This window comes from Schistocerca nitens, chromosome 1 (genome assembly GCF_023898315.1).
Source record: "Schistocerca nitens isolate TAMUIC-IGC-003100 chromosome 1, iqSchNite1.1, whole genome shotgun sequence".
Taxonomy (NCBI): Eukaryota; Metazoa; Arthropoda; class Insecta; order Orthoptera; family Acrididae; genus Schistocerca; species Schistocerca nitens.
Genome location: NC_064614.1, coordinates 1,143,845,501 through 1,143,989,679, shown reverse-complemented (window position 1 = coordinate 1,143,989,679; position 144,179 = coordinate 1,143,845,501). Strand labels below are relative to the sequence as shown.

At 41.6% G+C, this 144,179-nt stretch overlaps 1 protein-coding gene across 1 annotated transcript; it reads right to left on the bottom strand.

Moving 5' to 3' along the window:
• Positions 1–29,246: 29,246 nt before the first annotated feature.
• On the bottom strand, positions 29,247–126,934 carry LOC126199658 (pyruvate dehydrogenase E1 component subunit alpha, mitochondrial-like). The gene is made up of 7 exons (XM_049936590.1): positions 126,731–126,934; positions 96,350–96,415; positions 96,082–96,255; positions 95,768–95,986; positions 84,131–84,379; positions 61,289–61,537; positions 29,247–30,536 (listed from the first exon to the last, which is right to left on the bottom strand). Exons 1-7 carry the CDS (start codon positions 126,779–126,781, stop codon positions 30,351–30,353), a joined length of 1,194 nt encoding a protein of 397 aa, XP_049792547.1. The 5' UTR covers positions 126,782–126,934; the 3' UTR covers positions 29,247–30,350.
• Positions 126,935–144,179: the final 17,245 nt, after the last annotated feature.

The following is a 144,179-nucleotide window of genomic DNA, read 5'->3' as shown; positions in this document are numbered from 1 at the left end:
ATGGGACCATTGCTTTTCACAATATATATAAATGACCTAGTAGATAGTGTCGGAAGTTCCATGCGGCTTTTCGCAGATGATGCTGTAGTATACAGAGAAGTTGCAGCATTAGAAAATTGTAGCGAAATGCAGGAAGATCTGCAGCGGATAGGCACTTGGTGCAGGGAGTGGCAACTGCCCCTTAACATAGACAAATGTAATGTATTGCGAATACATAGAAAGAAGGATCCATTATTGTATGATTATATGATAGCAGAACAAAACACTGGTAGCAGTTACTTCTGTAAAATATCTGGGAGTATGCGTGCGGAACGATTTGAAGTGGAATGATCATATAAAATTAATTGTGGGTAAGGCGGGTACCAGGTTGAGATTCATTGGGAGAGTGCTTAGAAAATGTAGTCCATCAACAAAGGAGGTGGCTTACAAAACACTCATTCGAACTATACTTGAGTATTGCTCATCAGTGTGGGATCCGTACCAGATCGGGTTGACGGAGGAGATAGAGAAGATCCAAAGAAGAGCAGCGCGTTTTGTCACAGGGTTATTTGGTAACCGTGATAGCGTTACGGAGATGTTTAATAAACTCAAGTGGCAGACTCTGCAAGAGAGGCACTCTGCATCGCGGTGTAGCTTGCTCGCCAGGTTTCGAGAGGGTGCGTTTCTGGATGAGGTATCGAATATATTGCTTCCCCCTACTTATACCTCCCGAGGAGATCATGAATGTAAAATTAGAGAGATTAGAGCACGCACGGAGGCTTTCAGACAGTCGTTCTTCCCGCGAACCATACGCGACTGGAACAGGAAAGGGAGGTAATGACAGTGGCACGTAAAGTGCCCTCCGCCACACACCGTTGGGTGGCTTGCGGAGTATAAATGTAGATGTAGATGTAGATGTAGAAATGGCCCTGACTACTATCAAACAATTGGCAACTGCTGTGAATTGGTGTGTTGGAAGAGCTCCCGAGAGTCGAGTGCTTGTGATAACTGTACCAGAGGTACCTCCTCAAGTACTATCCTCTCCTCTCCTGTGAATCCTGTCTCCTAAGCAGAAAGTATAGGATCTCTCACTACCTGTCCATCTGACTGCAAGTGGTGTATCAATGGTAGATCTAGGTGTCCTATACAGGGTGGATGGGTACCAGAGAAGACTCAGGGTGTTGTACCGATCCCCCTAACCAAAAGGTTTAAGGTGCAGTCTTTAACTGAAACTGAAACTTACCAAGCGGGACTCACTTCACCTGTTTTGGGGAAACATGTTTTGTCCGGTGTCAGGAGGAGGCAAATGCAAAAGGACAGAGGTCTATTAATCATCAACAGTTCAGACATGCAGCAGATGATGGTATGTCTTAGGAAAATGGCAGCAAGGGACAGGAAAGAACACCAGGTGCACTCAGTCTGTATGCCAGAGGGTATTTAGTATGTCGAAGTGGCCATTCCGCCAGCCATTGAGGGAATCGGCTGCAATCAACTGCAGACTGTGGTGCACATTGGAACAAATGATGCCTGTTGTTTGGACTCTGAGGTCATTCTTGGGTCATTCCAGTGACTGGTAGAGAAGGTTGAGAAGATCAGCCTTGCGTGTGGAGCTTCAACGAAGCTCACAGTTTGCAGCATTGTCCCCAGAACTGATCATAGCCCTTTGGCTCTGAGTTCAGTGGAAGGACTGAACCAAGGACTTTGAAGGTTCTGTGACAAGCTAGACTGCGGCTTCCTGGACTTGTGCCATTGCGCTGATAACTGTAGGGTCCCGCTAAATAGGTTAGGTGTGCACTACACATCAGAGGCTATTACTCAGGTAGCCGACTGCGTGTGGGGTGCACACAAGTGTTTTTTAGATTAGGCAACTCTCTATCCAATACCGATAACAATGGCTGTACGAAACACAGAAGTATCAGTGCAAGTTTGAAAGAAATGCCTCCCACAGGTGAGAGTATTAAAATCATAATGGTAAACTGCCGAACCATTCGCAACAAAGTGCCAGACTTTGAAGTGCTCATGAAAACAGTGTAGCTCACATAATACTAGGTACAGAAAGCTGTTGAAACCTGAAATTGATAACACTGGGATTTTTGGGGAAAATTTAAGTATACATTGAAAGGATAGGCAAATGGGAAATGGAGATGGTTTATTTGTCACAGTAGACAAAACTCAAAACCACCAAGATAGAAATGGAAGCTGCATGTGAGATTGTTTGGCCATGATTCAAAATCCAGTGTGGGCATAAAATGTTAATTGAATCCTCCTATTGCCCACCAGATTCATCTCCTGATGTAACCGAAAACTTTAGAGAAAACCTCAGTTCACTTGTACGTTAGTTCCCCAGTCATACTGTAATCATCAGTGAAGACTTTAATCATCCAACAATTAATTGGAAAAATTATAGTTTTGTTAGTGGTGATGATGAAAGACACCCTGTGAAACTTTACTAAACGCCTTCTCTGGAAAATATCTAGAACAGATAGTTAGGAACCCTACTCACGATGGAAATATATTGGATCCAATGGAAACAACTGAAATCATTAAAATTGAAAAAAACTCCAGAGTCTGATGGAAAATCTGTCAGATTCTATGCTGAATTTGTTAACCTCTTTTCTAACTATAATCTATCATAGACCCCTCAAACAAAACACTGTGCGCAGTTCTTGGGAAAAGGCGCAGGTCACACCTGTCTATAAGAAGGGCAGTAGAAGTGAACCACAAAACTGCTGTCCTATATCCTTGATACTGATTTAGCATATTCTGAGCTCAAACATAATGAGATATCTTGAACAGAATTACCTCCTCATAGCCAGCCAGCATGAATTTTAAAAATATCAAGCATGTGGAATCCAACTCTCATTTTTCTCATATGACATACTGAAAGCTTTGGATCGAGGAAACCAGATAGATGCAGTATTCCTTGATTTCCAAAAAGCATTTGACTGATTACCACACCCACATCTGTTGTTGTTGTGGTCTTCAGTCCTGAGACTGGTTTGATGCAGCTCTCCATGCTACTCTATCCTGTGCAAGCCTCTTCATCTCCCAGTACCTACTGCAGCCTACATCCTTCTGAATCTGCTTAGTGTATTCATTTCTTGGTCTCCCTCTACGATTTTTACCCTCCACGCTGCCCTCCAGTACTAAATTGGTGATCCCTTGATGCCTCAGAACATGTCCTACCAACTGATCCCTTCTTCTAGTCAAGTTGTGCCACAAACTCCTCTTCTCCCCAATTCTATTCAATACCTCCTCATTAGTTGTGTGATCTACCCATCTAATCTTCAGCATTCTTCTGTAGCACCACATTTCGAAAGCTTCTATTCTCTTCTTGTCTAAACTATTTATCGTCCATGTTTCACTTCCATACATGGCTACACTCCATATAAATACTTTTTCAGAAACGACTTCCTGACACTTAAATCAATACTTAATGTTAACAAATTTCTCTTCTTCAGAAACGCTTTCCTTGCCATTGCCAGTCTACATTTTATATCCTCTCTACGTCGACCATCGTCAGTTATTTTGCTCCGCAAATAGCAAAACTCCATTACTACTTTAAGTGTCTCATTTCCTAATCTAATTCCCACAGCATCACCCGACTTAATTAGACTACATTCTATTATCTTCGTTTTGCTTTTGTTGATGTTCATCTTATACCCTCCTTTCAAGACACTGTCCATTCCGTTCAACTGCTCTTCCTAGTCCTTTGCTGTCTCTGACAGAATTACAATGTCATCGGCGAACCTCAAAGTTTTTATTTCTTCTCCATGAATTTTAATACCGACTCAGAACTTTTCTTTCGCTTCCTTCAATATACAGATTGAATAGCATCGGGGAGAGGCTACAACCCCGTCTCACTCCCTTCCCAACCACTGCTTCCCTTTCATGTCTCTCGACTCTTATAACTGCCATCTGGTTTCTGTACAAATTGTAAATAGCCATTCGCTCCCTGTATTTTACCCTTGCCACCTTCAGAATTTGAAAGAGAGTATTCCAGTCAACATTGTCAAAAGCTTTCTCTAAGTCTAGAAATGTAGGTTTGCCTTTCCTTAATCTTTCTTCTAAGATAAGTCGTAGGGTCAGTATTGCCTCACGTGTTCCAGCATTTCTACGGAATCCAAACTGATCTTCCCCAGGTCAGCTTCTACAGGTTTTCCATTCGTCTGTAAAGAATTCGCATTAGTATTTTGCAGCTGTGACTTATTAAACTGATAGTTTGGTAATTTTCACATCTGTCAACACCTGCTTTCTTTGGGACTGGAATTATTATGTTCTTCTTGAAGTCTGAGGGAATTTCGCCTGTCTCATACATCTTGCTCACCAGATGGTAGAGTTTTGTCAGGACTGGCTCTCCCAAGGCTGTCAGTAGTTCTAAAGGAATGTTGTCTACTCCCGGGGCCTTGTTTCAACTTAGGTCTTTCAGTGCTCTGTCAAACTCTTCACGCAGAATCATATCTCCCATTTCATCTTCATCTAACACCCACACTTATTAACAAAATTATGATCATATAGGGTATAAAGTGAAATTTGTGACTGGATTGAGGGCTTTTTGGTAAGGAGGACACAGCATGTTATCTTGGATGGAGAGTGTCAGATGTAGAGGCAACTTCAAGTGTGCTCCAGGGAAGTGCATTAGGACCCTTGCTGTTCATGTTGTGCATTAATGACCTTGCAGATGATATTAATAGTAAAATCAGGCTTTTTGGAAATTATGCAGTTATCTATAATGAAGTACTATCTGAGAGAAGTTTCATAAATATTCAGTTAGATCTTGATAAGATTTCAATGTGGTGCAGAGATTGGCAACTTGCTCTAAATGTTCAGAAATGCAAAATTGTGCACTTCACGAAATGAAAAAAAACATAGTACCCTATGACTATCACATTAATGAGTCACCATTGGAATCAGCCAACTCATATACGAGGGCCGTTCAGAAAGTAACCTCCGGTTGATTTAAAAAAATACACCAAGTTAAATAAAAATATTTTAATATATACAACTTACAACTACATCTTTGCACTATTTTTCTACATAGTCTCCATAGCGATTGAGGCACTTATCGTATCTCTTCACAAGCTTTGAAATTCCTTCTGCATAAAAATCACCCGCTAGTGCCTGGAGCCAGCCTGTGACCGCATCTTTGAGCTCTTCGTCGTCACTATCTCGTACAAGAGAGTCTTAGAAATCTGTGGAAAACCAGTAGACAACTCCGACATTGAGAAACGTCGATTTTCACGAACTTTTGCATCAACTGTCTGAACGAGTTCGTCAGTCACCAATGATGGTCTACCACTCCTCTCTTCATCATGAACGTTTTCTCATCCACTTTTAAATAAACGTACCCATTCACGGACAACTCCTTCACTCATAACTCTTGGTCCGTACACGGCACAAAGCTCACGATGAATAGCTGCTGCAGAATATCCTTTGGTTGTAAAAAACCTTATGACAGCACGCACTTCACATTTGGCGGGGTTTTCTATTGCAGCACACATTTCAAACTGCCACAAAAACTAAACTAGCGCAGGTATGACGTTCACTCGACCACGGCTTGATGCCGACTGACCTGTTGAGTGCGTGAACGCACAGATGGCGTCGCTACTCCCCCCACAACCCGCACTGTGACCAATCGGAGGTTACTTTCTGAACCGCCCTCGTAAATAACTAGGTGTAACACTTTGTAGGGATATGAAATGGAATGATCACATAGGTTCAGTTGTGCATAAAGTAGGTGGTAGACTTCGCTTTATTGGTAGAATACTGGGGAAGTGCAATTAGTCTGCAAAGGAGATTACTTACAACTCGCTCGTGTGACCAGTTCTAGCATATTGCTGAAGTGTGTGGAACCCATACCAGATTAGGACTAACAGGGATATTGAACATATACAAAGAAGGGCAGCACGAATGGTCAAATGTTTGTTTGAACTGTGGCAGTGTGTCACAGAAATAATGAAGGAACTGAACTGGCAGACTCTTGAAGACAGACGTAAACTATCCCAAGAAAGTCTATTAATAGTTTCAAGAACTGGCTTTAAATGATTAATCCAGGAATGTACTACAACCTCCAACATATCACTCGCATAGGGACCATGAGGATAAGATTAGAATAATTACTGCATGCACAGAGGTATTCAAACAGTCATTTTTCCCACACTCCATACACAAATAGAACAGGAAGGAACCCTAATAACTGGTACAATGGGACATAGCCTCTGCCATGTCCTCCTGGTGGTTTGCAGAGTATAGACATAGATGTAGATGTTGAATTTATTACAAGTTTGCCACCAGCCATGTCATCATCTTGCATTTATCAACTGCAGAACTGTCTCTGCTATTACCTGTGGCATGTTTGTTTCCCCTGACGATGTGTGAAAACTTAGGAGCAGTATAGGTTCTACGATTCTTTGAGTATTTGAGTAACTCACTGGGACAAAATGGGGTGGGAGGATATTCAATTCAAATAGACACGAGACATGGACAAATGGTTATAAATGTTGTTGTAGCAGGAGATAGGGAGCAATGCTGGAGATACCTTCATGGATTTTGAGAGTGATACGGTTGCTTCTCATCTTGTCGTTTAGACTTGCTCAGTAGGCATATTGTTGTTTGTCTGACTGACAGAAACTTAACCTTCTTTCCCTTAACAGTCTCGGATTGTATCTTTTTCACGTCTTGCTCTGCATCTTAAAGAATGTAGGATGCGACTCCAGGGAATTTTGCACCCTTTTCACTTCCTAACAAGTGCTGGATCACCTCCTATTGCATGGTCTGCACAAGTTCGACAGCTTTGGTGTCAATATCAATACTGCTTCCTTTTGGTGACTGTAGCTTTCATTCCCCAATTTGATTTGTGTAGATTGTACAGTTGTTTGCACTAGATGTTAGCATTTAAATCATTATCTGTGTATGTAATTGTGAAGTAAATGAGATTATAGTCATTTGTTGTAAGTCCATCACATTAATTCTAATCTGCAGTGTGGTCACTAACTTTCATTTTTGCAACGGTGATATCTATATTTATTCCCCATCTGTGGTGTTTTGTAAAGTAGGTGGGCTGAGAGGCCTATTAATGATAAGATGGCCAAGTTCTTGTACAGTGTCCTGAAGGGAGAGTCCTCTTTCAATAGTTACTCTGCCATGTCACAATGTTCATTTCACATTTGTATCCATTATGAAAATGTATCTGTCATGTCAACCCGGTATTGCTACTGTTTTTAAATTTTCTATATGTGGTGGTATATCATGACTGTATTGAAAATATTGATTGGTTATTTAAAATTTTCCTGCAGTACTGATCATTTCTACTGATGTTGCTTGTTTGTCACACAGTTGATGTATCTGTCACTCGTAAGTCTTTATCTGGCAACGAAATAGCGGTCATTGGATGGCCATGTGGTGTTATGATGTGCTGTAATTGGCTTGTGGGATAATGCCACATTTGTGGAATATGGCTCCTGTGCACATAATATGTGCACACCCAACTACTATTAACATTTTCTGGAGTTCTTGGATCACCATGGCCTGCACATTGCATTTATCTGGCTCATTTAAATAATTTATCTCTGTTCTGTTGCCACTGGGGTGCAAATTGATTATATGCAAATGATATGGGAACTTATTGAACACATGACTATGAGACCATTCTAATCTGTGCTAATACGGTATACAATTTGGCCACATCTCATCACTAATTGTTTATAAATATGCTCAGCATAAGGTGTCTTCCACCAGTTCTTATAGGTGATGTCAAATAGGGTCCACAGTTCCTCTGTACTTATAAGCAAGTTGTTGACACTGAGCTGAATACTATCAACTTCTTCTGTGACAGGAAAATTATGGTACAGCCTTTGAATAAATTGCTATTGTTAACACAGGTATATCCTCCCATTTACCTAGTGTCATTGCTTTTTCACACATTTTGTAAAGAGGCTGCATGTCCAGCCATAAACTTCTTCCATTTGCCATATCATGTATATTATCATTTGTGTCCTTTCTATAATTCCTGTTGTCATCTGTAGGTTCTCCTATGATCTGAGTACTTTTATAATCTTACTCTGTTAGCTGTTGCGTGCTGTCGCAAATCACATTCACTGCACTTTCCATTTTTTCTGAATCTGGGAGTATGTTCCTCTATAAGTCTCCTCGTCTAGAGACAGGCATGTTGTCCATTCCTCATTTTCTTTCTTCTTAGCCACTTCTGGAAACTCAACTCCTCCCCTCTATTACTCTTCTTATTGGCCTACTTGTCGTCCATCTCATTATCACCTTTGTGTAAAAGGTCAGTCACATTTTCAGTCTGTATTGTTATGTGTCTTCTGGTTCTAACTTTCACATTGGACCACAGTATTTTGGCTCTTTCTACATCTTGCTTTCTTCTTGATGGAGGTTTCCACGCCTTACAAAGACTGCAGGTAATTTTATAATCCATTTGATTAATGGGATTGGTTTAATAGTTTTCTTCCTTTACAATGTTTCACCTTCAGCTGTTGACTTGATATTTGTTGTGTTTATATTTACTCTGTGGTTACCTGTGATGCTCGTTAACAGATTACATACTGGTTCAGAATCAGTATTCTGTGCTCTGAATTTCTTGTTCCAAGAACATTTGGTACGTCACACAGTCTCTGCCTCTCTGGCTGCCTATATACCTTTTGGCACATGGAATGCACACTGGAGCTTGCTTGCCATTTTTACAGTCCTTTTTTAGATGTTCACGTTCTGCACTGTGGGAGCATACCAGTTTGTTTTCTCTACAGTACTTTGTAATGTGCCCATTGCTGTGGCAGTTATAGCATTTGGTGACTGCAGTGTAGTCTGTCACAGGGGTGTCTGAAATCCAGTGTATATTCTTTTCTGTGCAACCAATTGTGCTCTGACTTTTGGAGTTACCTCCAGCACATAATTATTGTCAGATTCTCCTGTAGACTTGTTCCAAACCTGACTTTTGTCCCTTCTCAGAATTGCTTCATATCTGTTTGTATACTGACTCAATTAATTCACTTTATGGCATTGTTACTGGAATATCATACACTATGCTTCAGGCTCTGTTTCCTCTGTGACTTGCATATCATTTTTTTATTTAGTAAAATGTTTGTTTCAACTTCTTGATTTCCTTTTCTGTTTCAGTTATGACTACATTGTGTTCTGTCTTCATTTTCTTGATTCTTACGTTTTCTTTCTAGGGCCCAATTAGCTCTGCAAGGCTTGCCTGTATGTCCTTTGCATCTCTCCTGTATTTGGATTTGATCGCAATGTGCTAGCTTGCTTGGCTTGTGTGGTCTCAATCTTTGCTTTTGTGGTGGTCATCTCAGCTATTGGCTGCCACACTACCGAACAAATGGGCCTTCTTATTTTTGTTTTCCTCCCCAAGCCTGAAATTTTCTTTTTCTAGTTGTTTTAGACAACCAGCCAGTTTTGCATGTGATAGTGCTCAATGAGAGAGACTGTAGTGTTTTTGACTGTAGACTGAGAGACTGTAGTGTTTTTGTAACAGTAACCTTTGTGGTTATGCAGAAATCTTCATTGATGTATTATGTTCATAAGTTTGTCTGACTCTACATTACTTGTTTCCAAGTGCCCCGATATTTTTGTGGGGGCCTTTATTGCATACTCTGCATCACTTTTTGCCTCGCCCACATTTCATGCTACATAGATGAGATGCCCATGCCTTGCTGTTTTGGTACTCATATACAGATGCCATTGTTGCTGACATCTGTTCTGTCTCTGCAGTAGCCAATATCACACATGTCCTCTGCTGCTGAAGCTGATGCCAATGCCCCAGGGGCCAGTGGTGTGACAACTGGTGCTGGTCTGCTGCTGCTGCTGATGAAGTAAGCTGCACTCCACTTAGTCTGAACGTTGACACTTTGCAGTGTAACATGGCCCAAGCCACGGAGAATGACTGTTACACATAGATGAATATGTGAAAAGTATTTATACACAAAATATTATCACAGTTATGTCCACACAGTTAACTCTTACTCACAGCTGTACTGATGCCATAACACAAACTCACTAACTGAATGCGAATGCTAGTGGATTCCATTTTCCACCACATATATGTAATATGAGTTGATTGGACATTAACCACTACTGACATGGCAGTCATCTTCAAATTCATTACAAACCACCACAATAAACAACAGAATTTTCCTTCTCTTAGAATAACTGTGTACAGTCATCCACACCACCAGTTTTTACCAAGAGCCATGGGATACAACTTGTAACCTTCCCTTCCTAAAATTCCACGAACGCCCCAGAGAAACATCTTCCAAATAACCCACAGGTCCAACCACAGTCTCTCCAGCAAGGTTCTTGAATAAACCCTTGCCAAAATGTGAGAGTGGTTTGAAAAGTTCTTGGAATCACCATGAGAAGTTGGCGCTAACACAATGAGTTGCTAACATTGATATTCATTGGACTGTTGCCTGTAAGCATGTGCCACGTCAGTGCTCTTGGAAGAGAGCTGTGGTGGTGACGTGGATCTGTTGTTGTTCCCCCATAGTGATTTGTGAAGATGGAAACAAATCGAGATTCGAGCAGTGATTAAGTACTTCGTAAAGAAAGGTACGAAAGCAAAAGATATTCATGCTGACTCCCATAACACACTGGGGGACTCGGCTACTTCATATTCGACTTTTGCCAAGTGGACAAATGAATTTAAATTTAGCCGGGAGAGCTTAGATGATTATCTGTATAGAGGTCAGCCAAGATGTGTCACTACTCCAGAAATCATTGCAAAATTGCACAAAATACTCATGAAGGATTGCCGACTGAAAGTGGGTGAAATTGCTCATGCTTGCCAGATGTCATCTGAAAGGGTATATCACATTTTAACTGCAGAATTAGAAATGAAAAATAAACTGCAAGATGGATGCTGCGATTCTTGACGAGCGCTCACACACATGCCGTCACCATGGCAAAATTACACAAACTAAGGTATGAATTGTTGCCACACCCACCTTATGCACCTGTTATGGCTCCATCAGACTTCCATCTCTTCCCAAAACTGACAATTTTTCTTGGTGGATGAAGATTCACTTCAAACGAAGAATTGATAGCCGGAATTGACTACTATTTTGCAGGCCTGGAGGAAACTCATTTTCGAGATGGGGTAAAGGCACTGGAACATTGTTGGACCAAATGCATTAATCTGAAAGGAGACTACATTGAAAAATAAAAAAAGTTTCAGTGGTGTAAGTACTTTTTTTCTATTCCATTCCGAGAACTTCAAATCACCCTCATACATCCACAAACACATCACACAATAGCTCTCCATCCTTGTTATAGATGATTTGAATTTTGTCCCTACCTAGTCCATCTACTATATTAACATAAGATGCATTGACCCTCCCTGTACCAACACCCAAAAATATATTTAAAAAAAGCTGTAGCATGTGTGGCATTGCAGCATCCTGTTCTCATTCCACTACTGTTATTGAAGGAAGATTGGTTTGATGCACCTCTTCTTTTGGTCTACCCTGTACAAGTCTCTTCATTTTGGTATAGTTAGTGCACTTTACATCCAGTTGGACCTGCTTACTGCATTCAGGCCTTGGTCTGCTTTCCCCTTGTTTCAATTCTGATCTTTCTGTACAGTGTAAATTTTACTCACAACTGTCTATCATCCACCTCATATTGATGCACTTCCACTTCGCTTTCCATAATACTGTCTTCAAGTTTCTTTCCTTTATATTTGCCTTCTGCACATTCCTTCCGACTTTCAACCTTAGTATGAGAATTATTCAGAAAGTAAGGTCCAATTTCTTATAAAACAAACCATCATAGATTTTTTTCCCCAAAAGCACTGTTTTTATTTATTTCCTTAAATGTTTATTTTTCTACATAGTTTCCATATTTGTTTAAGCATTTATCATAATGTTCTACATGATTTTGTATCTCTAAGTCCTAGACATCTGCCACTGTGAGAATAACGAGCCTAATGTTTCAGGGACAATTTTGTGCAGAGTTATTCTACCCATATTCAGAAATTTCAATGCAAAAACTGAAATTGTGAATCGCCAGCTTCATGACTCTTTTCGTTCACAGCTTTGACCAAATCTTCTAAGATCACTAATCAGGGTTGCCACGAGTTTCCTCAAGTGAAATTCCCTGATTTCCAGACAAGTTTTAGCATTTTTCCCTGACAAATTTTGAGAGTGATTGATTGATTAATTGAGAGGGTTTATGGGACCAAACAGGAGATCATCAGTCCCGCGATTCCCAAGTTACACACAGAAGAAAAAGGGTCAGCTAGAAGTGGATGGGTCCAATCAGAGGAGTCAAACTATAAAACAAGGAAGTTAAAACACAACGCAAAAAGGCATAAAAGGTTAGTCCAAATCTGAAAACTGAGTGGTCTTTTCACAGGGGAGTGGTCTTGGGGTCCCAGAGTGAGAAAACATGAAGAGAGTCCCCAACCACAGCCACCCTGCCGCTGCTCCAGGAGTAAAGCAAAACCTTATATCTGGAAGTAACCACTTTCACGGAGGAAACTACCGACCATTTCAACCATCTGTGAATTGTCTGCTAATATTAAAATTAAGGAAGACTATACTTAGCATGAGGGGGACTTTCCACCAATATGTGGGATACTGTCAGTCTGGCTCCACAACCATATTGTGGCAGTGGATCATTACACAGGACACAATGGGTGAGCTTGATATGACCAATGCATAGATGGCAGAAAGCAGAGGACCCCTTCTTTTAGGAGTGGAAGGAAGAGCACCAAAGCACAGTGGTCTCCTTGACTGTGCAGAGTTTACTTCTGAGAGCAGCAGTGCAACAGATGGCATTCCACTTTCGGGCAGAGAGATTTGACATAGATCTGCATATCCGCAGCTACAGTCATGAAAGGGAATGGGGGATGACTATCAGCTTATCAAGCCAAACGGCCAGCCACTTCATTCCCTGGGATACTGACATGACGTGGGACTCAGAGGAAGACAACTGAGCAGGCAGGGGCCATGGGCAGAGAGAAGGTCATGGATAGCAGAGACCAAAGGATGGCAAGAGGAGCAGGCTGCTCAGTAAGTCAGTACAGATTAACACACTTTGGAGGGAGACCTGAGTAATAGAATGGAGGGCCCTGGTAACACCTAGCAGCTCTGCTGTGAACACACTATATGATTCTGGCGATAAATGGTATTCTAAGCCCGTAGGAGACGTGAAAGCATATCGTGCTTTACCTATCATCTTAGAACCATCAGTGTAGAAGATGGTAGCACCCTGGAACTCTCAAGAATGAAATGTACAGGATGCCGGAAGACCTTAATCTGTGGTCTAGGCACCATCCAAGGAGGTGGGGGGTGAGACAGGAAATACATGGGGCACATTTCAGTGAATGGAGATGAAGATCCCCACAGAGGGAAGTGAGACGCATTCCAACTGGCAGCCCACCCATGAGCAGTGATCAGAAGGGAGATGTCCCTTGCTTGCAAATAGGACAGAGTACACAGGTGGTCAGAGAAATTGCGAATGGTGATTCCATAATAAACCAGGAATCGGCTTTGTCGTATTTTTAGAGGGGGAATCCCCGCTTCAGTGAGGAGATTGTCAACAGGACTAGTGTGAAAGGCACCAATAGCTAGACCCACACCATTATGGTGAACAGGATCAAGTATTTTCAGAATGGAAGGAGCTGCTGAGCCATAAACCTGACTTCCATAATCTAGTCTGGACAAGACCAGAAAAAAAAAGCCTAAGAAACAGGACTGTGCTGCAACATTTTATTTAGGTAACCAGCAACATCTAGGAGCTGGTTACCTAAATAATGTTTTGGATCAGGGTGTACTATGAATTGACAAAAAAATGCATAACCCACATTTTGGAGGGAGAAAATTGGAAGCCATGGGAGGCAGCCTACGCAGAGGTCCATAGGATGGCGCCTTGGAGCTGGCACTCGGCAGATGCTACTGAGTGATTGCTGCACCAAATGCAAAAATTGTCGACATACAATGCTGGGGTAACCTAAGGGCTAACAGATGTTACAAACCCATTAATGGCTATGGATATGAGGAAGAGTGTGACACTTAATACAGAACCCTGTGGGATACCGTCCTCCTGAACCCTGAGGGGGTGCTGAGTGAAATGCCAACTGGAACCCCGAAGACCTGGTTGGATAAAAAATCATGAATAAAAATCAGAAGGGGGCTGCAAAAGCCCCAGTCACGGAGGGTAACTAAAATGCGATGGTGCCAAGCCATGTCGTATGCCTTATGTAGGTCAAAGAAGACCATGACAAGGTGCCGACTGTTAGTTATAGCCTGTTAGATTGCAGTTTCCAATCCCAGTAAATGGTCAGTTGGAGATTGTCCTTTCCAGAAGCTACACTTATATGGGGACAAAAGGGCCTTAGATTCGAGTGTGCAACATAATTGGAAGCTAACCATCCTGTCAAGCAGTTTACAAAGTACCTTCATCAGGGTAATTGGGCAGTAGCTTTTGAGAGATGTTGGGTTCTTCCCAGACTTAAGGACAGGGATAATTATACTTGAGCCGTGGCTGGCTCATGCTACGCACTGCAATTCTGTGTTTAGTCTCCCGCAGTTATGCTGTTATCCTCTCCTTCCACGGGTGGCAGCAGCAGTGTGTATCGATATTCACACCTTGCACTAGCTTTGACCTGGCCCATATAGTTTCTGGCTGGGCAGTCTGCGACCAGTCGGTCGGTTGGCATGGAGCGGCAAGGAATTCTCGGCGGGGCGTGGTTTGGCTGGGCCTGCTGGTGGTCTCTACACCGTGTCAGAGTGTGTAGCGCTGTTCCCATTGCTACGAGGTCCATGGCTCACCGACCCTGGACACGAAAGTTGAGTTTTGATTTAACCTACCAGCAAGTCAAGACTGTTCACATTGTGTCGTTTGGAGTTTGTTGGCAGCTGTTGGGATATTTCCGCGAGCAACAACGTGGTTTTCAAGTTGGAAAATTCTAGTCAGCCTCCAGTGGAGATCCACTGTATTTGGTTATTTGAATTGAAGTGCACCAGCGGAATCTTCTGCCTTGTGGCCGTTAACGTTCCAGTTACCTGCCCTGGTCCTCGACGTAAATTTCAGGCTGTGTAGTTTCCTCATCATGTTGTTGCTGTCCAGCACAGTGTGTAGTTTGACAGCTCCATGTATGATTGGTTGTGGGTGCCAATATCTTCTATGTGTTTCCATTGATCTCCCTGTTGTGCCCTGTTCAGGTGAAGTGGAAGTATCTTGTCGGTGGGTCCGTTGACTGTCGGTCAGTTGGGTTGTCGTCGTATCGTGAATGGTTGGCCCGACTGCCTGTCTCACCTAAGCGAGCGTTAGTGTTTCAATTCTAGGCTGACCCTTGAACATCTGAGCGCCCTTGGGTGTGCTGTCCTATTTTTTTTTTTTTTTTTAATTTGTACTTTTTGTTTGTACTTGTATGGCTTCTAGCTGATTTTTGTTTTAAATTGGAGTTGTTTTGCTATAAAGGCCTTCAGCCTAGTTTAGAGTACTGTTTCACATAAGCCCTTTGGCATTATAAATATTTTAATGTTGTTGTATTTTAAGTCTTGGGCCTTCAGCCAATTTTAAGTTTGAGTTGTTTGCTCTTAAGGCCTTCAGCCTAAAATAAAGAACTGTTTCATGTAAGGCCTTTGGTATTTAAAAAAGAATTAATGTTATGAAGTTTTAAGTGCTAGGCCTTCAGCTGATTTGAATTTAACTTGTTTACTTCAGCCTAACTAAAGAACTGTTTTAAGATAAGGCTTGCCTTTTAAATTTCTGATTATGCTTGTGTTTTAAGTTATTGGCATTCAGCCATTTTTAAATTAAAGTGGCTTTCAGCCGGTAATTAAGTCCCAAAGATTAAAGCTGTATGTTTCTTAAATTAAAAAAAAAAAAAAAAAAAAAAAATTTTAGGGCTCTTGTAATGTTTGATCAAATAATAAAGTTGTATGTTCGAGTGTAACTGACAGCCCCTTATTTTGGCCCCTTCCCACAATTTAAACTACCTGTTCTGTTCTGCGGGTTTAGCAGGGGGTGTCAATACTGTCTCACCATTCTGAGCAGAAGGCACCTGTGAGCCAAATGTGGTTGAAGACCCTGAGTAGATATTGCCTCTACGTAATGTTCAAGTGTTGGATCATCTGGGTCTGGGGCTGTGTCATGTGAAGAGGTGAGAGCCTGCAAGAATTCCCATTCAGTGAAAGGTAAATTATAGGGTTCAGCTTGGTGAGGATGTGTTCAACTGTGTGTTTCTGCGACAGAAAGGTGGCAGGATAGGAAGAGGTTGCTGATGCTGTCGCAAAGTGTCTCACGACGTGTTCTGCAAGGACCGATGGATCAGCACCTTTAAGGGTAAGCCCCTGGACAGTTGACCGTTACTGGTGGCCCAGAAGGCTGCAGAGTTCGGACCAAGCCTGCAATGAAGAGCCATACGTCCGCAGGGAGGAAACATAGTGGTCCGAGCATTCATTTTTACTTAATAAGGTAATTAGCCTTAGCATGGAGACGCCTAAAAGCAAGGAGGTTGGTCTGTGAAGGGTGCCGTTTAAATCGCTGCAGCACCCATCAGCGTTCCTGAACAGTGACTGTTACATCCGTGGTCCACCATGGTACTGGTCGAAGATGAGGGGGACAGCTGTGTCAGCAGCATGAAGAACAGTGGCAGAGATGCCCTACATGATTGCATCAATGCAATTCAAGAGAGAGGTGTCAAAAGGCACAGCAGACATATATAAAGGCCAATTGGCCTTGTGAAATGCCCTACGTGGGTGTCTGTCTGCCTGGGAATCACAGAATCACCAGAAAGTGGTTACTGTTACAAAGGTCATTACGAGATGATCAATGAAGGCAAGCCAAGAGAGCAGGGCAGGAGATTGTGAGGTCAATAGCAGTAAAGGTGCCATGAGCAGCACCAAAGTGTGTAGGAGAACCATCATAGAGGAGACACAAATCAAAGTCTATAGTAAGATGGTCAAGTAGAAGACCCCCACCCAATGAAGTGGCACTCCCCCACAGGGGGTGGTGTGCATTGAAGTCCCCAAGGAGGAGATACAGGGGCAGGAATTGCTGTATTAAGGTAGATAGTTCAACATAAGGAAGTGGCCTATGTGGAGGGAGGTAGCCATTGCCAACAGTGATTGCCGGAGTCGTCTCACTCTAACTGCTATTGCTTCCTGGTTGGTATGAAGGGAGATCCAGTCACTAATGACATTGGTGCAAACCAAAGTGCAGACCCCTCCAGACACTGTCACGGGGCCAGCACAGTTCTGACAGAATGCCCAATAACACGAAATGTTAGAGAGTGGTCATCACGAAAGTGAGTTTCTTAAAAGGCAAGACAGAACGAAGAGTAGGAGGAAACAAGGCGTTGTATTTACAGGAGGTGGTGATAATATCCGTTGCAGTTCGACTGCATTATCGTGTGGTGAGAGTCCAGGTGAGACATAAAGAAGCCGAGGGGATGTCAAGTCACTAGGTCGGTGGTCGTCACCAACAAGGGTGGGGTGACATACCTAAAAACTGGGTCTGATTCGGGATGAGGTGGAGGGGCAAAGCACTCCAGGAAGCCAGGGAAGCCTTGTCCTTTGACTAGTGCTGCTTCTTCTTCTTCTCCTCCCTTGGATGGATGGATGGAGGGAGGAGGCATTATCAGTAAGGGAACAGGTGGCAGTGATGTCAGGATCGGACAGAGAGCAAGTGGCTTTGGGGCCCTTGGAGCATGGGTCTCTCCTCCGGCATGAGGGTGCAAGCTTCCTGTCCTGAGAAAGGCGGGGAGGGGTGTTCTGAGTCAGAGCCCCACACCTAGCAGGAGCCAAAGAAGAGGGTGTTTCCCCTGGACAAAGAGGAGGAGGAGGAGGAGGAGGAGGAGGAGGAGGAGGAGGAGCAGTTCCTGGAGGTGAAGGGACATGACCTGCAAGGGTGAGGGAAGGGGGGCAGGATGTGGGTAAGGGGGTGGGATGAGGAAGGGAAGGCGTAACTGAGGCATAGGTAGAGGAGAGATTTACAGGGTGAAGTCAGTCAAATTTCTTCCAGGCGCTTCAAAGTAGCTAAGGCAGTCAAGGGTCTTTATTTCCTGAATTCTTTTTTCTTTCATGTACACTAGACATTCCAGTGAGTGGGGAGAATGGAGACCAGAGAAGTTCACACAGTTAGGTGGTGGGGTACAAGGGCTCCCCACATGAAGAGGGTGGCCACGGTTACCACAGATGGGAGTGACATCGCTTCGCGAGGACATGTGGCCAAACTTGAGGCAATGGAAGCAATGCACGGAAAGTGGAATGTACAGTTTCACATTGTATCTGTATATCATTACCTTGACCTTTTCGGGCAGGATATCCCCCTCAAATGCCATGATGAAAGTGCCAGTGTCTGCACGATGGTCATTAGGGTCTTTCTGGACATGCCGGATCAGATGAACACCACTCTGTTCCAGTTTAGCCGTAAGTTTATCATCGAACTCGACGAGAAGGTCCCTATGGAAAATTACATGCTGCGTCATACTGAGTGACTTGTGAGGAGCGATAGCCATGTAGCCACAGGTTTGTCTCCTAAATGGTTGCAGGCACAGAGGGAGGCTGGCTGACTGGCTGAAATTGTCTTTATAAGGAGAGAGCCAGATCTCATCTTGCTTAGTGACTCAACTTCACCAAACTTGTCCTCAGTATGTTCCACAAAGAATAGGGGTTTGGTGGTGGCAAAAGTTTCCCTATCGGTCCTGGTACAGACTAGGAACCATGGAAAGGATTTCGCCTCAAGCCAGTGGGCCTGGCACTGCACCCAGGGGATGGCCAAGGAGGGTAAGGCTGGAAGGACAGAAACAGGAACTGAAACAGGACTGCATTAAGGAAGAGATGCGGCCACAGTAGAGGGGCCATAGAGTTTAATACATTTCATGTGCCAAATGTCCGCCCTGGTACCACCCACTCCAAACAGTGGCTCACCTTGTGGATGCCACCCAGCCACAGCAATGGCTGCCTGGCAGGACGGTCATTGCTGGAAGTTCCGACACCCTGAAAAGATGGCCAACCTCTCCTAGGCTTGCACAAGACATTCACAGCAGAGGTAACAGCAGTGTGATCCCTGTGGTATAAGGGGGCTCAGCCAGATGGGTACATAAGAGCCCCACCACCACATGGACTGACTACTAAGCTGGTGACCTAGCAAGGAGGCGAAAGGGCTTTGGCTGGGAGGGAGGGAAAGGGGGGAAAAGGGAGAGGGAGAAGGGGGAAGGAGGAGGAGGAGGAGGAGGAGGAGGAGAGGAACCTACATCAAAGGCACTAGGGAGGGAGTTTTCCCCATCTAGCTCACACTACAGATTTCAAATTTGGGGATGGAGGTCAAACCGCTGAGGGGGACCAGAAAAGAAAATCCAAAGAGGAGGAGGAAAAGTGACCAATCAAAACTGCAAGATGAAGCAAAGTCATGAGGATAGACAGGCTGGAAAAGGAGAAGACAAAGAGAAAGAAAGGAAGGTGCAAAGGGAAAGGAAGAAGAACAGGGAAGGAGAAGAAAGGCGCAAAGGGAAAGGAAGAAGGAGAAGGAAGCGGCAAAGGGAAAGGAAGAAGGAGAAGGAAGCGGCAAAGGGAAAGGAAGAAGGAGATGGAAGGGGCAAAGGGAAAGGAAGAAGAACAAGGAAGGAGAAGGGAAAGCAGCCCAGAAAAGAATAAAAGCTGCAATAGCTAAGGGACCCATGCACGCCACACACATACCCTGGGCAGACAAATTTTGAGATCTCAAGAGTAAGTAAAGACATAAATTGACAAAAAAATGCAAGGACTTCTGTACTTCTCAACACATGAGCAAAAATCTACTAACATCATCTTTTTCAATGAACTGTTTTTAGACGGAGAAAGCAAGCCAAATGTTATATACGTTTCATTAAGACCACTGATGTTATTTTACTTCAATAAAACAAAACACATTTGGTGGCAAAAATATTTATTTCTTGGAGTTGCAAGACAGATTTACACTATCTTGACTGATTTCAGAAGTAATCTCAGAAAAAAAGTAGGCCTTTTGAAAGAACTGTAGAAGGCAGGGAAAAGTTGTGTAAACCAACACAATAGGTGACTGCTAATACAATGTTGGTTCTACTATGTTTGTTATTGTTGGTTATTGCCCACTGTGTTACGTCTGTTATTTTACAGGTATTGTGAGGTTTTTCTTTCACAAAATCCATGAGTACATAACATACAAACTGCCAGTGACTGCCACAATTAACCATACTTTCTAATATATAAACAACTGTCAAGGTGCTAAAATGCACTAGAACAAATAAAATGTCTATAAAATGCCCCACTGCACAATATTCTTGCAGTGAGTCAGTCACAGTTCCCGAAATCCATTGCCTGTGGCTTCTGACCTGCCAAGGAGCACCACAGTCCTGAGTCCATGAATAAACCACGAAAATCTGCCGCATACACCACATGCACAGACAGACCTGGCCTGCAAGCAGATCGGTGATACTAGATCTGATGGACAGGGCCTGTACATTAGTGGAAAGTGTTGGGCTTGAGACTGGCAGGGCAATCCGTTAGAGATACTCACAGAAATGGCTTGTGGTTTTGGCCCGTCATGCAAGCCCACTGGTGTGGTCAGCTATTTACATGTCACAGACACCACGTTGACAAAACGAGACTGCGGTGGTCAATCCATGCAACAGATAACTTGCGTAAATACTCTGAAAATCAATACGAATGAAGATAGGTAGCAACTCACTGTAAAGATAATCACTGATCTGCAGACATGCACATAAAAAGGCAATCACACTCTCACAACTAAATTTTTAGCCATAGCCTCTGTCAGAAAATGAGTGTGTACACACAGTCACCCAGTCATTCAGACACAACTCATGCACACCCAGTCATTCAGACACAACTCATGCACACATGACTGCTGTCTCCAACCACTGCATCAATAGTCTCTGAGAATCAGATCCAAACAAACCACTCCTCATGCCTCCCTGCCTCTCATCGGTAGCTGCTAGGTTAGCAGCAGAAAGTGGTGGCAGCACTGACTGCAAACTGGGAGGGAGGGGGGGGGGGGGGTAGTAAAGGAAGAAGCAGTAAGAATGAGCTCTGCTGTGCCCAGCCAGCAGGATGCATGACATCTTAGTAAACAAACCATTTCATCTACTGAGACAAAAACAAGATTTTTCCCAGTATTTTTTTCAAATTTTCCTGATTTCCCTGACATGTTTGAAATTCTCTGATTTCCAGAACTTGTGGCAACTCTGATAATGGTCAGCCTGATTACAGTCCATCATGGACTTTTCCCAACCTCCTTGAAAGATCTCATCCACTTATGCACTTTGGTGACACTCATTGCATTAGGGCCATATCCCTCACTTAGATGTCAATGCTGCTGCAATGTTTCTTGGTGTCAAAATTTGATCACTGACCGTATTTCACAATCGGTGGCCTAATCAGTTGTTTTAAATATTCTGAACTGTGCACAGCACACTACGACAGTACCAATGCAAATGGCATTGCGTGACAGCACCGCATGCCACGAGTCTGTGCTCACATGCGTTTCAATGTTCGCAGGATGTTCGATTAGTTACGGTGATTCGATCCTTACTTTCCGAAGAACCCTAGTCCCTGTTCACCATTGTAGTTCTATAGGTTCACACAGCTGCTACTCTTTCTCCAACAGTTTCTTTACTCAACCGTAAGTGGCATCTATCTTTCCTATATTCATGTAGACTTCTACAGGTTTGCATTTCCTCCTTGAACCATATTCCCCTCTGGGGAATTTTCTCTATTCATCAGTTCAATTTATCATTTATTATGCATGAATTTCTGCTTGGTCTTGTCTTCTTGCTTAGTTTTGCATCCACTGTTTCCAATATTTGATCTCTCAAAGCTACTCATTCATTGATCTTATTCCTTTTCCCTATTTTAAGTTAGTTGGTATCTAATACCCAACTCAAACTCTCCACAACCAGTTATTCTTTAATATTATTCAGGTACCAGCTCCTTAATTTCCTACCTTTTTCAGGTCTAGTTTACTTTTCACAACTAAAATTCTGAGGCATCAAGGGATCACCAATTTAGTATTGGAGGGCAGCGCGGAGGGTAAAAATCGTAGAGGGAAACCAAGAGATGAATACACTAAACAGATTCAGAAGGATGAAGGTTGCGGTAGGTACTGGGTGATGAAGAAGCTTGCACAGGATAGAGTAGCATGGAGGGCTGCATAAAACCAGTCTCTGGACATAAGACCAAAACAAAAACAACAACTAAAATTATTGTTGGAATTCACATCAGCATCTAGAAACATTTTACAGTTTAAAACCTACATTCTAAATCTCTATTTTACCATTATGTAATTACTGGAAACCTTACGGTGTCACCAGACGTCTTCCATGTATACCTCATTATTTGACTAGTGTTAACTTTTAATCAATCAAATGTGTCTGCCTAATTGTATCCTTTCTAAGTAACCATCCATTCTAACAAAAACCAACATCCACTTCAATATTTTCCACTCTGTCTACAGGCCTGTCCCAAGGATTCATCCTATCACTGCTCCTGTATCTCCTATACAGACTTGACATCTCAAATCCATTCCCTCCTCTGTGTCCCATACACTATGATTATGACACGGGCTTCCTCATCAATCAATCCATTTCATTCAACTCAACTGTTCCTGCGACTTCATCTGAGTAACTTCACCCCACTTGGTCTAGCCTTTGATACCTACACCTGCACTAAAAAATCCCACACAATAAAACACTAAAATCACCAAGCTTTACGGTCTTGTGCATTTGGACTTGTCTGATTTTTTGGGTGCACTACACTGTAACAGGGCAGATGTTTCAGCAGAATACATGACACAAGGAGTTGTGGTACATTTAATTTGTGAACCGCCCTGGTAGGTGATTCATTTAAACTTGTTACATAAGCAGTGTAACTGTTTTCCACTACGTCCCTTGACTTCAGCAAAATATCTTTTGAGGAACAGTATTTAGTGAATAGGAATACTGCACTAAAAGTGCAACATACGTTCTACACAGAAGTACTTTTAAAAATGATGTCCAAAATTGTTTCTATATTGTTGCAGCCACTGTTAATACTCCACTCATTTGAAATAATTTCTCTTGCCGTAGGGACACCATTTTGTAATCAGGAAAGGTTCTTATAGCGAGTAGATTAACTACAGAAACAGACAAACAATACACAGACTATACGCTTACAAAGAACATCACCACCGAACACTTTTGTGGATTTTCCATGTAATTTTCGTGAGGACTACATTAACTTTACCAATGCATCCATACTTTTTTTTAACAACCTTCAATTACATAGCATGGTACTGTCCCTTTGTGAATAACAAATGGTTTGTGCGCACTTATTCCAAGAACTTTCCCTGCCCGAAATAGCAGGGAGGAACATTAAAAGATTCAACTGCTGTGGGACGACAAAGTGGACTCTGCTATACAGATGATGATATGTTCTATGAATTTAGTGTATATGTATTGCTGAACCAGTTCAGAGTAGGATTCCTGGAAAGATAATCAGCAGACTGCTCTAAAAATTTTGGGAAGAAGCAGTTTGTTATTTTATTGAGACATTCTTTTGCTCAGTCAGTAATTCTATCAGAGATCACATTGTAAATATTGTCTCATACTGTCAGAAAAAGGAAGTCAAGTGAGTTTATTTTGCATGTACTGTTTTGATATACAGCACCATGAAACAGAGCAATGCTTCAAAAATCCAGCAGCAAGCAGATTACTTCAGTTTTTTGTGTTCCAATTATTACAAGGAACTTATTTTGTCACTATTAGAATTAGGTGGTAACAGAAAGACCACCCAGCAGTGCTTTGTGCTGCCTGTCAGCATGACGAATGGGTGTTGGGTCGCACTCCCAACATGTGGTATTATTAGTACCCCAAAGCACTGCAGGAAATCGTGGCTAGCTGCTGCGTCAGAGGGTTGCATCTTTCACACATTGCTCAGGCTGGATAGCCCATGATAATGGTAGTGCCGGCGTAGAAACTAATGGTATCATTCACGCACCCATTTCATGAATTCAGGCACCAGTGGCCCACATCTTAAAAATCACCACAAAAGAAACATTGTTTCCTTTCTTATGGTCAAGCAGATTGCACACTTTAGTATTTGTTACATATAGTACATTGCCCAGGCACCATAAAGTGTCCACAAAGGGACATCGTTTCCTCCATACACATGAGGATATTCTACACTTTCGCCCCATAAGAGTTTGAAGCTGGCAGTGCATATTAGTTACCCATTTCGTTGCTTCAGTATTTGTTAAAAAACTCAGAAAGTACAGGCACCAGCAACGTGGCTTCTTTTACAACACTTCACATAGAGCTATTGTCTGTTATAGTCACCTACACCTGAGGCAGGCCACACATGCAGGTTTAAATAATGAAGGCCCGCAGAAGACCAGCTGTCTTGTTTTCTCAACAATCTTGTTAAATTGCAACATACATGGGAGTGTTTATCATTCCAATGTGCACAACATCTGTGTGTTAGTTTAACAACAAAATAAAAACATGTCATTGAAATAATTCATAACTTAAGCTTTTTTGAAAGGATAGAAGTAGTAAATGTAGAGTAACTAATACCTTGTAATCAGTGTTTAAATGCAGTAATTAAATAACTTTTGTTTAACTACATTTACTAATGTAGTTACTCTAAGTTGTACAAATTTGTAACTTACAGCATGACACTAAGACAAAATGGCATGGAGGGGGAGCTACAGATGCAACAACCATTTGCAGACAAACTCCAAGGATGTAGTGGGGGATATGGCATAATTTAGCTGGGACTTGGTGTTGAGAAGTGAAGGGGACATTGGTTGCGCACTCCAGAGAATCAAGATGTCTTGTTTAACATGAGCTGTCACACTTTGACTGGGAGATTTGTGTCCCAGAATCAAAAGGGTCAAGACACTGGGTTTAGGAACAAAAGAGAAAGGAGATCAGTTATCACTGACACTAGCAGTACAGTCACTAACTGGTTTTAAGTGGCAGCCAACTGTGCTGCAGCAGTTTCCAGACTTTGGTTTTTTGGAGTGTACATCACGATTTAGAAGATTTCCGTGTTGTAAAACTGTAGGAATGTTCATTATTCAGTGGGATCATCTTGTCTTTCAATTTTTCCACCAGTGATAATATATGTGAGGAGTAAAGTTGTGTTGGGAAGTGCATTCACACAAACAGTTTCTTACAAGTTGTGAGTGAGACCTTTAGTTTGCTTTGTGAATTGACTGCTGCTACAGTTGCTGAAATAATTAGTGTCAATAATAAACTGATGTTAGTAAATTAACAACATTAATTTAAATGTATTTGTTCTGTTGTCGAGCTTACTGTTAAAAGACAACTCCAGCTACACAATTTTAATATTAAAACAGCTAACAAGTCTGCAAGGATATTATAAACTTGTGAGCATCCTTAAATCAAACTGTTTTGCACCAGTGTGTGACTGGTCCGTAGATAAAATATAATGAGTCAAAATTCAGGTAAACTTCTATTGTACCTTTAAGTGTCCCCCCCCCCCCCCCCCCCCCCTCCCGGAAAAGTTTTAATCCACAACAGGGAGTAGTAGCCCATAAATCACAACCGTATTGTAAGAATAATTCTGTAAATAACCTATAACAACATTTAAGTTCACACTGGCAACAATCTCGATAAGAGAACACTCAGAAAGCATCATGTGTCATGTCCGACACACACAACAAACCAAAACCTGTCTGTGATTATTCATTAATCTGATAACTTGAAGTACAGGGCGTTTCAAAAAGAAAGAGCAGATTTCAAACATTTATTTCTCAAAAACTACAAATGATAGAAACACAATTCCAACGGTCCTTCACTCAATATGAGTACCAAATGTTACACAACAAATATCAAAACTGTACCTCAATATGAGCACCATTTGTTACACGACAAATATCAAACCGGTATCTCATTTCTTGCCACACACGACGCAACTGGTCTTTAGTTACCGAATTCACGGCCGCAACAATTCGATGTCGTACCTCTTGAAGAGTAGCGGGCATAGGTGGGACATAAACACAGTCCTTTATGTACCCCCACAAATAAAAATCGCAGGGAGTAAGGTCTGGTGACCTGGGAGGCCACAGACGATGACATTGATCTTGTGCTCCTGCTCTTCCAATCCACCGTCCTGGAATGGTGTTATTTAGGTACCGTCGTACAGGTTCAGAGAAGTGTGGTGGGGCGCCATCTTGCATGAAGATGAAGTGATTTGAATCTTCCTGAAGTTGAGGAAATAGCCAGTTTTCTAACATGTCCAGGTAAATGGTTCCTGTGATAGTTTTCTCCATGAAAAAGAAAGGTCCATAAACTTTGTTTACCGAAATTGCACAAAAGACGTTAACCTTTGGTGAGTCTCTTTCATGTTGAATAACGTCCCTCGGAGTTTCACTCGCCCAAATTCGTACGTTATGCCGATTAACTTTACCAGAAATGTGAAACGTTGATTCATCTGAAAAAATTAATCGTTCGGCAAAATTGTCCTCTTCCATGTCCTGTAGAATTGCAGTTGAAAATTCGAACCTTTTGTTGTGGTCGTCAGGACGCAATGCTTGCAATAACTGCAGTTTGTACGGCTTCATGTGCAGACGGTTACTCAGAACGCGCCATACCGTTGTTTTAGACATGTTTAGTTCGTGACTTGCCCGTGCCGTGGATTTTCTAGGGCTCCTTTCGTAAGCTGCACGGACACGCTCGACATTTTCATCCGATGTGCGTGGACGACCCGTGCTTTTTCGCTTGCAGATGCAACCATCTTCTACGAATCTGTGATGCCACTCATAAATTTGCTTATGACGAGGCGGCTGTTTGTTGAATTGACGGCGGAATGCACGTTGCACACCAACAATGGACTCTAACTTTGCAAATTGCAGCACACAAAATGATCGTTCCTGTGGTGTCGTCGCCATTTTCCTACAAACAAACGCCAGCGCCACTGCGGATTTGCATGGAACTTCTGCGCGGACCATTGAAAAACTTTGAACCTTTCTCTGACAAGAAACGTTTGAATTGTGTTTCTATCATTTGTAGTTTTTGAGAAATAAATGTTTGAAATCTGCTCTTTCTTTTTGAAACGCCCTGTATGTAGTGTATTCAATAACAACCTGGGGTGGGAGAGGAGGAGCACATGATGAGAGAGAAACCAGCAGGTAGGGGAAGAGGGATGCAACTTGATCACAATTTTCAAGACTTTTCCACTTTCACCTGCTCATTTCATACTTTTAATTTACATCAACACTAATGAGCATGTTGTCATGCCTCTTAAACAAGTATGTTTTTTTCTTAATTGTATCATCTTCAAATCTTGTGGAGTACGTGCATACACAATGATTATTACAACACTTGTTGGAGTTAAGGCACAACAGCCAGCATCTAAGCTGGGTAAGTTAAATCACAGATTCAGTTTATATCTAGGAACTGTTTTTATTAACTGCGGTGTGTTTTAACAACATTTCACAAAAATGGCAGATCTGCTGGCATTATTTTGAAAACTGCTACTGAACAACATAGAGTACATTCATTGACATTTTATAAACCAATGAAGAGAACTTGCTACAGACAGAAAAATGGCACATTTTGTAAAGAGACTCAATAAATAAAGCAGTTTAGAACTGCATAATAAAATGGAATGCTACAGTTTTCTTAAAAAAAAAAAATAATAATAACAGAAGAAAATAATGTAACAATATACAATAAGCTATTGCAACAAAAGTGACAAAAAGTGAAAAATGTACTTTAACATGAATTACGAAGCTACTACTCACACAATGTTATTTAATGCATGTTTCTGTATGTAGGTACAATCCAATTCTCTTAATAAGAATATTTCATTACTGACTCAGTAGTAAATATTTACTTTCTAATGAGATGACAGACCTCTTACCACACTATCATGTTACAATAAATAGGTTTACACTATCAAAATGAAGATTGCTAAAATGCCACTGTGAATAAATTAGTTTAGAATAACTTTAAAGCACCATAAAATTGTATTTGTTGCTAACAAATACATGACTTAGCTTACAATACATAAAAAAGCATAGATTACATAAAAATGATTTTTTTTTAGTTTTCCATCATACATTTATTGTTCTGTATTGGATATGGACAAAAGATACTTGATATTGCTGCTGGATGCTTAAGGAAGTGTCACCTACACAAAATACAGGTAACTTGCAGACGGAAATTACTCTTCGATTATTTCTTTTGTAAACAGCTAGTCATTAATTAATGTCAAGGATTTCTGTTTATGGGAATGACCTTTATAAGTAGTTTGTGGCCAGGACATGCAGCTGCACATGTGTGCCTGAACAGGAAGTCCCTTATAAGACTTCCTGGTTCATGTTGGCAACATACAGTGAATGAGTTCTGTGTCGTGCAGCTCTATTGGGAGTTCCTGTACAAAGTAAGTACAAAACATTCACTTGAGGTCAATCGTCAAGTAAAGCTACATGCAAAGCCTGGAGGCTATTTGTGGAACTGAATCTTCGATCTTTGCATGAGAAACAAGTGATGCTATGATCTGAACAAATGTGAAACTGTGTAGACTGAATTACCTGCCTCTAGTACACAAGATCCGCAGTGCTGCACATTTATTCTTTGTCATGGTTTCGAAAAGAACTGTGGCACATTGCTCTACATTTTGTTTTGAACATGAGAAAAAGATGGCTGAAATGTATGAAATGATGCAAAAATTATTAAAAATAGTTCACTCTAAGCAAGTTCTCTGAAATGTTTTCGTATTTTAAAAATCGTTGAGACCTTAGGAGACAATCCATATACTGGTAGACTGGTAAGTATTCAATGTGCCAAAAGAAAGTAATTAAATTTTGCATGCACAGGAGGTTGAGTTTGTATGACTGAAGGCAAGCTTCAACAGTGTCATGCAAGGCTAGTTTGATATGTAAAAGGTGTGTACAAAGTTGTACCATAATCACGAGAGATTAAACTTGGTGTTCAGAATACCATCCGTCAAAAAGACAATTATTTAAGTGGTAGTAAATAGAATAGGGCCACATGACGAAAATGTGCGCATCACAATCAGAGGTGAAGACCATGCTCAGTGCATTTTTCAATTCTTGAGGAATTATTTATTTTGCAAACTCGCACCTCCAAACTTACAGCCAGACTGTGAATGGTGTATTCCATGAGGCAGCTGTCAAACACCTGCTTGCACGAATTCGTGTATCATACTAACAGTCCTATAAATTGTGTATTTTGCATTGCACTGCATTGGGCCTGTCCACGGTAGCATTCTTGTGTGTCAGAGCTTTTGGCTGAGAGAGAGAGAGAGAGAGAGAGAGAGAGAGAAAAAAAATTGTGAGGGGCGTGGGCTTAGTCCCTGATGTACTGAAACTACTGTGTGTGTGTGTGTGTGTGTGTGTGTGTGTATTATAGTCTGTCTTCTCATAAGAACAACACTTTTACAGTGGAATCTATGACCAATAACCTCACTTTTGACTTACTAATTCAAAAGTAACATAAGTACCCAACATTTTGTATCAAACATGAAATAATATTATGATACATTTAGTTACTAAAAATCTCTGCGACCTGAAAATTTGGCAATAATAAACTTAGTAATAATCTGTTTTTGTTCAATGAATTAAAAGCCACACATTAGCAGGTCAAATAAGCAGGATTGTTACATTTCCACATACACAGATGGCAAATGTTGTTAAATGCAGTAGTTAAATGTATAAAAAGCTTCATAACATTAAATGAGTGATCAGTATCAACTAAATAAACTTGGAAGAAAAAAAGTTCAACTATGGCTATCTAAATATAAATGCTAGAATCTTTGCTAAGCAATACAATTTTTTCACAAATCATCATGAGAATTGAGTTTAAATGCACAGTTTATGGTAACATAACAGTCACAACATGGAATTTGTATGTCCATCATCTACCACCTGCCACAGTCACAATTACAAAATATATATCCTCCCTACAGGAAATTTTTGGAGAACAAATATCATTAACGTTTAAACAATGGCAGCTTTTGGAGTTTTTATCCAAGAAAGTGAATTAAATTGTCACAATGACCATTTCTCAGGTTTGGTGCAACTGGCAGTGAATGAATGGACAATTTATGAATATCTACTCCCTACTCCTATTCTATACACTATTTATGAAACTAATACTTCCTCATAAAAGAAACTTACAAAATTTTTTATCTGAGCGCAACAACTGTCCTTACGTAAACAGTGGCAACAATGATTATAATGCAACAATAAAACTGTGAATTATTTGTGATAAATATAACAATTATAATACCACACAACAGAATTTTAAAACTGCTTGGATCACTTTACAGCACATTAAATATATGTACAGATCACATTAGAGTTCACTACACCAACAAGTGACAAATACTTCAACCTCACAAATTTTTTGGTTTCCCTATATTCTTATATTTCAAACTGTTCCATGGCAGAGTACCTCTGACTGAAATCTCCTGTGAACTAGCATAAATGTCTGCTGTCAGTTCTTCCAAGTTACATTCCTTTTCAGACTTTGCTAACTTAACTGCATCATCAATTTCTGTTCTTATTTCACTCTCCAGTTTCTGTTAACAAAGGAAAAAGTATTTTATTATTGTTAACACACATTAAGTTAATAAAATATTTTTTCACTAATTCCAATAACATATTTATCTGAGGGTGGGGGAGAAATAAAGATTGCTTTCATAAATTGCTTTAAGTACATGATGATATCAAATGTCTAAGACACACAAATTGTATCAGAAAGGATATAAACAATGTGCCTTGAGATTCCAAGCTCAAAAGTTAATTTCTTGACAATTCTGGAAATAAATAATTTAAAAAATGATATGGATTATAACGGAGGATGATTACTGCATAGAAATTCCACAAAATCCAAGCAACTGCAACAACAGGCATCAGGTAAAATTCAAAACATGATGCTGACTTTTTCTTTTTCAACATTTTTTTATTGGTCCCTTCAAAATCTCTGTGTGCAGAATGAAGATTTCCATTTGCTTTTGTTTTATCATAATTATAAATTTCCTACCACTTACAATTAACCTGACAATATTAACGAAGCGAGAAAAATGTGTAATCGAGAAATAATGATACGGGTAAGATTTTGGGTTTTGAGTACTGTTTACAATCACTGTGCAATTGACTTTCTTCTGCTCCAGCCTCCCTAGATCCGAATCTGTGGAAGTGGCTTGAAGTTGAAACAATTAGTGCCACTAGTGCTTTGTCTGCTAACAATGCCAACCTAATAAATATACTGGGTGTGGTGTTGTTAGTAGTACAATATTGAATAATTTGTCGAGTTCAGCCAAAACTTCAGTATTATTTCAAATGGAAGGAAAGATCAAATGTTCAAATGTGTGTGAATTCCTAAGGAACCTCAAACTACGTGGCCACTCCGCATCATGAAGGAAAGATAAAAATGATAAGTAAGATAATTGTGTCTCTTCTGGATAACATACTAACTACCTTCAAACAGCTGCAGATGTGGTGCTTCTTAATAGGAAAGTACCAACAATGGAACTGTGGCATATTATTTCATACAAAGAAACATTAACTTTGATTTGCAGAGAGCTATTATCAAATGGGTTAATGTGCACTTTTTTTTTTTTTGCAATATGTAGCAATTTCCAAAATGGTGGTTAGGTTGGGAACTAACATCAAATCCCAAGCAACATAAATACAGTCTTAACTGTCATACAATTTTGGTGCTCCTTTTGGAACACTTAGTTCTGATTTTGGAGGTGTTGGTTAGGATGGGACCTAATAGCTCTGTTCGATTTGAAACTATAATTCTGTGTATATCATGCCCTACAGCATCATATTTCATAATGCTGAAACACACCTAGCAACACGTGTACAAGCAATTTCATATTGATGTTTATAGAATGTAATGATGTTGGTGTGTCCGCCATCTTATCTAAATCAGTCGACATTGACTGTTGTCAACTGCTATCCAGTATTGCTCATATTTATTAACAAAATCATTTTTAAATACAATGTAGCAATTTTTACGCCCATATACACTTCTTGTTCAGAAAACTTATGGGAATGCAGCCAGGTGACATTGTTGACAACCACCAATATTTTGACAGGTGACCAACCTGTCATTTTCATGGCAACACTGCAGGAAGTAAGCACTGTGCAAGTGAATTTAAAACCTTGGTTTGCAGAGCAATTGTGGAAGGATAAAACTCACAATCACAGTAAACAATAGCGACACCACACAACCAAAGATGACCAATGCCAGAAGTGATTGATACTGAGGGAGAATTAACTCTGTTCTGTTTTTTGACAAGGAAGAGAGCAGTGCTCAACACAGAATTTAAGCCAAATTTGCCATCTCCATTTACAAGGTTACTTTGTAATTTAATCTCAACTGCTTCCTTAATAACACTATCGCAATAGCTGGAAGTGCATGCCAGAATCTCTGTGACGTATTCCAGAGGATGACCACTGCTAAGGCAATGTTCTGCAATAAATGATCTGCTTGGATGGCATAAGTGTGTGTGGTGCTTATGCTCAGTAGACCAAACCTTCATGGTCCTTGCCAAAATATTACGCCTTTTGGACGACGTTACCCTTTCTGGAATTGCTTCCCAGATTGAGGTTTTAAATTAACTTGCACAGATACATACTTGCCACAATTTTGCCTTAAAAATGACAGGTTGATCACTTGTCAAAATATCAGTGGTTGTCAGCAATGTCACTCAGTTGCATTCCTGTAAGTTATCTAAGCACTGCATATGCCACAAGAAACTCAGGTCTACGATATACTTCTTGTTCACTGGGGACATCATACACATGTAATGTATGTCCAGGTCTTGTAATCACTCTCAGACTACTGCACAATGTTTGATGTAGACATCAAAACTTCTGAATGCTTTTATGAGCTAGAAAACCCAATAGATAAATATTCAACTGAAGAAATTTAAATAACTATAATTCTGGACTTTTTTGGCAAAAAATTTGCGCTACCAATGTGTTCACCGACTGACTGATTGAGGGGGTTATGGGACTAAACAGTGAGATCATCAGTCTCACAACTCTAAAATTACACACAGAAGAGAGAGTGTCCGCTAAAGGTGGATGGATGCAACCAGAGGAGTCAATGAGGAAGTCAATGAGGAAGTCAAAACGCACACAGCAGAAGGTGTAACAGGGTACCCCAAATCTAAAAACTGGGAAAACAGAGGGATAAAAGAGCGTTCCTTGCGAGGAGTATTGATCATGGGTCCCAGGCAGAGAAAATATAAAGAGAGGTTGCAACCACATTCACCCTGCCCCAGCTCCAGGAGTAAAGCAAAACCTTATATTTGAAAATGAAAACTGCATTCATGGAGGGAACTGAGAACCAGTTCAACCATCCATGAATGTTCTGCTAATATTAAAATTAAGGAATCTGGTGGACTATACTCATTACAAAGGGCCAAAAGAAAGGGGACATTCCACCAATATATGTGATACCATCAGTCTGGCTCGACAATCACACTGTGGGGGTGGTTCATTACAGAAAAGGAAACAATGAGCGAGCCTGGTATGACCAATGCGTAGACGGTGTAAGACAGTGGAGTCCTTTTGAGAGAGGAGGAAGAAAGAGTGCCAAGCTGCAGTAGTCTCCTTGATTATGTGGGGTTTATTATTGAGAGCAGTAGTGCACCAGATGTCATTCCACTATTGGTCAAAGACAGATTTGATGTAGATCCGGCATATCCGCAGCTGGAATCATTAACGGGAATGGGGTTAAGTATCTGCTCTCTAGCCAGTCAGTTAGTTAGTTCACTCCCTGGTATCCCCACATGACTTGGGACCCAGAGAAAGACAAATGAGCAGTTGGTATCGCCAAGGACAGAGGGAAGGTTATGGATAGCAGAGAACAAAGGGTGACAAGAGTAGCATCAGTTGATAGCCTGCAGGCTGCTCATTAGTGAGTACATATTAAAACAGTGTGGAGGGAGGCCTGAGTAACAAAAAGGAGGGTTCTGTGAATGGTTAGCAGCTCTACTGTGAACACACTACACGATCCTGGTGGTGTTCTAAGCCAGTAGGAGACATTACAGCATATCTCACCTTATCTGTTATCTTAGAACCATCAGTGTAAAGATGGTGACACCCTGGAACTCTGCAAGGATGAATATACAAGACACCAGAAAACCATAGGGCCGACAGAGACCTTAGGACCCTGGAACAGGTTGGTCCTAATCCATGGCCGAGGCACCACCCAACCCAAAGGGTGGAGGGTGGAGGGAGGGAGGGAGGGTGTGTGTGTGTGTGTGTGTGTGTGTGTGTGTGTAGATACAAGGATCACACTCCAGATGGAGATCCTGACAGAGGGAAATGAGACTCATTCTAACTGGCAATTCCACCCGTTGCCAGTTATCAGGAGGGAGACATCTCTCATTTGCAAAGAGAACAGGGAACATTGGATGGTCAGAGAATTGGCGAATGGCAATTGTATAAGAAATCAGGAGTTGGCTCTGTTGTATTTGTAGAGTAGGAATCACTGCTTTTGCAAGGAAACTGCCAACATGACTAGTGCAAAACACACTAACAGGCAGAAGCACCCACAGTGGTGAACAGGGTCAAGTATTTTCAGACTGGAAGGAGCCGCTGACCCATAAACCTGACTACCGTAATCTCGTCTGGACAAGACCAGAGCATGGTACAGATGGAAAAGAATAGCACAGTCTGCACCCCAAGATGTGTGGGCCAGAAGGGAGAGAGCATTAAGCTTCTGCATGCATGTAATCTTCAAGGTGGTGGATATGGGGCAGCCACATCAGCTTTTCATCAAAAATAATTCCCAAGAAACTGGACTTTGCTACAACATCTAGAAGCTGTTTGCTTAACCCATTACGGGCCATTGTACCTTTTTTGAGACGCGTAAATTTTACTTATTTCTACGTAAGCAATGGAGCTTTTAGCCTTCATTGTTGTACCTATAGGTTCAACTAACTGCTATAATGCCTGTAAATGTAAAATAAATAGTTTTTTTCTAAATACTTCACGCCAGGAAAATTATAAACTTGCCGATTTTTTGTTCTCTCACGTGGCAGCACTGTATGTCTGCTGGTAGTTCCTGGACGATAATGAGCTGTGATTTAGCTGTCTGGGGGTGTTTGTGTTGAACATATGGATGTCCGGGTAAGATTAAGTATACTTCAGATTTTTTCAAGTAGGTGCAATATTGATATATTTTATGCGTCCCAATAATGGGACAATGGCATGTTACACTATCATTTATTGTTGATAAGCCCTATTCTTGTATACACTTATTATACAGAGAAGAATTGCATTTTACGTTCTTTATATCTGCTTTTTTTCCATATTCTATTTGAATTTTACGATTCCAACAGGATAAAAACATGCCCCGTGGACTTACACTTGAAGAAATTCTAGCAGAACTAGAGAACCATCAAGAGAGTGACGATGAAGATGATGACGTAGAATTGGCGATTATTCCACCCGAAGCAGATGTAATAACAGATGAAGAAGACATTGACGAAAATGTACTGAACAATGAGTCTGTTGTACAAGATGTAGCCGATGCTTTAGAGCTCATAACCAGCCGAGATGAAGCTAATGCTACAGCTATACCTCCAGAAGCCAAAGGAAGGAAAGCGTTAGGAGATGGAGCAGAAAGTGGTACATTATCTAAAAAAAATATATAAATGTAAGTGGTATAAATGTCAACCAACGTACAAAAACACTAGTGAACCAGGGAAGAGCAACAAACATTATGTTGCGGAATGTCTAGCAAATAAGACAGTGCCCCAGGTGTTTGAGGATTTTTTTTCTGAGAACTAATGGATACTATTATTGAACAAAGCGAAATCTATGCTTGCCAACATAACAAAATAAATTTTCTGCTAACCAAAGAAGAACTAAAATCATTTATTGGCATACTACTTCTAAGTGGTTATCATAAGCTTTCCCATGAGAATATGTACTGGGAACAAGCTCCTGATGTCGGTGTTCCTTTAGTCTTCAATTCCATGTCAAGAAATATGTTTCGGGAAATAAAGAGATTCATTCACCTCAATGACAACTCCAAAATAGACAAACGACAAGATATACAAACTGAGGTTGTACTTTGAAATGCTGAAAAAGGAATTGGGTAAAATTGGCATATTTCATTCAGAACTCTCAATTGATGAAATGATGATACATTATTATGGCAAACATTCAGCTACAATGTTTCTGAGGGGAAAGCCTATCAAATTTGGATATAAAATTTGGTGTCTTACAAGTTCCAATGGCTTTCTTTATAATTTTTCACCATACTGTGGCAAGACTGACAACAAACAGGAGCCTTTAGGTGCAAGGGTGATAAATGAACTAACCAGCATGATTCCAGAATCAGAGTATCCGAATTATAAGCTTTTCTTTGACAACTTTTTCACCAGTGTTGACACACTGATCACACTCTGAAAGAGTAAAATGAAAGCTACAGGAACAATAAGAGAGATCCAAACTAATGCCCATCCTTTGATTGATTCGAAAAGAATGGCAAAAGAAAAGGAATGAGTATTCTATGATTACATGTTTGACAAAGAGTGAAATGGAGTGACAACAAACCAGTATGTGTAGCGACAAATTACAGTACTAATACTCACGGGCAAAGAAAAAGGAAATATCTGTTACAATGCCACATCTCATTGAAGAATACAATGCCCATATGGGTGGCGTAAATCTACTGGACAAGCAGATATCACTTTATAGGACGAGGATAAGGTCAAAGAAATGGTGGTGACCATTATTCACACAGATGATAGATATCTGTGTAGTAAACACATGGTGTGCATACCAAATTGCTAACTCTAATGAGAAGCTCTCACTTTTGGATGACCAACAGAGAATAGTTTTTTTTTTCCTATCAAAGAAAACAGGACCAGTACCAAAATGCAGAGGCCCACAAGGAAGCAAATTGGTGGGAGGACGAGTGAGCACAGATGTACGACTAGATCCAGGAAATCATTTCATTGTGCCAAGTAAAACACAGAAGAGATGTGCTTACTGCAAGAAAAAAAAAAAATTTTTTTTTTTGATACGTGCAATGTTGGTGTACACGACAAGTGTTTTGTTTCATTTCATACTGAATAGATGTTCAACAATATTTAAACATTCTTTATTTATTGTTTGTGTTGTTTCTTACAATATTATGCATGGAGAATAAGGTTGTGAATTTGGATAGCGCATTTGGCCAATGTCCCAAAAATGGGACGGTCTGTAGTTTTTGTTCTAATATACTGAAAATTTTCAAAACAACTTTTTATTCAATTAATCACTCAATGTAACGCATTTATGAATAAAAGTTTGCAAAAAAATGATTCGATAGTGTTTTGGCCAGTAATAAAGTTCTGGATTGGGGTGAACTGTGGATCAACGACAAAAATGTATAGCCCGTATTTACGAGGGAGAAAACTGGAACATGGGTGAGAGCCCACACAAAGGCCTGTCGGATGGCGCATTGGAGCCTGCACTCAGCAGATGCTACTGAAGGAGAGCTGCACCAGGTGCAAATGAAATGAAATGAGCATATGACATCGTTGGCCGGGAGGCCCCTATTCGGAGAAGTTCGGCTGCCAATTGCAAGTCTTATTTTATTCGATGCCACATTGGGTGACTTGTGCACTGGTGATGAGGACAACACAGCACCCAGTCCCCGAGTGGAGAAAATCTCCAACCCAGCCGGGAATCGAACCCGAGCCCGCTTGCATGGGAGGCAAGCACATTACCACCCAACTACGCAGGCGGACACCAGATGCAAAAATTGTTAACATACAACGCCGTGGTAACCAGAGGCCCAACAGAGGTACCATTGATAGCTATGAGGAAGAGTGTGATACTTAACACAGGGCACTGTGGAATACCATTCACCTGAATCCGGGGGTTGCTGAGAAGTGCCAACTCTTAACACAGAAGAGATTGTGGGATAAAAACTCACGGATAAAAATTGGTAGTGGGCCGCGAAAGCACCAGTCATACAGAGTAGCTAAAATGTGATGGCACCAAGCCGTGTCGTATGCCTTATTTAGGTCAAAAAAAGACTGACAAGGTGCTGGCAGTTAGTAAAAACCTGTTGGATTGCTGTTTCCAATCTGAGTAAGTGGTCAGTTGGAGATCATCCTTCCTGGAAGCCACACTGATGCAGAGACAAAAGATACCAACAATCAATTCCCCAACATAATCAGAAGCTAACCATCCTCTCAAGCAGTTTGCAAAGTACATTTGTCAGGCTGATTGGGTGGTAGCTGTTGAGAGACTCTGGGTTCTTTCTGGGATTAAGGACGAGGATAAATATACTGTCTTGCCAGTGTGACAGGAAAGCATCCGTGAGCCAAATGTGGTTGAAGATCCTGAGTAGATGTTGCCTTTGGGTATCCAAGCGCTGGATCATCTGGTTGTGGATGGAATCAAGGCCTGGGGACTTGTCACATGAAGAGGTAAGATCCTGCAAGAATTCCCATTCAGAGAAAGGTTCATTATAGGGTTCAGTGTGGTGGGGGTTGAAGTGGAGGACGGGGAGGGAGGGGGGTTGTTCAAATCGGTGTTTCTGCTGGAGAAAGGTAGCGGGATAGGAAGACGCCATCGCAAAGTGTGTCACGAGGTGTTATGCAAGGACCAATGGATCAGTAGACAGAGCACCTTGGAGGATATGACCCTGGACAGTTGATTTGTTGCTGGTGCCCCACAAGGCTACGGAGCTGTGATGAAGAGCCATACATCCCCATGGAGGAAACATAGCACTTCCAGCATTCCTTTTTACTCTGCTTAATAAGGTGACAAGTCTTAGCATGGAGACACTTAAAAGCGAGGAGGTTTGTCCATGAAGGATGTCGTTTAAATCACTGCAGCATGTGTTGGCAGTCCTGGACAGCGACTGCTACATCCTCGGTTCACCACGGTTCTGGTTTACTACAAGAGGGACTTGAGTAGGGGGACAGCAGTGCCAGCAGCAAAAAGAATAGTGGCAAAGATGCCCTGCACGACTACATCAATGCAATTCAAGAGAGAGTTGTTGAAGGGCAATAGAAATGAGACAGGGCGACCTTGGAGTACACAGATGGCACTTCTCATGGCCGAGTTGTGGCAGTAGGCTTCCAGACATAGACGTCGAGGAGAGCGGTTCTTGTGGGGAGCCCCGTCATTGGCAGGTGCTGAAAAAGTGGAATACTTCTTTGGCCAGGGAAGGAGAGCAGCTCCTGGAGGGGAGGGTGTTGGAACTGCAGGGGAGAGGGAGGCGAGAGATGACAGGGTTGGGGCAAGGACGAGTTCCGAGGGGGAAAGGATGTAACAAAGGCAAAAGTTGAAGAAAGTGACACCAGATAGCGTGTCTCATATTTTGGCAAGCCACAGCATACAAAGGCAATCCAGGTATTTGTACACTTGGATCTTCTGCTGGACAATCTGGTGAACAAGGAGAGTGGCAGTCATGACACAAAGGGGGTGGAACACAGGGGCTTCCCTTACCACACAGAGTGTCCGCTGTACAACGGAAGTAATATGCCCAAAATGCAAGCACTGACAGCACCTAATGGGTGGTGGGATGTATGGTTTCATGTCATATCTGTAGCACATAACCTTGACCACCTCAGAGTATACCCTCAAAAGCCAGAATGAAGGTGCCAGTATCGGTGCACTTGTCTTTACAAACCTTCTGCACATATTGAAAAAAAAATGTATGCCACATTGCTCCAGATTAGACTTACCAGTTTTCAGGATGAAGTCCCTATGAAAAACATCCCCTGGACCATATTCAGAAATTGGTGAGGGGTAACAGATGCTGGGACACTGCCAAGACGATCACAAGCACAAGCACAAAGAGCTGCAGACTGGCCAGCAGAAGAAATGCTGATCAACAGGGAGCTTGACTGCACCTTACTGAGTGACTCCAATTCACCAAACTTGTCCTCGATATTCTCCACAAAAAACAATGGCTTTGTGGCGGTGAATGTGTTCCCGTCATTTCTAGTACAGACAAGGTAGTGGGGAATGTGTTTCATCCCAAGATGGCAAGGCTTGCCCTCCTCCCATACAAAGCACCATTCAATGATCCGTTACCATTCTAAGAGACGGTTGTTTGAGAATGGCCGGATTTTTGGAGCTTGATACGCTTCATGTGCCAAGTATCCGAACTGATACCTCCCATTCCAATTAGGGGACCTACAGCAAGGCCGCTTGGCATGGCAGCCATTGCCGGGAGTTCCGATGCTCCAGGAAGACAAGCAACCAGTCCTTGGCAAACATGAAGAGGGAATAGCTCAGGTATCAGCAGTGTGATCCCTGTGTTGTCAGGGAGTTCAGTCAGATGGGTATGTAACAGTCCCACCACACAGACTGGCAATACTTGCTGGTGATCTAGGGGGGTGGAGGGCTACAATGCCAAAAAGGATGAAAGAAAACAGGCAGGAGGAACCAAATTTCAAGCAATATAGGGAACCAGGTGGATAGCCAGGTCAATATAAATCAGAACACCAAGAGAGGGAAAGGAGGAGGCAGCGCGGAAGGAGTGAGGATAGGGAGGGAGGGGCAGGGTGAAGGAAATGCAGCCAGGGAAGGAAGAATTGGCTGCAATAGCTCAGGGCACCATGTGCGCCATGCACAAACTCACAAAGTAATTGAGCCTCCCCTCTGGGGGCTACCAATGTGTTCTTGAAATGAATTATCTATGTACATGCTTAAAAAATAATTTCCCATTACTTACACTGTCACCACAATTTACACCATTTGTGAAGGTTTTCCTGTATAACCAGAAATTTACGCCATTGGTAAAGGTTTTACTGTACAACCAAAGCACATACATATCTTTTAAAATGGATTCCAAACAGTCTCTACCACAAAAAAATTTATAATGATGGTAACTGGTTTCAGTCAGTGTTTGAACATCCTCAGACCTTCGTAGCATGATGGTAGGTGGTGGCAGTGAATGAAGCAATGATTTAAGTCCACGAATATCAACTGCAAAAATGGCTCTGAGCACTATGGGACTCAACATCTTAGGTCATAAGTCCCCTAGAACTTAGAACTACTTAAACCTAACTAACCTAAGGACATCACACACACCCATGCCCGAGGCAGGATTCGAACCTGCGACCGTAGCAGCCTCGCGGTTCCGGACTGCAGCGCCAGAACCGCACGGCCACCGCAGCCGGCCGAATATCAACTGCCAAGGGCAGCAATGCAGTAGCTGCTTAAATATGGTATGCTCCACCCCCTGAATGCTAAATTATGTCAGCTATTGCCAATCATGCATACAGGACTTAAAACAGTTGTTACAATAAGGTATGTACAGAATAATTACATGAAAGCTAATAACAATTGAAGAAATGGGTACATATAATGTAACTGCCATGAACAGTATTTTGTCTATATGTGACAAAAATATATATAAATGAGATAACTGATCATAATAAGTTGTGACAACACTGACAGCTATCTGTGGGGATTTATAGCAAAATCATAAATTGTATGCCAGCAAAGATAGTGGTTAAGTGATGTCAACAGTTCCCATGGAGACAGTGTTGTTGTATCAATATGAGCCATCCAGCAGAAGATGATTTCAGAGCTGTGACAGCGACTGGATGTTAAATACATATTGGCATGCGGGCTGACATTGAGAGATGCATGCCAGGTATTGCAGATTGGTCCCACACATTGTAGTGCCACTGGAAATACTGATTGAGTAGCAATGTTACTTACCACGGAAGCAGTGTGGATGTGTCAATGTGCACGTTTCAACAGAAGGTGAATCCAAAGTTATGATAGCGACTAGCTGTGACAAAATACTGGCTTGCAACTAAGACAATTGTCACAATTATGTGTCAGATCACTGCAAATTACATTGACCAAGTAATCAACAAGATAACAAATAAAGTAGGGTTATAATATCCAATGCATGGAAAAATAAGTTATATCAAAATACATAATTTGGTATGCAATGGGTGCAGCATCACTCATTTAAGCAATAACCCCATTGCTCTCCATAACAGTTGAAATTTGTGGTGTTACAATGCCTACACAATTTGCCATCACTGCCTACTATCATCGTATGAGGGTCCGAGAATGGTAATTGACTGAAACCAGTTACCATCAAAATAAATGTTTTTGCAATTGAGATTGTTTGAAATCTATTTTAAAGTATTTTTAGCCAGACCACTGTTTTTCCATGAGAAATGTTCTAAAAAATTACGTGTATCTTCTGTCCCCTGTGCATGTGAAAGAACTAAAATTGATAGAGATTTTCTTCACAGTTAAATCAGTACAGACTGACAACAGCAGTACATGTGGTAATGACTTGACACACAGTAAGCTTAAGCAATATTTAATTTTAGCCAGAGATTAGTTATAGGGTCATTCCATGTCAGTTCAACCAGGGGCTCCAGCTCATAGTCTCAGATTTCACTGAAATTCAGTACACTAATTCTACCAAGTGTGGAACACTTGTGTACAAAGTACTAGTTTCCCATGCCAATTAGTACCAGAATTATGACTTGTGAAAGAAGGTGGCGTGACCTGGAAATTGCAACCCGCATCTGGCAATCTATCTTCAGACCCAACTTCAGGTCTTAATAACTTTGGAACTGTTTCGCACAGTCCAGTGAAATTTTTACAACCCAGTAACATCCATTTATAGAACACACTCCATGAATCAAAACACCAACAACATATTTCTGACGGAAAATGAAAAATTCCAAAATGTGATTAAAAAAATGTAATACATTAAAAGGTACGTGTTGTAAGTGCCCTCTATGCCAAATAAAATTCACTCAAAAAGGGTATAATTTTTTTTTTGTGGTAAGCTTAATGTGGCCTAAATACACACAGAACTCATCATGCCCATATCAGTCACAAAAACTGAGTTACATGCACATGAAAATACAAAAATTTGAAAAATTACCTGAAAAACATGGATTTTCTAAATGTGGTAGCACAAAAGGGACAAGTGATATCCAAGCCAAATTTCACACACTGCATAAGTAGACCATAATGATATATATCTCAAAATTTCAGCATGTTATTGCAAGACATTTGTGTACAATGGAAGTTGACAGATGTATTTGGTGATGTGGCCATTGTTCCACAACACAATTTTGTAAAAACATATCGTAAACTGCTCTGCCTCTTCTTATCCCCTCCCACAACTGTTTAATCACTAAGCAATAACATACAGACAGATTAACACAACCTATCATTAATGTTTACTGCACCTTAACTGCTAAAAACCAGTTGATTGTGCTTCGAACAGAAGTTGTCCCACAGTTTAGCTATTGCACTCTGTACATTGACTGGCAAATTGTACTGTCTTCCTGACACTGTGGTAGGAACTGGCATAAGAATATGTTCAAAAGGAATCCAACACCTGTCTGCCAAACGTGGCCAATGAAATGATCTTGCTGGTCCTGCTGGTGCCATGAAGTTCACAAATACATCACCTTCTGCTTCACAGCACTCTGCAACACATCCTAAGTACCATTTGTCATCAAACAGCAATAACATAGCAACCTGGTTGTATGTTGCTGCTTTTGCTTCTGAAGACACATGTTGTGCTTCTGAAGACACATGTTGTGCATGAACCTATAGTTATAATTGGACAGTCTGCTCATCTGTACATTGTCAGAGTCTGCTGGAGAGAAGTGATGATGGCTCCTTGTGCTTGCAACAGTTTTAACATGTTCTAGTCTGCTTTTTAGAAACTCTTCGACTGATTTCACCTCATCTTTCGAAACATAGAATGATTGTATGCCAGAGATATTTTTCTGTACCCAGGTAAATAATTGAAGAGGTGTTAGAAGGTGACCTGTAGGGTGCTGCAGACTAGCTTGTGATGCCATGCGCTTAATGGTAGCACCAACATACATTTTTGCCATGACTTGTTGCGAAAAAATTCCATTGTGCGTGAATCTGAAAATCATGGTTCAAATGGCTCTGAGCACTATGGGACTTAACTTCTGAGGTCATCAGTCCCCTAGAACTTAGAACTACTTAAACCTAACTAACCTAAGGACATGACACACATCCATGCCCGAGGCAGGATTCGAACCTGCGACTGTAGCGGTCGCGCGGTTCCAGACTGAAGCACCTAGAACCGCTCGGCCACTCCGGCCAGCGAAAATCATGGTAATGCAAACATAAATTTTTGAGATTTTTACAATTTTTGTACTGACTAGCTGCCCCATCACTGAAGTATTTCGCAAAATGTACACTGAAGTATTTCGCAAAATGTATGTGAGGAAGCTTGTTTTTCACATATGCCATGACAGTGCGAATGTGGGCATGAACTGCAATGGCATCATGAATTAAACAGTCACTAAAAACACACAAGTTCATGACAGACACATTACCTGATTCACCTCTATAGTAAATCGCAAATGGCTGGAGAGTTGCTTGACTGTTGTCCCAATGATATCCTTGGATGGTATCTTTAACTATAAATGCGTAATTTTCAGAAAAGTCTAGTATTACTATAATTTCATCTTGTTTCAAATTATCCTTACAAAACTGGAGATAAGCCGATTGTGCTGTTACTGTGAAGCTGTGTGTGGTCAGTTTGTCCATTTTTTTGACAACACATTTCAACAAAATCTTCCACTGTACTTTGCTTTGTTTCAAGACTTGGGTGATTCATGTGTGTCCATTGCTTATAAGAAACAAGTTCATCATCATCATCATCCATAAGGAGTTCACCATACAGTTTGTTATTCATGTGTTCTGCAAGATTTGCCTTACCAGGACACTTTTCACGCCTGTGTATCATGCACTGGCAGGAACTGATGTCACACACTAGCAGCTTCATTGCACCTTTGTAATCCAGACCAGAATCCTTTATAGCAGCAAACATCAGCTTAGCATTTTGATGGGTCCCACATACACAAACATTGTGTGTGCCCCTTGCACTTACAGGCACAACCCATTTTGGCCGAAGATTGAAAAAAGATGGTAAACCTACTTTGGTATTGGGATACTTTTCCTTGATTTCTACATATAGTTCTGATATGTTGCATAGCAACAGTCTTTTTTGCATCTATACACGTACATTTCCCATTTTCACCGTTACACAGTCCTTTTTTTTTCTTCAGGCATTATTCGGCTATAGTCATTATTTTCATAAAACTCCGACACTAGCATCTTTATTTCTGAACTCAATTGCTTACAATGAGCCTGCTGAAGTTGTGGAAGCACTCCTTGGGTTGCTTTTATTTTCCTAACTTGTGTTACCATATATGTAGAAACATTAAATTCCTTTGCAGTGTAGTCAATAGACCAGCTGGAAGGTGCAAGGGTAAGAATAGCTACTTTTTTCTGGTGTGTGGATATGGCACATTTTTCTTTCAACTCGTGCACAATTTTGTCCAAATCAGAGCGTTTCTGGCATGATTTCTGTTCCTTTGGAGCAGATAGTTCTTCCTCTTCCACCATTAGCGTGTCAGCTATTTTGTGTTTTAATTCCATTTGAGCTTCTTGTAGTTTTTGTCTACCATAGCTGGGCCTGTCTCTTTTCCCAACTTTGTGTGTCTTCATGAGAGACAAACCAAGAGCAGTCACTGACGTATTTAATTGCTCATCCGCTGTGGCTGTAGGTGACTGATACTCTTTGTCACTGTCATGTAAATTATCAGAATATTCTACATTTTTTAGCAGTGTAACACACATGGAACATAACTTTTGTCCTGGTTTCATGTTAAGTCCCATGCACTGATTCACTTTCAATACTGATTTTATATCAATTTCTCTGAGGCTACACTTCACTGTCTTCTTATGAATCTGAAATGGATCAAAACAACTTCTTTGTAGGAAAGAATACTTATCCAGAAACACTTTCATATGATGATAGCACACATTAAAGTTTCCTGGAACTGTACTTCTTGTGCCCACAGAATGTATCCCAGATCTCCATAGCAACAAATCGTGGTCCGATTCATCCAGATCATACAGTACAAAGCGAATGCCACATTTTGTTCCATATGTTGTTTCATGACATTCAGACACTTGTGCTCTACCAATACTGCAACTTGTTTGAATAAAAGCACCACTAATACACTCTTCTGCCTCCATACTGACTTACCACAACAATACTGACCAGTCTGAACTAGAATCTTAAAAACATGAGTAACCTGTAATTGTTGCCTGTTTCCTTTGTTGTTCCTGCCTAACAATGACTCATTCTGTCCCTGAAAACTACCACTGTTTAACTTTCTGTTGCCTAATGGTTCCCAACAATTGCTGCAGCTTTATCTGAAACAAGCTGCCTGCATCATCACTATTACTTGCTAAATCGTGTTAAAAGAAACATAAACAAATGCATCTCTGTCAAGTTTTATTGTGCACAAATGCCTTGCAATAACACGTTGAAATTTTGCCACATATTATATTATGGTCTACTTATGCAGTGTTTGAAATTTGGCTTGGACATCACTTGTCCCTTTTGTGCTACCACACTTAGAAAATCCATGTTTTTCAGGTAATTTTTCAAATTTTTGTGCACGTTTAACTCTGTTTGTGTGACCGATATGGGCATGATGAGTTCTGTGTATGTTTAGGCCACATTAAGCTTACCACAAAAAAATTTATACATTATTTGAGTGAATTATATTTGGCATAGAGGGCACTTACAACACGTACCTTTTAATGTATTACATTTTTTTAATCACATTTTGGAATTTTTTATTTTCCCTCAGAAATATGTTGTTGGTGTTTTGATTCATAGAGTGTGTCCTCTAAGTGGATGTTACTGGGTTGTAAAAATTTCACTGGACTGTGCGAAATAGTTCCAAAGTTATTAAGACCTGAAGCTGGGTCTGAAGATAGATTGCCAGATGTGGGTTGCAATTTCCGGGTCACGCCATCTTCTTTCACAAGTCATAATTCTGGAACTAATTGGCAGGGGAACTTAAAATTATGTACATGAGTGTTCCACACTTGGTAGCATTGGTGTGCTAAATTTCAGCCAAATCTGAGACTATCAGCTGGAACATTTTCTCAAATTGGTTGAATTGACATTGATTGACCCTATATAGACTTAATTTTATTTGCCCATATAGTTTAGTAATGTCACAATCTTAGAAAAAGAAAATAGCCTTCGCTTTTATTGTTCAAAAAGTGGTCCCTGACATTTGGTGCATGCTGCCCAGGTTTATTGCTTGGGCTTTCGGAAGTGGTGACTTATGCACGTTCCAACCACACTCCATCTATCAAAGTACAACAGATTGGAGCTAATTCAGAGGGGATGTGTACTTTACACACTTTCAATTGTGTTATCTTTGGTTTTCTGTGTTGTAGTCCCAACTAGAATGTTATATGTGTATTAATTTCTGCAACAACATTTACACTCAATAAGAGACTATAGTTTTCAATGCTAATGCAGAGTCCATCTGGGTCCTTTAAATGAACAAAAAGCCTCGCCTGTTGGGATTTTATCAGCTGGCCTTGGGAAAATACGAGTTTCTGCATTGCAGTAACTTTCTAGTAATGATGGCTAGAATGCTATTGTATTCTATCTACAGGGTGTATACATGGACAATTAAAAGGGGGGAGGGGGGGGGAATTCTGGATTTTCATGGATTTCCCAGTTAAAAACGCAGTTTTTCTCATGTGAAAATACATTTCTTCCGAGGTGAAAAATATAATTTTGCCATGATAAGTGACAGTATACTTTCCCCTGGAGCTGTAAAAATATCAGTCCTTTGATTGGTAAAGGTTTTATACACCAGCATGGAATTTCAAAAAACTCGGCAAAAAAGTTTTGGAAAGATATGCAGCAACATTTACGCTGTGTATTTTCATATTATGATACACCGCATATTTTTGTATTACGAAACTATAGATTTGAAACAGAATGTTGGTTTCAAAGCATTGAAAATGAGATTGAAATGCGCTTTTGTAAGCCAATCATGTCATGTGATCTTGCCAGCCAAGGATACATGACAGTCAGCCAACAACATAACTGTTATGTAGTGTGAACACTCAAATAGGAAAAGTTAAACTTTCCCAAATAATACTGGTCTTTAAGATTAATAAGCTACAAGAAAAGCTAAGCTTTCACATATAATATTGGTCTTCTTTGCGTGTGTGACACTTTAAAATACATCACACAAACATGCCAATAAATTTTTCAATAATGACATTAATGTCTTGTCTTATGAGCTTGAAATTCTTCTAACTGGATAGTCCTCAATGTGTTAAATTTTAAACAAGAGTCAAACACTCTGTGATTTAAGAACTTCATTAAACATTCACACGTGTAACATACATAATTAATATTGCGTAAAAAGAATTTTACTTTGAAACTAATACTTTTCAAAGCACCATTCACAATATTTTCTGCAACCTGTTGGAAATAGCTTCATTTCAGGAGTCACCATAAAGTGCCAGGAAACAGGCATTGCTGCGCATGGGCAGCTACGATGACATAGTAAGTCCACATGTTTGTACATGTATAGTATTACGAGATCTTACCTGACGCCATACAAGAAATAGGATACTTCAAGAGCATCGGAATTTCGCACACTATACTAAAATGCATAATTCAGCTTAAAGTGCACATTCATTTGTACAGATTGACAATGAAGTAGGCCCCAAACTGGTATTAAGCTTTGCAGTGCGAGTTTCGGGATGCAAATTTTCTTTGAGTACCAGTACTGTATTATCTCATATTTGTTTCTTTATTATGGCATAATGCCACACATGCGCTTGACATTCATTGAACAGTTTAAACTAGCCAATAGTGTGGAATGAAACACTTCGTTTCTAATAAATTGACTGCCTCTGGGGAAAAGATTAATAAAAGCCACATTTATTTAGCAAACCAAAGACAACTGACTGCCGAAAACTAAACTAAAAGTATCAGAAAACTGAACTAACAACATATGTTAGCCTTCCGTAATTACACGAATGTATTTTAATTCACTTGACAGCTCCCAATCACCGAAACCCGTTTTATTTTCATTTGACGTGAGAAGTGTAAATGAAGAGGAAACAGCAAAATCATTAAACATAAGCATGGCTTATGTGGAGACTAACCCCCTCCCCACTACCACCCACACTGCTATGAGCATGTGCCAATCTGGCAGCTTCGGGGTGCCACAAAAATTTTTACAGGTAACATCTGGCTTCTTGTTGCTACTGCTGACACAGTGAACCAGCCACAGTTTGGTATCCGAAAGCAGGACAAGGTACTACCCATACACAACACAACTGCGCATGTGCAAGAGCCCGCGGGCAACTGCTCAAACGAACTTAATGTAAACAGTTGTGACGTCATGCTTGTCAGCAGCAGTTTATTGTTATGACGTATTCCATAGTCTTCGTCCTAAAGCCTTTGACAAATTTTGCTGTTCGTCAATTCTTACCAGTCAAAATTAAAACAATTTAACTGAAGATTAAAACAATGAAAAATTCCCAGAATTCTAAAAAATTCCCAGGTTTTTCCCAGTTGTCCCGGAGCTTATAAACCCTGATCTAGCACAAAATCCTTGCAAGAGGGAATCTGATTTCTCTACTACTGCTGCAATATCATTGAAAAGATTGTTATGTAACAACATTTTAACTCTAACTAAAGTCAGAAGAGTCATACTGGGCATTGTCATGACAGTGCAGAATCATGACATTTAGCCTAACAGACACTTTAAAATCACAAATGCAATTCATTTTGTGGACCACTTTAAGTTTTGTTGGCTACTGTTTGTAGATCTTTTTTCAGACGTTGCTCTATGCTAACCATTTTAAAGTCATCAGTTATGTATTTGGCAAGCATTGTGACACTAACAGGCTCACAAGCCTGGAAAGGACCTTTTGTTCGTTCTACATGTGTTTCCACCATTTTGACTTTTCAATATTTTAATAAAAGACTATGAAGCTGACCAGTTACACAAAATCACTTCTTTTAAGCGAACTATAATGTGTTCGATTGTCAATGATATAATTAAATCTGCAAACGAAAGATGTAGGGAAGATTGGGGTTTAACATTCTGTCAACAACAAGATTGGAGCACAATCACACATTTGGAAAGCAGGGGAATGAAATCAGCAGTGTTCTTTGGAAGAAACTATACTGGTATCCACCTTGAGTGAGGAAGATCAAGGAAAATGAAATCAGGATGGTGGATGAGGATTTGAAACATTATTCTCTCGAGTGTGAGTCTAACACTTTACCCTTACACCACAAACGACTCCAGAATAATAAAACTAACATGACTTCTTGCACTATGGAGTATACTGTATTTACATGATTACATGATGAGGTTTTTCCCTAATTCGTTATTAAAAAATACAGGGTCTTTTAACATTTGCAGATTAAACTATTGCTGCTGAGATCAACATTTTTATGTTGTTTAATAGATTAATGTACGGGTAGCCTTGCATCTACAGATGAATCTGTGACAATTGAGATCCTGTAGAAATTTGTTTTGAAGAATTCTGAAGGATTCGAGGGACAACAGTGGCACTACCTTGGCTTAAAACTACAACGTATGTGGGGAAGGGACTGGTGAGTGAGCAGAAATTTCACTGTCCTGCCATGTACCTTGGATTTTTGTGAAAACCTGTTATGTTTAAACTGCACGTTGCCTGAATCCATTTGAAGCTGGAATTTAACCAACTTCAGAATTGGGCAAATACCTAACCTAACAGTAGTACATATTTCTGCAGGTCAGTGGCATACTCAGTTGTTTCTTGCAGCAATGTTGTCAATGCCCACCATGAGGTATGATGGGAAGGAAAGGGTGTGTGTCAGCCACTGCTTCTATGCCATCAATGAGACACCAGTAGGCAGACATGTTTGGAAGCAAGATATCAAATATTCTTATATTCTCATGTCACTATAGACCACGTTTAAGAAATACTTGTACAGACTTTGGGGAGAGGCTCATGACACCAAAACAAGACAAAGAAAGGTTCAGTAAACACCGACACTAAACTGCATACCTTATAAGCTATGAGCTCTTGTTCACTAGACAAGATGTGTTTTACAACACCTAAGATGAATAAGTGCTCATGCCTCTAAAGGTATGCATTTTAGAGTCTATTTTTACTAGACATTTTGTTCTTGTTTAGGTGTAAGGAACCTGTCCCAAAAGTTTGCAAAAGTATTTTAGAAACACCCTGTAATTGCAAAATCTGCTATGTATTTGGAAAAAAAGCAGTTGTTTTCTCAGGTCCCACCACAACCACAACCTCCGAAATCACAACATATTCAGAAGGAACAGCCAAATATCTGAGGCAATGAAGACATAAATTTCATTGCTACTTGTATATTTTATTTTATTTACACGTCAAGTTCCGTAGGACCAAATTGAGGAGCAAATCTCCAAGTTCATGGAATGTGTCAGTACATGAAATTATAACATAAAAGTAATGACAGATAACAACAAATGTTTATGAACCAGTAAAAAGTCAGTCCATAAGTTTAGGTAAACGCAATCAACAACATAATAAGAATTGGCTTAATTTTTCAAGGAACTCCTCAACAGAATAGAAGGAGTGACCCATGAGGAAACACTTCAGTTTCGATTTGAAAGCAGATGGATTACTGCAAAGATTTTTGAATTTAAGTAGTAGCTTATTGAAAATGGATGCAGTGGTATACTGCACACCTTTATGCACAAGAGTTAATGAAGTCTGATCCAAATACAGGTTTGATTTCTGCTGAGTATTAACCGTGTGAAAGCTGCATATTCTGGGGAAAAAGCTAATATTGTTGACAAGAAATTACAGACTTGTTAACAGGTTTGTGAACTTGCACCACTTACTGCCCGAACTGCTGGTTTCTGAGCCAAAAATGTCGTTTTAGAATGGGAAGAGTTACCCCAAAATATAATACCATACGACATAAGCAAATGAAAATAAGCAAAGTAGACTAATTTTCATGTCGAACAATCACTCACTCCTGATACTGTTCAAATAGTAAAAATGGCAGTATTGAGTCTTTGAACAAGATCCTAAACGTGGACTTTCCACGACAGCTTACTATCTATCTGAACACTTAGAAATTTGAACTGTTCAGTTTCACTAATCTGTTCTGTGAAATTGAAATGTCAGGTTTCGTTGAATTGTGTGTTAGAAACAATAAAAACTGAGTCTTACTGTCGTTTAGCAGTAGTTTATTTTCTACAAGCCATGAACTTAGGTCATGTACTGCACTATTTGAAACCGAGCCAGTGTTGCACACAACATCCTTTACTACCAAGCTAGTGTCATCATCAAACAGAAATATTTTAGAGTTACCTGTAATATTAGAGGGCATATCATTTATACAAATAAGGAACAGGAGTGGCCCCAACACTGATCCCTGGGGCACCCCCCACCTGACAGTACACCACTCAGACCCCACATCACAGCTGTTATCAACATTGTGAATACTGACCTTTTTCCTCCTGTTGCTAAAGCAAGAGATGAACCAATTGTGAGTTACTCCCCGTATTCTGTAATGGTCCAACTTCTGGAGCAATATTTTGTTAACAACACAATCAAATGCCTTAGTTAAATCAAAAAATATGCCAAGCATTCAAAACCTTTTGTTTAGTACTTCACAGAGAAAAGAAAATATGGCATTTTCAGTTGTTAAAAGACTTCTAAAGCCGAACTGGACATTTGATAGCAAATCGTGTGATATAAAATGATCAATTATCCTTACATACACAGCCTTTTCAATAACTTTTGCAAACACTGATGGCATAGAGACTGGTCTAAAATTATCTACATTATCCCTTTCTCCCTTATTATAAAGTGGCTTTAATACTGAGCACTTTAATCACTCAGGAAACTGACCATTCTTAAAGGGAAAATTACAAATATGGCTAAAAAAATGTGCAGCACAGTACTTTAATATTCTGCTAGACACTACATCATAACCATGAGAGTCCTTAGTCTTCAGTGACTTAATTTCCCTCTTATCTGTATCACAGAGGAGTATTTCAGACATCAAACTCGGAAAGGCATTTGCAAACCAAGTTATATGATTTCCTGTTGAAACTAAATTTTCATTTAATTCACCAGCAATGCTCAGAAAAGATTGTGAAATACTGTACTGTACATACATCTGATTTACCAGTAACAGAAATATTTTTACTGTGAACTGACTTTATATTGTCGACCTTATGCTGCTGACCAGACACTTCCTTCACAACTGACCGTATGGTTTTAATTTTATCCTGTGAATTAGCTATTCTATTTGCATACCACATACTCTTTGCCTGAGACCTAATAACATTTTTAAGCACCTTACAACACTGTTTGTAATGGGCTACTGTACCTTATTGTGTCTACTTCTAACATTTTGATATAATTCCCACTTTGTTCTACATGATATCCTTATCACCCGGGCTGCCTATTACTGCTAGTACCCCATTTAGAACATTCTAATGGAAAGCAACTCTCAAAGAGCATGAGAAACGTGTTAAGGAAAACGTTGACAAGGTTTAAAAAACTCTCTATTGCTGTTGGATGAACTTTCCTACATAGTTTGTAATGACAACTTTAAACTGACTGATTAGTTCCCTAATTTTGATTCAATAGATGTCAGAAGGCTTTAGCCAATACTCATATTTTTTGGCTGCAGCTAATGTCATCTAACTGATAGTGCTGTGTGAGGTAGTCATTGCTGACTGCTGTGTTACTGTGGTGTATGTCACTCTGCTGATAAGTGTATGCAACCGTTCCAGTTATGACCTCTATTAAATATTTTGTAATTGTGCAGATGAAAAAGATACTCACCAAGTAGCAGCAAGGGAACACACAACTGGCAAAAGGACTGAAGGGGAGGGGGGGGGGGGGGAGGAAGAGGGATGAAGAACAAAGACTGATGAGTTTATGAGTTTTAGGAAATGGAGAGAGTTTGAAAAAGTTGCCACAACCCTGGGTCAGGGGAGACTTACTGGACAGGATGAGAAGGAAAGACTTAACTTTCAATGTTAGGCCTGTGGGGGTACCTCCAAGAGACAGCAGGTTTAAAGAAACAGAATGTGAGACTTTAGTTTTCAGAGAGAAGGGTTTCAAGTATCTGAGACGGTGGTAGTAGTAAAACGTAAGCTTAAGTGGGAAAAAAGATCAGAAAAATGTAAAAAATTAGTTAAAAAATCATGAGAGGTGATGAGTGGGCAAAAATTTCTTGCCAGAAATTTAGCTATATGATATGAAGAAAACTACGACAGGACAAAATACAACAATAAATTGCGAGTAGAATGTTTTTGGATAAGACATGAAAACAAATAAAAATTTAAACACAGAGCACACATAAAGAGGAAGTCTTCAGAGAAAATGGAATCTACCATGTTTGGGACATAAAATAACGCAGCAGACTGAGGCAACAGCCAACCTGTGCACTATGACAAGAAATAAATGCACAAAAATGTGCAAGAATCATGTAAAAGCTGTTGGTTCTCAGGACGAGGAATCATTGTAAAAGCACGGGTGAGAAAAGAAAGTGCTGTCAAATTTGCAAATAAATTGGCAGAAGACAATTGGAAGGAGGCCCTGCATTGTAGTGAACTGTAAATGAGGCGTTACATGCAAATTTGTAAATAACAATCAACCGTCTAAGTGCACGGAAATCAGTATCGGAAAAGATGTAGGGGCAAGATGTTGGTTAATAAAGGTGGTACAAATAAATGAATGAGTGAACTAGAACATAAGGCTGGAAACAGATGACAGCTTGAACAAGACATGACAGTAACGGTTGACAAGAGTATTACACAAGAAGGATTGATGTCCAAGACAGCTAATATATCAACAAACATAATCAATTTTTGAAAATATAGTGTAACTGCATAGATTAAAAAATCTACTCACTAACACACAAACATATAAAGGTTAAAAAATCTGCAAGCATTCAGAGCAAGTGTAAAGACAGTAGGGTTGAAGGGGTAGGAAGAGGAATGAAGAGAAAGGACTGGTGAGATTTAGGAAATGGGGAGAGCTTGGAAAAGTCACCCAGAACCCTGGGTCGGAGACTTATTGGATGGGATGAGAAAGACAGACTTTTCCTCTTGTGCTGTCTGGTACATCTCCCTGACCACAGATTTTCTGGATTCTCCCCATTTCCTAAAGCTCACTGCTCTTTTTCCTTCATTCCTCTTCCATCCCCTTCAATCTTTCTGCCAGAAGAAGGAGCCACTGGGACTGCAAGTTTGCAAAATTTCCTTAACCTTTATATGTGTGTGTCTTCTCTTGATGCTAATGGGTGAGTCTATCCAGTCACATTATACTAAAAAAGATAAGAAAAAAATTGTTGATTTATTAAATATGTCAATATATAAGATGATATCCATATTGATTGGGACCGATGACCGTCGCAGTCTGGTCCCTTTAATCTCCCAAACCAACCAACCAACCATACTGATTAAGACCAACATTTGCATGATATTTGCCTCCATGCATGACTTTTGCTTTTGCAGAAGCATGAACCACAGGTTAAGGAGCTTACACTGTGAGAGTTTGTGCCCCGCACATGGCTCCTCATCTCGTGACTGTCTACACAGAAGATTACTTTCTCCACTTCTGCAACACCCTCTGGCATTGGCTAACTTACGGTTAACATACTGTAGAAATACATTGCCTCTTTTCTCCGCTCTCATTAGTTAGGTAAAACTAACATCAGAGATGACAATGTTGCAGATGAAGCTGAGTAGCACTGTGGTGTAGTGGTTATGATACTAAACTGTTAAATGGAGGGTAGTGAGTTCAAAATTCACGTGGACTGTACAATTTTGATTTCTATATTTGGTTCAAGTGCATTCTAGAAGTATCCACAAATGTCAATCATTGTACTGGAATGTTCTGTAGCTGTATATATACTGTACGTGTTCTGGCCGGAGGCAGTTCACTCTGCACTCTTGTATGTGCAAGTGCTAAATAAACCTTTGTTAAGTGAAGTTGGTGTTCATCATTCATCTTATTACACCCTCTTCTACGTGACATTATTCTGGTGGAGACACTGGGTATTGGAACTTGTGACAGCGCACATTATCGACGACACAGTAGCTCCCATCAGGCCATGACAGAGCCGCCGTTTATGTGGCGAGAAACCCGAGTTCGAGCCATATTCAACAGATCGCATTCTACCGGAGACAGAAGAAGAAGAGGATGTTACCACGACAGCAACTGTGTGCCACCACATGAGACATCCTTCCGGGTTCTCTGGTGATGATGGCCAAAATCCAGACAAGTAGCTGAAGGTATATGAGTGTATAGCCAAATTTAACAAATGGGATGAGACCATGTGTTTGGCTAATGTATTTTTCTACTTGGAGGGCGCTGCCAAACAATGGTGTGAGAACAATGAGGAGAAGTTTACAAGCTGGAAAGTATTCCAGGTGGAACTGCACAAGTATTTCGGTGACACACAACGACAGAAATGCAAAGCTGAAGATAAATTAAAGTGCAGGGCACAGGGTCCAGGAGAAACCACAGCATCCTACATTCAAGATGTCTTGGAGCTATGTAAAATAGTGGATCCTAGAACGAAGCAGGAAAATAAGGTTGCATATCTCATGAAGGGTGTTGCTGAGAACATCTATCAAGCCCTACTCCTGAAGGAGGTTTCAACAGTAGACTACTTCAAAACAAGGTGCCAGTATATCGAGACAACGCATCAAAAAAGAATTACACGCAAGAAGTTTGAACGGCTTCCAAACGTCGTATTGATGTCTGTGATGGAGGAAGCAACTGATTTCACAAGTGTTCTTCGTCAGATAGTGAGAGAGGAAGTTCAGAAGGCACTTGGATTGCACAGCGAGCAAAAAACTGAGACACTTCAAAAGCTCATAAAGGAGGAAGTAGAACAGACATTGAACCCAAACTCTTGTCCTTCATTTCCCTTTAAAATGGTGAAAAAGTTGAGACCCAGTCAGAGTTACGTTCCTACAATGCCGCATTAGGAACCTGTTTGGGTACCAAGGAAGCCTGATGTATGGAGGACCCAGGATAACCAACCAGTATGTTTCCACTGCAGACAACCGGGACATGTGGTGTGCTACTGTCGAGAAAGGCGGCGGATATTTGATGACTCCTATGCCAGAAGACAGCAGACCAATCTTAGCTGACGCCAACTCCAGGACGACAAAAATGAAGAAAAAGCTTATGTCTGTGCAGGACGACATAGGTCACCATCACCACAAGGTAGCTGCTGGAGGGGACGCTGCCGAACATGCCAATCAAGGTCTCCATCACCATTTAGAAGCTCCAGCCGATCACCTAGCCGGAAGAAGGACGCCAAGCTATATCAAATTATGCTTACCTTAAACTGGGCAGGGGATGTGAAAGGACAATTTAAGGTAGTTAATGTATTACTTTGCAAGAAAAACTTTGATGTGTTTGGAAAGAGGTGGCTACCAGTGATTCCTAAACACATGCACTTAGATGTCCTACAGAAATGCCATGACACACCTGAGGCCGGACATTTAGAATTTATTAAGAATAGCAATAGAATCCGCAAGAGATTTTTCTGGCCAAGTTTATTTAGGAGTGTCTGTCAATATGTGTCGCACTGTAGAGAGTGTCAGAGGAGAAAGGCACCTCCTCAGAAACCACCTGGCCAACTCATACCAATTCCACCAGCCAAAACACCTTTCCAGCATGATGGGATTGACCTCCTCGGACCATTTCCAACGTCTGATAGTGGCAATAGACGGATTATTGTTTGCACTGATTATCTGACATACTCTGCCATTACAAAAGCCGTGAAAACAGCTGAAGCATCTAAGGTAGCCAAATTCACCGAGGTAGCCAAATTCACCGAGGTAGCCAAATTCACCGAGGTAGCCAAATTCATCGTGGAAGACATTGTATTAAAACACGGTGCTCCAAGGTCGTTAATTACAGATCGAGGGAAAGTTTTACAGTCGAATCTTGGGACAGAGATAAACCGTCGGTGCAAAGTTACTCATCACGCGATGACTGCCTACCATCTGCAAACTAATGGGCTTACTGAACGCCTTAATAAGACCTCGGCCAACATGCTATCAATGTTCGTCAATGTTGAGCAGAGCAACTGGGATGAGGTGCTACCTTTCGTGATGTTTGCCTACAACACCACCAAACAAGACACCACAGGATTTACGCCATTTTTCCTGGCACATGGGTGTGAGGCGACTACGACGACGGACACTGGGTTTCCGTTACATCCTGATGATGTGGACGATGACTACATCGGCCAGGTGTCAACCAGAGCTGAGGAAGCTCAGCAGTTAGCTCGACTCTGCATGCTGCAGGCTCAAGATAATGATCGCTGAAGGTATGATGCGGGTCACCACTCTGCTGTCTACCAGGCTGGTGACCTCGTCTGGATCTTCACTCCTGTTCTGTAGGTTGGCCTCTCTGAGAAGCTCCTCAGGTGCTACTTTGGACCTTACAAGGTTGTAAAACATTTGTCTCATTTACTTATGAAGTTGAAGATTTCGACCTCGACGCAAGACGATGAAAGATCAGAGAATGAAGCCCTACAAGCATCCTGCCACCCAGGGTAAATTCGAAGCTCCTGCAACAAGTAGAAAGCTGACGAAGAGCGTAGAGGCAAAAGAAGTTCTAAGATCACTGCCAGAGCGAGCATCAGTCATCAGGAGTCTGAGTATGCAGGACCGATGACTTGTTCCCGGACTAGGAGAACGTAACACTGAGACACTGTTCTCTTCAGGAGGAAGCAATGTCGCAGAAGAAGCTGAGTAGCACCAGGGTGTAGTGGTTGCGATACTAAACTGTTGCATGGAGAGTTGTGAGTTCAAAACTCACCTGGACTGTACAATTTTAATTTCTATATTAGGTTTGAGTACATTCTAGAAGTATCCACAAAATGTCAAGAATCATTGTACTGGAATGTTCTGTAGCTGTATATATACTGTATGTGTTCTGGCCGGAGGCAGTTTGCTCTGCGTTCTTGTATGTGCAAGTGCTGAATAAATCTTCTTTAGTGAAGTTAGTGTTCATCACTCATCTAATTACACCTTCTTCTACGTGACAATTGTTGTAACCGCAGGAATAAGCCCAGTCTAATTACAGTTGTTTTCAGGCAGTATGCTAAGAATAGTACGTAGGAAGGAGTTAAGATTGTAGTGCTGGATGCCGCGCGTGGCTGAGGGGTTAGCCGGGGCGGAAGTTCAAACTGTCGGCCAACGGCACTTGATAAGAAAGCAAACAGCCAACAGATACAAACGAAGTTCTGTGCTGGGACTCATGATAAGCAGTCAATTAACAGTATCAACAGAAAGCATTTTTGGCTAGAGAGAGAGGTCTAGAGTAGAGAGAGAGGTCTAGAGTAGAGAGAGAAAGAAAGAGGGCCCTTGGTGGGGACAGCACTATGTCATGAGGAGCCAATGAAGGGCTCAGGACACAGTGTGTGGCCATATAGGGAGAGGTGCCTCTAACCCTCCACCCAGCCTCTGAAGAACAATAACAACAATAATACTTAAACGTTACCAAATAAGGACAAGTTGCCTTCGACGCTACGTCATGCCAAGCAACTTGGGGCTCGAAGGGGGAATGCTAACAAAACTCGGGAACACGCCGCTCTGCGCGTTCTTCTTCTTCTTCACCTCTCGATGTTAAGCTGTAGGTAGCGACAGTAGTCACATGATAGCAGCAGCCGACTTGGGCTGAGGAGCGGGCTGTAGGCAGGCAGCCGGAGATAGTCGCTGAAGAGCATTAGGGCGTAGCCACGGGGGACTCTGACGTAAGGTGCTAGGAAGTATTGCAGAGCTTCTATAGTTCAATTCTTTTATCTTGGCGGCTCGCACATGCCTGCCCAGATGCGGGAGATTGCTGCGTTGCCAGTTGCACACGACGCACGCGCCAAGAGAAGCAGCACCATAGTAAAGCATAGTCCGCAAGCTTACATTTAGGGGGGAGCGTGCAGTTCTTGAAGTAAAGCCACCACGGCCGCATTAACCCTTTCACTGCTGCAAAGACGTGCTCCCTGCATTCCGCGCTGTGCGCGATTTTGTCACTGCACTGCTCGCCTGTGGAGACACATGGTGTTCCGACTGCTTGGACACTCTTATCATTTGATTCCACAAAAACTATTGGGCCCAAAAATTTGATTTTTACACATCTTCTTGACTGATACCTTCCCCCCATAAATGACTTAATTTTGTTTCGATGTTCAACGAAGTTATTATGCAGCATTAAATATAGTAAACCATTGCACGAAATTTTGAAGAGTTTGCAGAGGTAAAAGTCCATAGAGTATACTTTCCGTTACGGCCTGTCACCGCTCGCGGCATGGCTTGCTCTTGTGCGCGGTTACTTACACTGCTGCTTTCTTTGATAATGATCAACAAGAACCAAATAATAGACTGCATATGATGGAAGATGTTCTGAACGAGAGTTTAGTGAACATTTTTCTCCGTTTGAAAATCTTTGCAGACGCCTCTTTAGTACATTATATTCTGCACAGAAATTAGAGTCATCTTAGATTTAAAAATCTAGTCAATTGCCGTGCTTCATTTCTGACTGTATCACTATTAGGCATAAGAATAATACGAATATAAACATGACATGATATGTGTATTCTTCCGCGTTTGCTGTTGTCTCGCTCTAGTTTCGTAGTTTATTAGGCAGACAGGATTTAAATGAGACAGCAGAAAACACGAAAGAATACATGGCAAAATGTTTATATTCGTATTATTCTTATGGTGAAGAGAATACTGCATGTGATTCACAATTCATAAAAGTTCCTAGTAGCAACCATCTCTTCTCACAGGTAGGAAAAAATTCAGGACGTAGAGTTTCCCATATTGACAAACACCCCAAACAGTCTTGCCAGTCGGATTTTCGTAGTACATTGAACTGCTGCTAGAAGATGAACAATACGAAATTTCTATTTACTTCATTGGATAATGTATGAAAGTGCAGTGGTCGAAATTCGGGGCGGAGAAAAAAGCTCGTTTTCCACCATTTTTTTAAATTTATTTACTGACGAAGAGGTTTTGGCGCCAGTATTTATCTTTGTGCCTGCAAAACATGCCTGTTGTAGCGCTACATATATTCGATGGCAGAAGTTGGTTGTGGCGGCACCTACCAACATTTTTCAGAACTTCCGCTTACTTTGCACTCGATTCTAAGCCGCAGGCGGTTTTTAGGATTACAAAAAGCAGAAAAAAAGTGCGGCTTAGATTCGAGTAAATACGGTACATAAGTTATTGTTTGCAGAGGTATGAAATTAGTTTTTGCTGAAAAAGTCACACTTAACTGGAAAAAAAAGGGCCATCGTCTATTATGGAGCTCTATCACTACAATTTTAAACAAACAATTAACAAACCAATATGTGTAAATGTAGTAAAAATATATATTTTTAAATACAAGGTTGTGATGTGAACAGGTGCGATTCACATCTTACCTTCAATTCTTCTGAAGTAGCCAGCTCTGCATTAATTATTTTTTCTTTGAAGGATGTTATAGGATCTCTTGTTTGTCTTACTTCTTGTATTTCTTCTCTTGTTCGATAACTAGTTCCAGGATCAGACATTGAATGACCACTGTATCTATATGTGGCAGCTTCTAAGACAATTGGTCCCTTACCACTGAGACAGTGTGCAATTGCAAAACGAGTAGCTTCTCTTGTTGCCAAAACATCCATTCCATCTACCTTTAAGGCACAAAAAATATTGCACATAGAAAATGCAGATAATTTGCTTATTGCATCAAGTACAGCTGAAAGTGAGATACAAGTACAAGTATCAATATATTTACAACAAAATCAATATCTGTGATCAATTTCCTTTTAAGTTAGGAGGAAGGGAAACACTGGTCATAAATTTTAATGTGTAATGCAGATTGATTTCAGCTAATGTGTAGATATCTTCAGTGCAACATGAATAAAAGAACATAATGAAAATCAGACATTAAAATACAAACTAAAACCAGATCCCAAATACTACAGTTTGTAAAACATAAATTTACATACCAATTATATCCACATCATGATGATTCATAGTAAATAAATAAAGTCACATATGGTACCACATTGCCATTACAGATAAACAGTTAAACCGAGCTTGCTGCTTACATTTCCATGCAGCTAACCTCGGCATGTGAAATCAGTAGTCTTTATTATAGTTACCTGCATATTACACCTTAAAAAAAAATTAAGAAATAAAATGTAGTAGTTTGCATAAAATTAAAATGGCATCCTTAAATAAGAAATTGCATTCATAATTACGAGGGCAGTTCAATAAGTAATGCAACACATTTTTTTTCTGAAACAGGGGTTGTTTTATTCAGCATTGAAATATACCAGGTTATTCCCCAATCTTTTAGCTACACAACACTATTTTTCAACGTAATCTCCATTCAATGCTACGGCCTTACGCCACCTTGAAATGAGGGCCTGTATGCCTGCACGGTACCATTCCACTGGTCGATGTCGGAGCCAACGTCGTACTGCATCAATAACTTCTTCAACATCCGCGTAGTGCGTCCCACGGATTGCGTCCTTCATTGGGCCAAACATATGGAAATCCGGTGGTGCGAGATCGGGGCTGTAGGGTGCATGAGGAAGAACAGTGCACTGAAGTTTTGTGAGCTCCTCTCGGGTGCGAAGACTTGTGTGAGGTCTTGCGTTGTCATGAAGAAGGAGAAGTTCGTTCTGATTTTTGTGCCTACGAACACGCTGAAGTCGTTTCTTCAATTTCTGAAGAGTAGCACAATACACTTCAGAGTTGATGGTTTGACCATGGGGAAGGACATCGAACAGAATAACCCCTTCAGCGTCCCAGAAGACTGTAACCATGACTTTACCGGCTGAGGGTATGGCTTTAAACTTTTTCTTGGTAGGGGAGTGGGTGTGGCGCCACTCCATTGATTGCTGTTTTGTTTCAGGTTCGAAGTGATGAACCCATGTTTCATCGCCTGTAACAATCTTTGACAAGAAATTGTCACCCTCAGCCACATGACGAGCAAGCAATTCCGCACAGATGGTTCTCCTTTGCTCTTTATGGTGTTCGGTTAGACAACGAGGGACCCAGCGGGAACAAACCTTTGAATATCCCAACTGGTGAACAATTGTGACAGCACTACGAACAGAGATGTCAAGTTGAGCACTGAGTTGTTTGATGGTGATCCGTCGATCATCTCGAACGAGTGTGTTCGCACGCTCCGCCATTGCAGGAGTCACAGCTGTGCACGGCCGGCCCGCACACGGGAGATCAGACAGTCTTGCTTCACCTTGCGGCGATGATGACACACGCTTTGCCCAACGACTCACCGTGCTTTTGTCCACTGCCAGATCACCGTAGACATTCTGCAAGCGCCTATGAATATCTGAGATGCCCTGGTTTTCCGCCAAAAGAAACTCGATCACTGCCCGTTGTCTGCAACGCACATCCGTTACAGACGCCATTTTAACAGCTCCGTACAGCGCTGCCACCAGTCGGAAGTCAATGAAACTATACGAGATGAAGCGGGAATGTTTGAAAATATTCCACAAGAAATTTCCGGTTTTTTCAACCAAAATTGGCCGAGAAAAAAAATGTGTTGCATTACTTATTGAACTGCCCTCGTATGTTACAACCAGAAAGAAGAATCCACAATTTGGAATATTAATAACATGTGTTTTTGTATGTAGTTTACATCAACACTAGTAAAAAATAAGTTATACAATAGGAATACATATAGCATACCATGTGCTTAATTATTTCTTCCGACGTAGCTTTGATTACGAAAAGTAACTAATATGATTGTCAAATATGAACCAGTGATAGGATTTCAAGGAACTACAACATATAAATTGACTTATAAATACTTATCACAGTTCAGTATAGAAACATATGTAACTTGGTCTGGTGTTATTTATAATGCAGATGTGTGCACAGTCTGAGGCAAATGGAAAAAATGGTTTGGTTCATGAGCTATAAATTTTGTTCTCTCTTAATGAGCCATCACAAAGCACTATACAGAGCCATATTTAAGAGATGTTGCGTGTCCTTTGGACCTATGAAAGTCCCTTATTCTTCCCAACCAGATGCCTTCTGAAAAGCCCCTAAAACTAAGTGCTTCTCACTGCTACCTGCTCACTGGGCAAGGTTGCATGGGGAGATCACTGATATCAAAACATCCTCATTTTCTACATGAGATCCAAAACTCTGCCCTTATCCCGTCTATATAGCAGCTTTAGTTGTGAGGTCAGATCAGGAGGACCATGCCCAGTGTCACCAAGGTGGGTAGCAAAATCTGAATTTTCTACTATACCCCTCCACTGTAACGCCACATGCTCACAGCATCTAATTTCGAGCCTTCTTCCAGTTTGCCCTACTTAGCAGGCACTGCTATCATGAGATTGTAATTTGTTTATTAGCTAACATACGACCAAATTTACTTTCAATTGAAAAAAGACAACACTTTTTTTTTAAATAAATCAATTTGTACACTGTACTTCCTTGAAATTTGAACACTGGTTCATATTTGACAACCATGTAAGTTACTTTTCAGATTGTAAGTTCCATTGGAAGAGATAATTAAGCACTTGGTACGTTTCATGTATTCTTATTGAATAACTTGTTTTTATTACTAGTAGTACTGATTTTGGTTTTAAACATAAACAAATGTTAATATTTCAGATATATGTGGATTCTTCCTTCTGGTTGTTACGTAATTACTTAATATATATTACTGTTTAAGAATGTCACTGTAATTTTATGTAAACTCTAACATTTTATTTTTTAAATACAAGAAAGTACTAAAGAGGATGCTAGTTACTACTGATGTCACATGATGAGGTTAGGTGTATGGAAATTTAAGTAGTAAACTCAATTTAACTGTCTATTATTTATAATGGCAATGTGGTATCAAGTGTGATTTTTTTTAACGGTGAGTCTTTATGACTTGGTTAATATTAGTATGCAAGTTTAAGCTGGTTGGCTTGGGGAGTAAAGGAACCATGCTACAAGGTCATCAGTCCCTTTTTCCTTATCTAAAACAGGTCTCGCATTAAAACTATTCCCTAAAGGAGTTAGGGAAAGTAAAATGGGGTAAAACTAACTGGGAAACACACTGAAAGAGAAAATGAAAGAAGCTAACCAAAAGGGGAAAACTTGCACTAAAAGGAAAATTTGGGGCAGGCATTAAAATAAATAGTAGATGGTCTAGGCTGACTGATCACTAAAAAAAGGGGGATGAGCCCGCAACTCTGCAACCCACTAAAAATCTCCAGCCTAAAAGACAAGATTATAGGAACACAGATAGGGAAAGAATGAACATCAAAGCAAACAAACAGCAAGGAAAGAGTGAGAAGGCGTTAAAATAGAGGGAGGGTGGAGGCCTGGGAGAGAAGACCAGATGCCCACCCTTAGATAGTGTAATAAAAACCGTCCTCAAGAATAAAACGTAAAACTATATCAACTGTTGAGGAAATGTCTCCCAATACCACTGGCAGTGTGGCAGCACGGTTAAAAGTTCACTGGAGAGTGGCTAAAATTGGGCAGTGCAACAAGATGTGGACGACAGTGATATGGGAACCACAGCAACACGTATGTGGGCCCTTGCGACAGAAGTGGTGACCCAGAGTCAGACAAGTATGGCTGATGTGGGGCCGGCAAAGGACAATGGAGTACCTCAGAGTGGTTTTCATGGATGACCACCACACATTCATTGTCTCCCTGGTAACACATAGTTTACTTGGTGTACTGAGGGTGTACCACTCAGTATCCCAGATCTCGAAAACTCTCTGGCAGACCGATCTCCAGAGTTGGTTTATTGGTATCCTGTTTGGCCAGCCTGTCAGAAAGTTCATTGCCCGGGACTCCAACATCTGTCCTGATTTCCAAACAAAAAGACACTGGACATCCACTGTTTCCGAGGGCATAGAGAGACTCCTGGACAGTCATTACCAAAGAAGGACTCACCAGCACAGAAGCAGGCAGCCATCCAGCAAGGAACACTGTTCAGTATGTCCAGCATGAGCGTACACGAAGTCAACATGACCACTGACCATCTAGTCATCAGTGTAGACTATTTCTGAGCTTAAGAACTCGCCAAGAAGAGAGAAAAATTGCTGGTGGAGGGCCTCATGTGGAACTGAGCATTTTGGGCCTTGCGATAAGTCCACACGCAGCTGTGGCCAAGGTAAAGACCATGGAGGTGTACATGAGTGGATGCGCAGGAAATGTGGTAGAGGGAAAGTGTCGAGTGCAATAAACAGTGACCGGACAGGGACTGCAATTAGAATCCCCGATCACACCCACTGCTACAGGAGACTGAGCGCCATGTTAGGGAAAAGAAGACGGTAATTGGGATGGTGAAGTGAACTATGAATGTGGGCAGTATAATTGGCAAGCAATTGTTGTCACCTGATCTGCAATGGAGGAATGCCAGCTTCCATGAGGAGTCTTATTTGGAAAGCCCCCATCACAAGCCGAACTACACAAAGGTTTACAGGATCCAGCAGCTGCAACACTGAGGGTGACGTGGAATCATACACTAGGCTCCCATACTCAAGACAGGACTGCACAATGGCTTTGTACAGCTGTAGCAGGGTAGGGTGATCAGCACCCTAGGCAGTGTGGCTCAGGCATTGAATAACATCAAGATGCTGCCAGCATTTTTCCTTATGCTGACGAACATGGGGAAGCCAAGTTAAGCAGGTGTCTAACATCAGTCCCAAAAAGTGGTAAGCCTCCCCTATAATAAGTAGTTGGTCATCAAGGTAAAAGTTCTGGATGTGGGTGGACAATATGACAACGAGGAAAGCGCATGATGCACGTCTTGGCAGCTGAAAACAAAGTTGTGAGTGAGGGCCAACGAATGTACCTTTTTTATGGCTCCCTGCAGTCGACATTCAGCCACACCAACAGAAGAGGAGCAGATGGAAATACAAAAATCGGCAGCATATAAGAAGGGGATACTGAGGACCCCACTTCTGCTGTGAGACCATTAATGGCAATTAAAAAAGAATGTGATGCTCAGTACAGAGCCCTGCAGAACCCTATTCTCTTGATGTGGGGCAAACTGTGTGAATCACTGACTAACTCCGAAGGTGTGGAGTGACAAAAAGTTCTGTATAAAAAATTGGTAGTGGGATGCAGAGACCCCGCTCATGCAGAGTAGCAAGGATGTGGTGTCACCAAGTGGTATCTAGGCTTTCGTCAAGTCAAAAAAGACAGCAATAAGATGCTGACACCGGAAAATTGCTGTTCAGATGGCAGGCTCCAAGTAGTCAGTGGTGGAGCGATCTCGTCGAAAACTGCCCTGGGATGAAGCCAGAAGGCTCAGAGACTTAAGGAGCTCACACAACCGCTGGCTCGCCGTACATTCAAGCAGCTTGCACAGAATGTTGGTGAGGCGGATTGGATGATAGCTATCCACGTCTAGTGGGTTCTTACCAGGTCTTAGCACTGGAATGATGATAATTTCCAGCCATTGCAACAGGAATTTGCCATTGTTCCAGATGCCGTTGAAGACAGCAAGGAGGTGGCACCAATAGTCTGCTGACAGATGTTTAATCATTTGGGAATGGGTGCAGTCTGGTCCAGGCAAAGTGTCAGGACAACCGGCAAGGGCACTGAGAAATTTCCACTCACTGAAGGCACCATTACATGACTCATGGTGGTGGGGAGCAAAAGATACGTGTTGTCTTTCCACCCACTGTTTGAGGAGACAAAAGGTAGAGCAGTAATTATCAGATGCAGAGGTGCAAGCATAATGCTCAGCAAGACACTCAGCAATGATATCTGGATTGGCACATAAAGCTGAATGTGTGGAAATTTCAGGTATACCTTCAGGGGTGAGGTATCTGTAAAGGCATCTGAGCTTGGTCCAAAACTGGGTAGGAGAGGTTCGTGCTCAATGGGGGAAACATATTTCCAACATTCCTGCTTCCATCAGTTGATGACCTAATGGACTCTGGCATGTAGCCGCTTGAAGGCAATGGGATGCTCCAGGGACAGGTGGCACTTATGACATTGGAGGGCCTGCCTGTGGTCTCTGATGGCTGCAGCGATTTCCGGTGACCACCAAGGCACTGTATGGGGGCAACCTGAGGAACAAGGGATTGACGATTGTTTGTGTGTGTGTGTGTGTGTGTGTGTGTGTGTGTGTGTGTGTGTGTGTGTGTGTTTTATGGGTGCCCAACATTGAGACATGCTCTAGGAGACCTAAAAGAAAAGTGCAGAGAACTGTGACTGGTGCTGGCCACTTACAAAAAACTCACATCGGCCAGTCACCCTGTGGACAAACTACAAACTTCTCCCTAAAATCTTGTTAAAAATGTTGGACAGTTCACAAAACTTGAATTACACTCATTTGAACATTGCTTAAAATAGAGGGTAGATCTGTCAGAAAATTTGCCACAGTCCGCTGAATTCTTACAGTGGCGAGAGGATCCTCCAATGTTTGGTGCTTGTAGGGTGCAGATCACTCTGCACCGTATTTTATTGGATTCAGTTGTGGCAACAATGGTAATAGTGATGGTCTGGATCACCTCACTGATGTTGCCATGCAACAGCGAATCAACAGTGGTAGTGGAAGTGAAAGTGTCCCCGTCAGTCTGGGTTAAGAGCCCATCTGGGCAACCAACCAGGTGAGTGATGCTGGGGGAGGGACAGGAATAGCGGAAAGTGGTCACTACCACAGAAGTCACTGTGAGCTCTCCAGTGGATGGATGGAGAAGGCCAGGACGTCAAACTGAGACATCAATGGCCAAGTATGTGCCATGAGCCACACTGAAATGGGTGGGGGCAACTGTATTTAGGAGGCAAAGGGTGAGTTGAGATAGTAGAACCTTAACATCTTTACCATGACCACTAATCTTGGTTCCACCCCACAAAGGTTCATGGGCATTAAAATCACTCAGAAGTAGAAAAGGTGTGGGGAGTTAGGAAATTAGTGCAGCCAATACAGGGTGCGGCACTTTACCATCTGCAGAAAGGTAGATGTCACAGATGGTAATTTACTGTGTTGTCCTCACCCTGACAGCCACAGCTTCTAAAGGTATTTGAAGGGGCACAGGTATGCTACAGGCAGAGGTAAGGACATAGATACAGACTCCATCTGACATTCTGTTACAGTCAGGATGGTTTTTGTAGTAGTCCCGATAGCCACGAGGGGTAGGAGTCCACATTGGATAAACCAGGTTTCCTGAAGGGCTACGCTAAAAACAGGTGTAATGCTTAAAAGTTGTCATAACTCAGTCAGGTGGGAGAAAAAAAACTGCCGCAGTTCCACTAGTGGATGATGCTGTCAGTCATTTGGAAAGGCATGAAGGGACCAAGGAGGCAGTTTATGCCTCAGTGGCACCTGCTGCCACCACCTGAGAGCTGGTATCAAGTCTGAAGTGTTGGCAAGACCTAGGTCCTTGGGTGACACTAGAATCTCCACCTTGTCCTCAGGCATGGGACTGGTGTTGTTGGGGCCACTGGAGTGTCCTGTTTCTTAGCAGACTTTTACTTCATCTGCTTGCTTCCACACTTCTCTTCAGGGGCTCGCTGGAAGGATTTCTCCGAAGTAGCTTCAGGCAGAGAGGAAGATCGTGAACCCTTTGTATAGCAGCTTATGGCTCCTTCAGGAGCGAGGAGCTGGAGGAGGCTGTTGCTGCTCCAGCTGGGGTGTGGGGACCAACATCCCTGGCATTTCGGGAGGCGTTGCCCCCAAAAAAGAAGTTTCGGGAGCAACTAAAGTAGTAGTTCTCCCTACCATGAAACGGGGAGGGGAGGGGGGGGGTAATAGGGTAGCCCTGAGGGTACACTGTATGAGGTAGAGGCGAAGAGGCTACCATCACCAGTGAGGGTGATGACTTAACTGCAGTGTATGTAAATGTCAAGCAAATGGGGTGCAACCATTCATTTCTCCGTTTCGCCTCTTGGTGGTACATCAGCTGCTTCAGAGTCTTGTACTCCATGATTTTCTGCTCCTTTTAGAGTACTGTACAGTACAGCGAGCAGGGAGTGTGGTGCTCTCCTCAGTTGACATGGTTGGAAGGAGATGCACATAGAATATGCAGTTTTTTTTTTAATTTAAAAAAGGGGGAAAGGGCCCAAACTGCTTGGCCATCAGTCCCTTGTTCCTGTGAAAACAATCATATAAGGGAAAGAATAAAACAAATGAGATGTAGAGCACAATAACGAAACGAAGGAAATATGACAAAAACAATAGAAACACTACAAGGAACAAAAGACAAAAATAAAAACACAGAGAGATGCAAGAAACAGGTAGAGGAGATTAAAACAAGAAAGCAGATTACCATGGCTGGCTGACCATGAGAATAAAAAGGAGAAGCCAGTCACTCTGCACTACATTACAACCTTCACCCTAAAATCACTACAGTGGAGGACACAGAGGGACAAAGCACATGTGCTAAAACTTAGATCAAATGATAAAACCCACCCTCACAAATAAAACGTAAAACTAAATCAGTTGATGAGGCATTGTCTGATAAAATTAGCGACAACAAGTCCAGTAAACAAAGATTTCGTCGCAGGGCATCAGGATATGGGCCACTGTCAACCAGGCGCACCGACACTGACGCAGATCTTCATGGCGCAGGAGGTAGCCGTGGGTCGCCCAAGCGTGGGCAATGCGGAGCTGGCAGAGAAACGCAGAGTCCCTGTAGTAGGCCCTCATTGAGGACTTCCACACATTCGTAGTCTCCTTAATGGCACACAGTTTGTTGTGTGTACTGAGATTATGCCATTCCGTCTCCAAAAGCTGAAAAACCTTGTGGCGTAGTAACGAATGCAGGTCAGTTACGGGGATGCCAACCTCCAGACACAGCTGCTGTGTAGCCTGTTTGGCCACCCTGTCGGCATGTTCATTTCCTGGAATTCCGATGTGACCTGGGGTCCAGACAAACACCACTGAACAACTAAACCATTCCAGGGCATAGAGGGGCTCCCAGATGGTCACTACCAAAGGATGATGAGGGTAGCACTGGTCGATAGCTTGTAGGTTGATCAAGGAGTCAGTACACAGAAGAAACGGCTCCCCAGGGCAGGAGCGGATGTGCTCAAGGGCAAGAGATATGGCCACCAGCTCTGCCATGAAAACACTGCAGCCATCTGGCAAGGAGTGCTGTTCAATATGTCCTCCATGTACATACGCGAATCCAACGTGATCATCAGCCATCGAGCCATTGGTGTAAACCACTGCACAGCCCCAGTACATGTCAAGAATTGAGAGGAAGTGACAGCGGACAGCTGCAGGGTTAACTGAGTCCTTAGAGGCGTTTGAAAGGTCCAGGCAAAGCTTCAGCCTATGTTTACACCATGGAGGTGTATGTGAATGAACCTCAAGTAGAGATGGTAAAGGGAAGGACTCCAGTTCAGACAGTAGGGACCAGACGTGAATCGCAATCGTAAGCCCTGACCTGGCTCCTGTCACTAGTGTAGTGTCACAGTGGTGTACTGAGTCAAGTAAATGCAATGCTGAGGGTGCCACCAAACCATAAATCACACTCACATAGTCAAGGTGGAACTGAACAAGGGCTCTGTAGAGCTCCAATAGTGAGGAGCAATCAACACTGCAGTTGGCATTGTTCAGGCAGCAGAGGGCATTGAAAGTGCAGCCAGCACTTCCGCTTAAGCTGACGACGATGAGGAAGCCAAGTCAACTGAGCGCCAAAATCCAGCCTAAGAGTCGATATGTCTCCACTACAGTGTGCCTTGTGGATGGCTCCCTGTAGGCACCGTTCAGCAATACCACTACTGGAGCAGCAGTACAAAATGCAGAAGTCGTCTGCACACAGAGGTGAGATGGATGGCCCTACAGCTGCTGCTAGACCGTTAATGGTCACTAGATATAGAGACGCTCAATACAGAGCCTTGCGGGACTCCATTCTCCTGGATATGGATGGAACTATGTGAGGCACCAACTTGGACATGGAAAGTACGGAATGACAGGAAATTTTGGATAAAAATCAGGAGTGGGCTCCGGAGACCCCACTCATATCATGTGGTAAGGATATGATGTCACCAGGTCGTGTCATAAGCTTTTCATAAATAAAAAAAGACGGCAACCAGGTGTTGGTGTCTGGAAAAGGCTGTTCGGATGGCAAGCTTGAGGGACACAAGATTATCAATGGTAGAGTGACTCTGGTGGAAACTGCCCTGTCATGGAGCCAATAGGCAACGTGATTCCAGTACCCAACACATCTGCTGGTTCACTATACATTCTAGCAGCTTACAAAGAACACAGGTGAGGCTGATGGGTGGATAGCTATCCACATCAAGTGGGTTTTTACCTGATTTGAACATGGAAATGATGATGCTCTCCTGCCATTGTGATGGAAAGATGTCGCCGTACCAGATCCAGATCTGGTTGAAGATGACAAGGAGATGTCACTTGTAGTCAGTCGAGAGATGTTTAGTCATCCCACTGTGGATCCGATCTGGTCCAGAAGCTGTGTCAGGCAATAGGGCGTTATAGGGTTCACTTTGGCGTATAGCAACGAGAGGGCTTTCCCTTCCATCCACCACTTGAGGGTGTGAAAGTCTGTGGGGTAATTCTCCGATGCAGAGGTGCAAGAATAGCGCTCAGCAAAGTGCTCTTGCGTTTGCGCCTGTAGATAACATGCCTTCGATGTTAATGCCAGGGACACCTGTTGGGGTCTGGTACCCAAAAACATGTCTGATCATCATCCAGACTTGGGAAGGTGAGATATGGCACACAATGGTCAACACATATATCTCCCAACACTGCTGTTTCTGTCTTTTTATAAGCTGGCGAACGTGGGCACGGAGCCATTTAAAGGCTATTAGGGGGTCTAGGAAAGGGTGCTGCTTATGTTGCTGTAGAGCCCCCTTATGCTCTTTAATGACCCCAGCAATTTCCGGCGACCACCAAGGTACTGACTTTCCCCGGGGGCACCATAAGGAACAAGGGATCACAATTTCTGCTGCAGAAATGATTGTCCTGGTGACACACTCAACCATCACATCGATGTTACCATGTGTGGGAGATTCAACGGGGACCGTGGAGGTGAAAGCTTCTCAGTCCGCCTTGTTTAAAGCACATCTGGGCAGGTGTCTGTGGGCCTGACACAGGGGCAGTGACAGGAAGATGGGGAAATGGTCAACCACACAAGCAGTCATGTGCTCTCCAGTGGATAGATGGGAGAAGTCCTGGGCTGCAAAGTGATGAATCAGTGGCTGAGTAACTACCATGAGCCACGCTGAAATTGTGGGGACCCCAGTATTTAAGAGGCAGAGGTTGAATTGGGACAGTAAAGTTTTGACATCTCTACCGCAGCCAGTAATCACGGTGCCACCCCACAAGGGGTTATGGGTGTTAAAATCTACCAAAAATAGGAAAGATTTAGGGAGTTGATCGATCAGTGCAGCCAGTATGTTCAGGGGTACTGCACCATCTGGAGGAAGATATACATTGCTGACAGTTATTTCCTGTGTCGTCCATACCCTGACAGGGGTTTGAAGGGGCACAGTTTCACTACATATTGAGTTCAGGACATAGACGCAAACTCCATCTGTGGAGGGCAGAGGTTTGCATTGGTGGGAACCAGGCCTTCTGGAGGGCATTGCGGAAAGCAGGTGTAAAGCATAACAGTTGCCGTAGCTAAGCCAAGCGGTGGAAAAAACTGCTGCAATTGTTCTAGAGGATGATGCGATTGTGAGGCTGTGAAGGCACTGCCCAATGAGGCAGTTTATGCCTCAGGGTCACCTGCTGCCACTGACTTTGTTCCTGAGCAGTCTATATCCATTGTGTCTCATAGTCTGGCAAGATCTAGATCCTCAGTGGACACCGGAATCTCCATCTCATCCTCAGACGCAGAGCTTGTAGGGAGCAGTGGTGTGGGGGCCACCACAATTTCCTTGGTCATGGTGGGGTCTTCTTTTTAAATTTCTCTCGCCGATCCTTGGGGTTCACTGGCTGGGAGGGCTTCACTGATTCAGTTTCCATGACTGAGGAAGATTACGAATCCCTATGACCAGCTGCTTTTAGGCACTCCAGTCACTGGCGGGTGTCATGTTTCCCATTAGTAGAAACATGGGAAGGGAGGGACCCAAGGGACCCCTTCCTAGTGAGAGGAGCTGAAGAAGACTTACGCTTCTCCGGCTGAGAAGTGGGGACAGATGTCCCTGATGGCTGGGGGGAAGGGGTGGGGGGGGGGGGGCGCAGTGCTCCCGAGGTAGGTAGTGTGGGAGCAACAGGGCGGGAAGCACCATCAAGGGGGCAGATGTAGTCTTGCGGCTCTGAGAGCCGACTGAAATAGGCCGAACGGAAGGAGCCGGAACCGTTGTCGTAGCGGCAGTGTAGGTCGATGTCATACACACAGGATGTAGCCTCTCATATTTTCTCTTAGCCTCAGTGTAGGTCAGTCGGTCCAGGGTCTTGTATTCCATAATTTTTCTTTCTTTCTCTAAAACCCCACAGCCTGGCGAGCAAGGCGAATGGTGCTCTTCGTAGTTGACACAGATGAGAGGCAGGGCACATGGAGTAGTGGGGTGTGATGGACGTCCATAACCTCGGCACGTGATGCTGGAAGTACAGCAGGAAGACATAAACCTGAACTTCCAGCACTTAAAGCAGCACATTGGGGGAGGGATACATGGTTTCACATCACAGTGGTAAACCATCACCTTGACCTTTTCGGGTAATGTGTCACCCTCGAAGGCCACGATGAAGGCACCAGTGGCAATCTAATTATCCCTAGGACGTCGATGGATGCACAGGACGAAATGAACACCTCGTCACTCGAAGTTGGGGAGCATCTTATCATCAGACTAAAACAAGGTCCCTGTGGAATATAATACCCTGGACCATGTTTAAGCTCTTATGGGGTGTGATGGAAACAGAAACATCCCCTAGCTTGTCACAGGTGAGTAATGCCCACGACTAGGCATAGGATGCGGTTTTTACCAAGACTGACCCAGAGTGCATTTTGCAAAAGCCCTCCACCTCCCCAAACATGTCCTCTAAATGCTGCACAAAAAACTGAGGCTTCATTGACATGAAAGATTTCCCACCTATGTACATACGAGGTATCGGGCTGAATAAGCTTCGCTGCCATTCTTAGCCTCCCATGGTGTGGCCAGGGAGGGGAACGATTTGTGGTCGTATTTCTTTGCATTGAAAGTTAGACCTCAATCGTTCGGAGACTGCTGATGGTGGACCACCAGCAAGAGATGACGTACTATGCTTCATGGTGTGTCATCTGCCCTGATGCCACCCACTCCGACGAGGGGCCCTCCCCAAGGCGCCACCCAGCTGCAGGAAAGGCCACCTGGCTGGATGGCCAGTGCCAGGAGACCCGATGCCCCATGGTCACGGGCATTTACTCTTTGGCATACGTGGGGAGTTAATGGTGCAGGTATCAGCAGAACAATTCCTGTGTAGTCAGGGGGCTACAACCAACAGGGTACATGGCACCCCCATCACAAAGGAATGGCTACCATGCTGGATACGAGGTGCAAAGAAGTTCGTGGTCATTATTGGCGCAGAAAACGACACTGCACAGTGGATGGAGGAAAACGCACCCAGGAAGGCGTCCTCGCCCAACAGATGGAAGATAAGTGGAACTGCAAATCCATGATGATAAAGTGGGCCAAAGATCTCCGTGCACGATGGACATGATGCACCATGTAAGGCACCCTTCCCCAGTTGGCTCGCTCTTTGGTAAAATTTTGGAAAAATGGAGGTCAAACCCTACAGGGACCATCACATAAAGGCTGAAACATGTTACACTCCTTTTAGTCGCCTCTTACAACAGGCAGGAATACCGCAGGCCTATTCTAGCTGCCGGACCCGCAGGGGGCCAGATGCAGTGCATGTCAGCAATCTCGACATGTGGCGATGGAATTGCAGTGGAAAGACGTGCCAAAATTTCTAGCATTTAAAGCACCGCATAGGGGGAGGGATGTATGGTTTTATGTCAAATCGGTATACCATCATCTTGACCTTTTCAGGCAATGAATCACCCTCAAAGGCCCAGATGAAGACACCAGTAGCAACCCAATTGTCCCTTGGTCCCTTACAGACACACCGGAAGAAGCGAACACACTGCCATTCTAAACTGTGCAGAGCTTGTCAGAGTGCAAGAGAAGGTCGCATTGGAAAATAATCCTCTGGATCTGGTGAGGTTTTTAAGGGGCGACAGAAATAGGAACATCATCCAGCTGATCAAGGGTGAGCAACACCTTGGACTGGGCTGGGGAGCTGTCCGAATGAGGACTGCGCCATTTCTCATTTTCGATAGCGCAGCCAATTCCCCAACATATCCTCCATGTTTTTGACAAAACAACAGAGGTTTTCTAGCCAGAAAGGAGTCAACATCTGTTCTGCTGCAGACTAAATACCTTGGCGAATAGTCCTATGTTCCTCCTATGATGTAGCTATGGAGGGAAACAATTTAGGGTCATACCAGTCAGCGTTGTTCCTTGCCATATGTGAAGAGTTTGCAGCTCAGGTATCAGCAGTGCGAACCTGTGTTGTCAAGGGGCTATGACCACGAGGGTAGCCTTATGGCCCCACCATGATGGACTGGTTACCGGGCTAGATTTTGAGTGCAGAAAAATTCAGCACTGTTATAGGGGCAAAAGAGGACAGCAGAGAACGGAAGAAGGTGTCCTTCCCCAAAAAGCTGAATTGGGGGTGAGGTTGCAAAGCGATGAAAATAAGAGGCACAGGAGATCTAACCGGCCTATGGATATCTGGTGCACCACATAAGGCGTCTTTCCCTAAATGGCTCACACTTCTGTAGAATTTTGGAAGTGTGAGGTTAAACCCTGGGAGGGAACCAGAACTTATTAGGCCAGGAAGTGGGAGACTCATGAATATCTTGGGTGTTTAAGATACCTACACAGTAGCTGAAATCTATCGGCATTAAACAGATTTATGAACAATGAAAACCTTTTCCCTATCTTGAATCTCATTATTTTGGTTGCGGAGTTTGTTGTTCCCGATTGAAACAAACTTGCAGTTTCCTTTTTCTCTGGAGTATGAAATGGGATATGGAATGACAAGTCCTTCACACAGTATTGCTCCTACTCATTAACCGAATATGAAAAATACCTCCCACTCACTACTAAAATACTAACAAGGAAGGGGAGGGTGTGGGATGGGGCTCACCAATTTGGCTCAAACTGTGGTAATATAAGCAAGTTGAGGATCCTTTAAAGTTCCTAGACTATCTCACCAGAGTGAGTCATATCGAGAAAAAACATTCTCTATAGATTTTAGAGTGAAAATTAAGAGACTAAGATGGTACGGACATGTGAGGAGGAGAGGAAAGAACACGGTAATAAAGAATGTAATGGATGAAAAAGCTGAAGGAAAGAGACCACTGGGATGGTAGAGAATGAGATGGAAGGGTAGTATCGTGGGAGACCTGCAGATACTGGGTCTGGGAGATGAAGCTGCAGATGACATGTAAGTGTGGAAGGCTGGACTGAGTGTGGCCAAGGACTGGCTGTGGTTTGTGTGGACACACACACACACACACACACACACACACACACACACACACACACACACACACCTACGACTTATCTTAGAAAATAGATTAAGGAAAGGCAAACCTACATTTCTCGCATTTGTAGACTTAGAGAAAGCTTTTCACAACGTTGACTGGAATACTCTATTTCAAATTCTGTAGGTGGCAGGGGTAAAATGCAGGGAGCGAAAGGCTTTTTACAATTTGTACAGAAACCAGATGGCAGTTATAAGAGTCGAGGGGCATGAAAGGGAAGCAGTGGTTGGGAAAGGAGTGAGACAGGGTTGTAGCCTATCCCCGATGTTATTCAATCTGTATATTGAGCAAGCAGTAAAGGAAACAAAAGAAAAATTCGGAGTTGGAATTAAAACCCATGGAGAAGAAATTAAAACTTTGAGGTTCGCCGATGACATTCAAATTCTGTCAGAGACAGCAAAGGACCTGGAAGAGCAGCTGAACGGAATGGACAGTGTCTTAAAAGGAGGATATAAGATGAACATCAACAAAAGCAAAACAAGGATAATGGAATGTAGTCGAATTAAATCGGGCGATGCTGCCGGAATTAGATTAGGAAATGAAACACTTAAAGTAGTAATGGAGTTTTGCTATTTGGGGAGCAAAATAACTGATGATGGTCGAAGTAGAGAGGATATAAAATGTAGACTGGCAATGCTACGGAAAGTGTTTATGAAGAAGAGAAATTTGTTAACATCGAGTATAGATTTAAGTGTCAGGAAGTCATTTCTGAAAGTATTTGTATGGAATGTAGCCTTGTATGGAAGTGAAACGTGGACGATAAATAGTTAAGACAAGAAGAGAATAGAAGCTTTTGAAATGTGGTGCTACAGAAGAATGCTGAAGATTAGATGGGTAGATCACATAACTAATGAGGAGGTATTGAATAGAATTGGAGAGAAGAGAAATTTGTGGCACAACTTGACTAGAAGAAGGGATCGGTTGGTAGGGCATATTCTGAGGCATCAAGGGATCACCAATTTAGTATTGGAGGGCACCGTGGAGGGTAAAAATCACAGAAGGAGACCAAGAGATGAATACACTAAGCAGATTCAGAAGGATGTAGGTTGCAATAGGCACTGGGAGATGATGAAGCTTGCATGGGATAGAGCAGCATAGACAGCTGCATCAAACCAGTCTCTGGACTGAAAACCACAACAACACAATATATCTGAGCAGTAATTATATGATTATAATAGAGGGAAACATTCCACATAGGAAAAATATATCTAAAAACAAAGATGACGTGACTTACCAAATGAAAGTGCTGGCAGGTCTACAGACACACAAACATACACACAAAATTCAAGCTTTCGCAACAAACTGTTGCCTCATCAGGAAAGAGGGAAGGAGAGTGAAAGACGAAAGGATGTGGGTTTTAAGGGAGAGGGTAAGGAGTCATTCCAATCCCGGGAGCGGAAAGACTTACCTTAGGGGGAAAAAAGGACGGGTATACACTTGCACACACACACACACACACACACACACACACACACACACACACACACACACACACACATATCCATCCACACATATACAGACACAAGCAGACTAAGGTAAGTCTTTCCGCTCCCGGGATTGGAATGACTCCTTACCCTCTCCCTTAAAACCCACATCCTTTCGTCTTTCCCTCTCCTTCCCTCTTTCTTGATGAGGCAACAGTTTGTTGCGAAAGCTTGAATTTTGTGTGTATGTTTGTGTTTGTTTGTGTGTCTGTCGACCTGCCAGCACTTTCATTTGGTAAGTCACGTCATCTTTGTTTTTAGATATATGAGCAGTAACTATTTTAAATGATACATTTTTGATGGTCTGTAATTACATCTGTCCTTCAACAGCAACATTCTGTTGTCATATCCCCACTCCAAACTGTTTCTTAGTTCACTTTCGTGCATTCAGAGCACATGGCTCTGATAGTCATTTCAAATACCCTACAGTTGGTCCTTACTATACCTGTTTTCTGACATTTTCTAACACACTCTACAGATGCGAACAGCCTCTCACCCAGGGCCTTTGGTGATTTTGCATGAAAATTTATTATTTTGTTCAAAAATGGAAACTCAACAAGAATTTTCTACCAGTGAAGTGATTGATGAACACATCGGACTTTAACTTTTTATGAAAGCTTTTAAGAAAAATTTCACCAGTGCCCTTTCAATTTATAAAGAAAAATGTAAGATCACTCATAGTTCATCTGAATCTGCAGATCCCATAGCAATAATTATGGGTTGAGAAACTGCAGAGCAGGTTTTTAAAATTATAAATGATAATCCCCCCATGAACCATGGACCTTGCCGCTGGTGGGGAGGCTTGCGTGCCTCAACGATACAGATAGCTGTACCGTAGGTGCAACCACAACGGAGGGGTATCTGTTGAGAGGCCAGACAAACGTGTGGTTCCTGAAGAGGGGCAGCAGCCTTTTCAGTAGTTGCAGGGGCAACAGTCTGGATGACTGACTGATCTGGCCTTGTAACACTAACCAAAATGGCCTTGCTGTTCTGGTGCTGCGAACGGCTGAAAGCAAGGGGAAACTACAGCCGTAATTTTTCCCGAGGGCATGCAGCTTTACTGTATGATTAAATGATGATGGCGTCCTCTTGGGTAAAATATTCCGGAGGTAAATTAGTCCCCCATCTCCGGGCGGGGACTACTCAACAGGACATTGTTATCAGGAGAAAGAAAACTGGCGTTCTACGGATCGGAGCATGGAATGTCAGATCCCTTAATCGGGCAGGTAGGTTAGAAAATTTAAAAAGGGAAATGGATAGGTTCAAGTTAGATATAGTGGGAATTAGTGAAGTTCGGTGGCAGGAGGAGCAAGACTTTTGGTCAGGTGAATACAGGGTTATAAATACAAAAGCAAATAGGTGTAATGCAGGTGTACGTTTAATAATGAATAAAAAAATAGGAGTACGGGTAAGCTACTACAAACAGGATAGTGAACGCATTATTGTGGCCAAGATAGACACAAAGCCAACGCCTACTACAGTAGTACAAGTTTATATGCCAACTAGCTCTGCAGATGACGAAGAAATTGATGAAATGTATGATGAGATAAAAGAAATTATTCAGGTAGTGAAGGGAGACGAAAATTTAATAGTCATGGGTGACTGGAATTCGTCAGTAGGAAAAGGGAGAGAAGGAAACATAGTAGGTGAATATGGACTGGGGCTAAGAAATGAAAGAGGAAGCCGTCTTGTAGAATTTTGCGCAGAGCATAACTTAATCATAGCTAACACTTGGTTCAAGAATCATGAAAGAAGGTTGTATACATGGAAGAACCCTGGAGATACTAAAAGGTATCAGATAGATTATATAAGGGTAAGACAGAGATTTAGGAACCAGGTTTTAAATTGTAAGACATTTCCAGGGGCAGATGTGGACTCTGACCACAATCTATTGGTTATGAACTGTAGACTAAAACTGAAGAAACTGCAAAAAGGTGGGAAATTAAGGAGATGGGACCTGGATAAACTGAAAGAACCAGAGGTTGTACAGAGTTTCAGGGAGAGCATAAGGGAACAATTGACAAGAATGGGGGAAAGAAATACAGTAGAAGAAGAATGGGTAGCTTTGAGGGATGAAATAGTGAAGGCAGCAGAGGGTCAAATAGGTAAAATGACGAGGGCTAGTAGAAACCCTTGGGTAACAGAAGAAATATTGAATTTAATTGATGAAAGGAGAAAATATAAAAATGCAGTAAATGAAGCAGGCAAAAAGGAATACCAACATCTCAAAAATGAGACTACAAGAAGTGCAAAATGGCTAAGCAGGGATGGCTAGAGGAGAAATGTAAGGATGTAGAGGCTTATCTCACTAGGGGTAAAATAGATACTGCTTACAGGAAAATTAAAGAGACCTTTGGAGAAAGGAGAACCACTTGCATGAATATCAAGAGCTTTGATGGAAAACCAGTTCTAAGCGCAGAAGGGAAAGCAGAAAGGTGGAAGGAGTATATAGAGGATCTATACAAGGGCGATGTACTTGAGGACAATATTATGGAAATGGAAGAGGATGTAGATGAAGACGAAATGGGAGATATTATACTGCATGAAGAGTTTGACAGAGCACTGAAAGACCTGAGTCGAAACAAGGCCCCGGGAGTAGACAACATTCCATTAGAACTACTGATGGCCTTGGGAGAGCCAGTCATGACAAAACTCTACCATCTGGTGAGCAAGATGTATGAGACAGGCGAAATACCCTCAGACTTCAAGACGAATATAATAATTCCAATCCCAAAGAAAGCAGGTGTTGACAGATGTGAAAATTACCGAACTATCAGTTTAATAAGTCACAGCTGCAAAATACTAACGCGAATTCTTTACAGACGAATGGAAAAACTGGTAGAAGCGGACCTCGGGGAAGATCAGTTTGGATTCCGTAGAAATGTTGGAACACGTGAGGCACTACTGACCCTATGACTTATCTTAGAAGAAAGATTAAGGAAAGGGAAACCTACGTTTCTAGCATTTGTAGACTTAGAGAAAGCTTTTGACAATGTTGATTGGAATACTCTCTTTCAAATTCTGAAGGTGGCAGGGGTAAAATACAGGGAGCGAAAAGCTATTTACAATTTGTACAGAAACCAGATGGCAGTTATAAGAGTTGAGGGGTATGAAAGGGAAGCAGTGGTTGGGAAGGGAGTGAGACAGGGTTGTAGCCTATCCCCGATGTTGTTCAATCTGTATATTGAGCAAGCAATAAAGGAAACAAAAGAAAAATTCGGAGTAGGTATTAAAACCTATGGAGAAGAAATAAAAACTTTAAGGTTCGCCGATGACATAGTAATTCTGTCAGAGACAGCAAAGGATTTGGAAGAGCAGTTGAACAGAATCGACAGGGTCTTAAAAGGAGGATATAAGATGAACATCAACAAAAGAAAACGAGGATAATGGAATGTAGAAGAATAGGGTCGGGTGATGCTGAGGGAATTAGATTAGGAAATGAGACGCTTAAAGTAGTAAAAGAGTTTTGCTATTTGGGGAGCAAAATAACTGATGATAGTCGAAGTAGAGAGGATATAAAATGTAGACTGGCAACGGCAAGGAAAGCGTTTCTGAAGAAGAAAAATTTGTTAACATCGAGTATAGATTTAAATGTCAGGAAGTCGTTTCTGAAAGTATTTGTATGGAGTGTAGGCACGTATGGAAGTGAAACATGGACGATAAATAGTTTAGACAAGAAGAGAATAGAAGCTTTCGAAATGTGGTGCTACAGAAGAATGCTGAAGATTAGATGGGTAGATCACATAACTAATGAGGAGGTATTAAATAGAATTGGGGAGCTTGTGGCACAACTTGAGTAGAAGAAGAGATCGGTTGGTAGGACATGTTCTGAGACATCGAGGGATCACCAATTTAGTATTGGAGGACAGCGTGGAGGGTAAAAGTCATAGAGGGAGACCAAGAGATGAATACACTAAGCAGATTCAGAAGGATGTAGGCTGCAGTAGGTACTGGGAGATGAAGAAGCTTGCACAGGATAGAGTAGCATGGAGAGCTGCATCAAACCAGTCTCAGGACTGAAGACCACAACAACAACAACAACAGCAAATGATAATTTCATAGTAAATCTATATATATCTCCCCCCCCCCTCCCCTTTTTCCTCATACACACTTTTACTGTATGCAGCCCTATTTTATAAGTAACAGGTTCCTTTTTTGAGTACAGACATAAACAATAATGATTGCAATCCTAATGAACATTCATCTCTTATTTTGGTATCCTTGGCTGCTAAGAAGAATCTCACTGATTTTGCTGGTGTTCATCCAAAATGGACTTTCCCATCACTGAAATCATGACTCCTAATATTGGGGAAACAAAACAAGATTATCCTCAAATTTGGAGGAAAGAAATAGAACAGAGTGGCACTGTAAATACCAAATTGCATTCATCATCTCTGGAACATGGGAAAGATTTAAGAATGCAAGAAAATTACAAACCAATGGCAGTGACATTATGAAGAATAAATAAAAACTTAAAAAATCATTGTAATAGTGAAAGTTGTAGCCGAGCTGGAGAATTGACAGTCAGTGCGCTTGACCACTGCAGTATGCCAATGACTTTATTATTAGTGCTCAAAACTACTGTACTTCAAAATCTTTTAGTGTGTGTTTTCTCTTTTCCTGTGGACCAAGAACCACTCAGGTGAGATATTCTAGGAAGTTGAAATGGATGACAGCTACATGCTTCTATTCACACTGAGCCAAATCGTTGACCCCCTTCTAAGTAAAATCAGTCATTTTTGATTAATATGAAAATGAACATTTTTCATTTAAACAAAGTATAGCAACAAGAAATTTTCTATGGGCTGCTTAAACCACATTTAACCCCTCCATTGCAAAAAACCTCACACACACAAGATAATCATTTCTGAAACTACCATTAACAGGCAAATCAATAAAGCTCACAGTCCACAAACTCACTGGCAGTATTTTCATATCTCACTATCTGTGCCTCACCATCAAGCATCTCCATCACACAACTTCAGTTAACTTAATCACGTCACGTACTATCGCTCAGACACTTTAACAATTCTCAATTACCTCTTTTCCTATTCCCTATTCCATACAGTCCATGAATCTACAAATATCATTGTCCCATCCCTTTCTCCCAGTCTCCACTACTTGTGCAACATTTTTTGAACTGACATCAGAAGTCACAGCATTACATTTTGTGCCGATATATGCAAGATACAACAATAAAGCTCCTAAGGTAACACTGTATCGTTGAAATTTGTGCAACTGAAAGATTGCAGCTGCACATATTAATTACTTCACTTATTTTACTAACCCATAATCCTGGAATGTAGTCTCCTCTTGTATAATATGCTGTACTTGCAGATGCTCGTTCTACACTTGTTCCCATTCCATAGCCATTATTCTCACAAACAAATATACAAGGTATATTCAGGAGTTTGGCCATATTGTAAACCTCAAAGATCTGTCCTTGATTGGCAGCTCCATCACCATACAGAGCAACACACACGGCATCTGAGCCCTGGTATTTGTGTGCAAAAGCAATTCCAACGCCTAAGGGAACCTGTAGCATTAAAAACAATAGTGTTGATGTGTATTATTACTGCTGCTACAGCTACAATCAAGCTGCTTTCCAACAAAAAGTGGAAAAAAAGAAAATAAAATTGCTCGACTTGGCTCTTCCATAAATTATAAAGATTTTGAACTAATACTACAAAACCAGTAACAGATTAGTATTTTAAAATAAACATCAGATACATATATAATTTCAGACACTTACCAAAAAGTGATCTTTAAAAGCAGTCCAAGACACTTTTTCTTTGTACTTAGTGACTAATTTTGATCAATAACCATCTTTAGACCAAGACACTGATGGTGAGGTGGCAGCATAGACAACTTGTTTACACACATAGCTGACCATTATCATGGTATGAGGTTTACCTTTATTACCAATGACAATACTCCCACAGATTAGGTCTAATCTCAGTAGCAGAAAATGCAAGCAAGAGTGTTCAAATAATTTATGGGAATGGAGCTGGGTGATCCCATCGACAACCACCATTTCGACATGACCACACATTGCCAGTTTCAAGGCAAAATTGCAGCAAGTAAATGTTGTGCAAGGGCATTTAAAATTGTTCTTTTCAGAGAATTCCATGAAGATAAAACACACACACACACACACACACACACACACACACACACACACAAAATGCTGTAAACACTAATGCCATCACAAACCAAAGATTACTAACAGCAGAAATTTTCAATAGTGAAATTAATAATCTATGGGTGAGGTAGCATAAATTCTGTACTTCTGTTTTTTGGGAAGGAAATGAGCTGGATTCCATACAGAATTTAAACAAAAACCACAATCTCTCTTTATAAATTTGTGTGTTAGATTAATTTCAACAGCTTCCTTAATAACACTATCCCAAAAACTGGAAGTGCATCCTAGAATATCTCTGTTGTTCTATTTCCATAAGATGACTGATTCCAAGACAACATTCTGCAATGGCAGATTTGGTCAGCTGTTATAAGTGTGTGTGCCACTTATACTCAGCACACTGGTCGTCCACAGTCCTGATAGTGTGACCGATATAAGACATGCCACAACTGCAAGAAATACAGTAAACACCAGCCTTATGCAAACCAAGATCACACTCTACGGAACCTAAAAGGACCGTGATCTTATATGGTGTTCGAAAAACACACTTGACGTGATATTTCTACAAAATATGGCCAATCCTGTTCAAAATGCTCCCTGCATAAGACAAAAAGTCCGTAGACTTTGGTGTCACTTCGGTATTACTGTCGCTCACGAGGTGCACAGTTGTTTAATAGCACAATGCATGTCTGATCTGTCTTTCAATATAACTATTCTGAGGAAAGGTGACTTCAAGATGGGCTAACTCGTCTGACAAACTCTCATGGTCTGAAAAGACATGTGGCCTATGAACCCAGGTACGGGACAGCCATCCTTTCCATCTCCATCATGAAACAAATATTTGGGTGGGTTGAATTCGTGTGTTCTAAAAAGTCATTCAAATTCTCACTGTCATGAGGCCAAACAACAAAAGTATCATCTACATATATGAAAGAACACACAGGATTCAATGCCCCCAGCTGCAAGGCACATTCCTCAAAATCTTCTGTAAACAAATTAGCAATAATAGGTGACAACGGGCTTTCCACCCCCAACTCCATCTGTCTGCTCGTATTACTAGTCACTGAATACAAAATAAGTAGAAGTCAATACATTTGAAATAGGTTAGTTAATTCAGCACCAAACCTAACCTCAATTAACTGTAAAAAGTCACACAGAGGAACATGAGTGAAGAGAGAGACCACATCAAAACTTACTAGAATATCAGCCATTCAAATGCATTTCCTGTAATTAAAGTAAGAAATCTGCTGAGTTCTTGATGGTTCAACAGAGTGGCAAGGTGTTTTACTACACGATATGCCAGACCACCAATGTTACTCACAATCGGATGGCGAAGTACCCCTTCCTTGTAGGTCTTAGGTAGACCGTATAACCTAGGGCAAATAGTGCAATAAGAACTGAGACTCTTTACAGTCTCCTGTGATAAGAGACTTTTCTTCAAGAGGCCTTTAATCTTTCACTCAACATCTTTTGTGGGGTCAGCACTGATCCTATGATTCACTGAATCAGACAGACAGCTGATTGAGGTTACGTTTTGTGCCGAATTAACATATCTATTTCAGCCTGTGTAGCCTTCCACTTACTTATTATTCAAAGAACAGTACTATGAACAGACAGATGGGAGTTGTGTTGGGAAGCCCATTGTCACCTGTTATTGCCAAATTTGTTTATGGAAGATTTCGAGGAACGTGCCTTGGAGTTGGCGGCCCTGAAACCTGTGTGTTCTATCAGAGATGTAGACAACATTTCTATTGTTTGTCCTTATGACAGTGAGAACTTTAATGACTTTAGAATGCCTGAATTCAATCCACTCGAATATTTGTTTCATAATGGAGGTGGAAAATGAAGGCTGTCTTCCCTTCCTTGATGTGTTGGTCAGGAGGAAGGTGGATGGTATGTGGGACACACTGCTTATATGAAGCATACTCACATTGATTTGCATCTATAAGCTGATACTTGTCACCAGCTTAACAGGAACCTTGGTTCACAGGGCACATGTTATCTGGAATCCTGAGAGCTAGTCAATCTCTAAGTCACCTTTCACCAGAGTGGTTGTAGTGAAAGACAGATCAGACATGCATTGTGCTGTCAACCAACTGTGCACTGGATGAGTGATGATAATACCATAGTGGCATCAAAGTCTACAGCCTGTCTGCCTTACACAGGGAGCATTTTGAACAGGATTGGCCATATTTTGCAGAAATATGATGTGAAGTATGTTTTGGTCTACCATGCAAGATAATGGTCCTTTTAGGTTCTGTAAAGGATGATCTTGGTTAGCACAAGGCAGGCATCTATCATATTCCTTGCTGTCACCTATTGGTTGGACTGTGGACTGTGGAAGACCAGTGTACTAAGCGCAAGTGGCAGACACACACACAACAGCGGAGCCTATCCACTATTGCAGGAGACTGTCTTGGCACCACCCATCATATTGAATATAACAACATGGGAGTCTGGTATGTACTTCCAGTTATTGGGATAGTGTTATTAAGGAAGCTGTTTAAATTAAATTAGCAAGTAACCTTACAAACAGAGATGGTGGGTTTTGTTTAAATTCTGCATGGAATACTGCTCTTTCCCTCCTCAAAAAACAGGGGTGCAGAGTTTATGCTACCTCCACTGTTTGTTATTAACTTCACTACCGACAATTTCTGGTGCCCGTCAGCTTCGGTTTGTGCTGGTGCTACTGTTTATCTTTCCGGAATTATCTGAAAATAGAGTTTTTAGGTCCCCTTGCACAACACTTACTTGCTGCAGTTTTGCCTTGAAAATGGCAATATCGACGGTTATCAATGATGTCACCTGTCTGCATCCCCATAAGTTATTTGAACATTGTATATGCTGGGAGCTACTCAGGTCTCACACAAGCAAAATTTATAACAGCCACATCTTAAAAGAAAACACTGACTGTCTAGAAAAGATTGCAAAAGCTGTAAATCCAAAATTTATTATAAGAGCCAATAATACATACAAAATATACTCATATTTTATGAATGAGTATCCTCTCAGCTGTGTGACTGTATTTGTGATTTCCTGCCAGAAAGGCCACTGTTCATAATAACTGACACAGTCATTGAGTAAAAGAGAAATAATATCTGGTGTTCCCCAAAGAAGTGTTATAGGCCCCTCTGCTATTCCTGATATACATAAATGATTTAGGAGACAATCTGAGCAGTCCTCTTAGATTGTTTGCAGATGATGCCGTCATTTACAGTAAAGTAGTCAGATGATCAAAATGAATTGCAAAATGATTTAGACAAGATATCTGTACAGTGCAAAAAATGACAATTGACTCTAAATCATGAAAAGCATGAAGTCACTCACATGACACTAAAAAGAATCTGCTAAATTTCAATTACAATATAAATCACGCAAATGACAATTGACTCTAAATCATGAAAAGCATGAAGTCACTCACATGACACTAAAAAGAATCTGCTAAATTTCAATTACAATATAAATCACGCAAATCATGAAAAGCATGAAGTCACTGTGAATTCAACTAAATACTTGTGGATTACAGTTACGAATAACTTAAACTGGGACGATCAAATAGATGATGTAGCACGTCTACCAAAATGGCTGCTTACACTAGACCTGTCTGCCCTCTTCTGGAGTACTGCTGTGCAGTGTGGGATCTGCATCAGATAGGATTGACGAAGGACATCGAAAAAGCTCAATGAAGTGTAACTCATTTTGTATTACCCTGAAATAGGGGAGAGTGTGCCACAGATATAATACCTGAATTGGTATTATTAAACCAAAGCCATTTTTCACTGTGGCAGAACCTTCTCATGAAATTTCATTCACCAACTTTCTCCTCTGAATATGAAAATCTCTCTCTGAATATGACACCATCCTGCATAGAGAGAAATGATCATCATAATAAAACCAGAGAAATTAGAGCCTGCACAGAAAGACTGAAGTGTTTGTTTTTCCCATGTGCTGTCTGGGAGTTGAACGGTGGAGAAACAGTTTAAAGGTGGTTCAATGAACTCTCTGCCATACACCTAATTGTGAATTGTGTAGTAACCATGTACGTAGATGTAGAATACATTAATTATGAACTTTCATTATGGTGGAACAAGCTATTTTAAACTATGAAGTAACAAGCTATATTAATGTGTTTTACGGAATTCTCCCACCTGGGATTTCTGGAAGGCCATAGGTGTGAGGCTTCGAACACTGAACTATTAGCAAAGACTGAGAAGCAGAGCATTCCTTGAGATGTTTGATGTGATAAACTATGGGTAAGAAATCATTAAATTAAACTTGATGGTTGTTTTGAACACCACAATGCTTTCTTCAGTTATTGTGCTTCTACTGGAGGTGGTATTCCCTTGCCTTCTTCCAACCAGTGAGGTGACTTATCCAGCAGTTTTCTATGCCTGACAGTTTGTTGGTTTATTTATAACAAACGATTAAAACAGAATAGAAGAGATGACAAAGCCAGCTGGAAGATGAGGTCAAGTTGAGGGTCCTCCAAACCCAGCTCCTGGTGGGAGATGCCCCAACCCAAAACACCCAGCCCCCACCTCGAAAACAGAATAAAAACAACTTTTATGGCAAAAATGGAAAACTAGTTAAATTATCCATGAGTCGGCCACCAATATTAGAGGCAAAGAACACAGAAGAACACGCTTAGCATGGAGGGCCAGGAGGAGGGAGGCATTCCACTAGGATGCAAGCTACTGTCTGCAAGGCTCCGTAACAATACAGAGGGATGTCGCATTACATATAGAAAAATCCAGGGTTAATGGCATGATGAGTTCCTTCCAAAAGCAGTATCATCAAAGTGAATGTTGGATGAGTAACCACTTCTCTAGCCAAATGTTGGTCAGTTTATTCCCTGGGATACAACTTGGGACCAGAGAAATGCAAAAGTAGGCAGTACAAATAAGGTGAGAGAGAAATTATAAACAGCCAATACCATGGAGAGACAAGAGTAACATCAGTCAATAGCCTTTTGACTGCTCACTGACTCACTATAAATTAAAATGCAGCCTAGAAAGGTTTGTATTGTTAAGCAAAGGACTCTTATGGCCAACAGCCCCACTGTGAAAATACTATTCAGACCCTTAAAATGTATTATGGTCCGGGTACTAACTGAGGTGTGTGTGTGTGTGTGTGTGTGTGTGTGTGTGTGTGTGTGTGTGTGCGCGCGCGCGCACGTGTGCCTTGTACCTTGTCAATGCAATCTGACAGAGGATATGAAGGTACAACAGAAGTATACAACTGCCAGTTGCCTCTTTGAAGAATTCGACATGTTAAATGCTCAGTCGGGTGGCGATAGGGAAGTGTCAGGATCACCACAAATTGTCACTATCACAAAGATCATCATGTAGTTACTACTTTAGCAAAGCCATGAGATTTAGTGAAGAGATCATATGGCTGATGGCAAAAAAGATGCCAAGGGCAGCACTGAAGTGGATACGAGTATTGTCCTTGACGACAGAGAGATGAAGACAGGAAAGAAGCTGGTCAATCAGAAGACTCCTACCAGACGACATGGTGCTTCCCCCTGAGGGGAATCTCCAAGCTCCAAGGACGAAAGGGAATATAACTCGTGGATGAAGGTGGTCATCTCAATGTAAGTAAGTGCCCTGCCTGGAGGTAAATAAATGCTACAAATGGTGATCACTGGGATCTTTTGCACTTGCACTTCTATGGCTCCCGATGTGTTATGCAGGGGAATCCATTCCCTGATTATGTCTGTGTGAACCGTGGTGGTGGTGGTGGTGGTGGTGGTGGTGGTGGTGGCGGCGGCGGCGGCAACATGTACAGGATGCTCAACAGCAAGGTGATCAGCACCCTTACTAAAATAATTACAGACAAATGTCTCTATACACAGACTATAACTAGACAAAAGCCAAATTGTATTATCAGGAACTGTGCCTGTTTAATCAGTGGAAATGTAGAAGATGGAGCTATCACCCTAAAGACAAATTAAAATCGTTTACCTGAGAAGCTATGTAAAAGGTTGGACATAACACAATTTATTAAAACACAAACTAAATTTGATTCATCATCTATTTGAAGATGGCAGGTCAACTTGAAAATGGGTTGCAACCCTTATATCTTGGCATAAAATACATCGAGCTAAAATTCACACAGATATCTGTACAGCATAAGCATTAATACTGATGGATCCTCCCATCAGAGGAGGAATCCACATTTCACAGTACAGTGCCCTACACAGAGGCACATTAAAGAGTACTTTCCTCCTGCTGCAGCAGCTGGAAGGAGGAAAGCAATGACTGTTTTATTTGTTTTAATGATCACAGTATGTTGCTCCTCAATCCTAACCATTATTCCTTGCACACACACATGATTCTGTGCCTCAACAGCAAGGTAACTATCTTCATGTTGAGGTGACTGTATGTGTAGGGTCAGCACATTTGGAAATTGTACTTTCCAATCCGGCATCCATAGCTGCTTCATTACCCTGACTTCCCATGTGCCACGGTATGCACTGGAATGACACCTCCTTGCCTTGCATCTCTAACAGGAAAAGAGAGCCGTGAATTATCTACATATACCTCTCCGTTTGACACACATGATGCGTAGGCTCAAAGGCACTTGCAAGTTCGTGCAGATAAGGAATTAGGTAGTATGATTACTTTGCATCAGCTTCAGTATCCTCAAGATCGCATATAATTCAGCACCATACAATGTGAATGTATCAGCTAATCAAATCTTGAGAGCATACTCTGGAAATAAAGCACAGCCAATAGACTCTTCCTGCTCAGACCCATCAGTGTAAACTACAACACAGTTGCAATGCTTGGCTAAAATTCTGGAATACATTGATTTAAACACAGCCTAGGGTATAATTATTTTTGTAATTTGATAAATCTAAAATAATTCTTGTCTCCTTACGCACCAGGGCAGTCAGCGACATGAATCACTACGAAGCACAGGACTCTGATTCGCAGTAAGAGCCACTACATCATGCTGTCAATATTCGCTGCTCCACTGAATGGGGAGCAACAGTATGGAATGCTACTGACTGGGGCCTAGAGTAGGCTGCACACATGTTACACCACGAAGCTCTGCCACTGTATGAAGAGTAGTGGCTCACCAGAGGCTGTGAGTTTGATTGATTCTGTATACTCCTGTTGCCAACCAAATCCCCTCATGTACAGCAATGATTTTTTACAATAAGATGATCTAACTGAGTTGTAAACCCTGCATCTGTAGTCAAGGCAGGACTGGATGCCTTTAGCATTTGGCATTTATTTTCTTCAGATGGGGTAACTGTGTCCAACACTCATCAAATGAGATGCCTGGAAGCGTGAATGAACTTTTAAAATTGAGAACAATGTCCCTCATTTTAAGAATGTGCAGCTGAAAAGGGTGACATGGACAATAGAAATTAACACAAAGCCTCTTCTTTGAAGAAAATTAACCCATTAAGTACCAGTGTCCTATTTTGAGGACAGAGCACATATTTATTTATAAATACACAATAAATTATTAATTTGCAACTATTACTGTTATACGTCATTTGTTGATGCTTTTTATAACAAATGTATGCTTACAGGAAATTAAAAGCAATAATCCTGCCATTAACTGATTACTGAATACTAAGGCACACTTTTCGTTATTACAGGTATTTACTTTATCGACAATTTAGTCATATTTGAAATATGTGGCAAAGATCTTTTTGAGATTAATTATAGTCAACAATGTGTCTTTTAAACTACTTGCATTGTTAGCTCAATTGGAGTTATCTTCTTTGTTTTCCATTGTTATAAAATTTGGTGTACTCGAAATAGGACACTGAGACTTGGTGTTATCATTTCAGTTATTTGTACTGCTGCACGTTCGAATATGAAACTCTGCTACTGCTGATGTATTTTCTATTTAGAACATGGTAATTTTACCAGATTTTGTTGCTGAGGTAAGTAATGACCCCTGTTATATATATTACAGGATATGAAGTTACTTTGAAATTTACAGCGTATTATGAAAGTATATTTATGAATATGTTACCCATTAGTAAATAATACAGTTCCAGATGGATTTTCTGTAGTTTGTGCTGATGTATTATTCTTTCATTTCACTTTATGTTATTACATTTTATTTCATTTCATTTTACATAGATTATAATGGCCTTCAGATCAGATAGATACCTCACTAATGAAGAAATAATAAACAGTGACGCATTCTATAATGCGGTGTCAGATGATCAGGACCATATTGATATCACTGTATGTCCTCCTGAAGTAGACTGTATGACCGATGAAGAAGAAGGTCCAGACGATGTTACTGGAACCGTGGAAGTCTCAGATGTGACAGGGGCTATTGAATTACATTATGTTCCATCATCAGAGAATAACGAAGAAACTGTATGTAAAACTTCACTGCCAAGTACATCCCAAGTTTCCAGAAGTAAATGGAAGAAGAGACATCTTACTGATGAGAAAAGCAATTGGAAAATGACACCTCCAGTTTATACAAGGCTGTCTCAAACTAGTGAGCATGACATCAGCAAAAAGGGAGAGGAACTGAAGGAACAACTTTCCTCCTTGACTCCGAAGGAGATGTTTGAAGAACTGATGAACGAAAACATATACCAGTTCATAGTGAAAGAAACTGTGAGAGATGCACGATTTTATCCTCACAGTTGAAGAAATGAAGGTCATTGTCAGATTTCTTCTTTTTGCTGGCTACCATAAGCTCCCTGCCGAGAAGCTATACTGGTCTGAAGATGAAGATGTGGGCATACCAATTATAAAAACAACTATGTCAAGGAATAAATATCAGAAGTTGAAAACATTGCTTCATTTTCAAGATAATGACTTAGCCAATGAAAACAAACACGACCGCAGATTCAAAATTAGACCTCTCTTGAAAATGATAAATGAATCTTTTCAAAAATTTGGAATAATTGAGGAAATTTGTCAATTGATGAAATGATAGTCAAATACTACGGACGAAGTGGGCTGAAACAGTTTATCTGAGGCAAGCTTATTAGATTTGGCTATAAGTTGTGGTCTCTTTGTGGAGCAACTGGCTACTGTTTCAAATTTGATTTGTACTGTGGAAAGGATCCAGAAGATACTGCAAGGGATGACCTACTATTGGGATCAAGAGTAGTCCTAACCATGCTGGACTGCATTGGAAAACCCGAGAATCATTGTGTGTACTTTGACAATTTCTTCACTAGTAGAGATGATCTGATTCATCTGAGAAACAGCAGCAGATAACGCCTCACAAGAATCTTGACCACCAAAAGTTGAAGAGAAGAAGATATAATCTGAGGAGAAGGCTTCTATGTTGACCCCACAGGAATTAGCTCCCCCCCCCCCCCCCCCATGCCGTTTGATTCCGAATCCATGTCCATTGATGTAGTTCCATACCCACTGGTGACAGATCACAATGCGTGAAGTGGACCCCTCACCTCTCCAAGTGTTCGCATAGTCAGTCTGTCGGCAGCATTAACTCCCAGAGAAAAATTAATCCACGTTGCATGTTGATGTTTTTATGGAGTGTGATGGGAAATGGTACATCACTGTGTTGTCAATAAGAGTGTGTTGTCAAGGAATGTGTAAGATCTGTCATCTTGACTAAAATGGAACCACTCCATAATCTGCTGAAAGAAGACAGCTTCCCAAATATGTTTTCAATATTTTCCACAAATAACAATGGATTGGTAGAGAGAAATGGTCCTCCATTTGTTTGGGCACAAATCAGGAACTGAGGGGGCAGTAACTGTCTGGAGCTTGCTTGGTTTTGTCTGCCTTCTATGATGTAGCCAACATGGGAAAGTTTATAGAACGATAACTATCGGCAGTGAACTGCTGCGTGGCGGGACGGTGCGTGCCTTGTTGCCACCAACAGATAGCTTTGGTTGTTTCACGACAAAGGCACATGCATGTGCATACTCTAGCTCATCCAAGGATAACAAAGCTAGTAAGTTTTCCTTCATTTGTGTGTGTCCATCAAAAGCTAAAAGCTTTCTTTAATCCTAAAATATTTGCAGTCTACAAGAACTTTGCTACAACAGAAAATACAAGATGGCTTACTTCTAAGGAGAAGCAGTTGGCTTGCGACAATGGTCCATTAGAATGGCAGTTACAATCTAGCAGTGATGCACGAATCCCTACTTGATGAATGAGTTATTCCAAACAGGGGAAAGTACACACATTCAAATTCCAAATTGTTCCTTTAAAAATTTTAAGAGACTGGGGAAAAAGATATGAATAAGGCATCAATCTGATGTGTCAATTTGTCTCTGTTTTCTAATGCTAAAAATATTTTTTTTCTTCAGAATGAACATAAATCATAGCAAAACCACTTACTAATTGATAAATGCATATGAATTTGATGAACAAATTGTGTTTTGTTACTTTGTTCAAAGCATCAGAGCGTTAGAAAGTTGCAAATTTGGAGGCGACCTAATGAAACTAAATTGTTAAGAGTCATGGTAAACATAAATATATAGTAGGGATATAATAGAGGGAAACATTCCACGCGGGAAAATGTATCTGAAAACAAAGATGATGTGACTTACCATACGAAAGCGCTGGCAGGTAGATAGATACACAAACACACACATACGTACACACAAAATTCAAGCTTTCGCAACCAACGGTTGCTTCGCTCCTTCCCTCTTTCCTGACGAAACAACCATTGGTTGCGAAAGCTTGAATTTGGTGTGTATGTATGTGTTTGTTTGTGTATCTATCGACCTGCCAGTGATTTCGTATGGTAAGTCACATCATCTCTGTTTTTAGATATAAATATATAGCAGAAAATTCAAAAAAGCTTACTAACTTGAGCTCCAACAATTCCATTTCCACCATAGAAGTTATCGGCATACATGTGCATAGATCCTCCTTTTCCTCTTGCACAGCCTGACTTCCTCCCCGTAAGCTCTGACAGAACGGCTGATGGTGGAATTCCCATCAGGTAAGTCCAACCATGAGCTCTGTAGGCAGTGATTACACTGTCCTGTGGCCTGAGAGCAGCTTTCATTCCCACTGCAACTGCCTCCTACAAAGGTGTAAGAATTCATGGTAAGGCACCACAAGTCAAATATTAGTCTCCTAGTACACAAACACAAGATAAATTTTCTTTATTAACCATACCTGACCAGAATACAAGTGACAAAATCCGCGTACAATTTTTTCCTTGTATAAATTGCCTGCAGCCGATTCCATACGACGGATAACGTGCATATGCTTATACAACGTAAGTGCTTCATCACGTGTCACACTAACTTTTGTAGTTGGGCCAGAATCGAGTTTGTGTAGACGAAATGGCTAAAATATATTTGTGGCATTAAAGACAGCTTTAGAAGGCTTGACACAGGTATTCAGCATAATTTATATAATTCTTATTAATGCAGTACTGTACCTTTGTTTCAAAGTCTGCTTTAGTTGCAAAATTGCTCTTGCTTCCAAAAAATGATGAAAGAGCTTTCTGAAAAAGAGAGGGAGGACATTTATTATGGTCTAATGTAAAAAATTGGCTGCCAGCACAATAAAAAACCATCACTCTGCACACAGAATACCCAGTTGTGCACAAAGAGGCAACTCTACAGTAAAGAAGAATAACACAACTCACTACTTTATTGGAGAGGAAAGTTGCTACTGACCATATAGCGGAGATGCCGAGTTGCGATAGGCACGACAAAAAGATCCACACAATTATAGCTTTCGGCCATTAAGGCCTTTGTCAGCAATAGACACACGTACACACACACGCACACACACACTCACGCAAACACAACTTGCATACACGTCTGCAGTCTCAGACAACTGAAACCACCACTTTTTTGCTGTGCCTACCACAACTCGGCATCTCCGTTATATGGTGATTAGCAACTTTCCTTCTCTAATATTGTTACATTCCACCATGGATTTTCCATTGTTTGATAACTCATTACTTGGCAGTTTCAACTAGTGGGGAACAAACACACATTTACTTTGCACAGTATCACAAACAAATTTCATGAAGTGCAAATTTTTGTGAACAAATTCTAATGAAATACATTTCTTTAAGAATGCGTATCCACACAAATATGATGATATTTTTATTTTATTGCAAGGTTAAGAGAAAAATCAAGCAATAAAATGCAACATTAAAGGTTGCTGCATATATTTTTAATGTGGAATTTATGTCTGTCAACACAGCAGCATTTTTGGACCACTATTCACCATTTCACGTCTGATCTGCTATTTCAAGTACCAAGCTCACAGTTACACAGAGGAATGTAACAATGTTACATTCATATTTTATGAACAATGTTAAAAAATCTAGCATGTAGGTACCAAATGCCTTAAGTGAAAACCAGAAAAATACGTTTATGATTATGAGGGAACTTTTCCTTGCTTGTCATGAATTAAGTTATCAATAAAAGTGAATATTATTATAAATGATTGTCATGGTCTCTTTATATCAACATTTGTAGAAGATAAAATAGAGGACATTAAAAAAACTAATGATAGTTCTGTTGGCTGGTGCTTTACAGTGCAAAACTGCTAAGGTCATAAGTGCCCGCGTCATAATGTAAGAAAAAACAAGTACTACGTAATAACCTGAGGTGAAAAAGCAAAAATGCAATCAAGCAACTTTAAAAGATAAGCAGGTAAGGACAAGGAGGTCCATAGCGAAAATTTATCAAATCATCATCGAGATGGTGGATGTCCCAATCGGGGGTATCAAATTTGCTTCGCCATGCTGCTGCAGTGAATAAAAACTAAGACACAATCAACAGAATGCGTGTCTTCAGCTAAAACATCTAACAAAGTTGAGGGCAAACACAGATTTGAATGTAAACAGTTAAGAAATGGACACATGATCAGGAAGTTGCGCACTGTCAAGGGTTGCGAGCAGTAAGAGATGTGGGAAGACCAACAGAAGAGGGAATGGACCGAGATATAGGGATGGGGGAGAAATTCCTGGCACTGCCAGAAATTAACACAGACAGTACTATCAGCAGAAACCCGGAATCCATTGTCAATGCTCCATGAATAGACATGATCCAGACATTCCTGAAGACTCTGCTCAAGTAGAGGGGTTCATTAAGAGCTGCAGAAGATAGAAATGTCATCAATGAAAAGAGAGGCTGATATACCTGGTGGGAGACAATAGTGTTAATGATTATGGCAAATAATACGATACTGAGCACGGAACTCTGAGTCATCCCGTTCTCTTAAATAAAAGTGTCCAACAGAACCAAGTCCACAAATACCTTAAAAACACAATCTTTTAAAAATTCCCAGACAAAAAGGGGCAGGTGACCGGGAAGCCATACTCTTGCATAATATGGAGGATACCCGTCCTCCAGCAAGTGTCATATGCCTTCTCCAAATCAAAAAATATGACCACAGTTTGGCAATTCTACAAAAAACTGTTCATAATATGAGTTGACACAGTGATAAGATGATCAACTGCAGAGTAATGCCTACAGAATCCACGCTGGTTAGTGAGGAGATTCTGAGACTTGAGCAACCACACTAGCTGACCATTAATCATATGTTCCATCACCTTGAAGACATTACTGGTGAGGGAAATTGGGCGCCAGATGGAAGGAAGGTGTTTGACGTTACCAGTCTTAGGTATGGGAATGACAATAGCGTTACACCAGTGACTGGGAAATGTGCCATACATCCAAATGCAGTTATATGTATGGAGGAAAAAACTTAAACCCTCCAGAGATAGGTGTTGCAACATCAGAATGTTAATGCCATCTGGTCCTGGAGCGGATGACTGGGATGAAGAGAATGAATGTTTAAGCTCCCTCAGTAAAAGCAGTATTGTAACATTCACGGTTATGGGATGAAACAGATACTGTCCTTGCCTCTGCCACCTGATTCGGAGGGAGGAAGGCAGGATGGTAGGTGAAACTCAAATTGTCTGCGAAATATCGGCCCAAGGTGTTGGAGATATCAACATGATCTACAATGACATTGTTCACCATGGTCAGATCAGAAAGTGGGGAATGAACTGGGGTTTCTGAAAGCCATCAGAGATTATCCCAAACAGCAGAAGAGGGTGTAAAGCTGTTAAAAGAGCTTTGAAAAGAAAGCAAACTAGCTTTTTTGTTATCACTGAAAATTTGGTAATGTTGCATATGTAGCTGTTTATATGGATAGCTGATACAGTTCACCATTGTGGGATGGTGTTTAAAAATGCAGATAGCTTGTGTCCAGGTGCAGTTTGCATCACGGCATGCTTCAGTCCACCAGTGGACAGGGGTATGTTGGTGCGAGAAAGATATGAGAGGTATGCAACATTCTGTGGCTGTAAGGATAGTGCTTGTAAGGTATTCTACCTGGTCACCAATGCAGAAGAAATGGCTTGTATTGAAAGTGGCCAGTAAGGAGCACAGCTGCCAGTCAGTTTGAATAGCTGCAAGTTGGTTTGCCTCACAGATAGGATAGGCATTAACAAACAAATGACACATGGGAAATTGTCACTTGAGTGTGTGTTGGAGAGAACAGAGTACTCGAGACGATGAGCAAGCTGAGCAGTACATATTGAAAGGTCCAAGTTGGAAAAGAAGTCCGTGGAATCGAAAATAAATATGGGTGTACCCAGGTTCAAACAGATTAGATTGAGCTGGTTGAAGATATCTACTAGGAGAGAGCCTCTCTGACAGAGGCATGGAGAGCCCCAAAGGCAATGGCAGGCATCAAAATCGCCGCAGCAAAAATGGAGGAGTAAGTTGAGCAATAACTTGCAAAATGTCTGCCCTGGTGACAGCAGAAGATGAGGGTAAGTAGATGTTGCAAAGAGACAAGGTGAAACCAGGAAGGAAAAGACAGACAGTAACAACTTGAAGATGGGTATGCAAAGAAATACTGTGACTATACATGTCATCTCTAATGAGCAACATGACTACCTGATGATCCGGAGTCTCAACCTCTGGGGGAAGTTCAAAACAGACTGAATTTAAGTGTGGGGTGTGAAAGTGATCGTGAGGGTGTAATTATGTTTCCTGGAGGCAGGAAACAACAGGAGAGTATGATCCCAAGAGGAGCTGTAATTAAAACCTATTGGCTCCTATGTTGCAAACTCATTGCAGAATAACCACGTCCGATGACAGGAGATGGGTCAAATAAGGGGGCAGTCACAGAGGTGGCTGCCAAGTTCCAGAACATTCACAATGACCAGCTTCAGAGATAGGAGGATCCTGGTCCACTAGTTCGACAGAGGTGTTGGTATTTGCCTTCGGCTGGCCAGTGGAGGGGTTGTTGATGGTGCATCCCAGTGAAACGGAGATTGTCTGGGTGAGGGTATAGCATGGTGACATCGCTGAGGAAGAATGTCAAGGTGGAGAAAGGGAAGATCACCTTTGTTTGACTGCTTGGAACCTTCTGCCGAAATTTTTACAAAGGTACAGACGGTGTTTAGAAAGGATAGATTGCATGCAACCGGTGGTGGAGTGTTCGTCGCTGTTAGTAGTAGTTTATCCTGTAGTGAAGTAGAAGTGGATAGTTCCTGTGAATTATTATGGGTGGAGGTTACACTCAACAACCGAGCTAGGTTAATAATTGGCTCCTTTTAGCGACCTCCCGAGACAGCAGCGTTAGTGGCAGAACAACTGAGAGAAAATTTGGAATACATTTCACATAAATTTCCTCAGCATGTTATAGTCTTAGGTGGAGATTTCAATTTACCAGATATAGACTGGGACACTCAGATGTTTAGGACGGGTGGTAGGGACAGAGCATCGAGTGACATTATACTGAGTGCACTATCCGAAAATTACCTCGAGCAATTAAACAGAGAACCGACTCGTGGAGATAACATCTTGGACCTACTGATAACAAACAGACCCGAACTTTTCGACTCTGTAAGTGCAGAACAGGGAATCAGTGATCATAAGGCCATTGCAGCATCCCTGAATATGGAAGTTAATAGGAATATAAAAAAAGGGAGGAAGGTTTATCTGTTTAGCAAGAGTAATAGAAGGCAGATTTCAGACTACCTAACAGATCAAAACGAAAATTTCTGTTCCGACACTGACAATGTTGAGTGTTTATGGAAAAAGTTCAAGGCAATCGTAAAATGTGTTTTAGACAGGCACATGCCGAGTAAAACTGTGAGGGACGGGAAAAACCCACCGTGGTACAACAACGAAGTTAGGAAACTACTGCGAAAGCAAAGAGAGCTTCACTCCAAGTTTAAACGCAGCCAAACCCTCTCAGACAAACAGAAGCTAAGCGATGTCAAAGTTAGCGTAAGGAGGGCTATGCGAGAAGCGTTCAGTGAATTCGAAAGTAAAATTCTATGTACCGACTTGACAGAAAATCCTAGGAAGTTCTGGTCTTATGTTAAATCAGTAAGTGGCTCGAAACAGCATATCCAGACACTCCGGGATGATGATGGCATTGAAACAGAGGATGACACGCGTAAAGCTGAAATACTAAACACCTTTTTCCAAAGCTGTTTCACAGAGGAAGACCGCACTGCAGTTCCTTCTCTAAATCCTCGCACAAATGAAAAAATGGCTGACATCGAAATAAGTGTCCAAGGAATAGAAAAGCAACTGGAATCACTCAACAGAGGAAAGTCCACTGGACCTGACGGGATACCAATTCGATTCTACACAGAGTACGCAAAAGAACTTGCCCCCCTTCTAACAGCCGTGTACCGCAAGTCTCTAGAGGAACGGAGGGCTCCAAATGATTGGAAAAGAGCACAGGTAGTCCCAGTCTTTAAGAAGGGTCGTCGAGCAGATGCGCAAAACTATAGACCTATATCTCTGACGTCGATCTGTTGTAGAATTTTAGAACATGTTTTTTGCTCGAGTATCATGTCGTTTTTGGAAACCCAGAATCTGCTATGTAGGAATCAACATGGATTCCGGAAACAGCGATCGTGTGAGACCCAAATCGCGTTCTTTGTTCATGAGACCCAGAAAATATTAGATACAGGCTCCCAGGTAGATGCTATTTTTCTTGACTTCCGGAAGGCGTTCGATACAGTTCCGCACTGTCGCCTGATAAACAAAGTAAGAGCCTACGGAATATCAGACCAGCGGTGTGGCTGGATTGAAGAGTTTTTAGCAAACAGAACACAGCATGTTGTTATCAATGGAGAGACGTCTACAGACGTTAAAGTAACCTCTGGCGTGCCACAGGGGAGTGTTATGGGACCATTGCTTTTCACAATATATATAAATGACCTAGTAGATAGTGTCGGAAGTTCCATGCGGCTTTTCGCGGATGATGCTGTAGTATACAGAGAAGTTACAGCATTAGAAAATTGTAGCGAAATGCAGGAAGATCTGCAGCGGATAGGCACTTGGTGCAGGGAGTGGCAACTGTCCCTTAACATAGACAAATGTAATGTGTTGCGAATACATAGAAAGAAGGATCCTTTATTGTATGATTATATGATAGCGGAACAAACACTGGTAGCAGTTACTTCTGTAAAATATCTGGGAGTATGTGTGCGGAACGATTTGAAGTGGAATGATCATATAAAATTAATTGTTGGTAAGGCGGGTACCAGGTTGAGATTCATTGGGAGAGTGCTTAGAAAATGTAGTCCATCAACAAAGGAGGTGGCTTACAAAACACTCGTTCGACCTATACTTGAGTATTGCTTATCAGTGTGGGATCCATACCAGATCGGGTTGACGGAGGAGATAGAGAAGATCCAAAGAAGAGCGGCGCGTTTCATCACAGGGTTATTTGGTAACCGTGATAGCGTTACGAGATGTTTAATAAACTCAAGTGGCAGACTCTGCAAGAGAGGCGCTCTGCATCGCGGTGTAGCTTGCTCGCCAGGTTTCGTGAGGGTGCGTTTCTGGATGAGGTATCGAATATATTGCTTCCCCCTACTTATACCTCCCGAGGGGATCACGAATGTAAAATTAGAGAGATTAGAGCGCGCGCGGAGGCTTTCAGACAGTCGTTCTTCCCGTGAACCATACGCGACTGGAACAGGAAAGGGAGGTAATGACAGTGGCACATAAAGTGCCCTCCGCCACACACCGTTGGGTGGCTTGCGGAGTATAAATGTAGATGTAGATGTAGGGTTTGTCAGGTGCAGACCCAGATGTTGGTTGGCGAGGTGTGCGCAGTGAGTCATTGAGGGAGTACTCTCTTTGGATTTCCATGCTTCAGTTTGTGAGGCATGAGATTTTGTTGCCATAGGCGAAGGTTTGTTGGTATGGTGTGCACCCTTAGAGGTTGAAGATTAGGGTGCGACATTGGAGCTGGACTATTTCACAACCATGGCACTAAACTGGAAGCCACAAGTCTGTGTAAACAAGTCCTACGTAGGTTGAGGTGTAGTGAGAACTGTACTACAACTGTCAGAGGGTGGTGTACAAGGTTTGCGGCTAGCCAACCTTTTCCGTGCAACATGAGTAGGAATCTTTTACTTTCAGATCTCCTGAATGGTTCTCTCATTGAGGTAGACTGCACAGTCGCAGGAGGAGACAGCATGATCATCCTTGCAGTTGATACAGTGAGGGGAAGGAGGTGACACTCACTCTCATGAGCATCCCTGCCTCAGGCTATGTATTTGGCTGCATTTTCACGAGATTCATGGGTGTGATTGCAGCGCTGACATTTATAGCAATGCTGGGATTCGAGATTATGGTCTACCAGTAGTAGCTTCATAGCCAGTCTTAATACTTGATGGAAGTACCACATGGTCAAGTGTGATGAATAGAGTGCAGATTGGCACTAATTCTTTATCAATCCTTTTCATGACAAGGCGAACTGCAGTCACTCCCTAGTCAGTGAGATAGGCTGTTATTTCAGCCTTGGTCAGGCCATCAGTCAACTGCGTATATGACACCACAGGAGGAATTCAGAGTGCAGTGGGCCTCCACTTGAATAGGATGGCTGTGGAGAAGTGCATTAATTAGTTTCTGTGCTTGTAAAGCACTATCGTCTCCAAAAGCAAGGTCCAGTATGCAACTGAGAACAAGGCTTCATAGGACCAGTAATTGCATCTACACCCTTCTGAACATCAAATGGATGAACTGTTGTGAAATTATGACCATCCTTCATGTGTGACACCACGAGGTATCAGGATGCAGGTGGGAGAGGCGTCGATTCTTTCATCTCAACGTATTTACAGTTCTGATATGAGGAACTCATTGTGGAGAAACACCCCACAATTGCCAGTGTCTCTGACAGTGTGCTCCTTCATGCTGGGAGTGGGAACCCCTCCTCAGGGGGGGGGGGGGGGAAGAGGGGGGGGGGGCTCACCTGTCTTACGTGATTGTCCACACCTCAGGTCACATCTACTGGACTCTATACAGAGGAACCAATTGGCATAGAGGAAGGTACCAACTCAGGCAATCACCCCTCCTGGGTGTGGCCTTTACCAGGGGGTATGTATGAGCCCTACTTGTGACCTAGGACTGGGAATTACGTTACCCAGTCACCTTTCACGTGTCAAACACGTGGGCTGGCCTTCAGGAACACTCAGGGAGGAAGAAGGAAAAGAAAAAGAGAGACCTCAAATGCATAAGCAGACAAAGAGCAAGAAAAGGAAGGACAGGACAAATCCATACACAGTTTTACCAAGAATTTCAGTTTCCCGAAGAAGGTGCTTGGTCCTCAAAGGGAGGGGAAATGAATAGCAGGAGGATAGACATGAAGCATGGAAAGGGAAGTGGCACTGCAAAGGCTTGGGCCCCATGGTAGCGAAGCAAGTACTCACCAAAGAGTGGTGAGCCCCCGGAGGGGGTGCGGGGGCACAGATGACAGTGTGATGTGCAGTTAAGCTATGATTGATTTCTATATGTTACTAAATTGAAACAAAACTGTTATAATAAAATGCTACAATTTTTATACTGCACCACAATAATTTACAGCATAGCTTCCCAGTCACAGATGTAGACTATAATGTTGTTATAATACATAACATCATTGATTACATACTCAGGTACATAAGGTAACATTTACAGTTATAAATGGGCTGATGTTCACAGTGCTGTTACCCATAACGGACAGTATGACATATTGACTCACTACCCAATGTTAACAATGGGAAAAAGAGAACTACAATGGAGTGAAATGTGTAATGAGTAAGATGTCAATTCTAGATTTAGATCATTTCCATATGCACCTTTCTCCACTTTTAACAGCTGTTGATAAAGACTCAAATATGACATCATATCATCAAAGAAACAATTAACAACTAAAGTAATGCAAATGTCAAATTTCAAGGGAATGAAACTATATACAAAATTATTACAAAAGCAAAGTGCCTACAACTGCTCTAATACTGTAAAACCTTGTTTAAAGTTTTTTAAAGCAAAAATTTGAACATAATGTTATAATATTTGTATATGCAGTAAAATTTCACTTAATAAACACTTCTCAATAGCGGACTTCTCTCAACAGTGGACATTTTAAAATGCCCTTGCAAAATAACAGTAGCCATTACGGTAAAATTCTCCCTAACAGCAGAAAATCTCAATAATAGACATGGATGCTGAACTGTATCCCCCAACAACAGTTAAATAATGGACAGCATGAAAGAATAGATGGTTGTGTAAAGTAAATGGCAACAATCATTATCATACTTTTGAATGTTTGTAAGTTGAAGTACACACTGTTTCTAATGTCATGCAAGAGAGCTTATGTACTGTAGTGTTAAGCTGTCACAAAAACATTGATTGAAAAGCTCACCATCATCAAGTATATAGAAAGGAAAGCTTAGTGTTAGAGATATGGCTACAACTCGTGCTGCTGTAGAAACAGAGATCAGTGAAATTTTAAGAAACAAAAAGGACATTCCAAAATTGTGGGCTGAAAATGATATCAGTAGACAAGTTTATTCCCGAACACACCAGGTTTAGAAATTAACAATTTGACTTTTGAATGGTTCTGCCAGCTCGCAGAAATAACTTGTCAGTTAGTGGTCTCTGATCTGTGAGACAGCATCTGCAACTGGCAAGGATTTAGGACTTCGTGATTTTAAACACCTGTACGCTGATTTGACAAATTTAGGAGTAGACACAACATCTCTTTTCTACCTGTGTGTGATAAATCCAGTTCAGTGGATGAAAACATTGTGTCAGATTGGCAAAAATGGATAACAGGAATTTATGGGAGTTACAAAGAAAAACATTTTTAACTTTGACAAGGCTAGTCTTTTCTTCAGAATTCTTTCCACTAAATCATTTACCTTGAAAGGATACAACATTTAGAAAGAACGAGTCACTGTTTCACTGTGTGCTAATACGATGAGCAAATTTTAAAAGCCTTTAATTATTGGTAAGGTTGCAAAGCCTAGATGTTTTAAGGGTATTGTCTTGGGTAAACTGAAAATGAAGTGGTATGCTAATAAATGATTTTGGATGACGAGGGCAATAATCAGTGAATGGTTGATGGCATCTGACAGAAGAATGGGGGAAAAAAAAGTAATTTTGTTTATGGATAATGCCACTCACCACTGCAGTGGTGCACTAAAAAATGTAAGAATTTCTTTCTGCTGCCAAATTCAACTGCACATTTTCAATTACTGAATGAGGAAATAATTCAAAATTTCAAAGTGTTTTACAGGTGTAAAGTGTTGAGACATTTTGTCTCACAGACAGACAATGTTGAATCAAAGTATGAACTCCAGAAATCTGTCAGGGTACTGCATGCAATTCTGTGGATTTCTTCAGCCTTAAAACAAGTAACATGTATCACATTGGCAATTTTTTCAAGAAGGCAGGGTTCATCTTTAATGACTGCCCTTCAGCAACTAATGACAGTGTAAAAAAAAAAAAACTTAAAGAACATCAGCAAAAACTTGAGACTATAGTAGAGGAATCTGGTGGCTCTGAAGGATATCCCAATATTGATTATCCAGTGTTCACAGAAGTTACATCAACTAGTATAAGTGAATTCATACAAGAGCTTCATCAAGAAGGGTGAGGTGACAATGTTGAGAATAGACAACAGGATTGAATTGAACCAGACTTTAATCCAGTTTCAAGTAAGCAGGCAGCTGAAAAAGCAAGAAAATTTAAACACTACCTTTTAGAAAAGTGATGAAGAGGGACTCAGTTTAACTTTAGCAGTTAAAACATGTACCGAGTTGACAATTATAAGTGACTCTTGTTCAGAGAAAAATACATGATTATTTCGAACCAACCATCTAGAACGTATGAAAAAAAATTTTAATACTGTATTATACTAGTGTATGACGGATATTTTAATGAAGTACTGTACTTCAATGAAGATGAATTTTCACTAATTTACTTATACAGTATACTGCAGTACAATTTTCCCCATACATGTATGTTATTCAGAAGTTTTACTGTATTATAATATTTTTAATAATAATTTACTGACAATTAGATGCTCGTAGAAGATTAGGATACTTTTTACTGTCATTCTTCACCTCTCCCATTTGATTTCTTTGTGCAGACTTGCTAACAGATCTTGAACACAATGAAAAGTAATGTTCTGTTCAGTGAGAAACTGCTATAATAATCCAAAAACACATACCCATCTTCTCAATGACTAATAAAATTTGGCGGACAGGTTTATGACAGTGATGCACGCGCGATCTCTCTCTCTCTCTCTCTCTCTCTCTCTCTCTCTCTCACACACACACACACACACACACACAAACACACAAGCTCTTTTAGTGTGAAACTAGTTTTTCGTAATTACCATAGAGAGTTCCATGAAGTCTGGTAACACATTGGCTGCAACTTCTTTACTCACTTTGTACCATGTTCCAAACTGGCAGCATTGCAAAAAATCAGCAGCGCAATGACTCAGCTCACATATTTCAAAGAGATTACAGTTCCAGATAGCTATCAAGTACACTATGTCAATGAAACCATGTACACTTAAATAAAATATGTATCTATTGGAATAAGGAACAGTTGTTTTTCAGGATTTGTACTGCAGAGTCAAAATATAATAAACCTATTTAAGGCAAACAAGATGAAAAATCCCTTAAATAAAGCTATGCACCTTAAAGCTGTTTTCCAAGAAATAGCACCTTGTAAAACTGAACAACAGCAAAATAAAAGATCAAAAATAACTTCTTATTGCAAAATGGTAGTATTTATATAGCAAAGAAAGAGCAAACACAATGGTATATTTTGAAGGCCTGAGTTTCAAGATCCAGCAAAAGAGAGAGATTTGGAAAAACTAGTTAATAGAACTACGTATGGGATTACCTCATGACTCATGACACAAAGCAGGACATGAAATAGGCACCACACATTCTTTATACCTACGTCTGTTCCTGCATGGTATGCAGAATATTTGTGTTTCATTTTAGAAAACTCATTCCTTGTGGTACAGTTCGTTACAAATGTATTCAATTTTGTAACAGTGACATTTCTAGTATTGCACTAATCTTCTATGCCGATTTGCTATCATTTGAGTTATTAGTACCTATTTATAATCTTCATCTATCAAAACATGTTTATGCATGGCTGGCAATCTGCAGTGCACAATGATGTGGAACTGTATTACACACAGAGGTCTTCCACATACAGCAATGGTTAGACTGTGGCTCCCACTGCAGTCACGATAGCATTGGCTGCAATGGCAAAGAGGGTTACACTCAGAACTGATACCTGAGGGGCTCAAATTTGATGTACATATTGGTTGCTGATGGCTGAACCTATCTAGACCTGGAACAATTGGAGGGATAGGAAATTGTGGTAAGCAACCCAGAAGCTCCACTTGTCCAGTACAAATATCTGTAGGATGTGATGGCAATTGGTGGTATCATACCTCTACCACAGATCAAACAACACAGCAATCAGATATTGTCATTGTGCAGAAGCATTGCACACTGCAGGTTCTAGATGGATCAAATGTTCTGTGGTGGACCACAGTGCCTGAAACTCAATTTGAAATTGAGATAAATATCCTCTGACTTCCAGGTACAACACAGTTGTCGGTTGTCCATTCTTCAAATTATTTATGCAGCCCATTCATTCGAGATTGGTCAATAATTAACCGATATTCGAAGGCCTTTCCCCAGTTTCAGGATATGAATAATAATACACTTCCACCATCTCAAAGGAAATTCCCGTTCTTGCCAAATATGGCAGAAAAATCAGAAAATGTGTTTCATGCTGTCATTGCTAAGGTGTTAAAGCATTTGACTGTGGGTTTTTATCAGGTCCTGGCACTGTCTCAACAATCTGCTAAAGCGCTGTAGAACTCCCATTCACTAAATGCGATTTAAGATCTTGTGCATGGAAGGTAAGTAGTTTTGCTCCACCAGGTGTTTCTGGGTCAAGAAAGAAGGCTGGTAGTCACTGAAACAGATGCTTCACTGTAGCATGCTTTGAAACATTCAGCAATGATTGCTTCTAATGCAGCATTTAGTGGCACCTGCACACAGAAAGTGTTAAAAAGCTTGCAGACTCCTGCAGACACTCTCTCACTGTGTTAATCCAATATTTTTTAGTAGGGTTTGTAATTTTTAACAATAGAGAAATTGTGATTCTTGAGTTTCTCCCGGCGTATTTGATAATCAAAATATCCACGGGTGTGCTGCCGGTCTATAGTGTCCAACGGGCCCGTTGGACACTATAGACCGGCAGCACACCCGTGGATATTTTGATTAATAGAGAAATTGGTTTCTGAAAACCAAGTCTCCTGAAGTGCCATGCAGATTACAAAGTAGTCATTAACTGATGGAGATCGGATAGGTGACAAAAGTAGCTATGACAATTCCTCTGAAGGAGCGTAAGAGAACTGTTTTAACATTACACCTATGAAACCTGACTAACCTCCACAGGCAAAAAGTTTCCACTAAAAATTAAGATAAAAGCTCTAGTGTACAACCTATCACTCTTAGGTACACTCTGAATGAGATGAACAAAAGGGACTCCACACTGCTCTAGGTTAGTGGACAGTTCTTCATTTGTGAGTAGTGTTATGTCCCAAAGGAAAATATGACTTTGAACCCTGACAAATTTGTTACAAGGAGAGAGTTTGAGCTTGATACAGGCCTGAAGTGTGTGTGTGATTGGTTAGCATTCAAACTATCTTAACAACAGAGATCCATTTCTTGTTTTCTCTATTGCAGCACTTATTCTGAACCTATTCTCAATATTTTCAGTGCAGAACAGTGGCTTCACTGTTGTAAAGGGTTCTCTGTCAGTTCTGGAGCACACTAAGAACAGCAAACCATTTCTGCTTGCAGGATTCACATTCCATGGAGTGGCCAAAGTTAGAAATGCTGTGGAGGTAGTAAGTATCGGCATAAAAATCTTGTCTTCTTTCACCTGAGATGGCCGTGTTGGCATGACCACCAATATTGGTGAGTTTGGTCCGTTTCATTGCTGGGTATCTGCACTGATGATCTCACTTGACCTGATGCTCTCATGATGCACCTCACCACTGCAAAGGCTATCTGGCTTAGCAGCCTTTGCTCATTGTCCCTGTGCCCTGGATTAGACATGCCCATACTTCTTGGGATACACGTGGAGGTTACAACTCAGGCATCAGGCAGTGCGATCCCCGCACTATCGGGAGGCTACAGTCATGAAGGTACAGAGGGCACATGATAACCCTCTGGCAAGCCACACTAATAGGTGGACAAAAGGCCTTGTGATTCTCAAGTATCCAGCACAATCGATGAGCCAACACTCTCTCTAACAATTTTAATAGCACATTCAAGAGACTGAGTGGTCTATAGCTATCAACGAAGTTGCAATTTTGCCTGGCTTAAGGACTGGGATGATGGAACTGTCCTGCCATTGTGAGGGGAATTCAGTCCTAAGCCAGATTCAACTGGAAACCTTGGGCTGATAGCATTCATGACCCATGTTCAGATGTTGAATCATTTCACTGCCCTGTGTCAAGGCCGAAGGCCACATCTCAAGACGAGGGCTCTAAGCAATTCCCATTCATTAAGAGGGCCATTTTATGGTGCACGGCAGTTTGCAGAAAAAAAATTGGCAAGCATCTTACACCCATTGTTTGCATGCTTGAAATTCTAAACTGAGTAGTGAAGTGTTAAGCAAGGACAGACAGTTTTGTAACAGACCAGAAAGGACCAATGGCTGGTATTGGCCTATACATGGCTTGCCACGCATCTAAGGAGGAAATGTTCCCAGCATTCTTTTTTCCTCTGTTCAATTAAAAAAGAGTAGCTGCTTAAAGGTTATGAGGTTTGACATTAAGGGACCTTACTTATACACAAACAACAACAAAAGTTTTGCATCACCCCAGTTCCCAAAACTCCTGAAAATAGACATTGATTGTGGATAATGTAACACAGAGACAGTCCATCTGACAGTTCAGAGACGTCACTTAACCCGATCAAAGATGTAAACAACCATGCATGAGCAGTGCCCATTAGACGGAAGGGGTTTGACAGCTGATCAGATCCAGTCATTCTACCAAGGAGGTGGTACACGGCTTGTATTGTCTGTAGTTCAACCATGCCTGGACGGTCAATACCGCGGTTCGTTCATATGTCCACATAGTTACTTTGTGCCAGGAAGGGCTCTCAACAAGAATAGTGTCCAGGTGTCTTGGAGTGAACCAAACCGATGTTGTTTGGACATGGAGAAGATATAGAGAGACAGGGACTGTTGATGGCATGCCTCTCTCAGGCCTCCCAAGGGCTACTACTGCAGTGGATGACCGCTACCTATGGACTACGGCTTGTAGGAACCCAGACAGCAACGCAACTATGTTGAATAATGCTTTTCTTGCAGCCACAGGATGTCGTGTTACAACTCAAACTGTGTGCATTAGGCTGCATGATGCACAACTTCACTCCCGACATCCATGGCAAGGTCCATCTTTGCAACCATGGCACCAAGCAACATGGTAGAGATGGGCCCACCAACATGCTGAATGGATGTTCCGGATTAGCATCACGTTCTCTTCACCGATAAATGTCGCGTATGCCTTCAACCAGACAGTCGTCGGAGACATGTTTGGAGGCAACCCCGTCAGGCTGAACACCTTGGGCACACTGTCCAGCAAGTGCAGCAAGGTGGAGGTTCCCTGCTGTTTTGGGGTGACATTATGTGGGGCCGACATATGCAGCTGGTTGTCATGGAAGGTGCCATAATGGCTGTAGGACACGTGAATGCCATCCTCCGACTGATAGTGCAATCATATCGGCAGCATATTGGAAAGGCATTTGCTTTCAGGGACGACAATTCACGCCCTCTTTGTGCACATCTAGTGAATGACTTCCTTCAGCATAGCAGCATTACTTGACTGGAGTGGTCAGCACGTTCTCCACACATGAACCCTATCAAACATGCCCGGGATAGATTGAAAAGGGCTGTTTATGGACGACGTGACCCACCAACCACTCTGAGGGATCTACGCCGAATCGCCGTTGAGTAGCAGGACAATATGGACCAACAATGCCTTAATGAACCTGTGGATAGTATGCCACGACGATTACAGGCACGCATCAATGGAAGAGGATGTGTTACTGGGTATTAGAGGTACTGGTGTGCACAGCAATCTGGACCACCACCTCTGAAGGTCTTGTTGTATGGTGGCACAACATGCAATGTGTGGTTTTCACAAGCAGTAAAAAAGGGCGGAAATGATGTTTATGTTGATCTCTATTCCAATTTTCTGTACAGGTTCTGGAACTCTCGGAACCGAGGGGATGCAAAACTTGTTTTGATGTGTGTATTTGAAAAGCATATCACAACCCCAGATTGCCACTGTAATTATTTTTTTAGACCACTGTGTGACCAGCTGCTGGTGTTGGGGGGCCATGGAGAGGGAGAAAGGGGGAGGGGGCAGTGATGTTTCTGGTGTGTGAATAATTGCCCCAGCTCTACTCTGGAGATAGTCTGCCAATTCCCCAACTGAGGTGCCCAGCTAGGAGGACCGGTCTGATGAATGATGGCATGGTCACTACAGAACCTTCAGAGAGTGGTCACTATCTTCATGCACAACTTGAAATCAGAAAGTAGTACTCTATGTATCATGTGGATCATGTTGGGATGAAGTATTTCCTTGCCAGGAGGTTGGTAAATATTACAGATGATTATGTCAGTTGCCATCCGATCTCACACAGCTATCACTTGTAAAAGTGCATGATGATTTTGTTAGCTGGTAGGTGCTTTAGAGTGCAAAAGGTGCTGTAGGGTGCAAAATTGCTAAGGTTATAAGGTCTGTATTAGAATTTAAGAAAAAACAACTGCTACATAAAAAACTGAGGCGAAAAAAGGCAAAAACCCAATCACGCAACTTTACAAGAGGAGCAGCTAAGGATAAGGGCATCCCTAGGAAAAATTTTCCAAAACATCATTGAGTTGGTGGAAGTCCCTGTGAGGGGCATCAAATTTGCTTTGCCACGCTGCTGCGGCGAATAAAAATGAGACGCAATCGAAAGAACATGTGCCAGCCACTAAAACATCGGACAAAGTAGATGGCAAACATAGACGCAAACGTAAACGGTTAAAAAAAATGGGTACCAGATCAGAAAGTGGTGGACTGTCAAGGGTTGGGAGCAGTAGGTACAGAGAAGGGCAGGTTTGCCACTTAAAAAGTGGTGGTGACTGTAGTGCATTTAAAATTAATTGTGACTTTAGACGTTTGGCTCACTGGCGGGGACATGATGCCGTTCCCAGGTAACACCAATGGTGAGCCGGCTTCCACTACCACGCTGCCAGCGGCTTGGTTGGTAAGGTGCCTCCATTGCCACACCGGGGATAAACAGTATCACGTGGTGTCGCGCTTCAGATGCTTCTGTGTTCGTTAGCTCTCTTTGGTCCTTAAAGTGTTCTGCGGTCGCCAGGTGTTGTGAATAAGTGTTCTTGTGTTGGCATTGCATTGATAATAACAGTGCAGCACGTCTGAACACGAGATTCGCAGTAAAAGAACACGTTCACCGGCTGCATAGCTAATGAGCTATGGAAAAGGAATTCTAATCCGTGGCCGAGGTTATATATTTGAGTTCTCTGTGTGCAGTTATTCTGAACTCGAGTGCAATAACGGTAGTTTGATTTTAGATGTTAGAAGAGCTGTGGACAGAACAGCTGCTGCACTTAACGTTAATTGATCTATGGTACTGAGAATTGCCAAGCAGAGGAAAGAAAGGAAGACGCGAGTGAAGAAGCAACAGCAGGTCATTTTTTATTAGAAACGCTAGGGGAGAGAAGATATGATTTTGAGTAATGAAGATGGATGCATTCCAGCAGAATGCAATCTGGAGACGTGTATGCTTAATATAAGCACAAGGAATATCCTACTTTAAACAAACTTCTTTCCAGCCTCAAAGAAGGAGATCTGTTCAATGGGAGTAGATCATCACTTTGAAACTGTTTACACGAGCTCAGTTTCCGGCAGGAAAAGTTTTCATCTCTGACATTTATCATCAAGAGAAGTGACATAGAGACATGCAGAGACCAATATCTGTGTGCAGTGAATAGTGTTTCATTTGAAGACTTACTTTGATTGGACAAGACATGGGTTAATATGTGTCACATGTCGACAAAGGAGTGGATGGATCACACAGCACAGGGAATGATGAAAGCACTGATACGCAAGGATGGCAGGATAATTTGCTTCCATGCTGGCTCTGCTTGTGGCTTCTTTCCAAACTGTTTATTGTTGTTCTGTTCTAGGAAGCAAGGTCGCTATAATGAGGAAATGAATGCCAAAGTTTTCATGGAGTGGTTTTCTGATGTTCTGTTGCAGAATATTCCTCCAAATACAACGATAGTAATGGACAATGCGCCATACTACTCTGTGATGATAGATAAAATACTGATAATACAGTGGAGAAAAGTAGATATTTTGCTCTGGGTGCAAAGAAATGTTCCATCAGATAAAGTTGGTTGGTTGGTTGGTTGGTTTAAAAGACCGAGGGGGGAAGGGGTGGGGGTGAGGGTGGGGGGTGGGGGGGGGGAAGGGACCAAACTGCGAGGTCATCGGCCCCTTGTTCCCAGTAAAATAATTACACAAGGAAAGAGGAAAAGAAAGGAGACATACAGCACAATAACAGAAGAAAGGAAGAACGACAGAAGGACAACTGGCACTACAATGGACAAAGGACAACTGGCACTACAATGGACAAAACAGGAAAAGAAAATCACAGAGAAAAGCAAGAAACAGATAGAAGGGATAAAAACAAGAGAGCAGATGTCTGTGGCTGGCCAACCAAGAGAATAAAAGGAAAAGCCAGCCACTATGCGACACAGTTAAAACATCCAGCCTAAAAGCATTAGAGTGGAGAACACAAAGGGACAAAGGACATGCGCTAAAACTTACATAGAATGATAAAACCCACTGTCATGTATAAAACGTAAAACTAAATTAGCCGGTGAGGCGTTCTCAGCTAAAATTAATGGCAACGAGTCCAGTAACTGAAGAGTCCGTCTCAGAGCAGCCAAAGAAAGACAGCTCATGTAGATATTAGGGCCACTGTCAGCCGGGTGCTGCACCAACACTGAGGCGGGTATTCACAGCGCAGGAGGTAGCCCTGTGTCTCCAAAGTATGGCGAACGCGGAACCGACAGAGAACCACAGAGTCCCCGCAAAAGCCCCGCGTGGAGGTCTTCCACACATTCGTAGTCTCCTTAATCACCGGCAGTTTGTTGTGCATACTGAGGTTATGCCATTCCGTCTCCCAAAGCTGCAAAACCTTGCGGTGTAGTACTGAGTGCAGATCAGTTGCAGAGAAACCAATCTCCTTAAGCGGTTTCCATGTAGCCAATTTGGCCAGCCAGTCGGCAAGTTTGTTGCCTGGGATGCAGTCGTGACCTGGGGTCCAGAGAAACACCACTGAACGACTAAACCGTTCTAGGCATAGATGGACTCCTGGATGGTCCCTACCAAAGGATGACGAGGATAGCACTGGTTGATAGCTTGTAGGCTGCTCAAAGAGTCAGTACACAGAAGAAATGACTCACCAGGGCATGAACAGATGTGCCTCAAGAGCATGGGATGTAGCCACCAGCTCGGCAGTGAAAACACTGCAGCCATTGGGCAAGGAACGCTGTTCAATATGTCCTCCATGGACATACACGAAACCAACATAATCATCAGCCATCGAGCTGTCAGTGTAAACCACTTCATGGCCTCAGTACATGTGAAGAATTGAGAGGAAATGGCAGCAGAGAGCCACAGGGTTAACTGAGTCCTTAGGGCCATGTGAAAGGTCCAAGCGAATCCATGGCCTAGGTGTACACCATGCAGGTGTACATGAACGTACCTCAAGTATAGGTGGAAAAGGTAAGGACTCCAGTTCCGAAAAAAGGGATTGGAAACCAACTGCAATTGGAAGCCCTGACCTGGGCTGCAGATGTGGGGGATGAACCACTGTGGGTGAGAAAAGGAGCTGGTAATTCGGATGCGCAGGAGAACTACCAACATGTGGCACGTAATTGGATGAATGGAATGACGCTGACAGAAGCGCATAACAAATGACTTTGCAGCCGAAAACTGGAAACCATGGGCTACAGCCCATGACTGCGTCTTGTGGATGGCTCCCTGTAGGCGCTGCTCAGCAACATCAGTACTGGGTGGAGCAGTACGAAATGCAGAAGTTGTCTGCATACAGAGAGGATGAGATGGACGGCCCTAAAGCTACTGCTAGACCATTAATGGCCACTAAAAATGGAGACACACTCAATACAGAGCCCTACATGACCCCATTCTCCTGGTTAAGGGGGGAAATACGGGAGGCACCAACTTGGACCCGAAAAGTACGAAGCGACAGGAAATTTTGGATAAAAATCAGGAGTGGGCCTTGGAGACCCCACTCATATAATGTGGCAATGTCACCAGGTCGTGTCATACACTTTTTGAAAATCAAGGAAGACGGCAACCAGGTTTTAGCATCTGGATGTTCGGATGGCAGACTCGAGGGACACAAGATTATCAGTGGTAAAGCAACCTTGGCAGAAGCCACCCTGACATGGAGCCAGTAGGCCTTGTGACTCCAGGACCCAACCCAACCGCCAGCACACCATACGTTCCAGCAGCTTACAAAGAGTGGTGGTGAGGCTGATGGGCCGATAGCTATACACATAAAGCGGGTTTTTACAGGGTTTGAGCACAGTAATGATGGAAAGATGCATCGCACCAGATCCGGTTGAAGATAACGAGATGTCGCTTGTAATCAGATGAAAGAGGTTTAATCGTCTGACTGTGGATCCGATCTGGCCCAGGAGCTGCGTCAGGGCAATGTGCTAGGGCACTGAGGAGCTCCCACTCTGTAAATGAAGCATTATACGATTCACTGTGGCATGTAGTGAACGAGAGGACTTTCCCTTCCAGCCGCCATTAGAGTGCGAAAGGCTGGGGGGTAGTTCTCCAACGCAGAGACTCCAGCTTAGTGCTCAGCCAACTGCTCTGCAATTGTGTTCGTGTCAGTAGATAACACGCCATTTATGTTAACAACAGGAACACCTATTGGGGCCTGGTACCCGAAAACACATTTGATCTTTGCCCAGACTTGGGAAGGTGATGTACGGCACCAAATGGTCAAGACGTATCTCTCCCAGCACTCCTGCTTCTGTCATTTGATAAGTTGGTGAATGCGGGCACAGAGCTGTTTCAAGGCTATGAGGAGTTCCAGTGAAGGGTGCCACTTATGCCGCTGTAGAGCTCGCTGTTCCTCCTCAATTGCTTCAGTGACTTCTGGAGGCCACCAAAGGACTGCCTTTCGCCCGGGGCAGCGTAAGGACCGAGGGATCATGTTTTCTGCCACAGAAACTACTGTTGGCATCACCTGCTCAACCATCACATCGATGTTACCGTGTGGGAGAGACTCAACAGTGACAGAGAGGTGAAGGCTTCCCAATCCGCCTAGTTTAAAGCCCATCTGGGCACGCATCCGTGGGCCTGATGCCGAGGCAGTGACAGGAAGATGGGGCAGTGACAGGAAGATGGGGCAGTGGTCACCACCACACAAGTCGTCATGTACTCTCCATTGGATAGATGGGAGAAGTCCTGGGCTGCAAATTGATAAATCGATGGCCGAGTAACTACAATGAACCACACTGAAATGTGTGGCGGACCCAGAATTTAAGAGGCAGAGGTCGAATTGCGACAGCAAAGTTTCGACATCTCTGCCTCGGCCAGTAAGCATGGTACCACCCCACAAGGGGTTATGGGAATTAAAATCTCCCAGAAGTAGGAACGATTTAGGGAGTTGATCAATCAGTGCAGCTAATACATTCAGTGGTACTGCACCATTTGGAGGAAGATATACATTGCAGACAGTTATTTCCACACAGTTTCACCACAGACTGAGCTTAGGACATAAACACAAACCCCACCTGACACTCGATTTAGTCACTATGGTTCCTGTAATATCCCTTATAGCCGCGGAGGGCAGTTGTCCGCATTGCCAGGAATCAGGTTTCCTGGAGGGCAATGCAGAAAGCAGGTGTAAAGTTTAACAGTTGCCATAGCTCAGCCAGGCGGTGGGGAAAAAAAAAGGGCCACAATTCCACTGCAGGATGACATCATGTGACTGGGAAGGCATGAAGCATCCAATGAGGCAGTTTACGCCTCAGGGTCACCTGCTGCCACTGACTTATTGCCTGAGCAGTCTATATCCATTGTGTCCGAGGGTCTGGCGAGATCAAGGTCCTTGGTGGACGCCAGTATCTCCACCTCATCCACAGACGCAGAACTTGTATTGTAGGGAGCAGTGGTGTGGGTGCAACCGTAGGTCTCTTGGTCTTGGGGATCTTCTTTTTGGATCTCTCTCGCTGTTCCTTGTGTTCTTCTGGCTGGGAGGATTTCACTGATTCAGTTTCCGGGACTGAGGATAAGCGTGAAGCCGTTCAATCAGCTGCCACTGGCGGGTGTCATCTTTCCCACTAGCAGAAACCTGGAAAGGGAGTGACCCAAGGGACCCCTTCCTAGCGACAGGAGCCGAAGGAGTTTTACGCTTCTCTAGCTTAAAAGTGGGGACAGACGTCCCTGATGGTTGGGGGAGTGTTGCTCCTGAAGTAGATGGTGCAGGAGCAACAGGGAGGGAAGTGCCCCCCCCCCCCCCCTTCAAGGGTGCAGGTGCAGACTTACAGCCCTGAGAAGTGACTGAGGTTGGTGGAGCTGATGCGGCTAGAACTGTTGTAGCGGCAGCTTAAAACTGTGTCATGCACACCGGATGTAGGCGTTCAAATTTCCTCTTAGCCTCAGTGTTGGTCAATCGGTCTAGGGACTTGTACTCCATGATTTTCCTTTCTTTCTGGAGAACCCTACAGTCTGGTAAGCAAGGCGAATGGTGCTCTCTGCAGTTTACACATATGGGAGGCAGGTCACGTGGAGTTTTGGGATGTGACATGTGTCGCTGGAAGTACAGCGTGAAGACTTATGGCCAAATTTCCAGCATTTAAAGTACCGCATTGGGGGAGCGATACAGGGCTTTACATCACAGTGGTAGACCATCACCTTGACCTTCTTGGGTAATGTATGACCCTCTAAGGCCAAGATGAAGGCACCAGTGGCAACCTGATTATCCCTCGGACCCTGGTGGACACTCTAAATTGGTGTGCAGCTCATTGTCAGACTGCAGAAGGTCCCTGTGAAATATGATACCCTGGTCCATATTTAAGCTCTTGTGGGGCGTGATGGTTACAGAAACATCCCCCAGCTTGTCAAACGCAAGTAACGCCTGTGACTGGGCAGAGGATGCTGTTTTGATCAAGACTGACCTAGATCTCATTTTGGACAATCCCCCCCACCTCCCCAAACTTTTCCTCTAAATGCTCAACAAAAAACTGAGGCTTCATCATCATGAAAGATTCCCCATCTGCTCTCGAACATACAAGGTACTGGGGTGAATAAGAGCTGCTGCCATCCTTAGCCTGATGTTCCTCCCATGGTGTGGCCAGGGAGAGGAACAATTTGGGGCCGGACTTCTGTGTGTTGAATTGAGCCCGTGAACACTTACAGACTGCTGGTGTTTTACCACCAACAAGAGATGATGTACTACACTTCATCATGTGGCATCCACCCTGCTGCCACCCACCCTGACCAGGGATCCTCCCCACGGGTGCCACCCAGCCATGGCAAAGGCCACCTGGTAATTACATCTACATCTACATTTATACTCCGCAAGCCACCCAACGGTGTGTGGCGGAGGGCACTTTACGTGCCACTGTCATTACCTCCCTTTCCTGTTCCAGTCGCGTATGGTTCGCGGGAAGAACGACTGTCTGAAAGCCTCCATGCGCGCTCTAATCTCTCCAATTTTACATTCATGATCTCCTTGGGAGGTATAAGTAGGGGGAAGCAATATATTCGATACCTCATCCAGAAATGCATCCTCTCGAAACCTGGCGAGCAAGGTGTAGAGCGCCTCTCTTGCAGAGTCTGCCACTTGAGTTTATTAAACATCTCCGTATCGCTATCACGGTTACCAAATAACCCTGTGATGAAACGCGCCGCTCTTCTTTGGATCTTCTCTATCTCCTCCATCAACCCGATCTGGTACGGATCCCACACTGATGAGCAATATTCAAGTATAGGTCGAACGAGTGTTTTGTAAGCCACCTCCTTTGTTGATGGACTACATTTTCTAAGCACTCTCCCAATGAATCTCAACCTGGTACTCGCCTTACCAACAATTAATTTTATATGATCATTCCACTTCAAATTGTTCCGCACACATACTCCCAGATATTTTACAGAAGTAACTGCTACCAGTGTTTGTTCTGCTATCATATAATCATACAATAAAGGATCCTTCTTTCTATGTATTCGCAATACATTACATTTGTCTATGTTAAGGGACAGTTGCCACTCCCTGCACCAAGTGCCTATCCGCTGCAGATCTTCCTGCATTTCGCTACAATTTTCTAATGCTGCAACTTCTCTGTATACTACAGCATCATCCGCGAAAAGCCGCATGGAACTTCTGACACTATCTACTAGGTCATTTATATATATATTGTGAAAAGCAATGGTCCCATAACACTCCCCTGTGGCATGCCAGAGGTTACTTTAACGTCTGTAGACGTCTCTCCATTGATAACAACATGCTGTGTTCTGTTTGCTAAAAACTCTTCAATCCAGCCACACAGCTGGTCTGATATTCCGTAGGCTCTTACTTTGTTTATCAGGCGACAGTGTGGAACTGTATCGAACACCTTCCTGAAGTCAAGAAAAATAGCATCTACCTGGGAGCCTGTATCTAATATTTTCTGGGTCTCATGAACAAATAAAGTGAGTTGGGTATCACACGATCGCTGTTTCCGGAATCCATGTTGATTCCTACATAGTAGTTTCTGGGTTTCCAAAAACGACATGATACTCGAGCAAAAAACATGTTCTAAAATTCTACAACAGATCGATGTCAGAGATATAGGTCTATAGTTTAGTGCATCTGCTCAACGACCCTTCTTGAAGACTGGGACTACCTGTGCTCTTTTCCAATCATTTGGAACCCTCCGTTCCTCTAGAGACTTGCGGTACACGGCTGTTAGAAGGGGGGCAAGTTCTTTCGCGTACTCTGTGTAGAATTGAATTGGTATCCCGTCAGGTCCAGTAAACTTTCCTCTGTTGAGTGAATCCAGTTGCTTTTCTATTCCTTGGACACTTATTTCGATGTCAGCCATTTTTTCGTTTGTGCGAGGATTTAGAGAAGGAACTGCAGTGCGGTCTTCCTCTGTGAAACAGCTTTGGAAAAAGGTGTTTAGTATTTCAGCTTTACGCGTGTCATCCTCTGTTTCAATGCCATCATCATCCCGGAGTGTCTGGATATGCTGTTTCGAGCCACTTACTGATTTAACGTAAGACCAGAACTTCCTAGGATTTTCTAGCAAGTCGGTACATAGAATTTTACTTTCGAATTCACTGAACGCTTCACGCATAGCCCTCCTTATGCTAACTTTGACATCGCTTAGCTTCTGTTTGTCTGAGAGATTTTTTTTGCTGCGTTTAAACTTTGAGTGAAGCTCTCTTTGCTTTCGCAGTAGTTTCCTAACTTCGTTGTTGTACCACGGTGGGTTTTTCCCGTCCCTCACAGTTTTACTCGGGACGTACCTGTCTAAAATGCATTTTACGATTGCCTTGAACTTTTTCCACAAACACTCAACATTGTCAGTGTCGGAACAGAAATTTTCGTTTTGATCTGTTAGGTAGTCTGAAATCTGCCTTCTATTACTCTTGCTAAACAGATAAACCTTCCTCCCTTTTTTTATATTCCTATTAACTTCCATATTCAGGGATGCTGCAACGGCCTTATGATCACTGATTCCCTGTTCTGCACATACAGAGTCGAAAAGTTCGGGTCTGTTTGTTATCAGTAGGTCCAAGATGTTATCTCCACGAGTCGGTTCTCTGTTTAATTGCTCGAGATAATTTTCGGATAGTGCACTCAGTATAATGTCACTCAGTATAATGTCACTCGATGCTCTGTCCCTACCACCCATCCTAAACATCTGAGTGTCCCAGTCTATATCTGGTAAACTGAAATCTCCATAGGGCCATTGCCAGGATGCTCCAGGGGGATGGGCACCTACCGCTTGGCATACGTGGGGAGTTAACGGTGCAGGCATCAGCAGAGTGATCCCTGTGGGGTTAGGGGGCTACAACCAACAGGGTACATCGCGGCTCCACCACAACAGATTTGCTACTGTGCTGGATATCAGGTGTAAACAAGTCCATTACCATCACCAGCACAATAAATGATACTGCACAGTGGATGCAGGGTGACCTTGTACAACAGCTGTAAAATGAGAATGGGCGGAAGTGCAGATCCACGTCGACATAGGACATGAAAGGTCTCAGTGCACGATGGACACAATGCACCATGTAAGGCACCCCTCCCCAATTGACTTGCTCTCTGGGAAAATTTTGAAATATGGAGGTCAAACCCCACAGGGGACCATCACATAAAGGCCGAAACATGTGAGACTCCTTTTAGTCACCTTTTACGACAGGTAGGAATACCTCAAGCCTATTCCAACTGCCAGACCCGGCAGTTATGTGTACGAATGAGAAAGCAAAAGCCATAAGAGATATGTGTTGCAATACCAAAATGTTAATGCCATGCAGTCCCGGAATAGTCCAGGATGAAGATAGTGTATGTTTAGCCGCCCTTAGTACAAGCAGTACTGTAACATTCACGATTCTGGGAGGAGAAAGATATTGTCCTTGCCTCCGTTACCTATTTCAAAAGGAAAAAGGCAGGATGGTAGTGGATGGAACTCTAAATGTCTGCAAAATATCAGCCCAAGGCGTTGGAGATATAAAAGGGGGTTACAATGACATTGTTCGCTATGATCAGACTAGAAACCAGGGTGTGAACCGCAGTTCCTGAAAGCTGACAGAGATTGCCCCAAAGAGAAGAGGGAGTAAAACTGTTAAAAGAGCTTTGAAAATAAAGCCCTCAAGCTTGTTTGTTATCCTCAAAAATGGCTTTTAAAACTGTGGAGAGCTAGTCTCCGTGTGCGGATTGTGTCACAGCATGCCTCAGTCCACCAGAGGATTGGGGTACGACATGGCAAGGAAGAGATGCAAGGTATGGACATTCTGTGGCAGTAAGGTATTCTACCTGGTCATCAATGCAAGGAAAATGGCTTTCATCAAAAGTGGCCAGTGAGGAGTAGAGCTGCCAGTCAGATTTGGAAAGCTGCCACTTGGCTGGACGCCCAGATGGGACAAGCATCAGCAAACGAATGACACCTGTGAAATGGTCCGGCAAGTGTGTGTCAGAAAGAATGAACTACTTGAGATGATGAACAAGCTGAGCAGTATGAATTGAAAGGTCCAAGTGGGAAAAGGAGTGTGTGGAACTGGAAAGAAATGTGGGTGTACCCATGTTCAAACAGATTAGACTGAGCTGGCTGGAGATATCTACTAGGAGGGAGCCATTCTGATAAGGGCATGGAGAGCCCCAAAGGAGGATGTAATTTCCCATTCTGGATTTAAATATTTCTGTGATGCATTTGTATTGACTAAAGAAATCTGTAAATAATCATTCATCTCTTCTATGAATATTTGCTACTCTACCATTAAGATGATTTGGCAACTGCCAAAGAGCAATGAATGGGATTTAAAAATAAGCCACATGAGGATTTTAACACACTTTTGTCATGGATAAATCTCAATATGGCGTACACACATATGATACTATGATTGAGGAGGGGGGCGGGACACGTAAGGCACTATGATCGGGGAGGGAGGCAGGGGTGGGGGGAGGATGAAGAAGAAGAAGAAGAGAGATTAGCTACATAAATGAGAAATTAATATCTTGATTATTATTCCAGAATTTCATTCACGTACTACATTGGCACTGTATTTAGTCAAAAGTTCTTTTTCGATAGCTCATACTCAAATGGACCGGAAAACCCACGGCGAACCTCTACACTAAAAACACACACAAAAAAGATAGAGTATGTATGCTACTACTTGCCAGTATCTTGGACATCAACATTCTTGATTGCATCTGGAAAGGCAATATACGAAAAAAAGTCACTTTAACAAGGAAAATTTATATACATTTACAGTATAGTTTCAGCAACTGATTACTTTTCAAGACATGCTAGCCTTCATCACGTGAAGTGTTGCTAATTATTGATGAAATGACAGTTGTGTTTAAAGAGCCATTAAACTTACACTTGTCTCTCTAGTAGCATATAACACAGTACAATCATTTACATATATAATAGTGGAAGCGCATTGCAGTGTAAATTCCATATCACACCTATGCACTGAAAAGCAGCACTACCCCTTGACCAATCAATGATTGTCAGAAAGTGCAGTGAACTGGTCAGGCCAAAGTGCTCATCCTACAGTATACAGGCTGTGCTCAATATGACTGAGTATTGGAAATCAGGTTTCTGCTTCCACCATATTCATCAAACCAAAAACACTTTTAGGTAATGAGACAACCATACAGTTGTCAAAAGAAGACAGAGCTTAGAGACCCTTTTCATCATTGAGGGTATCATCATCCACTTTAACTCTCTGAATAGTGGCAAGTTGGCGTAAGGTGTTAAAATATACACATGACAAAAGTTGTAAAGCCAATGGTAATTATGTATTTATTCTGACAGAGTAAACCCATGATGAGGTAGTCCACTGTGTCCTCCATTTCACAGGCAGAGTGATCAACACTTCTGTCCTTTGTGACAAGCCCACAATCAAATGCGAAAACATATCTTGCCTCCAAATTAGCAAGTACAAGATTTATCAACAGTTTCCATGTGTGATGCAGTACACAATTTCATTTCTCTGACATCTGTAACTCAGCTGTTCATTACAGATTTCTGTACCTGTCCTGACTACACTGCATTTTCTACAAGACACGATTTACGACAACTGAATATAAGATGAAGTAAGTTTCAGTATTATTTATGAAAAGGGAAGCAGAAAGTGTTTCAAACACTGATGAAGCAAGAATTTAACTCATACGCATTTCAATCACTGCAAACATACAAGAGGACACTGAATACAGTCACAATTTCTGCTGTCATAGAAACTGTGAAACATGTAGCACACTGCATTCAAGAAAATGAGTTGCAGATCTGATGTGAAAACATTATGTAACATAAATGGCTTAAAATCAAACTTTTAATTGTTACTCCACAAGACCTTCCAAGAGTTAGGACCTTCATCTCTGGAAGGAAGAAATGATGTCAGGGTTTATCCTCCCATCAACACCAAGTGCTTTGTAGACAGAACACATGCTTACATTGGGGAAGGAAGTCTGTCTTGCCATTGAGATGTAACCATCCAGAGATTTCCCTTAAGCTATTTAGTAAAATTATGGGAAACAATTATTGATGGCCTGACAAGATTTATATGACTGTCTTCCACAATATGAGTATTGTCTTACCACTGCATCACCTCCTTCATTCCTAATCTTTGTAAAAGTTACACAGTAGACACTCTTTGTGGTTTACGTGTGATATGTCATTAGATAATATGTATCAAAATACTCGCCTGAGACTATATTTGACATAGGCTCTCTGATTCTACCATGCAGTTTCTACTATCAATTTCAGTGTCGGCACGTAAACAAACATGTTATCGACGTTAAGTTTCGGGGTGAGGGCAATTAGCAGCTCACGTCACCTACATATTCTCAGTATTACTGGTAAGCCTTCAACATTCGAACACGCTCTCGCCTCTTCGCTAGTCCATACACCGTCTTCACTGGCATCGAAGTCCATATATGAAATAAACCTTCAAACAAAAAACCTGGCAGTTGGTACAAAAGGATTGGCATATGCCATCCACTTTATCACATTATGTAAGCTTGTACTTAGATGACCAGAATATCATTAATAAACAAATGTAGCTACATTGCTGGCATAAGTCGCTGTAAACACAAAAACACACACACTGGGGACATAACTTATTCGCATATGGCACATGCGTGTATGTAATTTCTGAAGACTAATTCGCTCAATTAAAATAAATGTTGTCCACATAATCATAAAAAATACTGCATTTTTGATATAATTTGCGCAAATTGATGTAGTAAGAGCAACTTTACGTATTACTAAGACTACGTCAAGTTAAAAGAAATGTCCTCTGCTTACAAGTGCGAGTTTTTGTGCTTACCAGCCCATTCTTCAGTGTCATTTAATAAAGTACCTCCACTGCATGGAGCTCACGAATTCGTTTTGCGGGTAATGAATTCATCTTGACAATGAACACAATAAATTTACATACTTTATTTCTTACGGTGCTGAAAGTTTACGCGACAGATGGGCTAATATTCGTTCATTCGTTCTAAGAACAAGCACAAAGTTATTAAGACAGGGTTTCCAGGATTTTTTGGCATTAAGAAGATTTGTGCTGGTGAAATTATTGTAACAGGAAACGTTCAGTAGAAATGTCACTTTACCACATGTACAGCAGAATTTTCAGTACTAACCTGCCGCTGTGAAGTCCTGCTACACAAGATCCGGACGCCCCGCTGCAACATCACTAACAGCAGTTACAAACTCACACTCACAACACGCAACACCCACGCCACAAGCACACTCCAGTCTCCACTCTGGGAAACACACACCCAAGGTTGCTACATACACACACCAGTAAAAAAAAATCTATCTCCAAGGTGACATTAAAACCTCTGCGTACACGATATTCCTTGAGCAATCTACAGAGATGCTACACGCCCACAATTACGGATCACAGACTCCAAGGGAAGGAAGTTCGAACATCCTTGCTCGAAAGTATCAGTGATCTCTTGTCTCAACTATAGAATATAAATATCTATGACGTGAGCGTTCGGATGCGCAGAATGACAATTTCGTCCTGCTCCTGATGAAGTCACGTGATTTTGGAACGGAACATTAATTACATTAAGCCTAGTTTAGACGACGACACTAGGTTGCAGGCAACTGCGGTAGCGGCCACTGCACAAGCGCGCCGCGCGTTTGCGCAACTCGTTGGTGAAACTAAACACTTTCGGCGTGTTCCAACTTTGGCGACACTAGTTGCATGAGTTTTGGGATTATGTGTGTTCGTAGAGTATAGACAAACTGAAATACGAAGTGGGGAACGGAGAACAATGTTCGCGTTTTGGATATTATGCTTTGCACAGGTGTTTGTGGGATTTCAGTGATGCTGATTACAAAAATAAGCAACATATTACTGCTGCTGAGACCATCATGTGCGATCATAACATAGATGGTTTGACAATATCTGAGCTGCAGGGTAAAATTTATTGAGGTAGGAGCACATATACAACTGAATTAAGAAAAATATAAGCAAGTGCAATTCTAGCTGTGGCAATGCTCTCGTCTACAAGACTAAAATCCCATTGTTCGAGTTGGCCAATTCTTTGTTAAGGACTATTGTTGACAGAAGGGAAGGCTATACAAATTCAAGGAGCCGCATTCTTTATTCAATACTCATCTGTTTAAAACGTCAATGCAGGGCTCCCCATTCACATATGTTGGAATTTTGAAATATTGCCACTGTACAGATCTGTCTTCAAGAGAGTAGTTTGCAAAAATTCTCTTCTTAATGGGGCCTGCTTCGAATAATTATTGATGCTAATGTTAATAATTACTACTGTTAATGTTAATAATTATTGGTGTTAATGAAATAGCGTCATCACCAATTAAAACCGTATCTTATAGCAGCCGAGTGTTCTCGATTGTAATGCATGCAATATGATATGTAATTTCAGTTCTGGCGACAGTGCTTCATGCATTACAGTACCTTTATTCCTTATCGCATAATTAACTCTATTTAGAAGAAACGTGAACAGTTCTGGTGACATTCTAAGATAATTAAAAGAACTTCTAGGATCTTCCACTATAAATTATTGCAGCAAGGATGCTGAGCAACCGAGCTGACGTCTTTTCTTCATTCAGTCACGAATCGGAACACGTTTCTTATTTTTTTTCTTATGCAGCAATTCCTCGCAATAATCTTTAACTCCACCACAACTCGTCCGACGTGCAGCTGCCAAAACTTTCATTTCAGACACGACTCAGGTACCCACAAAACTGGTGTGACCGTGTCTTTACAATGACAATGGAGACAGCGCAGAGGTGTCGCGAAAAATCAATTCATTTGTAACTATGAAATTGTTACAGTAAACATGGTAAGCGATTTGCACCATCGATTTGCCGATTATTATTTTCAGTTTTTCTTTATTTACCCTTCTTATTTTTACAGACAATTCTAATATCTATAACATTGTACCCCATCTCATCAGAAAAGTAACCATACAGTGGGTAAAACATAAAATACACAAGATCAATGATCGAATTTTGGAGTAATGAAAGAAGTGACAGCCAACAATATTTTTTTACATTTCCTATTGCACTGATACATATTGTTGAATCAGCGCCAATTATTTACGTTACCGTGACACTATAGTAAAATGTCTCATGCAGAAGTACTTAGATGCACACTAGAGTTTGAGAATCTGCATAAACTGAAGGAAATTAAACAGACTGTGGTGTGTTAAGTTTTACCACATATGAACATAGTGCTGATATGTATACACTGACACAGTTTGCTTAGACACACTTGAAAATTTATCTATCACTTGTTACATAAACACATGTCCATAAAATCGCAAAAATTATCTCTACCATACAAGATTTTATAACACGGTGTCTCGATATGTTTCAACATACAAAGTTCTTCATATCAATATGACATTTACAATTATCCACTTGTTGTTCACACCTATGAGAAGTAACTGGTCCTCCTTTCAGATTCATTTCTTTACAACCATAACAACAACAAATACTGCACCATAGCAGTTACTGCAACTCAAAGGAGCAGAAACATATATAACACAAAGCAAATACGTGTAATACCCCATTTTCGCTATTGAAACAAATTGCAGACAAGCAGTGTTGTCCCAAAATCACGTGACTAGTCCGCTTTGATATTGAGAGCGCCTGCAGTCGACTATGTTCTTTCGATAGATATACACAAGTCAAAAAAAGTTTTTTATCACCTCGGTTCCAACATTTCCGGAAACTGTACAGAAAATTTGAATAGAGATCAACATAAACATCATATCCACCCTTTTTATTGCTAATGAAAACTACATATTGCATGTTGTACCACCATACAGCGATACCTTCAGAGGTGGAGGTCCAGATTGCTGTGCACACCAGTACCTCTAATACTCAGTAGCACATCCTCTTCCATTGATGCGTGCCTGTATTCGTCGTGGCATACTATCCACAGGTTCATTAAGGCATTGTTGGTCCATATTGTCCTGCTACTCAACGGCGATTCGGCGTAGATCCCTCAGAGTGGTTGGTGGGTCACGTCGTCCATAAACAGCCCTTTTCAATCTATCCCAGGTATGTTTGATAGGGTTCATGTCTGAAGAACATGCTGGCCGCTCTAGTCGAGCGATATCGTTATTCTGAAGATGGTCATTCACAAGATGTATACAATGGGGGCGTGAACTGTCGTCCATGAAAAAGAATGCCTCTTCAATATTCTGCCAATATGGTTGCACTATCGGTTGGAGGATGTCAGTCACGTATTGTACAGCCGTTATGGCGACTTCCATGACCACCAGCGGTGTACGTTGGCCCCACATAATGCCATCCCAAAACATCAGAGAACCTCCACCTTGCTTCACTTGCTGGACAGTGTGACTAAGGCAGTTGCCTCCAAACACATCTCTGACAATAGTGTGGTTGAAGGCATATTCAACACTCACTGGTGAAGAGAGTGTGACGCCAATCCTGAGCAGTTCATTCAGCACGTTGTTGGACCCATATGTACTGCCCTGCACGGTGTCGTGATTGCAAAGATGGACCTTGCCATGGACGTCGGGAGTAAAGTTGCCCATCATGCAGCCCATTGTGCACAGTTTGAGTCGTAACATGACGTCCTGTGGCTGCACGAAAAGCATTATTCAACATGGTGACGTTGCTGTCTGGGTTCCTATAAGCCTTAGTCCTTAAGTAGCAATCATCCACTGCAGTAGTAGCCCTTGGCCGGCCTGAGCGAGGCATGTCATCAACAGTTCCTGTCTCTCTGTGTCTCCTCAAACAACAACATCGCTTTGGTTCACTCTGAGATACCTGGACACTTCCCTTGTTGAGAGCCCTTCCTGGCACAAAGCAACAATGCAGACGCGTTAGAACCGCGGAGTTGACCGTCTAGGTGTGGATGAACTGACAACGTGAGCCATGTACCTGCTTCCTGGTGGAATGACTGGAACTGATCGGCTGTCGAACTCCCTCCCTCTAATAGGCGCTCCTCATTCATGGTTGTTTACATCTTTGGGTGGGTTTAGTGACATCTCTGAACAGTCAAAGGGATTCTGTCTGTGATACAATATCCACAGTCAACGTCTATTTTCAGGAGTTTTGGAAACTGGTGTGATGCAAAACTTTTTTTTGATGTGTGGATATCAAATGGTCTCAACCCTTAACATAGATATAGTACCTATGGTCGAAGGTCTCAACCATGTCTCAACAATGTCTCAACCATGGAGGTAAAAAAATGATGGGAGTGGCCCTGTAGGCTTACGTTGTATGTTGTTTTGAAGCCAGAGTAGGTGGATCCTGCCACCATCTTAAATAGCCCAAAACATTAGCAGACTACTGTTTGCGATTGCATTTTGTTCATTATTTTTGTTGTGTGCACGCAGCAGCTCTTTTAAACACTAAAAGTTACAACTATTACATGAATAACATAGTGTAAAGAAGGCAGGCATTTTCGAACGTTTTTCTGTCTTCAAATGCTCTTGCAATACGACAAATTTGGCCAGGTTAATGTAGCTTTTTTTTGTTAATATATTTTGAATATCCAAGAAGGGAAGGATGTGTTGTGTGAAGGATGCTTTCGTAATGTATTTTATTCCACTTTTACTATATTTGTATCGATAGCAAATGAATCTCTCATTCCGAAACCAATTCTTGTTTGCTTACTGGTGCTGCTTCCTGTTTGTCACATTTTCAGCTTTCAGTTCGTATTCACAACATTTTTACTATTCACGTTTGCGTAAAACTTACCTATGTGTCCTTTGTTAGCCTACAAATGCGTGCAATGACGAAAGAAGCAAGGCACGCAATTGTATCTTGTGTATGTCAACAAAGTGAACTATTATTAAACATCAAAGAAACAGAACTGCATAAAGATAGACATCCATGTTGAATAGAGTTCTTGTTTTATTAGATTGTCAGTGCATTAGTCTCACTTTAGCTTACACATTTCACATTCATATCTCACCTATGATACATTGTACAGTATGTCGCCAATAATAGCGGCTTATAGGGTAAAACAAAAGGCTATAATTTTTGAAACATCTTTCAGCATTGTGTAATGCTACAAATGTGATTAAGGGGAATGGTCTCAATCATTTAAGATCCCATAAAATGGATATTTTGCTTTAACATTAAGGTAGGTAACCTTTTTTTTAGTAATGATAGCGTAACCTGTGTAAGATGTAGGCCTTCAAACAGTAGTCTATTTACTTCTTTTCCCAGATTATTTCTCACCAGTAACTCTGTCAGTTTTTCAGGAATAACCAAATTTTGCACAATTGGAATGTATGTCTATTTTCATCGTCTGGTTGGTTTTACTTCTGAGTTTCCTTTTTAAGGTTGATGAAGTATAGAAGCCAATACCATGCTTTGTGGTACACCCATAGCTAGTTACTTATTTAGTTACTTAGTACCACATTCTGTGTAACATTTGCATGATAAATCATAATGGTGTGGAATGAATCATTATACACATATCAAAAAAAGTTTTGCATTTCCCCAGTTCCCAGAACTCCTGAAAATAGACATTGACTGTGGATATTATATCACAGACACAGTCCCTTTGATTGTTCAGAAATGTCACTAAACCCACCCAAAGATGTAAACAACCATGCATGAGGAGCGCCTATTAGACGGAGGGGGTTCGACAGCCGATCAATTCCAGTCATTCCACCAGGAAGGAGGTACATGACTCATGTTGTCTTTAGTCCAGCCATGCCTAGACAGTCAATACCTAGTTTCGATCGCGTCCGCATTGTTCCTTTGTGCCAGGAGGGGCTCTCAACAAGGGAAGTGTCTAGGTGCCTCGGAGTGAACAGAAGTGATGATGAGCAGACATGGAGGAGACACAGAGAGACAGGAACTGTTGATGGCCTCACTCAGGCCGCCCAAGGGCTAATACTGCAGTGGATGCCCGCTACCTACTGATAATGGCACAGAGGAACCCTGACAGCAAAGCAACCGTGTTGAATAATGCTTTTCGTGCAGCTACAGGACGCCGTGTTGCGACTCAAACTGTGCGCAATAGGCTGCAAGATGCGCAACTTCACTCCCGACGTCCACGGCAAGGTCCATCTTTGAAACCATGACACCATGCAGAGTGGTAGATATGGGCCCAACAACATGCTGAATGTACCACTCAGGATTGGCACCACGTTCTCTTCACCGATGAGTGTCGTATATGCCTTCAACCAGACAATCGTCAGAGATGGGTTTGGAGGCAACCTGGTCAGGCTGAACACCTTAGACACACTGTCCAGCAAGTGGAGCAAGGTGGAGGTTCCCTGCTGTTTTGGAGTGGCATTATGTGGGGCCAATGTTCGCCACTTGTGGTCATGGACGACGCCATAACGGCTGTATGACAGATAGTGTAACCATATAGGCACCATATTGGCGAGACATTCTTCTTCATGGACGACAATTCGCGCCCCCGTCAGGCACATCTAGTGAATGATTTCCTTCAGGATAACGACATCGCTCGACTAGAGTGTGAACGTGTTGTCTAGACATGAACCCTGTCGAACATGGCTGGGATAGATTGAAAAGAGCTGTTTATGGCCGACATGACCCACCAACCACTCTGAGGGATCTACGCCGAATCGCCGTTGAGGAGCGGGACAATCTGGACCAACAATGCCTTAATGAGCCTGTGGATAGTATGCCACGACGAATACAGGCATGCATCAATTGAAGAGGATGTGTTACAGTGTATTATAGGTACTGGTGTGCACACCAATCTGGACCACCACCTCTGAAGGTCTCGCTGTATGGTGTTACAACATGCAATGTGTGGTTTTCGTGACCAATAAAAAGGGCGGAAATGATGTTTATGTTGATCTCTATTCCAATTTTCTGTACAGGTTCTGGAACTCTCGCAACCGAGGTGATGCAAAACTTTTTTTTTTCATGTGTGTATATTGACATCAACTTTATATGTAACTGTGGCTCCATGCTGATCATTTATTAGGTTTTTTCCTTTTAATTAAATACAGACAGACGTTAGTAACTTCCACAAATCGCGATTCACACATTACAATAATAGACAATCTTCTCTGGAATAGAAGCAGTTGTTAAAGAGAAACGTTTTCATTTTAGTTTGAAATGTTACTTTGATGTCTGTCAGGCATTGTATATCAATGGATAAGTGATCAAAACTTTTGGTTGCCGCATTGTGAATCCCTGTTTGTGCTACAGACAACCTTGGTGTGGTGTAATCAATGTCACTTTCTTCTTCTGGTATTATGATTATGTACATCATTATTAGTGTTGAAGTGCAGTGGATTATTTACAACAAAATTCATGGGGGAATAACTATAATGTGAAATGGATAGATTACTACTCGCACACCGACCAACAGGCAGACATTACAAAAGGGTGTTCATTTAAGTTTTCAGCCAAAGCCTTTTTCAGAAAGGGAGCAAAGTATACATACACGTTCATACAATCATACACGCAAAACTCTGTAGTGGTTAATAAAAAAAGAAAAATAAGAAGAGAAGAAAGAGAAGAGTTTGAAAATGTGGGAAGAAATGGTGAATAAAAATGGTTTTTTTCAAAATCGTTAATGACCGTGAAAAAAGGGAAAGAATGAAAAGCAAATCGGACTTCGTATTACAGAAAAGCTATTGTTGGGGCGGTCCTTGTGGCGTTTTTGAGCAAAAGTTAAACCAATTTCCACTACAAAAAGTATTGAAAAAGAACAGAGAATAACAAAATGGAACTGACAAGGGGAAATGCCGTAGGTAAGAGTTCATCCTTTACCAGGTTAAATGTCTTCTTTCGTGCGGCGTCCAGGTCTTCAAAAATCTCCTTCAATTCTGTGTGAAAAGTCTGCTCCGAAATCTTGCAATCGTCCAGGAATCAATAATTTATACCAATTAAAATCATCTTGATACTGTATGCAATTTAATTTACTTTGCTACTTCCATCCTCCGAATTTCTTAACAACTTCCACAATATGTCTACACATTAAAATCAGATCAAGACTAGCTAATAAGTTTTTTTTTACGTCAGCATCAGATCACGTCTGCCTTAAGCTTCGGCTATCAAGAGACAATTAAGAAACGAATAGAAAACAAAAAGAAGCTACAATATTAGTAGTTTCTCTGCCATCGAGCGCTCATACCGCTGCGACGGGATATTTTTTATCTGAGGGAACGAGTGTAGCGCGGCGAAATTCAAAGTCCCGCTACAACTCACACACACATGACTTCTTTCTGTAGCTGGCCTAGACAGAATATTTTTTTTTAAAGAGAAAGGAAGTGCAAGCAATGAATAATTATTGGAGGGAGAAATTTAGGGCGTGAGATGCTGCCCAACAATCAGTGCATTTATGGGGTTGTGTGTTGTATGGGGATGAGACAGTTGATATAGTGTGGCCTAGATGTCAGAGAATTTGCGGTTTGAAAGCCAATGAAAAACACAAGAAAGGAGAGAAAGAATGGACACATCAAATGACAGAAATAAAACCACTACACTGCTTGAACAGCTCCACTTACAAATTAAATGTGATTCCTTTCAACTGTAAATTACTATCAGATCGATTGGTACTCCCACAAACAATGAAATTTGGAATTTTTGATGAACCACCTGTGTCTCCACACAGTCAAAGCACCCAATACAGTCGCAAGTGGACACTGGCACATCAGAGTGATGTCATGGGTTAGTATCGTCGCAGTGAGCCATGGAGGTATGAATGCAGTGAAACTAATGTTTTGGGCTACTTAAGATGGCAGACATCGGCTTGAAGTTTGTGACGTAATGACAACTCCCTTCTTTTTTTATCTCCATGATCTCAACTGAGTTAATCACATAAATAATATCTATGTCACTTGCACTGCAACCAGTACTCTGGACTAGAGATGGGCAGAAACTATAACCACGAGGAATGGAGAACTCTGTTCTCAAGAACCAAAAGGAACCGAATAGGTGTTCATAGTCTAAGAACCCTGCTGAGTTCAGCATATCCCTAAAGCAGCTACAGTTAAAAGAAGGTGCATAAATGTCTGTCGATGACAATGCATATTTCATCTACAAAATCTTGTGTTTGCAGCGCAATTCTGCAAGCTTAGCCATTAGAATTTTGAAGTGCACCAGAACATAATGGGGCAAAAAAAGTCTTCCATATCAGTTCCTTACAGAAGATTCTAAAGAGTTTTGTTGATTTCTAAATATTTTCAGAACGTTCTATTGATTAAACTCAGATGTTTTATGAGCAGGCATAGAGATCCAAACAGTTGTAGATGCGATACCAGTATCGGTCATTTTCGGTACACATCAGCCTTTTCTTGATGCCACCTCAGACCATTTCTACAAATAATAGTTCCATAACAGTCTACAGTACTTTTTCAGATGGTCTAATTAAAACTGCTCCAAGCTTTCGAGAGATATACAGAAATATACTTCCACAGAGTCATTTGAATTCACTCATTATTGTAAAATTATATATCATATTTTATGTGTTACAGGAAATTGTTGCTAGTCCTTACATAGAAACATCATATCTACTACAAACCTAATGTTTAACAGTCATTCTGATCCAAAGGATGTGCTCAGCAACAATCCATACCCATGCAGGAATCGAACCACAACCTTCACTAATGAGTTGCTTATGCTACCCCTACACCACTTTCGTTTTTCCTCACACTGTATTCTTCAATGTACGTTTTTCTTTTTTCTCTTTTTGTTTCTCTTTATTTAATCTTAATTCTTGAAATTAATTTTTTTCAAGTTTGTAATGGGAAAAGAAGGAAAAAGGTTCCTTCTTTTGGATTATGTATTCGTTCTGGTTCAGTGAAGACCATTATCACTCTAAGAGCATCGTTGGTCCTCACTGAATACCAGCTTGTATTCTTCATTAATGTAAACTAGGAGAGATCATTAAAAACTTTTGGAACCACTCAACATATTTTCTGCTGCACCTTTGTGGGATATACCAAGAGTATGATAAGTATTTTATCCCTAGGAGCATGAGTCAGTCCAGTTCGAAAATTATGGTCAAGTCAATGGTGGTAGCTCTTGTTCTGATACTTAAATTCAGCTTTTTCCTTGTTCATGAACAAACTGTATTTTGATCAAATCAAATGAATATGCAAAGATATCCTGTAAATGACTTTTTCTGCAGAGAGAATTTGGCGCTAGACTTACATTGTGTAGCTTCACTCTAGTTAGGACCTTCCCACAGTTTACATCTGATGAAGTGGATCTGACATCTGATGGTAGCAAATTTTGATGAACATTTCGCCAAATTCTCCTCCAGGTTGTTGAGGAGTAACTCCATAAAGCGCACTGATGGATGCTGAAATGCTTACTGGTATAAAAAAAAGCTGTGGAACTGTGGAGGGAGTCCACCACTTCGTTACTTGCCATAATGAAATACAACTGCACATAATGTGACAGGGGTTCTGTTTCAGGTATGGATATTGGCAGAGACATTTAAACCGTCCTGCAGACATTGAACAAGCTTTTAGCTGCAGAATTTCTTGTGGCTGATGAGGAACTGAAAACAGATCTGGCATAAATAAGACTGAAATGAACTACACGAATGCACAAACCCAAAACACCTTCAGAAATGGGGTATGACAAGACCATCTAACCAGTGGCTGCCATAATTTGATTCACTTTCTTGATTGGGATGGGGTATACTAATGCAACGTGGTAGAGCCTAGATAAAGCATAAATGTGCCATTTGTGATATTTCAAAACGACGCAGTTGGTGCTCTCATCAAGTTATTCAAAGGGATTTTATTCACCCAGCTTTTATGTAACATATACTTGGGGTTGGCTGAGAGGTACAAACCCAATTGCTTATGGAGTGTGACATTTGGGAGCCAGTACAATAGGTGCATGGCTTTTTCATATCCAACCTGCAGGGCTGAATTTTGCTTATTGAGGATGCCGCCATTGCCCTCATATTCGTGTATGTGTTTTTGCATGAGATGAAGATCTGCTTCAGCAACATGGGTGATATTTATGACACCTGCATATGCTTGAACTCCATATTTACGTCCCAGTAACGTGAAGCCATTGAGGTTAGAATGGATTCAGCACAGAAGTGGTGCGATGGCTAATGTATATAACCTCAGTTATAGTGAGCATTCTTGTCTCAGACCACGACGGAAAGTTGGGTGAAATGTGTGGGACTGACAGACCCTAATTCTCGTGTTGGCGTGCAAGATGCATCCCATTACAGTCTGAACGAAACTGGGCTTAACGCCATTGGTCTTTTGGTACTGACTTAGATAGAACTCAATGTGATCATAGGCATTTTTAAAGTTTAGAAATTTGAACAACAAGGAAGTGTTCTCATGCCACACCACTTAGAGAACAGGAAAAGAAACACTGTACAGTAAAAGAAACTCTGCTGTGGATCGACCTTGTTCTGCACTGGATTAGTATTGTCCCAGTATTAGTGGGGATGACTGTCCACATTTCTGCATTAAGTGCCCAAGTATACAACTTGACAATACTTTAAGGTGCTTGATATATCGATACTTCTGTAACATTGTCCGTTTGCCTTGCTTGCCTATAAGGTCAATGATTCCCTCAGTGAAAGTATCCAGTAATGATATACCATTTAAAACATACCTTTTAAAACTTCATTAGAGGTCTGCATGAGATGTGTTACAAGTAAGTGCCAAAACCTCTTGTAAAAGGTTGTAATCCCCTCCAGGTACCTTATTAGCTGCAACTTCTCGTAAGAGTTGCGTTATTTCTTCTAGGTCGAAGGGTTGCATATGGTCAGCGGTTCCAGCAAACTATGTCAGAAATTCAAAGACATCTGTTCAGCTGACACCTCTCGACACGTATACCGATAGCAATCTCCTGTGGTATTTTTCAGTAACATTTAGTTGTATTTGTGGGGTACTCACAGAGATTGTTGCCATTTACTGTATTTACTGTCTTTAAACAAGTGGACTATTCTTATCACAACTTGTTTGCAAAGTGTTTTACCCACTTTTTGCAAGCATTTTTGAAAGGTAATGGAACGTTTGATTACATAATTCTATGTACTTGACGTTTCAAATACATTACATTTTTAATACTACTTAAATTCAATGTTCTGATTTGTTAGCAAACGAAAAAAATATACCCGGAATTCCTCTGAAACAAGAACTGAGAAGCGAGCTACAAAAACAAAGAACTTTAAACAGAGAACCGGGAAGTGAGAACTAAGAAACGAGAAATGAGAAGTGAGAATGAAAAACGAGAACCTAGAAGTGAGAACTGTGAAGTGAGAATTAAGAAACGAGAAATGAAAAGTGGGACTGTGAATTGAGAACGTTTACGTTGTAAAAAAATTCTTGTTGCTCTGTGGTCAAAATAAGCAGATGAGGATTTTAAAAAAAGAAGGAATTATGAGTAAAACAAAATTCAAGCAAAATGCGGATTAGAATTAATGACTGCTGTAACATGGGCGAAAATATAAAGTAATAAAACAGATGAAATTAAGTCGATGTTCATACATGAAATATAAAATATTAAAAAAATAGACAAAGGTTCCAAATGAAAAATGAGTGATAGGAAGAAAAAAATGAGAGCAAGAGGTCGACCCCAAAAGTGGCAGAGGAATCGACCGTTTGTAGCTTAGGGTAAGGTGCTGCTTCCTTTGCCTGGATATGGGTTATGACTGTTGGTAGAAAACAGAACCATTATGTGGACCGAAATAGTCTGATGCACAAATGATGGTGGTTCGTGCAGGTTGAGGCAGAACACACATATGCATGCTTTGTGCTTCAAGAAAGTGTGTTCTGCAAATTAAGTGTCTTGATTGCTTATGTAGGATTTGTAGCTTACCACTACCATCAGCGATGAGAATTGCAACTAAACGGGATAAAAATTTACTAAATACTTCGTTATGATCAAGTTAATGCCTGCATTTGACACGCCATTCACAGCAGAGTGCTGAAAAAACTACTGAACGCTAATTGACTGTCAGAAAATTTGTACCATAGTTGTGCAGACCTAACCTAAACCCGACCCCCACGGTCAAGACTAACTATAGAAAAATATTACTGATTATAGTGGTCCCTTATCCATGTTAGGTACAGAGGTAAATCTTCACATAAGTGGAGGCTGTGACCCCAATAACATAGAGGGCTGTAGGAGTGTGGGACGTTGATGTCAGCAACTGTCTATCTTGGAAGCATGGTGTGCAAGTAGTGACACCTGCTACTGTTGGTGAGACTGCGGAATGTTGACAATGGCTGCACACTGCTGCCAAAGTGTAAGAGACACAGCCTTGAGCAGCCTGGCTGCCTTAGAGTTGCTGAATATAACACTGGAAAGGACGATATCCAAACCATAGTTCCCAGCATGATCAATTTCAAGACACATGTCCGCACTTAGCGGTGATTAGCAACAATGTACGCCCACCAGCATTGTTGAACAGCAACAGTGTATCTGAGCAGCTATTAGCTCAAACTCAAACATGTGACTCATGAGGCACATGGTGGCCTGCAAGAAGGAAATCATCTAGCAAGTGATCCGGTAGTTTGAAGACACCAGTTGATCTGTATACAATCTTCTGCTTATACAGACTCCTACAGCTCCTGGAATCGCAGTCTTGAGTAGGTAACTGTTTATCCATGTTGTGCCTCTTTCAGTGTCGCATACACATCTAGATACTGACTGAGAACATTTGAGTGCAACTGAGAGGAGGGTCTGATTCGAGTAGTATTTATGAGAACCAGATCGTTTAGAGTTTTCCCTTTGGTGGTATCTTAGCCGAGATACCATAACAAGTTGATGTACTCAACCAGTACCGTTAGGCAATGACGACTGGCGTTCTTGTCTAGCCAGTTTTTCTGGAAGCTCTATCTCTGCTGTAAGATGTCCAAATTTTGGCTTTCGTAAATGGTGGCAGACATATTCTGTGGTGTAAGCATGCTGAATGAGTGCTCTTACACTCTGAATGTCCCTTGTTCCATAGTGCTCTGTCATCAGCGTGATGGCACCTCTCCCCCTATGACATCATTTTGCTACATCGATGCTAGGCAGTTCTTTATTTCAGACTAGGTCATGGTGCAACTTTACCTCTTCTTTGAAAGGATCTGGCCTCTGGATTTGTACCTCTTTACATTCCTAGACAAAATATTTCTTAATTCGTGTTGTAGTAATTGACATAATAATAAAATATTACAGTGTTCTCCTCTTTACTCTAGCTTACCATAAACCACATGGTTCTTTGCTGCTCCTTATTCTAAACACTATAGCATAAGGTTTGCCCTGTCTGTTGGCAATTGGTGCATTGGGAGCTGTATGGTTCAGGTGGTTTTCTGCTTGAAGTAGACACAGGTTACTGAGCAAAGCAGAGCCAGAACGGCAACAATTCTAGAAACCGAGATATTCATGGTCATAATTTTATTGCATTACTCATCATCGTACTGCCATACATGCTGGAGCATCTGCTCAGTAACGGTACAAGTGGTTTGTGCAGGTATAAATTCACACAGCAAATAAAGAGGTCTGGTTTTAGAATGTAGATGAAGTACATCTCATGGATTCTCTAGCCAGTACAATGAGGGTTATATCAGAATTATTAAGTTGTTGCAGTAATAATAGCTGGGAGATGCAGTGCCTGCTATATCACAGGTTTACCGTTAACTAATGTCCCACTATTTTATGATTCCAGCCTCAATATTCCCTTCGATCGACCCTGTTTGTAACAATTTACAGTGAGTATCTCTGGAGTAAACATGGATTAGATTCAGTGCATACCGACCTTTTGAAAGCAATGATGTGGCGTCAGAACATCCCTTTGCGTTCTGTTGCATCTGTTTCATCTGAGGATAACTGTAGCTCGCACGGTCACGTTTCGGCAGCATAAGAGCAACTTGCCTATTTACATCAAAACATAGTTACCCTTCTCCTTGGAGGTTAACAATACCTCATGCAGTTTCATTTGCGAGCTTTTGCCCAAAGCTTCCCATTTTATTGGGTAGTGGTGAACTGTAAAACACTGGTAATGTGCATCAACACTAACTACAGTGAACTGAACTAATGTGTGGAATCTGGCTCAGAGTTAATTTCAACAGTTATCATATGGTAAAACAATCACAAGCTTTGTTCTGTTGGTTTCATATATGCTGTAGTTTTGCTGTTACTTCTTACTGCACCTTTTGCAGACCAGCTGGGAACTGCATTGGAGGTAACAGTGTAGGACTCAATTGTCTTTGTGCAGCTTGGTGTGCTGCCCACTGTAATGCTGTCAGTTCCATTCTTGTATCTCCTATGCTATCCACTAACGACTGTAGGACTCCCACTATGACACATTCCACTTCTAATAGACTCAGTCAGGTACATATAATTTTTTAAATCTCGAGTGACTGTGATTATGGTTGTCTTCATATATCCTGTTAGTTCTGTGGCTAATTCCCATTTTGCCTGAGTATTTTTTAAGATGCCTTTCCCTAAATTTGTCAATTGTGTGGTATGCCATTCCATAGCTGCTGTGTTGTTATTCACTATTCCTTGCACTTATCCCAGTGTACTGATCAACCTCTGGGTATTATCAACATCTACTTTACCACATACTCTCATCAATAATTTTCTACTTGCATCTAGCCATTATCTCTTCCGTTGCAGCAATGTGCATGGTGCAAAATCAGTCACATAGTACAACTGCTCCCATGGCTATTCATGTGAAAGCCACAACCCTTGGTACTCACCACGTATCTCTTCTAATACTCCTTTATTTTGGGCTTCAAAATCTAATGTGACAAAATATCTTCTATACTCCATACCTAATTTATCACTTCCAATGTGTTGTGGGTTAGCGTTAGTATCCACTGGTGGCTGGTTAATACAATGTTCTCCTGCCAGGAGGACAGCTCTCCCCCTTGAGTTCCTGATTCTATAGTGAGCCCACCACTTCTCCCTCTAACAGGTGTAGTGTCATGAGTATTATTATGTGCATCCTGGTGATGCTCTCCACTACCACTCTTGCAAGGCTGGCTCCACATAGTTCATTATTACACACTCACACATATGTAACGTATACCAGAGTAAGGCAAAATCTATACCATCACTGTGTGATGATGATAGTAATGTTACTAATGAAACAGCCACAAAGTAGAGTTAGCAAATATGGGTTTCTAATTTTTTTTTACTAAAGATGATGAAGTAAATATTCCAGAATCCGAAAAGGACAGCTGACAGCATGAGCAACGGAAATCACATATTAAAGACAGGTTGTATAGCTATCAGGTTCTTTTCAGAGTATGCTGATATAATATCTCCATACTTAGCAACCATATACAACTGCTTGTCTGACGAAAAATCTGTAGCTAATGACTGGAAAGTTGCACAGATTGTAACCAAACTCTCACTATTATATGAGTTTTGTCAAGTTACACTTTTATCTGCAAATAACAGCATCAAATTTTTAGGTAACAGCCATTGTAATATTATATTTTAAAACAGTGTGATCTTGTGTATACTTTCTTTCTCTGTTAACCTGAAACTCACATAACTCAGACCACGCGAAAATTTTCGAACTCGCTCTCCAAGGCCAGTGTTTGGAATGCTTCTATTCCCCCTACCCTCCTTAAATTGGCAAGCCTACGATGTTTTGCTGTTGGTTGCGTTATCGCCTTCTGTGTTTATTGTTGTCATGCGTTATTGATAGGTGCTGGAGTCTCCTAGACCATGCCTCATAAACTACATATTTGTTTTCTTTAGTATATTAACATATAGCTAAAAATGTGTTGGCATGAAAGTGTCATTTTTAACTTTTCCGAGTTTGATGAAATTGTTAGTCGGTCAATGGAGGAAGGTGTCAGTGATGTAGATCAAGAAATTGACGAAAAAGACGACGATTTTAGATTAGCCAGTGATCACAATACTCCTATTGAACAAGAGAATCATTCAGAGGAAGAACTTTAGGGAAGTTGTGAGGGGGATCTGTCTGTTTTTTCAATGAAATACTTGAAGTGTCTGTTAAAATCGAATGTGTTCTGAGTGGTGATAAGAAAAATGTAGTTCCCAGCATTGAATGTCAATTTGACAGACTTTCTTTTTGTACCTATTGGGTGGAACTTTTATGTACAAATTTAAACCCTAGAATTTAGTTTTATTTGGAAATTTATTTGCTACACAAATTTAAAATTTTTCAGAGTGTAAAATTCAGTACTCTTAACAGTCTATTTATGTGCACTGTTTAAAAGAATGACATAAAATTATGTGCTTTTATGTGAAAAAATAGTAAAATGTTGCAGGCTTTGTTTAGTACAAGAAAATAAACTTGAAACATTTTAATAACACTTAAATAATTTTAAAAATAAATGTTATAAATTAAAAATTTCTAATAATTTTTCCCTTAAATCTCGGTTTAAACATAGTGGTCTCAGAGACCCCATATCATGGTATATGTTACAGAAAAGTCACCTTGTGAGTTAATGGTCAATATCGTCTGAAGATGTCAATCACAGCCAAAACTGTTGTACTGTGCTACATAAGGCACAGTTCCTTATCTTCAGCTCCTAAGCGCGAAAACAGACACTTCACTAATGATGTGTGCGATTGTGCCACATGACCTTTACTGTGAAATATTCAGTAACTCTTGCCCCCACAACAGCCATTAACAAATGTAAAAGATTTGCCCTACCATGCTATGGA

Bases quoted from the DNA above. Each gene is read 5' to 3' on its own strand.
- LOC126199658 (XM_049936590.1), bottom strand. From the start codon at position 126,781: ATGTTGCAGCGGGGCGTCCGGATCTTGTGTAGCAGGACTTCACAGCGG. The intron at 96,416-126,730 runs GTTAGTACTGAA...TCTCTTTTTCAG, and splicing joins GCAGGACTTCACAGCGGCAG to AAAGCTCTTTCATCATTTTT. The intron at 84,380-95,767 runs GTTAGTAAGCTT...TTAATGCTACAG, and splicing joins ATGGAATTGTTGGAGCTCAA to GTTCCCTTAGGCGTTGGAAT.